General features: G+C 43.4%; 2 protein-coding genes across 2 annotated transcripts; one reads left to right on the top strand and one right to left on the bottom strand.

Moving 5' to 3' along the window:
- The first annotated feature begins 20188 nt into the window (after positions 1–20188).
- SIGIRR (single Ig and TIR domain containing) lies at positions 20189–56884 on the top strand. Its single transcript, XM_044426054.1, has 10 exons — positions 20189–20216; positions 31403–31729; positions 34241–34430; positions 35201–35331; positions 37962–38105; positions 38569–38712; positions 43432–43534; positions 44214–44364; positions 51331–51505; positions 56691–56884. The coding sequence occupies exons 1-10, from the start codon at positions 20189–20191 to the stop codon at positions 56882–56884; spliced, it is 1587 nt and encodes a 528-aa protein (XP_044281989.1).
- Positions 56885–65834: 8950 nt separating this feature from the next.
- On the bottom strand, positions 65835–111457 carry PKP3 (plakophilin 3). Its single transcript, XM_044425934.1, has 13 exons — positions 111229–111457; positions 90656–90744; positions 89158–89888; positions 87137–87260; positions 86636–86840; positions 73775–73949; positions 73002–73119; positions 70684–70851; positions 69771–69956; positions 68711–68864; positions 68329–68521; positions 66823–66910; positions 65835–65922 (listed from the first exon to the last, which is right to left on the bottom strand). Exons 1-13 carry the CDS (start codon positions 111455–111457, stop codon positions 65887–65889), a joined length of 2496 nt encoding a protein of 831 aa, XP_044281869.1. The 3' UTR covers positions 65835–65886.
- Positions 111458–114234: the final 2777 nt, after the last annotated feature.

The raw sequence follows: 114234 nt of genomic DNA, 5'->3' as shown, positions 1-114234 counted from the left end.
GTGCGTGATCAGAGGCGCACTGCTGCAGGAAAGACAGACGCAATCTCGGCCATCTCCCCTGTGGCTGTGCTGTGCTGTGCCCGTCTTTCCTGCAGCAGCACACCCGTGATCACGCACATATTCCCTGCACGAACGGAACTGCGATCGTGGCCATTTCCCCACTCAAGGGGGAGGGGAGATGGCCGCGATCACAGTTGGTTTTGTGCAGGGAAGGTGTGTGTGATCAGAGGCGCACTTCTGCAGGAAATGATGGGCTCAATCTCGGCCAACCCCCCCCACAACCAGCACGATCGCGGCCATCTCCCCATCCCTCCTCCGAGTGGGGAGATGGCTGCGATTGTGCTGGGGCGGGGGGGGGGGAGATGGCCGAGATTGCGCCCATCTCTCCCTCCCCCAGTGCTCCGTTTGCACCTGTCTCTTCCTCCCCCAGTGCGCCTGCGATCATGTCCGTCTCTCCCCCCCACCCCCCCAGCGTGCCGGGATGACGGGTGCCTGCAGGGATGACAGGCACAATCTCAGTCGTGCTGCAGGGGCGGGGAGATGGCTGCGCTTGTGCCTGGGGGGCGGGGCGATGGCTACGATCTTTGTTGTCACTTTGCTTCACATTTTTCTGATTTAAAAAACGGATTAACCTTATTTACATTGAACCTTATGGGGAAATTTAACTTGGCTCACAACCAATTTGGGTCACAACCAGAGTCCTGGAACGGATTAAGTTCGTGAGCCAAGGTACCATTGTATAATCTAGCCTATATAGATACACCCACATGCAAACATGACCAGTCTAAAACTAATCCTTGGATTCTTTATTGGTGATAAATCGGGAACCCAATTCTGCTCAATCCAGAAATTGTGTACATGTTCACAAGGACAATACAGCTCTGTCATTATTTCACTGATCCTAGAGTCCCTGGCTCCTCATACAATTGTGTAGCTATATAAACCTGGGATGTGGAATAGTATAATGGATGTAGTAGTTTTAATGGTTGTAAAGAAAAGGGGGTTTTGTTTTTAGCAAGTGCAGTTTGATGCATGACACATTACTGTGTCACTGGCTGAAATTCACTATTCTGTTCAATAATTAGAGACACAAGGCCTTTGCACTACACTGTACATTGTTTCTTTAGATAAACCATTTTGTGTAAAACACTCCCCCGCACTTCCCTTCCAATCAAGTATCTATAATGCTGAGAAACAAAAGCAAACCAAAAAAGCTGCAAATGTTAAAGCATTGAGTTATCTTTCAGAGAAACATGCCAGTTATTTGTGTCTCTCCACAATGTATTACTTGGCTTGAGTAGAACCACCAAATTCATGTTGGGATTGCTAATGTAACTTTTAGCATTGTAACAGTAAAATTCTCTCATTCCTCACTGTCTGCAAATTTTAGCAACTCTTCTATGTATTGTTAAGTTACTTACATCAGAACCAAATAATAACCTGTAAAAGGACAGAATATGCTAAGTGGCACCCCTGTATTATTTTTACCCTGAGCAAAATATTGACTCTCTGAAAGGATTTTAGCTGTTTATTTCAGTGATTGCAATTTATAATTTGGGTCTCCTGAAGTCATTTTTGCAACTGGGACCTCCAATTCAAAAGATAATGGAAAAACTGAAGAAAAAGAAAGATTGAGGCATAATTCTCTGGCCCTTGGCATCATCTTGGGGGGGGGGGGGCAGGAGAGGGGCATAGGATTCTGAGTCCCAGCACTGAGGTCCTCCAGCCCGGGAATAGGGTGGCCATGTCTCCGCCGTGTTTCAGCCAGCACAAAAAGAACCATGTCAATTGCATCTCCAAGTATGGAAATATACCTCAGAGATGGGAGGAGGCTGGGGCCATCTATGCTGATTCCTCTTGGCACTCCCCTCCCTCCAGTACATTCTCTAAATATTCCAAATCAACCATATAGATAAAATGCATGGGGTAAGGCACAGTGGCAGTGGAGATTCACCATTCTCTTGCTTTGGCCATTTGATTCATATAAGCCTCCAAATTCAGAGGCTTTACTTCCATCCATGGTGGGTATGACAGAATTGCCCCCTTAGCTGCCTAACTCCCAAGGACTTACAATAGAAGTTAATAACCTGTAGGCCCCTGCTTTCTCTCTCTCTTTTAATTTGCTTTTGCAACTTTTGAATTTCATTGCAAGTTAAGCTTTGTCAGCAATCCTAAGTATATTGAAATCCAATGGGACTTGGATTTAAACTAGATATATCTGTAAATCTATGCAGTGTTTAAACCTTAAAGTATTTTGCTCAGGGAATCTCCTTTAAAATAATATTTTAAAGCAGTATGAGGATCAGAGTTTTGGGCTTTCTGGATTATTTGGGAACCTTAATTCATATTAATTCCTTGAGTTTTCTGATTTTATATTTCTCATATTGTTCAGAATTTTGCTGTAAAAATTTGAAGTTCTGTGCAGTGTAAATTTTTTATTAAATGAAATTATGTATAATAAACTTTTTAAAAAATACTATAATGTTTACAAGTAAAGTGTGCACTTGCATTATTTATGTTGAGACAGCTGACAGGAATCCTGTGTTTCAAGAGAGAATATCTTTCTTCAGAATATAACAATATTGCAGTAACCATAGTTTAGGGGTGAGGAATCTGTGGTCCTTTGTTGCTGGACTACAATCCCCAGGACTCCTGATAATTGGTCAAGCTGGCTGGGCTTGATGGAAAAATAGGTAGAATTCAACATCTGAAGGGTCATGGGTTCCTGACTGCTGCCATTAGCAGCTCTACTCAAAATTGGCACACTCCACCTTGAGCTCTTTTGCTCTCTCCCTTCCCACATGGCTGTAATTTTCCTCAGAGCTTACATGTGTAGACTCGAGGTTTCCTGTGAAATTCCATTTTACTCTTATTTTTCTTTCCCCAAACTGGAAAAAGTCACTAGTAAATCCTGCCCCAGAAAATCCTCCCACTGATGATCATAAAGATCTGGCAGGGACATAAGGAGTGAGGCAATTCTTAAGGTAACTTTGTGACAAATTATTTAATGCTATATATGTTAATAATAGCTTAATTTCTCAATTCTCTGAACTCAAGTGACTGATCCCACTGTAGGAAAAGGGAAGTGGCGAGTGAGTGAGTGCTTGGCAAAAGCAGCAACACACTGTCTCATCAGCACACTGGAGCAACTATCTCTGGTTGTAAAATTACACTCCAACTGTGCACAGTTTTTTACATTTTTCTAGTTGGTCTTGTGTGATTTCTTCTGCCTGGGCAACATCCTGAGTCTTTTGCATCTGAGCACTGTTGTCAAAGTACCCTAGTCCCAATCCTGGACACTGACCAAAAGACGTTCCAAATATCCTTCTTTCCATCCCACCACCATGCTGCATTTCACTGAAAGTTATCAAAATACAAGTGATCTTTGATTGCATAGAGATCCCCAGGGTTTGGGGTGTCCCACAAGCTTCCCACCCATTCCCAAAACTCTAGGTACTCAGAAAGTTAGAAAAGTATGCCTCCCATTTAGAGCTGTCAGAATTAGGGCCTTCTCTTCTCTTCTCTTCTCTTCTCTTCTCTTCTCTTCTCTTCTCTTCTCTTGAGCAGGGATTTATGATATCCAAAAAAGGTAATTTAGACGAAGAAGTATATGTATGAGATCAGCTGGCAGAAGCAAGTATCAGCAGCGATCACTTCAGAGGTCATGAAAGAAAATTTCTCAAACTAATGAAAAAATTAAAAGGGGAAAACAACAGTGAGAGAAGGCAAGATGGTTTCAGCTGTGGTGTTCCCTGGGATATGGACTGGGGGGACCAAGGGAGAAGAAGGGGAGCACCACCCACTGTAGGATTGCCAGGGAGGGGGTGGCATGAAATAAAAAACTTCCCTAAGAAAGCAAGCCTAGGTACTTAAGCAATTCCAAGCAATTTTAGGTACTTAAGATGCTTGGAAATGTGGATTTTAGCACTGGAGTATTGTAACTTTAACAATCAACCTTGTCTAATCAGAAAGGCCCAAAGAATATGTATCTGTCCTGAAATTAGTAATGCAGCATTTCGGAATCAGTGGTAAGCCATGTTCCAGGAACATCTCTGAAGAGAAATGCAGCAATGCTTCTCTGTTGAATTTCTTAAAGAAATGTAAGCTCCAATTATTCTTCAAAATAATTCATCCTTGAGTGGGGTTGATAAAAAAAAAACCTGCTGTTTTTTCTGCTTTCCCCCTTTCTTTTTAAGAGCTACAGTTCTTTCAGTTTTAGAAATACTTTCTCAGGTGTCTCAAGTGGCAGAAGAGGCAGAGTATAAGTAATATTTAAATAGTTGAAAATGCAAAAACAATCCCACAGTTTAATTGACAGTAAATTATAGAAGGTTCAATGTTTTAAAATGGAAAAGATTTGTTTTCATACTCACATTCCATTGAGGTGCTCCTTTAAAAATAAAATGTAGTTAAGAATTATAGCAAAATATGTTAAAGGGTGTCATTTTCTGTGCCAGTGCAATATATCCTAATGTTTTGGCCTTTCACACCACTTGCTTTTCATTTTGAATTAAAGCCATTATACTGAGTGGGTAAGACCCTGGCATCAAGCGGTGTGACAGTGTGCACAAAATGAATGAAACGGAGGTTCATCCCCTTCGCATCCGGGTTAATATGGTAACTCCTAGTAAAGGATTTGTCTAATACAGACAGAATTTTATTGGAGCACATTCAGTAGAAGGAACATCCTGGCACCTGCATCTGAATTGCAGTGGAGAGACACTCACTACTTTGTGTCTCTTAATGTGCTTTATGGTACTGGCAGCACACATGATAAAAAGTGGTTTATTTTGGAAGACAACGCTTTTACTGTTGCAGTAAATTCTCATACACAGGATTAGTTTGATGGGCTCATTACTGTAAGTTACAGTCATTTATTTATGCTGAGGAGTGTAGAGGCAAGAAAGTGAAATTACACACATCATTAATACTGATTCCAAAGTTGTCTAATGCTGGCTATTAATTCTTTTCCTACTCTAATTCTGCCCAGTATTTTCTTTCTCACAGCAGCCAGAAATGTAGAGAGCACCAATAATCCAGGACCACAATTTGTCTGCCTTTCAGTCATTAGCACTTTATGGGCTATTTTCTCCTCAAATAGCATTATTTATATATGATCCTCAGTTTCAATTTGCATAATACTTAAACATTTTGGAATCTTTACCACAGATCTTCATATGCTGCTGTAACATTTCTCACATTCTCTAATTCCTTGAGCAGAATGTTCCAGAAATGTTTTCCTGAGTTATTTTCCTTTGGAAGAGAATGGATGCAAGGTATAAATGGTATTTTGTTTGTTTATATTTGAATGGGAGAAAGGACTGGCAGTGCTTACCCAAGTTGATTAGCATTCCTTCCCTCAAAGCAAGAGCCCCTTTGGAGAAAGAATCATACTGCTAAAAATAAGAGCACACTCCTATGCATGTTTAGGTAAGAAAAAACTCCTACAATTCCCAGTATACCTCAGCCAGCCATGCTAGCTGGAGCATGCTGGAAGCTGTAGGACTTTTTTCCATCTAAATATTATGCCCTATGCCCTAAATTCAGTTTGTTCCTTTCCCCCAACCTCAGGATGATCTGAATGATCCCTCTTAGCTAGGGTTGCCAGTTTCGTTTTGGCAGTTCTCCTGTATACCAAGATTAGTCCAAACCTTTTCTGGGATGGAGAAAGTTTCCACTAGTGAATTTTGGTTTATCACACAGATACAAAAAGACACAACTGCTACAAGAAAGAACATGAAGCCCCATTCACCTTGTGAAATTGCACTAACCTCTTCTTGACAGGAAGCTTCCCCTCTGTTGCTCACTGTAAATTACCATCCAGGCGCTACAAAAAATTTAGAAGAAAGGCTCTCCAAGTGTATTTAGGTATTCATGTACTGGGGCATTTGTTTGCTTCATTCACTGAATTTTACAGGAGTTCCAGATATCTTTGTCCATGTGTAACCCTCATGTTCTCCCATCACTTTATAGTCATGATTCTTCATGCTGAAAATCAATTAAAATAAAGTAGCTGCATGATGCTTTGTAACTGATGCCTTGATTGCCCTGTATGATGACCTGTGCATGGACAGCAACAATGGAAGTGCATCCCTGTTGATTCTCTTGGACTTCTCAGCAGCTTTTGATACCATCGACCAGGATATCCTTCTGGACAGCTGACTAAACTGGGGGTTGGAGGCACTGCCTTGCCTCCATTTGTTTCACTCCTACTTGGCTGGCTGATTCCAGAAGGTGGTGCTGGGGGATTGTAGCTCTGCGCCATGAAAGCTTTGTCATGGAGTTTTGCAGGTTTCCATTTTATCTCCCAAGCTCTTTAACATCTACATGAAACCACTGGGAGAGGCCATCCAGGGGTTTGGGCTACGGAGTCACTGATACACTGATGACACCCAGCTCCACCCCCCTTTCACATGTAATCCAGGTGAGGCAGTAGCTGTCCTTAACCAGTGTCTGTTCGATGTGATGGGCTGGATGAGGGCCAATAAATTGAAGCTTAATCCAGACAAGATGGAGTTCCTGTTGGTAGGTGGTTCAGCTTTCCAGGAAAGTGGTCTTTGCCCTGTTCTGGATGGGGTTGCACTCCTGCTAGAGGACAGGGTGCACAGTCTGGGAGCGCTCCTTGACCCAGAGTGGTCTCTGGAGCTCCAGGTGGCTGCTGTGGCAAGAAGCGCTTTCCTTCTGCTTTGGCTGGTTCATCACCTGCACCCTTAGCTGGATGAGCAGAGCCTGGCAATGGTGACCCATGCTCTGGTAACCTCCTGATAGGACTAATGTAACACGCTCTATGTGGGGCTGCCCTTGAAACTCAAGTGACTGCGGTGGTGAGGAGCACTTTCCTTCAGCTTTGGCTAATCCATCAGCTGCGTCCCTACCTGGAGGACGACTGCCTAGTGACAGTGACGCACGCATTGGTTACTTCCTGATTGGATTTCTGTAACGCATGCTATGTGGGGTTGCCCTTGAAGACAGTCTGGATACTTCAGATGGTGCAAAATAGAGCAGCCAGGTTGCTGACGGGGACTGGGCATTATTCTCATATAACCCCAGTCCTCTACCGGCTTCACTGGCTTCCCATCGAAGCCCGGGTTCAATTCAAGGTACTGGTAATCACCTATAAAGTCCTTAATGGCTTGGGACCTGGATACCTGAAGGAACACCTGCTTCCATATTTGCCCTCCCGCCCCTTGAGATTGGCAGCAGAGGCCCTCCTCCAGGAGCCCTCTGGGAGAGACATCAGGAGGCAAAGTACCCGGAGGAGGGCTTTCTCTGTGGTGGTGCCCCATCTGTGGAATGCGCTCCCCAGAGAGGTCCACCTGGAGCCATCGCTATTTGTTTTTCGGCACCAGGCTAAGACCTTTTTATTTAAACAATATTTTAACAACATTTAATAATAATATACCGTATTTTTCGCTCTATAAGACGCACCTGACCATAAGACGCACCTAGTTTTTAGAGGAGGGATCCATGGAAAGCTTTCTGATAATCACAGGCACATTCCCCATCACTTCCCCATGGGCTTCATTAAAAGACGGGTTGCCATTTGAAAACACACACCAACCTGTGATTAACAGTTCTCACCTGCGCCGGAGGGGGGGGTGGAGCAGGGCGCACCGAGCATGTGCCGGCCAGGTGGTGCCATGTGGTGCAGCCAGGCTGGCAGCATGCCGGCGGTGGTCTTCCGGGCGGCGCGGCGGCGGCAGGTCTTCCTGGGCGGTGGGGGTGAGCAGTCCGTCTCTTCGTGCGGCCGGTGGGTTAAAGCCCGTGGCAGCTCCTCCTCCGCACCGCTCCCCCTGAGCGGCACAGCTCTCACCTGCGCTGGGGGGGGGGGGTGGAGCAGGGCGTGCCAAGCGCGTGATGACCAGGTGGTGCCACGTGGTGCAGGCAGGCTGGCAGTGTCCCGGGCGTTGGACACACACACACACACTCGCTCTATAAGACGCACAGACATTTCCCCTTACTTTTGAGTGGGGAAAAGTGCGTCTTATAGAGCAAAAAATACGGTATATGTTTTAATTGTGCAGCCAGGGTGTTTCGGGGTTTTAATTGTATTTGTATTATGTTTATTTATTTATGTGAGCCATCCCGAGGCTATAAGTGATGGGATGGCATACAAAAATTCTAAATAAATAAATAAGATGGTCTGGATACTTCAGTTGGTCCAAAACTGAGCAGCCAGGATGTTAACAGGGACTGGCAGATATGCACGCATAATGCCGGTCCTTTTACCATCTGCACTGGCTACCAATTGAAGGGATTGATGACGATCTATAAAGCCCTGAATGGCTTGGGAACTGGATATCTGAAGGAGCAGCTCCTTCCCTATGTGCCTCCCCACCCCCTAAGATTTGGGTCAGAGGTCCTTCTCTGGGAGCCCTTTTTGAAGGAATTTAGGAGAGTGGCTACCTGGAGAAGGGCCTTCTCTGCAGTGGTGCCCCAGTTATGGAACATGCTGGGTACAGAGAGAGGTACACCTGGTGCCAGGCCAACCCCTTTTTTATTTTCCCAGTATTTTAAGACCTAATTTCTATTTTAACCAGGTTTTTATTATAGATGTGATGCTGTGCCTTTGTTGTTGAACTGTCTGAGACTTCTATATATAGGATGGGATATACAGTGGTACCTTGGCTCACGAACTTAATCCGTTCCAAGACTCTGGTCATGACCCAAATTGGTCATGAGCCAAGTCAAATTTCCCCATAAGGGTCAATGTAAATAAGGTTAATCCATTCTGCAACTATTTTTTTACTCACAAAAATTTGAAGGAAAGTGACAAAGAACAACAAAGATCGCGCCATCTCCCACCCCCAGCGCTGCGGGGAGACGGGTGCAGGCGTGGACGTGCAGGGGGGGAGGCGGGCACGCTCGCGATCGTCACCCAATGCAGAGTTCACGACCTGCAGCAAAATTTTTTTGAAATTTCTGTTAGCGATCCAATTTGGTCATGAACTGAGGTGTTCGTGAGCCAAGGTACCACTGTGTTTAAAATAAAGAAATAGGAGCCCTCTGTCTGAAAGCACCTCGGTGTATCATAGTGCTTAAGAGATGGAAAGCTGTAAGACACTTTGGATTTCCCATTTCAAGGTCAGAAACAGAATTCCAGCCTTGACACTGGAAATCTATACGTACACTGACTCCATACGTACTCTGACTCTCCCAACTGTCTCCCTGAGGTTGGGAAAGTGACCTCAAGGAGGGCACAAAGGGGGCATTCCAAGGGATAGGAAGGGGAGGAGATTGTAGAGGCCCAGCTATAGCATATCTTGTGTCTTCTGTAGCCTCATTTCCTGCCGGAGCTAGATGGCTGACAATAGTCAACTGTTCCTCTCAGCAGAGGATGCTCATAAATCTCAGAGTTCAGGGGCTTATGAACACTGAGGGGCACCCTAATCTGTGATTTAAAATTAGTCTTTCCAACCTGCCTGGCCTTGCCATGCCTGCTGGGATGTTGAGAACTGAGGTCTTGGCACATCTAGAGGTCACCAGGTAGGGAAATGCTGCTTATTAGCTTCCAGATTAAATCTCACTCCTATATTAACTCACCAAATGCCTGTCAGACAAGTCATTCAGATCCAATAGTTGCAGAATAATAATGCATACATTCATACAGGGATGATATAGGAGTTGTGACAAGGCAATCCCTGTAAAGCTCTTTGAACACTCCTAAGAATATTCCTCAGTAGAGAACATCTGATTTGTTTCAAAGGGACTTGAATTTATATTAAAAGCTCAAGGTACAGCCTACATTACAATCTACAAGAGAAACGGTTGATCTGAAAGATTAATCACGCACCAATTGAAAAGGAAATAGAATCAGTAGCTGTATCTAGTCTTACACAGGTTTACAATCACCTACCTAACAGCAAAGAAAACCTGATCTTGTTCTTTTCTTCCATTCTCCTTTTGTAAACTGTTGAAGCAAGAACTTAAGAATAAGGGCATTTTACCTCTGGCTCTCTACACTTCCTCGTGTTGTTTGCTCTGCAATTTACCTCGCTAACTAGCTCTATGGGTTTAATAGCAAAGCACACGAACCGTACAAAGCACAGTACCATACAAGTGTGCTACACAAAGACTGCTTACAGAAGTAAGATATTTTGCATTCGTGAAATCCAAGGACTCAAGTCCCAAATAACCAAATCTTGTTCCTCACTCCTGCTAATAAATCGGGAAAAGAATAGACAAGCTAACCCATCCAAATATGACCGCCTTAAATGCCCGCTCTAAACAACCCTTTCTAAACCTACCTCTAGTAAGAACGTAAGAACGCGATCGAATACGCGTCTCTTCAGAAGTGAGATCCACTGAACTCAAAACGGCTTACTCCCAGATAAATGGGTACACAACTGCAATCCAAATAAGCAGCACACTGAGCTTATCTCATGCTATCAATCTATCGACTTCGCATATGTGGCAGAGTATAAAGAAACTTTGAAAACTCGCCTTTTCAGGTGCGTGTGACCTAAGGGCAAAACGGCCGACATTGCTGGGAGATGAAGTCTTTTGTCGCAAAAGATTTCAACAGCGGAGCACCTGCTGCACTACATTACCCAGGGTACTCTGCGAAGGAAGGTGTGAGAGTCCGCCCTTTGGCCTACCTGAGCAGAAGGTAGGGGTTCCCATGGCAACGGGGAAGAAGGTTATGAAGACTCCTCCCTGTAACCTCAGCAACCCAAATTGTTGGCTTCAGGCAGGAGGCTACTTCTGGGTAGCTGAGAAAGATTCTTGAATGGAGGTTGGTATTCTTTCTTGTTAATTTAAATACGGTGTGCTATGTACCCTCTATGCCCAGGAAACGAGGCGCAATGACGTTTTAATTTTTGTTTAGAAAGAAAGGATGCTATTAATTGACAGGAACTCCAGGCCTAAGGCCTAGACAACAGAAGAACATCCGTTTGAGAACACTGGAAGACTCATGTGCCTTATAGTGTGTCTCCCACTCCAAAGTTTCAAAACAAAATTCTAGCAAATCAGGTGAAACTCCATGTAATGTTGAGTGCAATAAATGCCAATTCATTTTCTTTCTTTGCTGAGATTCTTAAGCTGAACATATGGAATAAAACGCAAATCAATAGTATGAGGATTGCTTAGTAGTTTATGATTCATCTTATTGTCCTCAAAAGGGAGGTGTGTGTGGATCTGGGTTTAATCTATTCCTGTGCTGAGGCAATAATGATTTATTATTATTTCATCTGATCAGGTTTTTAGGATTCCTAAACAAGGCACAGGCTTCTCTGTCTAATGGAATGATCCAGTGTGGCTGCCCTACTTAGCTCATGGAGAATTAAGAGCAACCTATTAAGGAAGGAAGGAATATGGAGCCACTTCTGCATGTCCCCTGCCGTGTGAAACACTTAGAAGGTCAATTTCAGCCCTCTTAGTATTTTCCTCTGCTTGTGAGGAAATGGTGAGGATCTGCCAGGATACCTTGCATCCTGGGAAAGCCTCAGTCCTGCCTCCCTGGTTATTTCCTCACAACCCCAATGCCAGCTCTGTGACTGGCTTTCCAACTTTGAAGTTGCAGCCAGCTCAGAAAGAATTGTGGCTGCAATGGTGATGGGAGGGCACCTAGAGATAACTTCAGCATATGTTTCCAGTGTTGAAGTTGGAAATCTGACCTTTCCTATGGCTGTCTAGACAGCATCAGCTACCACAGAATTGTAGCACAAACGACCTGGAGCTTATAAAAGACCTATGTATATTTACTTGGAAGGTATTCCAAATGAATTCAGTGGAGCTTCTTCCCAAGTAATCCAATATAACATTATAGACTTTGGCTTACACAATGGGACTTACTTCTAAGTATATATCCACAGGATTGTGCTGCATAACTCCTACTCATTTCAAATTAATAGGATTGCAGTCCAAGCCCATTGAATTCAGTGGGAATTCCTTCTTCATAAATGTGCTTACAATTGTGGCATGAGCCTTTGATTTCTTATTGAAACAAATGGAACTTTAAAATGCTTAACTTTGGTTGGATTGGCCTGTATGCTTTGTCATTACTCTTCATTGGACAACTGTACTACTGTTTCTGAGTTCAAAAATTCTAAATATAGAATGCTATTACTAGGAGATCCTATTAGATATTTGACATTTTATGTTGATGCTTTTCTTTGAAAACTGAATTCCAATTTATTAGCTACAAAGTGAATAATTGAAATGAAGTAAGAATGTTTGGAAGATGATTGATTACTGGAGAAACTACTGAAATTGTGTGTTTTGGTTTCTAGGGCAACAGGTTTCTTTGTAACTGTTTTTGATGAATGAAACCATGAATAAAGAGGATGACTTTGGTATGTTGGTAAGATTCAAACCTGATCTTTTGAGTGCTTTGGATTGTCCAGGCAAATTAAAGCTGTCCAAAAGAGCTAAATTTATAAGTATTCATAAACTATCTTTACCTGTTATTCCCTAAAAGTTATTCTTTGAGTTTCTTGGGGTCTTGAAAATGATGCTGAGTGCTTTTAGATAGATGGCTCCTAGTGCTACCAATCAGAAGGCATTGTACAGATCCATTTACATTTTGCTGCTGTTGTTAATGGACTTTCTGTAGTAAACAGAAAGATGGAAGAAGTAATGGACCAGCATAGGAGGGTTATAAGAGGAGGATTACTTTTTCTGGAGCCTCCTGCTCCTAGAAGTTTTGATCTATCACTGCTATAATACCTGACTATTGGCCATAATACCTGGCACTGACAGTAGTTGTCCAAAACAACTGAAGGGAAACATCTCTGATCTGGGTGGTTCTCATGTGACTTTTGAACTATATAATATCTGTGAAATCAGTATATTTAAGTTACAAAGCACTTGGACCATGATCCATAAATCATACAATATGTTTGCTTTTGGTTCCACCCATGGTTACTGTGGGCTCTAGTTTAAAAATCATTCCCATAAAATATTCACTGAAATCAAATTTGACACAGTGTCATGAATATTAGAATCTTGACTCTGGCTACCTAAAGCCAGCAACAGTAATAAGTTCTTAGAATTGCTATGTAATACCACAATTGTACTGTGCAATGGAGAATTTGTTATTGATGGCAGAAGTGATTTATGAATTTATTTTATTTTTTATTATTTTTTATTTATTATTATAACATTTCTATGCCGCCCCTTGCCGAAACCGCGGGGCGGCTTACAACATGATAAAATACATTGAAATACAATAGTACATAATAAATTACCATTAAATATAAAAATACAAAAAATACATTGATTTACAAATACAAAATTAAAATTATCAGTATAAAATAAAAATATAGGAGGAGAAAGAGAAGGAAGAAGAAGTTGCCCAGGCCAGATCATATGTTTTAACAATTGAAATGATGTTTAAATAAAAAGGTCTTTACCTGGCGCCGAAAAACCAGTAACGACGGTGCCAGGCGGACCTCTTTGGGGAGTGAATTCCATAGGTTGGGCGCCACCACAGAGAAAGCCCTCCTCCGGGTACTTACTCTCCTAATTTCTTTCATGGAGGGTTCCCGGAGAAGGGACTCTCCCGCAGATCTCAAAGGGCGGTTGGGCATATACGGACATAAACGCTCGTTCAGGTAGCCAGGACCCAAGCCGTTTAGGGCTTTGTAGGTCATAATCAACACCTTGAATTGGGCCCGGGCTTCAATGGGAAGCCAGTGAAGCTGATGGAGGACTGGAGTCATGTGAGCATAACGCCCCGTCCCCGTCAGCAACCTGGCAGCTCTATTTTGCACCAATTGAAGTGTTCGGACTGTCTTCAGGGGAAGCCCCACGTAAAGCGCGTTACAGAAGTCTAGGCGGGAAGTCACCAGCGCGTGTGTCACCGTCGCCAGGCAGTCGTATTCCAGGTAGGGGCGCAGCTGATTAATCAGCCGAAGCTGAAGGAAGGCGTTCCTCGCTACCGCTGTCACCTGAGCTTCCAAAGAAAGCTCCGGGTCGAGGAGTACTCCTAAGCTGCGGACCTTATCCCTAAGAGGGAGTGTTGCACCATTCAGGACCAGGTCAAATCCACCCTCTCCGAAACCCGATCCGCCAACCAACAGGACCTCCGTCTTGTCTGGGTTGAGTTTCAGTTTATTGGCCCTCATCCATTCCCTTACCTCGGCCAAGCACCGGTTCAGCACAGCCACTGCCTCACCTGGATTAGTGGAGAATGAGAGGTAAAGCTGGGTATCATCAGCGTATTGATGATTCCGCAGCCCACACCTCCTGATGACCTCTCCCAGTGGTTTCATATAGATGTTAAATAGCAGAGGGGATAGAATGGAGCCCTGTGGTACCCCATGGCATAGCTGCCATGACGTAGAGACATAGTCCCCCAGCATTACCTTCTGGAATCGACCGTCGAGATAGGAGCGGAACCACTGCAAAGCAGTGCCTCCAACCCCCAATCCCGCAAGTCTATCCAGAAGGATACCATGGTCGATGGTATCGAAAGCCGCCGAGAGGTCCAGAAGAACCAACAGGGATGTACTCCCCCTGTCCTTCTCCCTGCACAGGTCGTCGTACAGGGCGACCAAGGCAGATTCAGTACTGTACCCGGGTCTGAAGCCGGACTGAAAAGGATCCAGATAATCAGTTTCATCCAAGAGTGCTTGGAGTTGTCCCGCCACCACTCGCTCCAACACCTTGCCCAGAAACGGGATGTTGGCCACAGGTCTATAGTTAGTGGCCATCTCTGGATCCAGTGACGCTTTCTTCAGGACCGGTCGTATTACCGCCTCCTTTAAAGGGGCAGGCACTCGACCCTCCCTCAGAGAAGCGTTAACCACTTCCAAAATCCAGGTCCCAATCCCGTGCTTGGAGTTATTTATTAACCAAGACGGGCAAGGATCCAATAGGCAAGTGGTGGGACATACTCTTCCAAGCACCTTGTCCACATCATCGGGCCGCAATAATTGAAATTCCTCCAATAATTTTGGACCAGACGGTGGCATTGGCGACTCCTCAGAGACCTCTGATTCATTAGTGGAGTCCAGCTCGTGACGAATCTGAGCGATTTTCTCCCTGAAATGCCTGGCTAAGTCGTCACAGCGGGCCTTTGAGGGTGGCATCGGATCTTCCTTAGGACCCAGGCGAACCAGGCCTTGCACCACTCGAAAAAGCTCCGCTGGACGGCATTGTGAGGAGGCAATGGAAGCGGAAAAAAAACTTCTTTTTCGCTGCCTTCACCGCCACAGCATAGGCCCGATAGTGGGCTCTCAAGTGTGTTCAGTCAGATTCATCCCGTGATTTCCTCCACCTACGCTCTAGCCGTCTCCCAGCTCGCTTCATCGCCCGTAATTCAGGTGTATACCAAGGGGAAGAGTGGACTCTGCCTGGTGGGAGAGGACGCTTAGGAGCGATCGTGTCCACAGCCCTGGTCATCTCTCCGTTCCACAGTTCGACCAGAGCCTCGACAGGAGCACCAGTCTTGTCAGCCGGAAACTCCCCCAGGGCCCCCAGGAATCCATCCGGATCCATCCGGCTCCGGGGGCGGGCCCATACAATCGGGTCCGCACTCTTATAGAGGGAGAGGCCGCTCTCGAGCACAAACCTCACCAGGAGGTGATCTGACCATGACAGGGGAGTCAAACATAAGTTCTTCACCCTCAGGTCATCCTCTACCTGCCCCGTTGTGAATACCAGGTCCAGAGTGTGTCCACGTTCATGGGTAGGGCCAATGACGTGTTGAGACAGGCCCATGGCCGTCATAGAGGCCATGAAGTCCTGAGCCGCCCCGGTCAGTCCAGACTCGGCATGGAGATTGAAGTCCCCCAGGACCAACATCCTGGGGGTCCTCAATACCAGATCCAAGATGGTCTCTGTCAGCTCAGATAGGGAGACTGCTGGGCAGAAAGGTGCACGGTACACCAATAGAATCCCCAATCTGTCTCGTTCGCCCAACACCAAGTAGAGGCACTCCAGCCCTGGTCTCAAAGGGACCGGAAGACCCGTGAGAGAGATGGAGGCTCTGTAAACCAACGCGACTCCCCCTCCCCTCCCTTCTGGGCGTGAACAGTGTTGAACCAGATACCCGGGCGGGCACAATTGGGAGAGGGCCACAGCCCCTCCCTCTCCCGCCCAGGTCTCCGTTATGCAAGCCAGGTCGGCCCCCTCATCCACAATCAAGTCATGGATGAGGGAAGATTTATTATTGATCGACCTGGCATTGAGCAGCAGCACCGTCAGACCCGAGGGGTGGTTGACAAGGCTACCTGGCGCCCTCTGGTTGGGGGCAGGATCAGAAGGAGGGACAGGTGTCAGCCATCTGTCCATCCTTCTTCTACGTGGACACGTTAAGCCCCTATTGTTGTAACGACCATTGCCCGTGACCACGCCAATAGCAGCCCCCGTGGGTTCCCCAGGATATATAAACGTCGACATGGCCAGGAATGACTCAAAGCACTGATTAAAGCAGGGTAAGATTATAAAGTAGGTCGAAGGAGGAGAAAAAGAACGATAAAAAGAAAAAAAGAAAAAAAGAAAGAGGGGATCCTTCCTCTTCCCTGAGAATCAGCAGTAGGCAAGCCTATTTCAACAAGAGTCCATGGCCAGCCCAGCCCCCCTCTCGTCCCCCCGAACGGCACCCCAAACGGCGGCGACCCCTTTGGTCGCCGCCCTTCGGCCGCCGGCCCCGGCCGTTGCTGCGGCTTTGACTCCGCAGGGCGCCTCCGAGACCCGCCCCGTCGCGCACTGCGTGCGCCCGATCACCTGGGCCGGCGGGCGGCGCTCTCCTAGTATTATAGATGCAATGAAGCTTATGGCTGTATTCCATATACACAAGACCCATTGAACTCACTCAGACATAATTCTGAGTGGTCATGTATGCATAGGATTGCACCATGAAAGTAAATAGAATTTTGAAAGTGGGAATCTTTTGCAAAAAAAAAAAAAGACCTTGCGGTGTGAAAGCAGTTCTAGCCACTTCACTCTGCCTTCACCCCTGAATCAGTTAGGGTTTCATACCTGCTGAGCATGCTTTCTCCTCTTTTGGAACTCCCACTTCATGTTGGAGAGATGAAGTTGACACAGCTGTGCCCAGTCCTAGCTCCATTAAAAGTTTGGAGTTCTCTGTTAGTTTCTGTTGACAGCTTTCAGTTTAATCTCTGAGAATGTTTTAAAAGAGCTTCTATATAAGCAAAAAAAAGGGAGCCATCCAGATAATGTAAAGATTTTTCTACTTTCTATATATTCTCCACAACTCTCTCAAACCACTCCATTCCCTTCCTCCTGCCAAGTTTTCAGTCCCTTCCCCTTTTCAAATGTGGGACTTTTGCAGGGGTTCTTCAGCTCAGGACTTTTCTAAAAAGAATTTGAACATCTTGAAAACATAACTTATAGACTCTAGAGTGTCTGATGGTTGTTCAATCATTGCATAACCTCTACTGCCCAGGTTCACATGGTCCAACAAGCCATGACACACACCTGCTAAGGCTTACATATACAAAATGGAGACTGGTACATGCCACAGTGTCCTATGGGTGGCATGTACATGGTAACCATAGTGGTTTATCATGTTGATTTGGGGTGATGCAAGGGTTGCAGCTTGAAGATTAATAAATATATAACAGCACCTGCAATAAATGCCAATGCCAGCGTTTTCTTAAGGTCTACTCAAGCAACACTGTCACAAACCCAATAGCATATTGCCAGCTGAACATGCCTTTCCAAGCTCTCGGTCACAAGCTTCTTTCCCAGCCCATAGATCACGGAGTTATTCAGAACTTATCTTGAGATCTTCTGCATGAAAATCATATGCTATATCACTCAGCTGTCTTTTATATGCTCTTAGACATAAGCCTGCCAACAAAAGTGTGTATAATCAAGGCTATAGTTTTCCCAGTTGCAATGTATGACTGTGAAAGTTGGACCATAAGGAAGACTGAGCACCGAAGAATATAGGTCTTTGAACTGTGGTGCTGGTGAAGAATCCTGCGAGTCCCTTGGACTGCAAGTCGATCAAACCAGTCAGTCCTAGAGGAGACAACCCTGACTGCTCTTTAGAAGGCCAGATACTGAAGATGAAACTTAAATACTTTGGCCACCTAATGAGAAGGAAGGACTCACTGGAGAAGAGCCTAATGCTGGGAACAATTGACAGGAAAAGAAGAAGGGGACGGCAGAGAATGAGGTGGCTAGGTGGAGTCACTGAAGCGGTCGGCATGAGCTTAAGTGGACTCCGGGGGATGGTGGAAGACAGGAAGGCCTGCAGGAATGTTGTCCATGGGGTCACGATGGGACTTTGCAACTAGCAACAACAACACTTACACTGAGTAGCATTTTTTCCACTATTCTCTAATTTTCTCAATGACAGACATGGTGTTAAGGACAGAAACCTGATTATCTATTCCACTGGGCAAGGCAAGAACCTTGGAGTGCAAGGATTGGAGTGCAAGGATTGTTTGGCAGTGAAACACTGAGTTACATCAGCATATTAAAATATTAAGAGGACATTACACTAGACAGGTCAGTTGCTCTCTGTGAGGTCTTACAAAAGTTAGATATGAGGTGGATGGGGGAGAGTGATACTACTGCACAATCTTTGCAGGAGAATCAGGAGACCTCCCACCTTGATACTGTTGCAATATTATGATGACAAGCTAGAGAGATTATTAAAACTAATTGTGATAATTATTGTAAAGCACTTTTAATGTTGAGAGTGTTATGTAAATGATAGCTGATTTGTACAAAACAAATACTAGGTGCCAAGGCAAATAAGTCAAAGTATCTTGTCAGAACAGAGATATAGACACATGATGTATTGGCTCAGACCAGCCATGCAGTGATATAATTGAGCCTTGCTGATCCATTCCACGAAACATGCAGGTCTGTGGGCAAGAACACAGAAAGGGTAGAGAACAGGCATGCGCATTATCACTTAGTATTATTATACTTTCATTTGTATCCTTCCTTTTTTCCTCTTGTGAGGAACCCAAGGTGGCTTACATAGTACTTCTCCACTTCATTTTTATGTTCACAACAAACCTGTGAAGTAGGTTAGCCTAAGAGTCCATGACTGGTCCAAAGTCATCCAGTGAGCTGACTGGGAATAGAAGCCCAGGTGGTTAGAGTGCTGGTCCTGGTCCAGCACTCTAACCACCACATCATATTGATTCTTACTTCAAATAGATCAGATATCTTCACACAAGAAGCACTTTCCTGCCATTTACATAGTCAGTGTGGCTAAGGAATGCTAAATACTATTCAGTGTTATATGGGTGGCAATTTATATGGGGTGACAATTTTAACATTATTTTGACTGTAGGACCAGAGAGTCTTGTAGTTGTTCCAAATTAGTAATGTCTGAGGTTCTGAACAGCTTTCTGTAATCAGAGAGTTTTGCCAGAAGGGAGCATCAGCTAATCTTTTTCTACCAGGGTTGCATGCAGCATTTTACCAAGTGTGTGCTTTATAGTACATGCAAAAGAAAATAAAAGAATTTGAATGGACAAAAGAATTCAGCCTGCAGTGTTTCTGTTGGATTCAGTGATCACAGCACATGGTGTAGCTGTGCAGGTTTAGTCTTGTCTTGCAATCTCACATTTTTCCAAAAATAGCTCTTTCCTTGTATTTTCCTTGTTTACCTTTTGGCCTTTGTTTTGTTTATTACTGGGGGTATTTTCTTATCGTAGCAGTGCCAGAACAGCCTTTGCAGGAGTCCAAGAGAGTTGGGCTGGCTTATTGCCACAGAGCGGCTGTCCTTGCAGCTGCAGAGCTCTTCCACAACCTGTCTTTGAGCTGTTCACTGAGTAAGCTCTTAGCTGTTTTGCCACTAACAGGTTGGGTGGGGTTTTTTTTAGAAGTGTGCAAGGTTCATTTTCCTGTCCTATGCAGGTGGAAAGGTGGGAGGAGCAATCATAGCAGTTGGGAGGAACTGGCTCTCCCTAGTGCAGGCCTGGAAGTTTGTGATTGGGAGGGGAAAAGGAAACAAGCCATTAAAAGAGGACATGGAGTGGAAAAAAATGTGAGGGCAAAGCCAGGCTGTTGGACAGTCACATGATGAATAGGCTATGATAAAGGAGTATGCAACAAGTATACAAGTCTCAAGTTTTGAAGGTGTGTGGCTGACTCTGGAAGGAGAAAGTCCAACAAGGTAATGCTTTTTCCTGTGCTCTTTTCCAATTTGCAGGATGCTGTTCATGAATAAGCTAAAATGGTTGTGAATTTGCTCTCTCTTCTGTTTGTACCATCTCTGCTCTTGGCTTTCTGTCTTGCCACACGAAGCATGCAGGAAAGGACAGCAGTTGCACAAGGTGAGACTCAAAGTGCCATAGTATGGGAGTGCAGTATGTACATGTATTTTATGAATTAGCCCAGGCTTGTGGCACTTAACAATAAAGGCACACAACCTGATCTAGCATTTTCTTCTCTGTGCTCCTGTTGTTTGTGATCTGATCGGACCTCCTGCTTTTGCAGTACCTGTTGCTTGACCCAGTAGCAAAAGTAGTTCTCTCTTTTCTCTCCCTTTATTCACTGATAGCATCAGTATTTGATGTAATGTTTGAAACTTGAATCTGGCAGATCTGTTTCTACTCTTGTTTTTGATGATTTGGCATAGTTTTCCATCCTAGGCCTTGTTTCCTAATTTGATAATATATTTCTTTTATTATGCTTTGTTCAGTAAGATACTTTGGGGGATTTCATGTGTATCACTGCTGCTGTAAGAGCTGGTCTACACTGTTGTTTTTCTCCACTTGTTCTGAAGGCCACATTTATCTGCCTATGATACACTTTTTTTGCCTTTCATCTCTCATAAAGTTTGCTCTAGGAGTGTATGGTGCTTTGGAAGGTGGCCAAAAGCATATCTAATGTATTTCTGATTTCCACAGTCCAATCTTACAGTCTACTCATGCCACTCCCTTACCCAGCTGCAAAGCAAGCAGGAACTTGTGACATGTGCCTAGGGCTATCATTTCTGGGGACACTGGGTAAGGGAAGGCTGTTGCATGTTAAAGGTACAGCAATGTATCCTACTGACTGACCAGATCCTAAATTTGTATGCTAACTAGCTGTGCTTGTATGTGAGATGTATTGGTTTGTCGTTTTCTGTTTCTGTATTGCTGTTGAATTCCATGGGCTCTTGTTACACATTTGGAAAGGGAAGAAATATAAATATCTCAAATCAGTGATGGCCAGCTTTTTTACAGGTTCATCAAAATATGTAGTTGTGCCAGGTTAATATGTACTCCAGTACCTATGCAAATTTCAAGTGACTTTACCTCTAGTGCTGAAGAGGCAGGCAGGAGTGTACAATTGACTCTGCCATAGTCAGGCTATAGGTCCTCATAGTTCACTCCAAAGGTGACATGCTCATTTGCTTTCTCTCCCATTGTGATGCTTGTGCCACAGTATGTCACGCACTGCCCTCAACCAAACTCAGTATGTGGTAGGGACTGAAGCATCAGGTTGAATAAAGATGGAACACATTTCCATTTCTTGGAATTTAAAAAAAAAACCTGTCAAGAGTATAGAAATAGTTGAGCAATCCTCTAGACTGTAGTAAGAGTTACCTCATAGCTGTTACATATGTCTACATACATGTTTTACTTTCCAAGTGTTTATTTTCAGTGTGGTTTTCAGTGGTCATAGATAGTGGACAAAGTAGATTCCTTACAAAATTAACTTGCTATCCCTGCATATGGGTCCCATAGCTTTGGTACAGGGATTGATAATCATACAATAGTAAAGCTAGAAGGAGCCATGTAGGCCATTGGGTCCAACCCCCTGATGCATGACAAATCGTAATTGTATTATTGCATGAGAAGTCAGATGTTATTATCCTATATCTGTACAATTGTGTGGAGTTGTGTCACACAGTTGGACTTGATACTGAGCTTTTGCCTGTTGTCTTGCTCCATTTCTCTTGAATGATGATACAGAGAAGAACCTGCAGTTCTTATTGTGCATGTTGGCTCTGCTCAGCATTCCATGTGGAAATGGAAGTCTTAGAGTAATAAAGCAGCTGCTGAACTGACATCTGGAACTTTAAAAATAATTGAATACTGGTTCCCTGAATAGGAAGAAAAGTCAAAGACAGAACACAGAAAAGTACCTTTTACACAAACTTGAGAGGATACAGTTCAGATGTGCTTTAATTTCACTCAGTTTTCAGTGCAACACTATTTATTTTTTTATTAATTAAAACATTTCTATGCCGCCCCTTGCCGAACCCTCGGGGCGGCTCACAACACTTCCTGATCTACTGAGGAGACAGAGGGAAAGGAAATGGTTTTGCTGGGGTTTTTTTCTTCCCATTTGTGTGTATTTCTGTGCTAAAACCTGATCCATGAGAAACATTTCAGGTATCTTTTAAATTTTTTTCTGTTTCGGTAACCTTGTGCTAGATTTTTTCCCCTTCCCAGTTTAATCATAGTCATAGCAGGGAGGTAGACAGTAAGCAAAATGATATAGGCTTGTAGCCAGGAAACCAAAAAGTGGCCAACTTCTTTTAAGCTGGGGTCTTCTGCTGTCTCTGTTTTACCTGCAGAGTGAATAATGCATACTCCATGGTGGGAGTTGCTTCCCTGGCAAACTTGCTGCAGGGCAGCTACAATGGGAGTTGTCTATAGCACCTGGCAGTATGGTAATACAAAGTTTACTCTCTGCAAAGTTCACTTCACATTTGTGATCAATAGTGGAACATAAAAAAGTTGCTTCACCATCTGCTTAGAACACTACTGACAATCACTTTCTTCATGTGGCTTCAGCCACCTTGTGGTGAGTTAACAGTTTGTGTCACGGTGATGCCTTGTAATCTGGCAGCAGCTATTAGAAGTGAATCCTCATTCTGTTGTTAGTATTGTTTTTGAAGTTGTGTATTTGAAAGTTGATGTTGTTTCAATCTGGGTTTTGTAGTATTTTATTTTGCAGTTGTATGAAGTCATGGTATACAAATAACTTGAATTGTTAAATAATGGTGAAGTGAGATAGAAGGTAGTTAGTTCTTTTCAGTGCAAAATGCCATCTTCTCACTCCCACATTTTTAACTAGGATTTTGTTTTTGGAATGTCTAATAAGACAGAGGTTTTTACATTCTAATATAGGCAAATCACCATTTTCAATTGTAGAGACATGACTAAAATATGAGTCATTTATTTTTTATATATTGCAACATGTCTTTATAAGTATATATCAAATTCATTATGAGGCATTTGAAGGGTGTGGATGAGTTTTAAAGTGAATGACTTGGAAATGTTTAGATGACAATGCATTTTGAAAAGACCACATACTTCTTGCCCTTCCTAGTTCCAAGGCAGAATACGTTTTGCTCAATAACTCCCTAATGAATCCATTATTATATAACTGATTATTGTGAATTACTGTAGACTTGGGCCCCAGACTAAATATAGTTACATGCTGCAATGCTTGCACAGTCTGTGACATTATTGGGGATTTATGTTTCCACTGACACTGCAATGAGGATAGAAATGAATGCCCAACCTTAGGTTTGAGTGTGCAAATCAATGCATGCATACATTTAGATGTTCATCCAAATCTATTCTAAGAACTCAAGTCTAAGAAGGGAGCACATGTGCAAAAGCTGCTTCCATTTTCCTTGCTAGATCAGGAAATTAATATTAAGTTTTAACCCATACCAGTCAGATTTATATACATGCATACATATATGCAGGCTTAAAATGAGGTTTTAAAAGTGTTTTGCTAAAGTCTTATTGCCACGTTGATGTCATCTCAAACTCTTCTAGACCCATTTTCAGTGGATGACATTCAGCAAAAGAAAAGCTTGTTGATTATAAACTGTGTTTGCTACTCTCACTTTTGATGGTTTTTAAATAAGCATCAGCTTCACTGGTGTGAGCTGAATATGTTCATGAACAAAGGTGCTTATTTATTGTAGTGATCAGGTGCAATAAGCACTATTTATAGAAAGCTGCATACTGAATCATGACTCTTCTGCTGAATATATTGGTGCAAATTAATTTTGTTCCGTATAAGCATTTGTTTATATGGCAGACTTCTGTACTTGTGAAACACTTCACATTTATATCCCTCTGAGTATATATAATTGGCCTTATCTGTGTATTCCTAATTGTTTTATGCTGAAGCTTCAGTGTGGAGCATTACATTAATGTTAATGTCTTGGTGATTATCTTTCCCTCCCCACCCTAAATATCAGCTGTCTCTTAAACTACTTCTAGATATCCATGGTGAGTAATGCAGAAAGTTCTGAACCTCCTGTACAAGAGAGTAGACTTTATGCTGCCTTGGTTGAACCTCTCAAAACAACGGCTCATTTCATTTTCTTACTCTGAGGAATGTGATATGGCTTATCAGGAGGAATGCAATTTTCCATTTACCCTATTGGGAGATAAATATTTTTGAGGTGCTTCCTGTTATCACAGGCTCCTTCTGAAAGGCCTAGAACACCAATATACCCAAGCTACAGTGCCCAGTGCAACATATGCTAGGAATGTCAGTTATAGGTCAGTTGGAAGTTGAAATAAATCATATCGCTCTCTGCCCCGTTCTGTTATACCAGGTTTTGTAAGTCTGCAATGAGAAACAACAATGTAGTAACATACTTGTTTGTTGGACCAAAACACAAGGCATAATCTTTTTTTATATTGAAGGTGACCAACCTAATCTACCCTTTGTAGATAATTTTAATGTCTGAATGGACTACACCTTGGGGAACACAATATCATCAAAATAAGTGCCACTTTGAGCTACAGATGTATGGACTTAGTTAAATCTATTCTGTTTCGCAGATTGTCAATAATTGTTTGTTCTGTCATCTGCTCATTGTTGGAATTGGATTTTGTTTTTAGGAATGTAGGCAAATTTAATTCCTGTTTGCAAATGTGTGTTTTTGTGTCTGCACATCCCACTCCCACAAAGTGTGTGTGTGGTTTGCATGTCTCAGACTCAGAAAAACTGGTCTGGCATCACTGCCTTGATGTTGACCAAATGGTCCATTGTCCTGGTGTATGTATGTCCAAAATGCACAACGGGGGAAGGTTTTCTTTTAAAGGATTTATTCTCAAGAATAATGAGCTACCAACAAATCATTCAGATGGCACACCTGAGCAGTCCTCAGTTGGCCCTTTTACTGATCATTAAAGGGTTATATGTAACACAGTTAACACTTTGCAATAGGCTATAGAAGTAAAAAGTTGCAATGGTGTGATCTTTCCCAGGTGCATACCAAAGAAGATGCTTTGTAGGAGAGGAAAGGATGGGGTGCTATTACATAGAAGTGGAAGAAGATGGGGTGGGCTGGTGTGAATTGCCCTTTGTTTGCACTACTGTTATCTGTCAAGTGCCAACTAGCTTTCTGTAGAATGGTGCCTGGTTAGTGTCAGCTACATTTCAAGGATGCACACATGCTAATTTTTAGGAAAGAGGATTTTTTCAGGCCTGGTTATGATTGCATGATTTGACCAATGAAAGTATTGATTTGTACATCATTGAGGAAATGTGCTGAAATTGGATAAATATTACAGAGAGTAACAGGAGCCCACTTTTTATAGTATGTCTGGGAAGGGGTCTTTTTAGTACTTTATGCCTGTGTTCTGTTATTGTAATGTTGCAAGCAACACTCTGTAGTGTTTCTTTTTCTGTTAAGTACAGCTGGTATTTTATAATGTACACCCATTCTAGACTGCATAACAAAAACTGAAAGCACCTGTTGGCATGGGGACTTTAATTATTTCAATTTGCACTTGTTTAATCAGTGCTGAGATCCACAGGTGAGTGCTTTTTGAATACAAGCACCTTTCAGGTTTGGCTATTGAGCTAACTCCAACATAGTACCAAGCCACAGGGTTAGCTTTGCAAAAATGAACTTTCAGGGAGGCTTGGGCCCTCCCTCCTCCATGTCATGCAGAAAAACTTCCTCCTGCCTTTTTTCATTTAAGGCAGACCGCAGTTTACAATTTGATTTGAACCAGCAATTCTATAGTTTATGCTTGCCCTACAATCCAGTATTGGAAACCAGGCTCCAGTTGTGTTCCAACAATACTATACAAAGGAAGTACAAACCATAGATTAGCAATTTGGGCAAAATGGCATATTGTAGCTTTCCTTAAAAGAAGTAAAGAGAAAGGGAATTGCTGAGGGCAAGGAGTCTGGGGCTCATTCTTATACAGCCAAACAATGGCATTGCATTGCTTCTGAACCAACCCTAGGTGTGGAACCACAAATTTATTCCACTGGGCCACTTGAGCTTTGCTTTAATATTGGTTTAACCACCAGAGTTCTTTGCATATTTAAAAGGAAGCATTTTGTACAGTTGTAACTAATTTCAGCTTTATTGTGACAATTAAATTGTAGAAGAAATAATTGATCTTCCCTTCCAGGCTGTTTTGCCCTTTTTATTATGTTGTGAAACCAGCCTATCATGTGGTCTCACAGGAATGCCTACACTCATCAGTTGTAAGCTCATTCCTGCAATATACATTGTTATAAAGGTAATAGGTTGATGTGAAGATCTAAAGGATACTTTGTCTGTTTGAGGTGAATGACATATGCCCTCACATGATCCCATTCCAAATACAGAAACTGACTAGACCAGCATTTGGAGCATAGACACTAGTGCCGGGCCAGTATCCTGCCCTGTTGCCTGCGAGGAGCATACTAGCTTAAGGGGGCAAGACAGGACCCTGCTTATGTGACACATTTGTAAGGTCTGCCAGCACCTTGCTACTGCTTCGTCCACACTCTGCTTTGTGTCAGCTCGTCACTCACTCCAAGAAATGCAGTCCCACAGCAACAATGCCAGCATGTGTCATGTAAGCAGAAGGGCACCTGCCCATGTGTGATATCTGTTGAAGTGCATGGTATGGATTGGCTGCTCACAGTTTGCCTAGTCAGTCATGGGGTTTCCAAGTGAAACTATGGTGTATTTGGGGAAGATGATGAAGCAGCACAATCTGCCTTCCCAGGTCAACAACAAAAGAACACTGCTGCTGCAAGGGCACCTGCTCAGGAGGATGGGGATGGTCAGGAAGCTCAGAGGGAACTGCTGGGAACTGAGGGAACTTCACTGCCCCCCCCCCCCGAGCATTTACTACATCACCCAGACACCTCATTCTGCCTGATGATAAAGCTAACCCTGTAAGAGAAAGAGATTTCTGCATTGTTACTTAGCCTTGCTTGGGCACAGCCAGGTTTTTTACAGGACCATTTCCCTCTGTTCTGTGGAAACTCCTGAATACAATCTTAATAGAATATTCCTTCTCAAAGTGAAGCATTATTTCTCTTCTCCCTGCCCCCATACCTTTTCATTTAAGCTGCCTGGGTAATTAATTGCCTAGGCTCAGATTCTAATTCAGTTACTTGCAGGTACATTTCAGGAACCAATAGAACTTAAACAAAAGTGAAGTTCTAGTTTTCTCTAAGTGGTATATACCCGTGGTGCTATATAGCCTTTTTCTGGACCCAGCATTACTTGTGGGTGTTGAGGAGGTAGTGGCCAGAAGGGTGTTTTTATCAGCTTGGGTCAACTCCTAAGAAGGCAATATGCTGGTTACATTCAGACTAGACTACTGTAATACATGGAGAAGCCTTTAAAATGGTTCCAAAACAACAGCAGATTAAAAAAGGTAACCACCAGGCTACTGGTAGAGCAAGGCAGTCAGCATGCATTACAGTATTTTTGTGTTAGTTAACCTGACTTCCTGAGCCAAATTTGAAGTGTTGCTAGTCACCTTGAAGCTAAACTGCTTGAAACAAGGTTTTTGAAGGATTCTCCAGGCTGATATAATTCTACCTAGCTGTATATTAAAGTCCATTTTGGAGACTGTGCTCTCTGTCCTGCCATTGGTCAAGGTGAGATAGGCAGTTACTAGACACAGGGCCTCCCATGAGCATATGGACTATTCAGTGCCTACACAGGCATTTGCTTGAACTACTATAGTCCCATGTTTAAAGTGTGTCTATGAACGTTATCTGCACAGCATGAAGTGGGTGCTTGTGTTGTGAAGGGTGAAATGTGCAAATCTCTAAAACAGATCTTTTCTCACAGCCCAAGCATGCCTCCATAAGGATGTGACTCAAGATAACTGGGACAAGGATAGAGGAAGATTACTAAGTTTAACCCCTGTTCTGCAACTTCATACATCTAGTCGAACATGTCTCACAGGTTTTTGTAGTTAAAAAATCTGTTTGCCTGAGGTGAAAATGGCATGAGTCCTGATCTCTCAAACCACTTCCACCTCTCCAGAGTCTTCATCTTTTCCATGCAGCTACACCTGTCTTCCCTAGCTTTAGGGGAGATAGTAGAAAGCCTGAAGTGCAAGAAAAGGAGAACATGCTGCATGTATTTCTGGAACAGGGAGGTACTGGCTGGGTTCAGATGACGTGGCTACCATTCACAGGCACCTAGCCTCAGTGGACTGCTATGTCTTATTAACTCGAACCATTTCCTGCAGTGTTGTTTGTAGGCAACACTGACAAACCATAACTTGTTCTAGAAGTTCTATCTATGATGAGTTGTTATGTCATCTGAAACCAAGTGACAAACCCCACCTCAGGTACAGGGAAATGGTGAGCAAGTCTTTTGACAAGAGAAGCAAAAATTGCTTGCCATTCTTGCTGGGTTTGCCTGGGCTATCTCCAACTGACACCTGTTCTGTCAAGTGTCCAAGTGGCACTTGGAAGTAAGTCTCACTGTTTAAGTCTCCTCCAAGCTGAGTACAATCACTTCTGCAGTCACCACAGCTTGTGTTTCCTTTTATGCCCTGCCCCTTTTCTCCTGGGCGTTGCTTTTCTTAAAATTTCCAAAGTGGCAGCCACGTTGGAGTAGCTGCTACTGATACATCAACAATTTTAAAAATTATTTTTGTGCCTGAGATTTGTATCAAATGCAGCCATGGAATCTGCATAGGTCCCTGTCAAAAATCTTGTTTTACTAGAGGATCTCACGAGGTGTGCGTTTGTGGGTGTGTATGTGTGATAAACTCACCAATCCATTTCACAAGCTAAGTTCCCCTCGCAGCATTGCTTCTCACTTGCCAGCTTGCCATTTGATAAAGCACCTCTAAAGGAGCTATTACTGTGGATCTCCCCTCCAAAGAGAGGGAGGGGAGAAAGAAAAGCCTCAGTGACTATAAAGGAATTTTTGCAGCAATGAGAAGAGAAGACAAGATGGGTCCTGCCACAGAGTCTCCTGGGATATCTGTGGAATGACTGAAGGGGGAGGAGTGGGAACAACCAATAGTGAACCTTCTTATCTGTCAGGCACCATGACAGAAGCAATGCAATCCACTGCATTGCATTTAGAAAAGCCATAAGTTCATAAATGAATAGGAAATACTTCCCTTCTAGGCAACAGTATTTTAGAGAGGGGGTCCAGTTCTTGCATGTTACAGTCCACTCAGGTAGATTTGCCTAACTCTGAAGAGGAGGTGGAGGGGCAGATTTGAGCAGATGACTTGACAGTTTCAAGGTGACTTCATGAAGATTCTCAGAGCGTGAGAACCATCCCACCTTGGAAAAGAGGGAGGCAGTTCAGAACTGGTGGGGAACCAACACCAGTTAAGTTAAATCAGATTGATGACAAATATTCTAATATATGTTGGAGATGTGGTAAAGGGATCGGAACTTATAAACATATGTAGTAGGATTGTGAAAATATACAAAAGATTTGAATTATTTAAGGAAATAGGAGAAATTTAGGTAGACTTAGAAATGTCACCAAGAATGGTATTATTACTGTTGACAGAAAAACAAGATATAAATGAAGCTAAGAATTGCTTATAAGTATGATAATGGCAGTTAGGCTACTGATAATTAAATAATGGAAACAGAATTGGGTTTTGCAAAGGCATGAATGGAATAATGAAATGTGGAACATGGTAATTAATGATAAACTGATGACAGAAATAACAATTAAAAGAGGGTTAATGAAAGCAAATAAATATAATGAAATTTGGGAAGATTTTGTAAAAGCAGTACTGATAGAAGGCAAAGGCTGTAAACCCAGTCAAGATTATATGAACTTCTGGAGGGGATATGGAAATAATTGAAGTATATTATATATTATTAATTTTTATGGTATGTGAATGGTGGTAGTATTGGTCTCCGGGGTGGTGGGGGCACTTTATTATGTACTTTTTGTTGTTGTGTTTTTGTTATGTTATATTATTATTGTTGTGATGTATTGTAATTTTTTTTTGTCAAAAAAATAAATAATGGGGGTTAAAAAAAAAAGAATTGGTGGGGAACCAACTGGGACGGAGTTTCTTGGCCCAGTCATGAGACGTGAAGCAAGCAGTCCAGTTCAGAAGTGCTGACATTCCTGCTGCCCAGCCCTCAAGCAGTAGGAGCCACCCTGAGGTGGAGTCAGAAGATTTTCTGAAAGGGAGGGAAGGAGAGAAAATTTCAGTTTAGATTAAACTCTTTACATAAGCACTTAATGTGAAGCGCAATAAATGTGCCATAGTCAAGCTGTCAAGAGCAAAAAATGTGCCTCACAGGGTTATCTGTACGGGATTTTAAAGGTCTTGCTGTCCTGCTGCCTTTTCAGTTGATGGGAATTACTTGTTTTGTTATGATCAGCCACCCATCCAGTTTGCTTCTGCTGGCTTTCATAAACAAACTTGAACAGCTGTTGGTAAAGCAATGTTGCTTATTTGGAGTATGTCTCTGACAAAGTGTCATGGTAGTTAGCAGTACTTGCGTTGTGATGAATCTACTGAACCCAGTGCTGCTGGTGGTAAAATATCTGTCATAATGAGCTTCTGTTCACCATGTATATGAGACCAGTGTCAAGCGCATTTGAAAATGGATTGTGTGAATAAGTTATTCTTACTTATTTCATTTCTATACCGCTCCACAGCTGAAGCTCACTGGGTGGTTTGTAACACATTTATGCCCACTATTGGTGATGGAAACCTGATATGCATCTGTCAACAACATGTCTAAATGTTGTCCTAATGTCTAAATAACCAATGAATATACAATCCCACTAATGCATTTCTTCTTATTCCTAATGGCATTCAGTTGCCTTTTTTCCTCTTCTCCATTTCTGTACTGCTTACTTAAGCTTACCTCTCTTTGTGTTTTCTGTGATGTGTGTGTATCTATGGGATAATAGTGGAAAGAGACCAAAGAGTTAAAACCATCATTATGACTTAGATGTGATGTGATTATTCTTGTCTTGATTGAAGGACTGATGGGGACTATGTGGAATTGACAATTAACCTCTATCTATCCAGATATTTGTCTATACAGTTGAAGTTACAGTCATTTTATTGGACATGTCTATCTGGATCATGAATCTTTATGTCTCTTCTTTATAACCCATCCATTGAAAACAGTCTTACCACTAGATGGCTTCTGTAAGAATTGAATTGCTTGGATGCTCTTTGAGTTGTTTGTGCTGTGCTTGCTGTAGAAATGTTGTTGAATTGAACCATAGAAGTAGTTGAAGTTTAACTGATGCATTTTATTTCTAACTTACTTCTGTTCTCTTCATCAGCCTCTAATTTATCCTGTGTGGATCCAGCTTACTTCTATGATCACACCATTTGGACCCGCCAAGAATCTATTACTCATTTGTTCTGCCCTTTGGATAATCAGAGCCTTCAGCTCCTTCAGTCCACAACAGACATTAATATCCAGTGGAGCAAAGACTGTCACCCACTTAACCTCACTGCTTCAGGCCGCCTGCATAGCACACTGAGGAACACAACTGCATACCTCACCTTTGAGCAACCACATGCCAGCGATGCAGGCAACTATACCTGCACACTCTACTTGAATAGTCAAAGAAACATCTCTTTCACCATCCGACTGGATATGGCAGGTAAATGAAAAAAGTGGGGAGAGTAACACAAGTTTGTCTCTGGAGCATTGTTGAACTGATCTCAGAGAGGGTGTGCTGATCATGTTTCAAGACATGCCACTTGCCCAATTCCATCACAGAACAACTGTGAAATATCTAAAAATGAAGGGCAGGGTTTGTTCTTTTGTCAATATCCTCAAGTACTAATCTCACACTGAAATAGATGTGGTACTGGGTAGACATTAGAGATCTGAGCCAGTGCATGACATTCTATGATCTATGTGCTACATTTTTAGCATGCAGTCAGTTAATGTCTATAGTTGGAATTATAACCTCTGAAAAGTGATAGCTTGTGTTTACTCTTCCTCATTCCTGTACAAGGGTTCCTAAGGCAAAATGTGTGGCATGGTGTCCCTGTGCAGAGAGTTCCCCTTTCTTATTCTACTTCATTGGCTGCTTTTTCAGTGGTAGGGAAACTTGATACATGATGAGCCTAAGTAGAGGAAAGGAGAGAAGGAGATGCAGTATGGCTGCTTTGACAGCAGCCATGCACTGGTCATAACATTTAGTTTCAGTCTATGTATATGCTGAAGTGTGAGGATTAGGGAGGTGAACATCCTTCTGTCTATGAGAAAACAGCACTGAAGTCTTTTTGATTGCTTTATATTGCACCTAGGATAACACACAGAACAGTAAGAACAGATTGTAGTCTAATTGCTGCAATATGGTGCTAATAAAAAATAAAATACTTGAAGAATACTTCAGTGTTGTAGAGATAGCACTTTGGAGGGAGGGGAGAAGACTACATTTTTCTGTAATAATTAATGCTAAAACTTGAAATGTGAAGAGAGTTTGCTGAAGCTGCTGAGAAGAGTGCCAGCACAAGCTTGTTTCATTCTAACTTTGTTTTATGAAAATGAATTAGTAAGAATAATAATTCTTTGTAGCTTTTATGCATGTTGTTCTAGGATTTCTCCCAAAATGTGTCAGTCACTTTCGTTTCAGAATAACTTACAAAGTAAGAAATAGCTGTGGTGTTAGACTCAGAAAAGTTGAAGTCGAATAAGATAGGATTTATGTTTTCCTTTTTTAATGAAAAGATTAAAAGAACAGTTGGGAGAAATCTCCACATTATATTATATGTCAATTTTAAATTGGAATGCATCACCTTTATGGAGCAGTTAATTAGAGTGCTAGAAATATGGATCAGCTTTAAAAAAAGTTTTAAAAAAGCATTTTGGTTATAATCCCAGTGTACAAATCTACTTGTAAGTAAACCCTGTTGAACACGGTGTGTTTTACTTCTAAGTAGACATTCAGAAGTTTTTGTTTTTTGTTTTTGTTTTTTTTAGATGAAGGCTGTTGTTTTCTTTTAAAAATTCTGAAATAATTTCTGACTTGCATGGGGCTTAGTATAGGCATTGAAAGAAATATGTTTCTTTAACAACTTTTTTGAAATAAAAGCAATGATTGGACACGAGTCTACCCAGTACTCTTTGAAGGGCAACCCTGACCTCTGTACATGTGCTGCAATGTTCCTTGTACCACATAGCAAGGATTGAGTAGCCACCATTTTTTAAGAAGTTGCAAATGTTTTTGGTGTAGTTTTCCTCCTGACCTGCAGTGTACAAGGACTGCCTTCACTTCTTCGTAAACACAAGTTCCTCACTTTTAAAAAATTAAGCACCTGGTGCTCCTTTTAAGAACTTGCAGGAATTAATGGGGCTTGATTTCTGAATGTGAAAAGGAGCTTGGGTTTTAAAGAGAGCAGAAAATTAGACAACTGAGGCATATTCCAGTCTTTAATGCTGTATGGCCTAACTGCTTCCCCACCATTAAAAACCCTAGTTTACTTAACATACTTTACATTTCAGATGTTTTCCACAATGGGAAACAAGAAACTGATTTAATAAAAAGATTCCTGGAAAAGTGTAGATGCCTGAGCTGAATTTAAAATGGCTGGATGAGCTTGTCAGCATGAAAGATAGCTGGCAAAAGGCATTCTGCTGGACTCTGAACAGGCACTGAGAATAATTAAAATACTGCAAGTTGGACACTACTTTAAAGTTAATAATTAATGCCTGGTCTCATATTTAACATTGCTACATATAGTTGTGATCTGTGACACACAAACACACCCCCACCCCTCTTTATTCTTGACACTTGGTTAATATGGGGAATCTAATGCTTTCCAGAGAATGGTGTCTTTTCCACTAAAACCATTGTTGAATTTTACATTTTCTTTTGAGTCAAGCCACAACTGCAGAATCACTGTTGTGAACTGGGGGAGTTATACACAATATTAGCCACAATAAAGTTTGTTAATATCCAGAGAGTAGATATTGGAGACAAGCCTCATAATCTAAGCCACAACCCAAAGAGTGTTGCGCTTGAATGCAGTGTCACATGGTCAAGAGGGGGTGACTTCTTCTTTTGTGTTAACCAGCTATAAATAATCAACATAGGATTTGCAAGACGCAAGCTGGAGGTGCAATGCTGTCATTAAAAATCTCTCTCTTGCCCCTCTAATAGATCCTTGCCATGTGCTTCCCCAGTTCCTCTACCCTACTAGCAATCAGACTTTGGAACAAGCATTGGGAAGCCAGGTAACACTGAACTGCACGGTGCAGCTGCCCTATAGTAGAAACTGTGATCTTGACCTGCACTGGATGAAAGGTGACCAGTGGTTAGACAATACGACCTATGCTGCTTTTTCTCAGTGGTAAGGCTTTCTGTAAAATGGATATAAAAGCTAAATTGTCTGTATGGACCAGAGACCAGAGGGAGAAAAGTAGACTAAATATGTCTCCTGAACAGTAGATCTTGTGTAGATAGTGTTAGACTTTCTAGCTGATCAGCCTTTAAAAGGGCTTTTGGGAGCTTTGAATGTTTCTTCCTGAGCAGCTGCAAGAGGGACAAGGAATTTTTTTTGCGGGGGGGGGGTGTTATCTGTGTGTTTTTATGTCTCTCTGTGTTTTATGTTTCTTTGTAGTCTGTCAAACATTTCCATATACACAGACACAGACCAGGGAAGCTTCTAACTTTTTATGATTAACCACATGCCTGACGAGAACCATTTGGTGGTCACATCCATAACAAAAATTCCATACATGTCTACTGGGCACCAAACAGCTTATTCTCTACTTAAAAGGGAAATGAAAGATTATTGGTGAGAACCCACATTTCTGCTAGTATATATACAAACACTTGTGTGGAACAAAAGCTCATCAAAACTGACATGCTTAAATAGTAATGGTATTTTTGGGGCATGGATTTTTATGTGAGGTTAGATTGTGGAATGGGATAGCTTGTTACCTGTTTATGACCTATCCCTTGCTCTTAGTGCTTTTTAAAAAAAACTTAAAGCAACGTAGGATGGAACCCCTCTAAGTGTCTTCTTTGTCTTGGTCTAACTGAAATGTCCAATCTTTGCTTTTCTTGTAAAATAATGAAGTGTGGACGCTGTCAACCTGTATCTTTTTTGCTGCTCAGGTTCTCTGATAATGGAACAGAGACATTTGTTTCCAGCACATTGGAGGTGAATGTGACTACTGATGAAAATTATGGAGTGTTTGCCTGCTTGATTAGAAATAGCAAAGCAGTCTTCACACTGCAAAAATCAGGTAATGTGCATCTTTTGGCAGTGGGTGGCACCCTATTAAAAGGACAGCATGTTTAAAATGTCTTCAAAAAGATTCTTCTAGGGCATGGGTCCTCAAACGCTGGCCCGCGGGACGGATCCAGCGCACCATGCCCATTCATCCGGCCCACACCACTGCCCACCTGCGTGCTCGCTGCGCAGGCGGGAGGTGGTTGCTTGCTCACTTGGAGATGGTTTTGGATTCGTTGGGAGATCTCCCAGTGAGTTCAAAACCATTTCCGAGTGAGCAAGCCGCCACCTGCCTCCCCCGCACACGTGCGCTCCCCGCTGCCTTGCAGCACGTGCTGGAAGCGGTGGCTTGCTCGCTCGGAGATGGTTTTGGACTCGCTGGGAGATCTCTGAGCGACCGAGCCACCGTGCGCACACCCAATGCCACCTCGCGCGCACCCGATGACGCCTCACCGGCCTGCATGCCCAGGCCCCCCCCCCTCCTCACCAGCCCGCGGGTGTAGCTGCCGCCTTTCAGTTGGCCCCCTATTGAAAAAGTTTGAGGACCCCTGTTCTAGGGTTTGGATGAACCCAATAAGAACGCATCCCTCCAAGCATTCACAGGCTTCCCTTTGTGTTCAGCCTGATCTTTCAAAGTGAGCCAAGTCAAAGTCCGCAAATGCTCACAGAGCCCAGTTGTGTAACTGGCAAATGTCTTCCATGACAGCTGCTGCTGCAGCTAGCACAAAAGAGGGATGCTGCCTGTGTGGCAGTCATGGGCAGGCTGCCTTCCTTGCAAGTCTCTCGTGGGTAGGCCTTTCTTCAGTGCCAGTTGCAGTCACTCACACAGTAGCTGTTCCTGGCTCTGAGAAGGGGTGCCGCTTGTGCAGTGTGGGGGAAGTTCCTAGCATGCAGCCTGCAAATGCTGGGTGTACTTGTCAGGAACTTGGATTCTGGGCTGCTACAAAGTTAGATTCCCACTCTCAGATGGATTCTTCACTTATCCCTGGATTTCCAGATTAGATATATTATGTAATTCCATCCCATTTATGCAAATAGATGGAATTCTTGGAATGGCACACATGAGTGGCAGTGTAAAAGAAAGCACTGAAAGGCTACTGTACATGCAGACCAGTGCATTTGGTCTGTTGAGCATGTGTGTTGCACCATACTAGCTGGAATTTGAGGATGTGACAGCTTCAGTTTTCTCTCAGGTCATATATTTAGCTACTTTGTGGTGTCCAAAGTGAACTGAATAATGGCAGCTTTGCAAAGTCTTCTTTGGAAGAATGCAGGTTCGAGGTTGGGTGACTTCAAAAGGCAGAAGTGTTGCATGACCCTCTAACCAGCTTAGGAACTTAGCATCTCAGTCAGACTCTCCTTCTGTTAGGAAGCAGCAACTTGTGCTTTTTGTCATAGAAATTTGATAAGGTTAGCTCATATTTGATCATCTGACAAACTAGAGTTTAGCTGTGGAGATTTGCTTTTATACTCTATTTCCCTTGCATCTTTCTTTTTTGAATAAGTTAATGTGTTTTGCCTTGGAATTCAAGAGATGTAGGTGAACCTGCTGACCTGGTTATATTCAAGTATAAAATACACTTGTGTTCTAGTTGAAGAAATATGATTAAATTCTGAGTTGGATTTACTTAGTCTTCTGCAGTGTAACTAGAGAGTGAGACTGAAGCCTGACAGTGAGGCTTAGTCCTGAAAATTGCCACATGATGGCACCAGCAGACAATGGGAAATTTCCTGAGATCTTATATTAGTCACAGGTTTCAAAACAAATGAGTGTTAGGCTTTGGGATGTGTGAGAAATCTATTGGATTCCCTGGGTTAGGTTCACTTTGCTGCAGTCCTAGTCTGATTTCCTGACAAACATGCCCAGCATTCATGAGTTGCTTGCCATGAATGGAAACCCCTTTTTTCTGCTGCCGCACCTGACATGGAAGAAGTGTTTTTTCTGTGAACATTTGTGGACTTCCTCTCAGCTTGGCTTGCTTTCTAAGACCAGGCCAGGCATGAGAAGAAGTCTGTGAATGTTAGAGGGATGGATGCCAGTAGATTTCATTGTGGGCTTCATCCAAGCAGCATGTTACTCTGCTGCATGTTGATGCACCAAATTCTTAAATCTTCCATCACACTGGAAGTTCCTTGGCTGATGGAACAATCTGGAGATTAGAGCCTCAGTCCATTTAAAAAAAATTACAAATGGCCCAATTATATTGCAAATGTGCTGTGTTCACAGTACTGCAAACTGCCCAAGAGATCTGAAGTATGTGAATAATTTAGTTCATGCCCACCCTTAGTTTCAAGGCCTTTGATATATTTCTGAATTTGTCTTATGGATGGGGAGCCCTACAATGTAGAATAATTTTGTCTCATAGCTTCTTAGTTTCCTCTCATCCCCTCAACACCATAGTTGTTTGCTCTAAGAAATATGTTACGCCTTTGATTACTGCTCTTTGCTCGGGAATGCCATGCAAACTTTCTTGTTCTTATTGATGCTTTCTTGTTCTTGATGATGATGATTGTGACGACAACATCATTGCAGGTATCTTTTTGAGGTCTTAAAACCCAACTCTTCCTCTTCCTCTTCACCTCTGTATTAGATGTCTGTGTGTCTTTCATTCATGTTGTTTAAAATGCCTGTTTCTGTTACAGCCGAGACTGCTGGGCACTTGGGTGCTGTAATAGCAGCACTTGTCATTGCAGTCCTGCTGCTACTAATTGCTGTGATGTATGTGAAGTGCCGTCTAAATGTGCTGCTGTGGTACCGGAACCATTATGGAGAACTGGAGATCAATGGTAATGCCTAGGGCCGTGTGTTGACTGAATACTTTTCATCTTTGAGATATGTTGAGGAGGGCAGGGTTACATGGAAGAACCCTAACACTCAAGCCAGACCATACTTGCATGCTTTCCCCACAGCTGCGAGAGCTCAGATACTAGGACAGAACTGACATATTGCCTCTTCTCAATAGCAGAGAAGATGTGTGTGCAATCTATTTTGCTTTTGTCTTTTCCTTTTTCTAGTGCAAAACAATCCAGTGTAATTTTATCTACAGTGTCATCTGTTTACAAGGGATCTACCTCTAAAGTTATTTCAAGCTAAAATTTCAAATTCAGTCTGACCTCAGCTGTGAAATTCTAGAAGAAATAAGCACTCATTTTGTTACCGGTCAGCACTGATTTAAAAAAAAAAGAGAGCAGGGAATATGATGGAAAAATATTCAATGTTATATTTCTCTTCTTGGTACATTTTCCACAGATGGAAAGCTCTATGATGCCTATGTGTCCTATGCTAACTCAGCAGATGACAGGAAGTTTGTGAATTTCATAGTGAAGCCACAGCTGGAGAATCGTCATGGCTACAAGCTCTTCCTAGATGATAAAGATATTCTGCCCAATTCAGGTACAGAACTGATTGAACACCCCTTTTTATTTTACCTCGGTCAGTCCACCTTGCTGCTGAATTCAGGCTATAAATTAATCAGAAATTAATTACTTGACTGACTGAAGATAAATTTTTGGTTTAATTTGTCCATTCAATTCTATGGTCACGTTCACATGTCATGAGAAGCCATGGTGATTTCTTACCCTCGTTAGTCATTGTGCCATCCAGATGGAGTTGTGGCATTTCTGCATGGCACCTTTAGTTTCCTAAAACCACAGAAAGAATCAGTGGGTTGTTCTAAGGTGCACATGCCTCACTGCAGCTTCTCTGGTCATCCAGACCCTGGATTTCCATTCTTACCATTGTTAGTATGGAAGTACCATAGGGTCCCATGGAAAAAGCAGCTGTGCAAGTGGCTACTCAGCCATCCATTCTTCACTACCACAGCTCCCTAGCAACACATATGTAATCGCCTGCTTTATTCGAATTTTCTGAGCAATGTGCCTAGCTCCCGACTTAGGGACAAAGTGGGTAAATGCATGGAGGGGGAAGTGGGGAATCACAGCAGAAGTGTTCATTATGATTTAATAAAGATCCCTTTAAGTACTGAAGTGCCACAGAGATGCAGGTACAATTGGGAGCAAGAAGAGGGAGACTCTGCCTCAAAACCTCAGCAGGCCAGTCAGGATGAGGCTCGTGGGGTTCATAGAGAGCAACAAAGTAAAGAAGGAAATTTTGCTTGCACTGACTGCAGGGATGTATGGCAAGAGCAGGAGGACAGAGCAGGACCATGAAAAAAGAGTTGCCACAGGACCCACCTGATTGTCCAACTAGTATGTTTAGGCTAAAATTGGTGCACTGTGGAAACCATGCAGGGCTGTTTGCCATGATGTGTGAACCTAGCCTGTCTCTGTAATATGGTAACTTTACTGAATGCTAGAGTAGCATTTCATAAATACTTTAAGGATGCTACAGCTTATTTTAGAACACCAGCTCACTGCCTATTATCAAATGTGAAGAGGTAAATACAAAGTTCAGGGTCTTTGCTGAAAACAGATATTGAAAATGTGACCTGTATCTTCAGGATAGCATTCTGCTTTTCAGGTACAAATTTACCAGCTTAATCCAATATTCTTTTTTAAAGCTTCCAGAAACAATTGTAATGTACAACACAATCCTAGATTTCATTTCTATTGGAGTGCAAATTCATGAACACATTCAGGTCACAATGATGCATATCAAATATGTACCCCGGTTAAACACTGGTACCCATTTTCAAATAGGAGGAAAATACCACGGACATGCAATGCAATATCTGAAATGAAGCAATAGAAAAGTGGTGCTGCAAAATATTCATAGTCAGTTTTCTACATCTGGAGCACTTCTTAAAATATAAATAATGTTAAGACTGGGTGAAATAAACTCAATATTTTTTAGATATGATCTGTGCAAAACAAAAGATTCACTTTAAATTCATTGGAGAATTTAAGGTGCCATTGGCTTATTAAGTTTAATGTATCCAGACTCTGTTTTTATTCTTATGTGCATGGCACCACTGATGTGCTATCCACAAGTATTAAAAGTTTGTTGCATGATTTGCCACTCACCTTGCATGACCTCACACATATGCCTCTCACAGGAAAGGTGCAAATGAGTTGTTCTTTTTTTTTTTTTTTTTTTGCTGATCTCCTGTGTCTTTCCGTGACTTGAGATTCCTTAAAGTAATTTTGTCCACAACAGATGGTGTGAGTTAAACAAAAAGACCTTTCAGTGCAGAAGAAGAAGGATATTTCTCAGCAATTGCGTTGTCTTTCTGAGGGTGCATGTTGTTGGTGTTATGCGCTGACAAGGCATCGCTGACTTACAGCCACCCTATGAATGGAAGCCCTCCAACATGTCCTGCCCTGCTCAGCTCTTGTAAATTCAAGGCTGTGACTTCCTTTATGGAATTGAGCTACCTTGTAGTTGGTCTTCCCCTTGTTCTTCCGGTTTTAACTTTCCCTAGCATTATTGTCTTGTCCAGTTAGTTTGCCCTTGTATGACAGCCTCAGTTTCATCTTTTTTGCTTCTGGCTTGATGTGATCTAAGACCCACTTCTTATCTTTCCATCGGTCCATGGTATTTGTAAAGCTCTCCTTCAGCAGCCAAGAAACTGCAACCAAGAAATAAGAAGAATGAAACTAGGAAGGGCAGCAATGAAGGAAATAGAAAAGATCATCAATGGAGGATATCTCACTGCAGACCAAGGACAAGATCCTCCATGCTATTATTGTATTCCTGAGCAATATATATGGGTGAGCAGGCTGACAGGAAGAAATTTGATGCATTCAAATCATGGTGCTGGAGGAGAACTTTCTGTAGACAGAAAGACAAATGAGAGTCCTAGATCAAGTCAAGTCAGAACTTTCCTAGAAGCAAAAATGACAAAACCGAGACTGTCGTGCTCTCATTCATGAAAAGACAACATTCCCTGGAGAATACAGTCATGCTAGGAAAAATTGAAAGGCAGAAGAAAAGAAAGACCAGTATGAGATGGATTGACTCCATAAAGGAAGCCACACACTTGAATTCCCAAAAGCTGAGCAGGGTTGTCATGGATAGGAAATTTTGGAGGGCTTACATTCATAGGATTCCCATAAGCTGGAGATGAGTTTGATGGCTAACAAGTGTTTAGCTGACGTCCTGCAGTCCTAATCTAGCTTTCTTTATGATATATTCTGCACATAGATTGAACAGATATTTATTTGTTGGTTTGTTTATTTAAGGCATTTCTATACCATACAATATGCAAGTTCTCAGGATGGCAATACAGCACACAATGACAGCACACAAAAATAGAAATAAATATCTAATAAAGCTAACATTAAAGCAGTACAGGGAAAATAAAAAGGCTTTGGTCTGGCACCAAAACAAAGAAAGTGTCAGTGCCAGGCATACCTCTCTGGGGAACAGGTTCCAAAGCCAAGGCACTACTGCAGAAAAGACCTTCCTCTGGATAGCCACTCTTCTAATCTTCAAAGAGGGCTCCCAGAGAAGGACCTCAGGTAAAGAGCTTAAGGATTGGGCAGGTGTATGTGCAAGGAGATGCTCCCAGGCCCTAAATCATTTAGGGCTTTATATGTCGTCATCAGCACCTTACCGGGCCTGGACTTCAACTGGTAGCCAGTGCAACAGGACTGGTGTAACATGATCCTATTTACTGGTCCCCATCAAAAGCCTGGCTGCTCTGGTTTTGACCAACTGAGGTATCCAGACTGTCTTCAAGGGCAGCCTCACATAGAGTGCATTACAATAGTCCAACTGGGAGGTTCCAGGGCATGGGTCACTGTTGCTAGGTTCTGATCATTCAAGTAAGGATGTAACTGATGGTGGAAAGCATTCCTCAGTACAACAGTTACCTGGAACTCCAAAGTTGGAGTTCTGGGTTGAAGAGCACTCTCAAACTACACAACTTGTCCCTTAGGGGAAGTGCAGCCCCATCCAAAACAGGGTGAAAATCACATATAGGGAGATAAAATACATCCTTGTCCGATGCTTTTGTTTATAGGAAACCATTCTGTTTCTCCATATTCTGTCCTAACAGTGCATCTTGTCCATGATACCTTATGTGCTTTCAGAGCTGCTTTCATTTCACTTTCTGGTATTGCAAGCTTTTCTTCAGAGGGTTCCTCTTCAAAGGAGTCTGTTCTCTTTTATCTCATCTATATAGTTCTTCAGTGTATTGTTTCCACCTTCCCTTTATTTTATGCAGGTCAGCTCGTATGTTCCTCTGTTGGTGTTTCAGTATTCATAACTTAGGTTTAAATTTCCTTTTAATTTCTTGGGTCTTTTTCTGATCTGGGAGTCTCCTCTTCTGGCACTATTTCTTGTTTAATTTTGGATCATTTACCATAGGGCTTGCAAGGTAAGGAATATGTGTGGTTTACCACTACCACCTCCTTCAGAGTTAGCTTGAGCTTTGTCCGTGAAATATTCTCTTTTAGTGTTTCCTTCAGCTACTGCTGCTGCCCATTAGTTGCTCTTCAGGAGTTTTTCCACCCCACCACCATTATAGATACTTACTATCCCCAGATGATGCAATCGTCACTTCCTAAGAGGATAGATGCATCTTAGTCTGGTCTCAGCTTTGACTGTTCTGCCTTGGGTGACCCTGCTAGGAGAACAACCCAATGGAAGAGTCTGGCCTCTTGGTGGCAGTGTTCTTGGCTTTGCTGACCCTCTCAACTGATACTCACCAATAATAACTCACATAATAGTATAACAACAACAATCCCCCTCACTACATTAGGGTGTGCATCCAAGAGTGGGGTACACAGCATAATGCTGTGGAGATGGGATGAATCTAGTAAGCCATCCATCAGCTGACAGATACTGTATGCGTACTGTGCTATACACAATATATTAAGTAGTCAAAACTAACATTTATTTTAATGTTTAATTAATATTGGTAAGTAATTAACATTACTAATGTTCATGTATCTTGACATTTAGTTCCTTGTGTAAAGTGTTGGCACCCAATTCATTCAAAGCAAACAGTATCATTTGAGGGATGATAACCCTATAAAAGTTTGTGTTAGCCTTATTTCTGTTATTCATTGAATTACCCTCTTTCTGCAGGACAGAGTTGATAAAGTTTTGGATGCAAAGGTTATCTGCTCTTGCATAGGAGAGGGAAGAATGCTGAAGTAATAAGCTGATGCTGGGCCTCTTCAAAGACAGGGTTTTCTTCTTTTTCAGAACCTTCTGCAGATCTGATAATGAACGTTAGCCGGTGCCGACGCCTCATTGTGGTTCTGTCTAATGCGTACCTGGAACAAGAATGGTGCAGCAATAATTTCAGGTAACTAGAGGTCTAGAAAGCAAGAGAGGCAAGTTCTTTGATCCTTGAAGCTGTGGTCTGGAGGTTTTCTGGGAAGATCGACAAAAGCACCCTCTTTCTTCTCCCTGCCCACCTTACTTAACCAAATACCTACTGGTTTGTCAAATTGTACATTCTCCTGTGACAGCTGAACTGGGAAACTATGGCCTGAGTAATTTATCCAAACCAGGACTCAAAACCTGATCTGCAATCCAAAGTTTGAAGGGAACATTCAAAAATAGCCTTTTGTTTTTGATCATATGGCAAAATATGGCTTGCCAAACCTGTGTTAGGCTTCGTGCACTTAGGGTTCATTCCCAATCTTCCAAGCTGGAGGATGTGATATCTGAATGCCACTAATTTCTGTGGCTTTTGGGCAGAGCTGCTGCACCTCTTATCCATAGCATCCAAAATCACTCTTATGTAACTGGAAATGAAGTACAGAAATCTGAAGTCTGTACTTCTCAAACCAGCTTCTGGAGTTTGATTCGAACTCTCTGAATCCCACTAAAATCAGTGGAGATTTGAGTTAATGTTTGAGGTAACTGGATCAGGTGCAAGGCCTTTCAGACACCTTGGTCGGGCCAGCAGTAAGTGCACTGCAAGCCTAGAGAAGCAGGCTTTGCTTATGACTTTCTAAACCACTTGTCTGGTTTTGCAGGGAGGGTCTTTGGAGACTGCTGGAACTGTCCCAGACACCAATCTTCATTGCTTTTGAGAGCCAGTATCGGGAAATAACACATCCGGCCATTAATTTGCTGAAGCAGCACAAGAGCGCTGTGATCCTGCTCGTATGGCGTGCTGGATCCATGGTAAATTGTGGGATGACAGGCTTATCATTTCTGTTCACTGTGCAAGAAACATATATATTTAAGTAGAATAACTTCTTCTCAGGCAAGGTCTATGACTCACCCATTACATGATTCAGTAACAGCATGTCCCAGGGTCATTCTGCTACTCTTTAGATTATTAGATATCTCTGGCATGCAAGAAGGTTGTAGAAATGTCCCTGTCTACCAAACATTTTACTACTACATGTCCTCCTATTGGTTATTATTTCTACTGACTTACCTGTTGGATCTGGTCAGCTTCAGAGATTTGCCAGTGTATGTCTATGATATGCAAACAACTGGGGATGGAGAATATATTCTGAATGGGTTAGAGGCATGGGGACATGTTCCTATGCCCAGATATGATGAGCATGGGCATCTGGCCCTTGGACAAAGTGCCCATTGAGTACTGGCTTCACTGTACATGGGCTTTCCTTAGCTGAGGGAAGGCTCACATTCTGCAAAACAGCACTGACAGACGGTGGCTGGGGCTGCTTGACCCTGCTACATCCACCCTGTTGAGTGCTGATTCCTTTCCTAATTGGGGAGGATGTATGGCATACTAAGAAAGGGAAATCCCTCTTATCTCCAATTAGTTATCAGAGTTAATGGGGATCCTCCTTCTTAAGCCCAGAAACCCATAGTGGGAGCCAGAGCCTCCACGGGCTAGGTGGGAACCTCTGCAGGTTCCCTCATCCCTCCTCCAGATGGTCATGGCCTGACTGTTAGCAACCCCATGTACTCCCAGGGCTCTTGGGTGGAAACCATGGTGTCGCCTGGCTTTGTGGACGGTGTCACTGAGGAACTTGAGTTGTAATGATTTGGTTTTGAAGAAGCGATTGGAAAGCCACAGGGAGGCACCAGTATCTGGGAAATGAGAATTGGTAATATATACTTTGCTTTACCCAGAGAGCTCTTTCAGTGAAAGGTAATACAAAGGGAGGTGAATTATAGCTTGGAAAAAGCAGAAAAGTGCAAATCTTCCCCAGAGGTGGGCATTTATTGAGGAGCATTCTAGCAGTTCGGAGACTTTGATTCACAGCTATTTCTATTTTCAAGTGTGTGATGCAATGGACAGTAATATGCTAATGTTGCACATTAGACTAGGTTAGTATTGCTCTTGAAGTGGGATGCAGATCTCTCCAGGGGTGAGCCAGCAGGTTCTAGTGGAAGCACAGCTGAAATTATCTGACTTATTAGGCAAAAATACATCTGCCTGTTTTGCTCTCCCAAGAAGATGAGGTCAACTTTTTCTGGAAGAAAAATGTCTTCCTGAGTAGAATTCCCCAATTCGATTCAGCACCTAATTGTACAATGGGCTGGTTTGCAATCCAAGATGATTAGGCTTTTTCCCCCCTTGATGTAAGGTGATTGACTTCTGTTAACTTCAATTAACAAAATTCAAGTCTGAGCCTGTACTAGTGTAATTGCTTTTGTAATGATGCATAGGCAGCAGGCCAGGGGGCATCCTCTTCTAAGTCCCTTAACCTCTTCCAAGTTCATTATGCTCATCCCTGAGATTGCATTTTACTAGGAAATAGCTGGTAATATTATTTTTTTCCACAATATTGCTGCAAATGAAATGTGAGAAAGCACAGTATTGGTATTTTGGTTCTCCTGTACTTTACATTAGACCACCACCCTCTGTTACTAGCCATACTGGCTGGGACTACTGAGAATTGTAGTTCAAGATATCTAGAAGGCACCAGGTTGGTCAAGGCTACATTAGACAAACCACATTCTAAGTATTTCTTTAATTCTCAAACATATTGCCTCTGTGTAGAAATTAACCTTTCGGATCTCTCTGTTTCTGACCATTATTTTCTTTCATCTTCCTGATCTGCACTACTGAGTCTACAGGACTTTTTTCTCGGTTGTCTATAGATTTCAAATCCCACCACTGAATTTGTCAGGTGGTCAGGTTTTATATCTTATGCAGAACCAATCAACTTTGGGTGCTGCCATTTCTGCTTCCTTGAAATTCATCAGGGAGAACAGGAACCCTGCATGAGCAAGAGGGGAGCAGGGCAGAGACTGAAAACAGCCTGGTGTTACACTGTGGGGCATATCATGCCCTCCATGGCAAACCAAAGGGGAGTTCTAGAAAACTGATGGCAATCAGTCACATGCCAGTGTTTGGAACTACATGGAACTCACATGTCATTGGCAGGCTTGCAAGAATCCCAGATCTCTTTTTGACATGAGCTTCAAAAACATCTTATAGAACATTTTAAAAGCAGCATGCAGAAAAGGCACCAACTGCTCGTACCAACTGCCCTTTAGATGGTGTGCATTCTGCCCTGCTCCCCTCTTGGGAGTTTGACACTTCCCAAACAACAATCTCCAGGGTAAAGTTTTAGTGCCTCTCTGTCTCTACTTAGATCTAGCTCCTTCCACCCCTGCACACAGGTCAAGCATTTTAAAAGATTGCACACTATAAGAAAAACAGCAAAAGGAAGCACTTCATGGTGCTTGAGCTGGCTTTTCAGAGGTATGCCAAGTAATACAATAATTAAGAGGAAACCTGGTCTACCCCAACATAGAAATGGAACAGGCATTGGATTGTACCAGAGGATCATGTGAACTTTTACAACTCAAGAACTAAAACAAATACCTTTTAAATTTTTCTTTTTGCAGGTTATATTTTTAGGGCATAGTTCTCATGAGGCAGCTTACATTGACAATAATATAAAACAAATCAAAATCAAACCATTTTAAACATGTGTAATTTTGCACTGCTCCACCATGTTGTTTGTACTGAAGTATGTTGTTGCAGGTGATTTTCAAGGTTTGTGTCATTGTTCGTTCATGGATTCATTTTAAAACAAACACAGTATGTACTCAAATTATATTGTGTTTACCACTTCCATAAACTTACTTAATTTGTATAGTTGAGGCAGTTTGCTCATATAATGTCTACACACACACCCATGCACATGGATTATCTTTGTAAGGACAACGTAGGGAAGAGGGGAAGCATCAGCAAAAGAATGTAGGAGCCATGTAAAAGGGGAGAAAGCATGAAAGGTCACAGTAATTCTTACCTCTTGAGCTCTTGTGTCATCCAGCTGGTTTTTGAATTACAAACCTTCAGGAGAAACCAGTTATGTTTCCCCCTAATTCTGCTCCATAAAGGTTAGGCAGGTTTATCCGAAAGACAGACAGACAGACAACAGACATGCTGTAATCTTTCCTGAATGTAAGTATACTTTTGAGGCACTGTAGAGGAAAACTTTTGACCATCCTGTTATGGTTCTGCAGTACTGTGTCCAAAATCCATGCAATAAAATTAATTAGTTAACATTAGAGAAATGAGTGTGTATTTTAAAAATCCAGCCTGGACTTTCTATGGCAAGCTGGAGTTTTTCCCATGACTGTTCTTTGAAACCCCAAACATCTCTGTATGTGTTTCTCCACCTCTTCCTTTGGCCACTACTTGTAATTTCTTTCCACTTTGACCAAAGCTTGTTGCTGATAATTATCTTCAAAAAGTAACTGAGAAAAGAGATTCACAGTGTAACCTCCAGTATAAAAAATCCTGAACAACTTTATCAAAGCTGGCTTGGAAAGTAAAAGCCAATCCTCTATAGGAATTACATATTCTTAACCACCTCCACCCATCTTATATGGTGGGTAAAAGCATCTCTGGCAATCTGTAAACTTTCTGACAATCTGTAAATCAAAGCCTGCATGCGTGCACTGAAGTTTCATTTACCCATATCTCTAAAATGAAATGAGAGCGATGGGAAACCTGTCATAGCAACCAACACTACTGACATTGTGCCAGAGGCAGCTTATGCTAGCACTGTGCCCACTGCATAAGCAGAAGTGCCGTTTTGGATAGTACCCATTAGGTTTTTAATAAGACAGTTGCTGTTCATACAGGAATGTATCAGTCTTCTGTTCCATGGGATCTGTGACTACTTGTTTCTTACTTGGAGATTTAAAATCTGCTTCAAAGGCTCTCTCCAAAGTAAGTGTCACGCAAGAGTGGTATTTAAGTAAAATTCCATGGAGGATTTCTGTTGTTGCTAAATTCTTTGATTCAATAAATATAACTGGCTTTGTTGACTGCTGTAAAATCTGAGCACAGTGATCCCAGTTTTCAAGAAAGAGGGCTTGCATATTATATACTAATCAGTCTGATGGATATCATAGAAAATTAAAGGTGAAATACCTGCTGTTGAGGTATGAGGAAAAGGTTATATTGCATGGTGAAATTATTGGAGAACAAGCGGCTTTTAAAGGGGGCTGTTCAATATTAGACAGCCATTTTTGTTTGTCCATTTAATTCACATATGTTAAGAAAAGAAGAAGCTGTTCACAATTTTTGTTCTTGTTAAAACTGCCTGTGATTCCACACACATGGGGAGAAATGCAACACCAACACTAAATGTTTTTTATTAATTTTGGTATTTATTTATAATTTTAAGCAGCTCAATGATAATAGGCATTCCCTGAACAATTTATAAATAGTTGAAAGAATAGAAGAACATGGAAGAAGTGTTATACTCAATTCGGAATTAAATTGTCTTTTAGTGGACAGTCAGCTATATTCCTATTTCTACCACTTTTAAACAGGAATGTATATCAGTTCCTTTCCTTTTCAACTTGTTCATAATAATGTAGTTTCTGAATTACAAAGAACCACTACTTGCTAGTTACAGTTGCCTGGAGAAAGCTGTCCAGGATTCCTACACTGACAGCATACTCCTGTCTCATTCTTAGAGAAGGCTACACAGCATGTTAGCATCATTGAGTATGTATTTCTGTAAAAACATTTAAAGCATAAACCAGGAGAGACCTTGCTGTCATCCATAGACCTTGCTGTCATCCATATCTCAAATGGTGTATTATCCCCCTATCAAATTTATTGTGTTTCACTGAATCGCTATTTCCAGCTTTGTGTGTTCTGGTTGCTCTGAAGTTCTGTGTAAATAAAAGCTGAACCACTAAATGATACCTTGAGATACCTTGTGTATGGAGATACAGAAGTGTTGCTACTTCTAAGATGCTTTAATTTTAATTTTATCCTGTAATTTCCCTTTGTATCCTAGATTGGGGTGATGGTCCTTAGAATATCATCAGAACAGCCATTTCTTAAGTTGTTCTTTGAACTCTGTCAAATATATTAACAGCAATTCTCGCAACAGAAATTAGAGTTTTAATCCTAAAAGCAAAAGTGCATACTTGTTTGCTTAAGTATGGAATTAAAGTCCTGTAACTTCCTGAGTCAGGACAACCCAAAATCTGCCAGCTTGAAAAGTCAAGTGAATATTTAATTAAAATGTTTAATCACAAAAACGTTGCACAATATACATAGATACACAGACATTTTTTCAGTCTAATAAGAATCCAATTAATGCAAAATGCAACTTAAAAAAAACCTTATGACTTTATTTAGAATACTTTTATTTTCCAGCTCTGAAAAAGCTGGAAAGTATGCTAACTAATCCATAGTAAGTAGAAAGTAGTCCATAGTATGCTAACTAAGAGGAAACCTATTAAATCCTATGTGGTCAGTCTGCCTAATTTTACTAGTAGAAAGGCTTTAATATTGTTCAAAACACAGTGCCTGCAATTAATTGTTATTGATGAAGATGCAAAATAATACTCCCTTTGCTTCCCAATTCTATTTATGTGGAGAACATTATTCAGAAGATATACACCATTGTTAAAATGCTCGATTTCCTCATTACTTTCTGCAAGGATGCTCTTGTTGATCAGGTCTGAAATAATTGATTACTTGTTGGCACAGTCAAATAAGGACTCACAGATGAGAGACTGACTTTGTATTAGCTGTGCCAACAACTAGCAGCTATTTTAGATGCTTCTCCCTTTGGGTGTAATGATGACTTAACTTCCTGCTGATGTTTTATTCTGTTTACATTTGATGAATTCCTGCTACTTTTATTTACACTGTGGATCTTGTATATGTGTATAGTTTTATTTGTTATGGCCATGGCCAATACAAGTGGCTGGTAGGTAGGTAGGTAGACAGATGTAATTGTCCTGCTGTTTCTAAGGAAAGGCACACAGTGAAGCTAGGCTGGAGTGAAGTAAAACCAAAGCATAGCACAGGGAGGAATATTGTGCTTCCTCACATTGGAAAAGACAGTAAAGTATTGCAAGAACTTGTCAGCTATGTCAAGAGTACAGGCAATTCTCTGCACATGCCTCAAACATACATTTGGTGACTTTTATATATTATTTTGTCCTGTGAATATGTTATAAAATAATTTCATGGAGTCATTGTGTAAGTGTATGGAATCATTTTCTGCATGTAATTTAGTTTCCCAGATTTTCATAAAACTTGGATCTTTTCAAAAAAATCTTGAACTTTTTTTGGCAAGGATCTGGGTAGAAAAGGAATGTAGAAGAGAGGATTGTGTGAGGCTGGGCTTCAGCACATTGAGTTCAGAAACAGCAGGACTTGGAGAGGAATCTGTGAAGGCCCTGCCTGGTTTTTCTCCGGTTTTTGAGCTTTCACTGGATATTGCCCACATATCTTTGTCCTTTTTCTCAGTGCCAGAAGCAACAAGCCCTGCTTTGAAAATAAAAATAACAAATCAGAAATTACGGCTGCACGGAAATTCTAGGTTAAAAGGCAGACAAATGCTGTTGCTTTATCTGGTCACAAAAGCCTTCTATCGGGAGTAATGCCGCTTAAAACCTGTTCGATTTTGCAGTGTGTTTCATCTCGGAGATGCATCAAAGCTAAATGGCAATACCACTGGTAGAGCTCAAGGTCTCTCCACAGCAACAGCCACTTTATCTCCCTCTGTTCAATTGCTGGGAGCCAGACAGTGCCTGCAACTCAGAGACTGCCTGTGAAAATGTTTTTCCTAAGTCAGAGATGCTGGGGCCTGTCCCCAGATGCATTGCAGAAGGGATTATTTATAAGCAGCAGGAATGTGGCAGAGATACTCCTTTCTTTATTGCTTCTAGATGCCGTCATCTGATTTCTGGAAGGAACTGTGCCTTGCCCTTCCTCGGAAAGTGTCTTACCATGGCCTCAGGGGAGACCCCCAAACCCATCTCCAGGAGGACAAGGATCCCATGCTGATTCTCCACAGCAGTTACTTGGATTTCCGGAGAGACTCCCATCCTGAAGGAGACACTGGTAATGGTGCCCTTTAGTGTTAGCTCTGCTATCTTTTCTTGGAAGAGTGATGCTGAAGTTAGTGAGTCTGGCTTCATGATTTTACTCCATGAATAGCATGTCATTAGCACCCAGGCTGCTGCTAAGCCTACTGATGATGCTTGGAGGTATTTATGATGCTTTTTTTTTTTTGAAAGACATCCCATAGTCAGCCAGAGAGTTTCTCAAACAAGACAGACTACTACGGTAAATATATATGTGAGGAATTTGCTTGGAAAAAACATTAAAATTGCTGAAATATCAAAAGTATCTCACTGTAGTAGCAGCATTGCATGGTCAACCAAATGTCTTTTTAGACATAGAATTTTCACCAGCAGCCTAAACCAACTCAGCAAGCTGCCCGCATGAACTTTTCCAAGCAGAGCATTCTGCAAAAAAGGCACCACTCAGGAAAGGGTCTGCTCCTCACTGCTGCTCTGTCTTCAAAGGCAGTGATAACTGGAGCAGAGCCTTACGCAAAGGTCTTTCAGTTCAGGGAATGAGTGTATGAGAGATAAAAGTGATCTCTGTATGTTTAGTCAGCTCTTTCTGCTAACCAGGAAAAATGCTCTCTCCATTTGACATGGTGAGAGAACATTCCGTGAGCTTAAACTGCTGGAAGCTCATCTACTGGGGAGATAAATGTGTGCAGAAAGCTTTGTTAGCCAAACCATTCTGTTTTATTCCAGTGAGCTAATATATGCAACACATGGTCATTTGTCTGTGTGACCAAATGAGATAACACATCTTGACTGTTGTATTACAACTTCATAATTTACCACAGGTTAGGCAAAGCTTTTAGGGGATTTGGTGGTGCAGTGGGTTAAACCGCTGAGCTGCTGGGCTGGTTGATCAAAAGGCCAACAGATCAAATCCACAGGCGGGGTGAGCTCACGTACTCTGTCCCAGCTCCTGCCAACCTTGCAGTTTGAAAGCATGCAAATGCAAGTAGATAAAAAGGTACCACTTTGGTGGGAAGGTAACAGCATTCCGTGCACCTTGGTGTTTAGCCATGCTGGCACAAACGCTGGCTCCCTTGGCTAGGAAATGGAGATGAGCACTGCCCCCAAGAGTTAGACATGACCGAACTTTAATGTCATGGGGAAACCTTTACCTTTTTTAAGGCAAAGCTTAGGTGGGCCTTTCCACCAAAAAAAAGGGAGTCCTTGTCACTGCCGGTAGTTTCCTGTTTCTACACCCTACTCTGGCTGGCTCTGTTGCACCTCCCTGTAGTCTCAAAGCGATTTCTCGTCTTTTGACTGGCGAGCTGCAATCTTGTGCCTGAGCTCAGTGCAACAGACTTCTGAGTAAACTCGCATAGGGAGAGGCCTCATGTTTGATGTAGGGATCTTAGTCAGACAATACTTTTCTGCTGGGTGGGGCATGTTGGGAGTTGCAGGTCTTCTTTCTATTTCAGCATGCACAGGACTACACTTGGAGTGAGTTGAAGGTGATTTCACTGCTGTGTCCACTCATCCTAGTTACACCTTTGGTAGTTGAGTTTCAGGATTACTTCAAAAAATGTCAAAACCTGTTCAAGCTGAGTTGACAGTGGGGACACGTGACTTAAGTGTATATAGCAGGGAAGTGATGTCATTCTAGCAATTTTTTTTTATTACAAATTGTCTGCTTTCTGCCTAAATGTGTGTAATTCGGTCAATTCCCAGAGATGATGGATGATAATGATTTAGAGCTATATATAACACCCTTCATCATACTTATGCCAGGACAATTTTACCTCTGCTTACACCTCAGTGTGTTATGTACCTACCAGCATCTGGTTGCTGTGGCTGACCCCCAACCTACCCTTATGTCCTGTTTCTGCAGCTCTCAAACAACACAACAGATCCTTCTCTGGCTGATCCAGAGGGCCACCTGCTTAGGCAACAATTCTCATGTAGAACATGGTGCTGTCACCATGACCTGGCTTGTGTATCTGCACATGCAGGAGAAAATAATGTTGTTATTCTTTGAGTACGTTTACTGGCAAGAAGCAATATGAAAGGCTTGAGTACAAATCTTTTAAATAAATTACCAACTTCCTCTACTGTTTATGTGCCGACATACCAAAGGTTCAGGAAAGGAAGTGGTTTGCTATGCCAAAGGGCAGCTTTCAGTCATTGCAGCCTGGAATTGGAGAGAGAGGGTTAGTTCTTGCTCTTTCTTCTGAGGCCTATGGGACTGCCGCCGTACAGTGGATCAATGAAGGAAAGTGCACTTATGGGCATCAGTCCCAGTGGTTTTGAAGAACAGGTCCTGGCAATGGGGATTTGTTAACACAGACTGAGATTGCAGAGCAATACATTTTAATTTTAGTAACAGGAGCAGAGTAAGTTCAGTGGTCATAAAAGATTTACGAGCAACTGGCAACTGAAAACCCAACTCGCTTGTACTCTGTGATTTTATTGTCAAGAGAAGAACAGAGGAAATAATGGCTTTGGCTGGCTTTTCTTTTAGTTGAGACAGCAGCATTGGGCTTATTTTGCTGAGGGCATGTGTTCAGTGTCATTAATAGGCATTGCTCCTTGTGCTGTGTTGCCATGCACCTTGTTGGAAACTTTCCTCATTAGTTGGGCTGCTCTGTGCAGCCATATGCCCAGAAGCTTGAGGACCCTAGTTCTCCAGTGTGCAAGGGGAATAGTCGCTCAGAACGCATGCCTTTCTCACTAAAAGTGCCTATTTTTAATGCTCCCACTCTAAAGAAGCAATGCAGCTTAAAAAGTGGTTCACCTATAGCAAGGGCAAGCTCTGCTTCTCTCCCCAGTTTCCTTTCTGAGGTCTTTAAAATGCTAGCTGATAGAGGTATATTTCGGAGTTGCGTTGCTGTGTTGTGATTGGAGAAGCCTCCTATTTCTATACCCAAATTTCCTCTTCCTCCTTCCAGCATACAAAAGCTGAGCTGCTGTGGGCACCCCCTCTCTGCTGGCTTAGTTCAGAATTGGCTTGGATGTATGAGCTTTCTAAACAAGTATTCTGATATATATGCTTCACTAGGTTTTGTGTTCCTTCATAGCCCAGAATATGATGTAGACACAGGGGTCATGTTACACACCTGAGTGTGGTTGTGCTGTATCCTCTAGGACTCTTAGTTGGATTTCATTTGCCCTGGACCTATCCTCTAGTGGTTACCTCAGTAAAGAGATACCTGGACACTTAACACTCACCCATCCCCTATAAACACAACCAGGAACAAGAGTTTTATGTCTGTATCAGGGCCAACCACACACTTAAACACTTCCATGAACTCGGCTGGCTGGCTGGGCACACACTTCACAGCAAACAATCAGCAAATGTTTACTGGGGGGTAGGGGGCATTAACAATACACTGCATGCACCTCCCAAGCATGCAGTGGATTGGCTTTTAGTGCCAAACCTGCTGAAAGTGGGCCTTGCATGCAGAAAATTTCATTTCTTCCATGCTAAATACGAACTTTTGAGGAGCAGGCACAGTGTTTGATTTGTAATACTGCCAAGCATTATGAGTTGGACATACTTGCATACAAATGATGATTATGAATTGTAGAAATAACATTATATATTTATGTTTCTCCAATTAAAAATAAATAAGCTGGCATCTCTCCAGAAAGAGATCTTAGGAGGACTTGAGGACTTGCTGAAAGAATTGGTGTTGCAGTGAAAGAACTGAGGGCCTATTGAAGTAAAAGGAGAGTCAATAGAGAGATGATCTGTGAGGCATCTGCACCTTTAATGCTACCTGCTGCTCAGCCCTGCTCACACTATTTCTAGCAAAACCTGAAAAAGCAATGTATAGAACTAAAATATGAAATGTCTTCTGTGGAAGAGGAGGTTAAGAAAAGTAGAGGTTGGGAGCTCAGTAAGAGAAATTAGAAGAGATGGCAAAGTGATGCCCTGGAGTGATAAACGCAGGATGGCTAAGGCAAACCCAGCTAACCCTTTTCCCCATTATAACACGAGGCACCATTGCTTAGGAACACCTCTGCACTGTTCCCACTTGAATAATGAATCTGAGCTATGTATGTCAGTGGAGCTTGGACTTCCCCTTGTAAGGTGACTTGCAACTTTGTTTTGCTTCTTGCTCTGTTGCTTATAATGGTACCCACTATCCAGAACCCAAGCAGGATTGCCCAGAAATGCTGAAATGCTTCATGGCAAAGCACCCAGGGAAGGATACTGTTGCACTCATTTCCTGCTTGTGGCTGTCTCCTGAGCATTTACCTTACTATAGGGCAAGAGTAAGGAACCTGTGGCTGCCTACCACAGGTAATGTTGGACTGCAACTCTATTATCCCTTTCCATTAGCCAAGCTAGCTGGGGCTCATGGGAATTTGATCCCAACATCTGGAGGGCCATAAGAATCCTCATCCTTGAGAAATGCCTTAGGTTTTATCCAGCACAACTCTTTGTATAGAGTGAACTGCTAATGTCTGGATATAATGTCTGGATATAAAACTGCTATTTCAAGAGATACATGTAACGTCCAGGTCAACCCTAACCCTCAATGGTAAAATGTGAGCAACCAAATTTCTAGTTCTAGGTTTAACTCGGCATTTCCTTTTAGCTCTGGAGCTTCCTCCAGTGTCCTCGGTCTTAAAATGATCTGGCCCCTTAACTCATCTACAGTCATATCAAGGCATTCTCTTATAAAAACCATCCAAATGACGTTTAAAACCACCAGCTGAGCACCAGACTGCATGAGACACAAAAAGTCTGTAATGAGATCTCCTGACATTTCTATTTTTAGGTAAAAGCAACCAGGGGGGGATCTGACTTTAATTGAAGCAGTGACCCTGAGGAAGGGTGTTTAACCCTACCCCCATGTCATTTCCTGACTCTAAATTGTCCCCAGTTGCAAAGCTCCCACATCTCATGTAGCTTGATCATTACACTGGCTTAATAGCTTTCTCTCCCCCCCAGGGAAGCGTGGAAACTATAGTGCTGAGGAATGCTAGGGGTCTTTAACAGATTTATTAGCATTCTGAGCAAAGTACGATTTGCTGGATGGTTTGTGGGAAGCTGTGATACTTAAATTGATATTAAATAAGCTTAAACTGCAGATATGTCCTTACTGTAAACATTTTGCAGTGGTAGTGTCATCAGTCATTTGAAAACACTGCAGTTAGTCTAGTATGGATGCCCCATCATTGTCCCCTGCCCTCACTGTTACCATCTCTTTCTCATCCTACAGCTATTCGAGGGGCCATTTTCAAAGGTCCCCCACCACATTGTATGACTGGCCCTGATGGTCTGCCAGTTGGTGCCATGGAAGAAGTTCAGCTTGGAGAAAAGCAAAGGAGTGAGATAGACATCTCTGATTTGGGATCACGCAGCTATGAAGCAAGGACAGACTTCTACTGCCTAGTCACAGAAGATGATATATAAGAAGTGTTGTAAAACCATTTTTATTTACATGTTTCTTGACAAGAATAATCTCTTTGCCTAGTTTCTTCCTTTCAAGTAGAGTGCCACAGGGCTTTATCCTGAGCTTGGTACTCTGCCACATGTTTATCAGTGGCTTAGAGGAAGAGGTGGGGGGAATTCTTCCCAAATTTGCAGATGATACAAAACTGAGGGAGATTGCGAACACCTCGGATATAACTCCAAATGACCTTGCTAACATGGAAAATTTAGGCTAAATCAAACAAATTTAGCAGAGACAAATGCACAGTTCTGGACTTATGCAAAAAACAAAACAAAACACATGAGTATAGGAAAGGAGATAATTGGCTTGGCAGTAGTACATGTGAAAAGGCTCTCAGGGTTGCATTTGATCATGACAAGTTGGACATGAATCAGCAGTGTGAAACACATGCAAAAATAAAAAAGTTAATGCAGCGTGACGCTACGTTAAGCATAGTTTTCAATTCACAAAAAGTCATTGTTGCATTTTATTTCACACTGGTCATACTTCATGCAGTCTAGTCTGGGTGCAGCAATTCAAGAAGGGAATTCACAATTTGGAAGGGCTTCAGAGAATAACTAAGATGGTTGGGAGAACAGGGAAAAATTCTGTGAGGAAAGTTTGAAGGAAATGGGTGTTATTTTCTTAGAAGAGACTACTGGTGGATTTGAAAGCAGTTTTTCTATCTCCCTGGGAGGCCTTCAGGAAGAAGCTGGACAGCCACCTACTGGAAGTGCTCTAGCTCTCTATTTCCTGCATCGAGTTGGACTTGATATCCCACAAGATCTTATCCAGTTCTATGAGTTTATAGTGCTTGCTCACTGTGAGGGTTGCAGGGACTTTCTACCCATGCTGAGGAATAACATGGTGTCTTAACAGCAATTTGCATATGGTGTGTATTTTTAGTTTTTAAAACTCTTCAGAATCTGCAAGACTAAGAAAGACTTATTTTCTCAAACAACAGCATAGCACGCTTTTGCGCTTGACCATACTCATGTAACTTTATCCCAGTGCTAGATCAATCAGCCTCTATTTGTACTGATGTGCAGTCAGCAGCACTGAGGCTATCCAAATGACAAGGGAAATCGCAACAACAGGAGGCCTGCTCTTTGGGTAAAAATGTTATCAAACAGCACCAGTTCAACAGAGTTAGCATCACAGAGGACGCTCAAATGGAAGGGCAATCTCTCTACATGAAAATGGGGCTTGAGAATCACTTTCTCAGTTGACCTGGTAGCTTTACAAACTGATTCTAAGCACATTTCTGTGGACCTAAATCTCAGAGTGTTCACTTGGATGTGTGTCCATGTAGCTAAATTTTGGAGTGTTGCTTTAGTATTTACTATGCCTACTGGGTGCAGACCAGCCAGTGGGAGGTTGGAGGAAGAATCTGAGAGCCTCAAGAACAAATGTGGAACAATGATACTGAAAGACTAGGATGGTGGTGCAAGGGTGTTAATTTATAATCCAGTTAGTATAATAGCAAATATGCTCCTTGTTCCCACAAACATATTAGAAAAAGTTGGCACATAAGGGCCTAGCTGCAGTAGTAACACTTCAACAGGACTTTCTTAGGCTGCATTTAACTTGCTGTTGCTGTTTGTTGCCTGAGCTATTCACAAGCCATTTCTGCTTGGAAAAAGGCTATTTTAAGCTACCCATGCCTAATTCCCTATCTGTTCCCTCCAGTTCTGTGTCATAAGCAGATGGTAATTCATGGGCCATCAAACTTGAGGTTCAAAGAACTGATGTGCTCATGTTAATGAGCTTCTGCACATTATGGCTGAATTATGTCTCAGGACAGGGTGCTTCAAAGTAACTTAGGAGAAGTGGTTAAAAATAACAAGGTCAAAATTGAGAGCCTCACAGTCTTCCCACATATCAAGAATGGTGTTCTATATAGAGTACACTAGACTTCTCTAGTCTAGAGATGAACAACTTGTGACTCACTAGATGTTTTGGCCTGCCTCTTTTGTCACCATTGCCTATGCTGCCTAGGGCCGATGGGAGTTGTAGGCAAAACATCTGGCAAACCACAGTTGTTACTCCCTCTTCTAGGCCATCTATTTCTTTACCATCTAAGGACATTCAAACAAGGGGATTATGAGGTTAAAACGGAGATGGAACTGGAGCTCTCACTTTAAATTCAATGCCTCTGTCTGAGTAAACAGGTTAATGCTGCCCCTCATTTCCTTCCAGGGACAGGCAGGTCTAGTCAATGGCTGTGTGGAGACTCCTCATACTTCCAGTCCAGCTTCTTATGTCAAAGCAGATGTATGGGAGATGGTCTCTGAAAAAGGAGGTATGATACACAATAATGTGGGCTAGATCATACCTACACTGGTCCTCCATGTCTGCACAGATGAGCATTGACTAGTATACACTGATGTTCCATAAGCATATGAACAGCATCAGAAACACCCATGAGTACTTTTGGTTCATGAAGAAGCGAATCTGACAATGGAAAAGCAGCTAGAAAACAGGAAGCAGCTCAGGTCCTTTCAAAAGAATACAGGTCAGAGAAGGAAGTTCTTCAATCATACTTTTAAATCAGCACACTTATATTTTCCCCCAGCGCATATAATTTGTGCTAGCCTCATCCCATGGCCACAAGCCTAACTTTTTTTTTGCATGCCTTAAATGGATTTTTATGTCCTGAGGTATTTGGTGTGGACTGTCCAGTAGCAAACTGCATTGGATCACTAATGTTATTAGCATTAGTTGCTAAGGCAGTTGCTGACTATGAATTAGCCCTATTTCATATAGCTTGACAACAAAGCAAGTGAAAACAAGGCAAGTGAAAACAAATTTGAGCATATTGCCATAAACATTAAAACAAAATGTTTAAATACATAAGTAGGCAACCAGCCAAGAAGGCAGTTGGATTCAGACAACCAATGTGTGAAGAGAATGCTAAAAAAAACCGATAAGGAAGCTAAATTCTTTGCTCTGGTCATCACCAGAGAATGCAAACAATGCTAACACCTGAACTGCTTTTTTCCAGGTAGGACATCTGAACAGCCAGGTTCAGATTAGAGGAGCAGGGGAGAAAAATGTGAAAGTTTAGAATGGAGAAAAATGATATGTAGATATGTATTCATGTCAGGTGTTCATAAAGAACTCAAATGTGGAGTTGTTTTTTCCCCCTACAAAAATATGCAATTTGCACTTTAAAAACCAGCCTCTTAACTAGAGGAGTAGAGAATAGACAGTGCCAGATTTCTTTTACAAGGAAGCCTGAGGGATCCGGGAAATTAGGGGCCATTTAACATAACATCTGTTCCAGGAAAATTATGGAGGGCATTGATGAAGGACAGAATTATTAAGCTTATCGAAGGCAAGGCATGCTAAGGAAGCATCAAAATGACTTCTGAAATGAGAAATTATGGGCTCATCAATCTTTTACAGTTCTTTGGGTATCTTAGCCAATGTGTAAATCACCATGATCCAGGGAGTATTATATACTTATACATGTATCAGTCTTTACATACACTGCTCAACTCATTTGTTGTTCTCACTCCCCAAATAAGTTTTTGGCTTGGTCCTGAATGAATTTGCCAGTGGTGGGATAAGGCAGGTTTTCTTATAGATCAGCAACTGGTTAAATATATGAAACAACACAAATGGATGGCAAAGTTTTTATGCGTTGAAACCAATGCTGTTTAACTAGTTTATAAATGACCTGGCCTTTGGTATACAGTGAAGTGTCATGCACAGCAATGCTACAACTTATGCTGAATAGTGAAACACTAAGCAGACTGCAAAGAGTTCCTAAATGATCTCTCCAAACTGGATGAGTAAGTAAAAAAAAAATGGAGAATTGACTGGCAGTAAATTCATGGAAGGCCTCTTCACAGAGCATCCATTTAACTTACAGAATTTACTACTGCAAAATGTCACAGCCTCAGACAGACAGGGCAATCCTATCAGCTGCTGCAGCCAATGCTGATTTTGGCACCTCTGACAAATCCAGTTAGTTATAGCTACATTCAGTCCTAGTCATTTCTATGAGTAAACTCCAGGCATGATTATATCTGGATCCAACCACCTTAGTGTAACAGGGAAGCCTCTCCAGACAGCAACACTAGCTTTTGTTCCCAATGTAACTGTACTTTAATATTGATGTGCAAAAACATCTTGTAAAAATACTATTAGCCTCATGTTGATGAGATTATATTCTTTGACTTGCTGCATTAACTTATATCTCGCCTCTCCACAAGACATGGCACTCACAACAGCTGCACCAGGCCTGGCCTTAAAATCAAAATGCTTCCTGTGTACTATCAAGCCAACTGTAATGCCACAAGCAATTTAGTTAAAGGTTGTGACAAATATAATCAATGAACATTTTCTGAAGTAGGGGCGAACAGTACCAACCAGCCAGCCCACACGCCAAGCATAGGGCAACTTTGCTCATACCTGCCAACAAATGCCAATATTATAACATGGAAGACTACCCTATTAGAAAATAAATATAAGCAAGCAGTATTTTCCTTCCCCCACACTAGTGTTTGGGTATATCTGCATGATGCACTTATGGGTAGGGGGGTATGTGCTCATCCTGGCATCCCTTGAAGAATCCTTGGAATTGAAGCTTGGCAAAGGTGCTATGGCAATCTTCCCTCACCTTCAGATGTTTTAGCCCGTGACTCCCCGTACTAGCCCCAGCTAGTACACCAATGGTCAAGAAATCTGGGTGTCATCTTCCAAATCAACTGGAGGGCATCAGGTTCAGGGACAGCTCAGGTCACACAACAGCTCCAAGAAGTCTCTGAAGCATGATAACTTTTTAAGCATTTCATACAGATCTGTCATTTAGAACAGCACAAAATGAAAAGATAGCCACCAAAACTGTTATAGCCTTTATTTACTTATTAACAGAAATGAGACTGCCTTGGATTAGAGAATTTTCTATTAAGTACAAAGTTGACTTTGTCTGACCTGGCCAACACTTTGTTTTCTTGTTGTTTGTCTCCCTGTGGGACTATGCTTTGTTGATAATCAGAGCACAGCTACTTACATTATGATGTAAACTTATACAAAAGAAGACGGGCTATCTGTACCTTTAATAGATGGGTAGAAGACAGAATTTTAACAGGTGCAACTTGACATGCATGCCTGAGAAAAGCCTATGCCTGTATTTACCAGATGAAGTGCTGCCTTCTGCACTGCTGTTGAAGCTATAGGAACTGCATTTTTGTTTCATTCCCTCTAATCACCCAATTGCACTTATGCAAGTCATTGATTTTTTCCACCAGCTGCGTATGTTCCTCTCTAGCAGAATTACTGAAATTGAGTTGTTCCATTCACACATCCTTCGATTCTGCATTTACACACCTGTCATTTACTGTTTCAAGCTCTCCTAAAGCCAAGAGAACTAACTGCATTACTGGAAGGATTTTCAGGCCAGAGGCGTTTTAAGACAGCTTAACTGGTTCCCAAGACCTGCCTGCACCCATGATATAGTTTCTGCTTCCTCTGTTGATAATGGTTGAACCAAATGCATTTCACCTCAGACTGAAGCTCTTCTCCCAAAAGAGCCAACTTTCTTCTTGGGTTGGAACAAACAGATAATGGCTGTGGCAGCATATCTTGCATCCATGGGTTAATTTGTTAATGGACAGCACCAGATCTCTTAAGAAAGAAAACAGCCTGATGAATTAGTGGTTTTATCTTACCTGTCTAACTTACTGAGCTATATTTTGCAATAATCACCAAGATAGATATGTAGCTTTCTTATTCCTTCAAGTAGGAGGGAGAGAAAAACATCTGGGCACTGGTCTTAAACATCTCATGCACACTAAGTACACATATAGCAGGAGATGCTTTCCCAATTTTATAGATGCAGAATCACTTGTGAAAATAGGATGGCCGGTGTTTGGGGAATCCGTGGGTGGGTGATGAAATAGAATAACATGCAAAAGAGCATGTAATTTACAAAAACAAGGCGCCACCTGCTTGAAAACCACTTTTGTAAGACAAATTTTGGTTTACAGCCATACTCTTCCAGTTTCCAAGGGAGTATGCAGATAATTGAGGCATCAGAATTTCAGAGCTAGTGAGAAGCAATTTTCAGGGAAGAAAAACAACCATGTGTACAAAGCCTCTCTTCTACAGGGCTGGGACAAAACAAAGCAAAAACATTCTTAATACAGGATATATAGAAGAGCACACCCACCCCTAAGGTGCGATCTCCGGAGTCCAAGTTGACTTCCCAGTGTTTTGTGGCATCTCTGTGGCTGGATCCAAATTTTAACAATTACAGCAAGAGAAACGGGTGGGGAATCATCCCTGAATTACAACGCTGTAGTCAAAGGCCAGTGTAGCAAGGTTCTGACACAGTACTCAAAAGATCCATTGTTAGACTGCCTCCCTTTTATCTGATAGCTTGCAAGAACTGCTGCTGCTTTCTGAGAAAGATGGCATGCATAAGGGAGCAACTACTAGGCTAAGAACAACTTCATCAATGGCTTTCAGCTAGGTAGGAAAGAAGCCTATCAGGCTGGTGGAGCTAACTCACATAAACAGTTTTCTATAAGTGGTTGTGCATATGGCCTGTAGTGGGACTAAGTTCAGATCCTGCCGCTTCCCATTTCTCCATTGGCATCTTAAGGTCTCCCATTGCAGCCTCCCTAGGAACAAGCAGTTTAAGGTGATGCTTCAGTAAAACTCTAATATTACTACAATACAGGAAGAATTTACACCTGATTGAAAGATGGATAGCTACAAAATTAGAGAATAACTCTCCCCATATAGAATACTGGCACCCAGGAAGGCTTCCATTTGCTAAAAATATATCCCAAGTATCCTGCTGCTTGCTTGGTAACACTCTCTTCCTAACCCGTAGTCCAGGTATTAGGGACTGGTTTGATGGGAGCGCTAGTTGTGGGAGATCTTATTTTAGTATAGTGCAATCATCTTGATCTTGTTTAGGTCTTCCCCAACTAACAATATATGCCTGTTCTACCATTTACAGCCCCATAAAGCCAGTCTGCCTTCCCATCTCACATTTTGGAGCTTCAGATGAATGCCTGGATTCATTTCCACTGCATGTGAGGGAAATCCTGATGCATAAGGTTGCTGCCACAGCACCAGGTGCTTTAAACACTTAGCATGATTTTGAGGTCTATGGCGAACATTCCCAGTGAGAAAGGGACATCAGCGTGATCACTTACTGGGCACAGTCTTGTCCACACAACAGGCTGCTGTGGCACAAAAAAATCACATTCGGCCAGGATGCATACAAAAGCTGTACATTGCATAAGCATCCCCAGCAGATGACCAGCACTAGAAGAGTTGGCAACACTGATCAGCCAAGGAGCTAAGCATCCCAAGGACTCCCTGATCCAACAAGGTAAGAATTAATACTGTTGGATGCCAGCGATGCTGATCATCTGACAGTAGAGTCGGTCTTGATTGCAAAAGTGAATCTGATGGCTGCTGCTGCATATTTTGGACTGAGGCCTACAACTTGCCTCTTGTCAGACACAGCTCAGCAGGTCAGTCCCAGACAGTTTACATTCACTAAGTACAATTATATTTGAACAGAAAAGAACATACAATTCTGTATAAAGCACAGCAAGGTTGGTCAAAGACCAGCTTCAGAATTTGGTCAGTCAGCACTTTCTAAACTTGCTAGTGCCCTTTTCCCATAATACCTCCCTTCCTTTACTTTATGAAGTCAATAGCCAAACAGAATAGAGCCAATCACAGTGGGTGTTCCTGCCAAATTTTCTGTTTTCAGGATAGTCTCTGCTGCTGACTTTATGAACTAATAAAAAATGAAAGTACCCACCACCTAACAGCTTCAGAGATTGGTAGTTACAAAGCTTTCTGCTCTATTTTTGGTTAGTGCAACTTTAAACACTGTGTTTGACCCAGATTAGGGATGTGCAGCTTTTCTTATATTTGATGTTTCACAGATTGTCAGACATCTTTATTCCATCGTTCATTGACAGGATCTATTTTTTTAAAACCAGAATTGTACTCTATTTGAGCCAATGCACTCTAGCTGTAATGCACACTTGTGCAAACTTAATGTACATTAGCACAAATCTCCACCAAAAGTGAAAACTGGTCACATGGGCACAGAATTTGCATGATGGAACAAACTAGTCCATTGCAGAATGTGCTGGCCAGGATTAATAGAAATTCAAACTCTTGAATCTGTTGTGGATTACTCTGACAACCCTACTCCAGATGTACTCAAAGAAGACTCACTGAAATCAGTGACACTTAATCATGACTAATTTTAATCCCATTGCTTTCAATGGGACAACCCTTAAGTATATTTAAACCTGGATCCAAGTTACTGCATTTATCCCTCAATCCACAGGGTTTTAGTACTACCAGAACCAAATAGACTTTCCCCTAGAATCCCATGCGTAGGCTTATATTTACCATTAAAATCTATTCATGCCTCAAAACAAGATGCCATAGCTCATTTGAAATTAAAAGCAAACGCATTACATCTGGGATCCACAGGAGTGGGAAGGTATGAGCAATGGACTGGGGTGAGGTGAGAGAGACGCATGAAAGCAGAGAGAAATACCCATTCACGGTGCAAAGACCTTCATAAGGATCCCTTCAATATCCTTCTGCAAATCTTGCGGTGACATCTCTGTCTGTGAAAGGGGACCCATGGACATCCAGTGTTTGATGTGAGTAAGGAGGGGAGTTTGTTGCTGGCTGGAGGAGTCCTGGGAATTTGCCTGAACGCTGACTCATGTCTTTACAGTTAAGGCACTGTCATGAGATAAGATGGCCAGCAGAAGGAGGTGACCTTTAAGCAGGCTTGGAAAAGAAACTATAATAAATGCACAAATAAGGCACATCAGCCCAAACGGTCAGGGATCTACAAAAAGAAGGCGCTGCAAAGGAGGAGTTTCATGATGTAGCGCTGCAGTCCATAATGGTGCTTTCTGTACAAATTTCATGGAGCAAAGGTACAGCTGGACAGTCCATTTTCTGCATGCCCGTTCCTTTACATGCCAACAAAATCCTCTTTCCGATAGCCCTTCTGTAAAGACACAGACAAGATTTCTCAGGATACATCATACCACGACTGAGCCACCCAGCACTCATGTTTGAAGCCAGAAATAGCACAGACTCAAAATAGTTGCTGAGGTAAATGCCAAACCACAAGTGGACCATGATCCACAGCAGTGGGTGCCCTCCCTCCCCATAACTGAGGTTCCTTGACTAGTCGGCCTCTGCCAGATGCCATGTCCTCAAGTCTGTTCCAAAATAAGAGTCATGGATTATGTTTTAACAAGACACTCAAGTGTTTAAAATAAGGGAGGGCTTCAAAGTAAGGGGTGCTTAAAACATGCTAGACACACAACATGCTTCTGTCATGAAAGGTGTGGGCTATTGATCTATCTGGGTCAGTTGGGTCTCCTTTCCATCTCTGGACATGGCCAAACAGTGGATGCTCCTGTTATTTTGAACACTCACTGGGCACGTGCCTATTGCTAAGCCAGACACACAGCAGATGACTAGAATGCACCCCTTGGTAAAAGAGGTATGCAGCTGAGCACATCCAAAGCAGCACTGGGCTCCTGAACAACTGTGCAAGAGAGGTCTTTTCAGCAGGTACATGTCATCTTAACCCTGCATGACAGGTGGCAACAGCTGAAAAGTGCTCTCCCAGAAACCTAAGAATGATCAAGAAGCCCTCCTGTAGAAAGGGTCAGCCTAGAAAATACCTCTCCCCACCATGCTAGGATCAGAAAAAAATGCTCATGCAAACTTCACCACAGGTTCTCCGATACAGCTGCTTCCCTTCCTGTCCTGTGGACTTCCAGGCACACTGGAGCAGTGTGCACCTACATGCTTCCCAGCTGCACCTGGTAGGGCATCGATTCTTCTCTCGCAAGCCCACCAGGGAGCGGAAGTGGCTGGGGAAGAAGGAACATACCGTCTTATAATCCCGATGAAGCCTGCTGTACTGCCACATGTTGCTCAGGAGGCTGGAAGCAGCTCTGGAGGACTTCTCACTCTCTGTGCTGGAGAAGGAACGGCAGTCACAACACATGGCAAGTGCACAGTTGGGCACCAACACACTCACTCCCTTTTTGTGAATTACAAGCGGATTCTATGGCAGGGTGATTTCACACCCCTCAGTGACCCACCGGAGTGTGAGGCTGGAGTCCTTCACACACTTTCCTGTGACTAAATTCAACTGAACCTAAAGGGGTTTGCTTCTGAGTAGACACGGCTAACACTGCATAAGGGTGCAGCCCAAGACACACACACTTGCAAGAAAGCCCTACTGGATTCACTGAAACCAACTTCTGAGTAAGTGCAAATAAAGTTTGGCTGTAACTGTGGAAAAAATGGGTTTCTCTTAACCAATGGGCATGTATTACAAGAACAGACTCATGCTTTTGCAGAGCTGCAAAAATCACACTGATACCTTTAAGAGGATTTGGGTCAGAAGCGTGTTTGTCTAGGGGTGAATGGGCCTAGCCATTCTCTCAAGGCTACCAACTCAAATGGCCCCTAGCCAAAGCAGGAACACCACCCACCGCTCTCCCAGAAGGCACACGGCCCCTCTGCAACTGGACAGTGCAGTCTGCAATCGGGGCCTTTGGAGACGGTAGCTCTCAAGGCGGGCATGAGTGGCAGGCCTTAAGGGAGAGCTGGAGAGATGACAGGCGGGGATTCAGCCTCATGCTGCCAACTAGCTTGAGCCACAGAAGGAAATTCCAAGGCTAAGAAGCCAAACTAACTAAGAAACCTTCTGAAAGTTTAAAAGAAAACTTGTAGATAAAGGTAAGCCATATAAAAAGCTTCTGGGTCAAGTTTGCTTCTTTCTCCAAGCTTCAAGAGAACTCTGCCCCCACTCCTAAACCTTGCTTTATCCATTGAGCTCTGCCATCAGACTGGACAGAAAATCCAGTGATTGGGTGGGGGGAACCTACAGCCCTCCTTCCTCAAGGGGCTACAGTGCAGAGGGCACTGCCCCATTGCAGACTGCTCCTCTTGCTGCTGAAATTCTGTGGCAAAGCACTCCATAGTGCCGTAATGTGCTACAAAAGCTAAACCTGAGCTGGTTGGCAAGCTCAGCATAATCCCTTTGGTGCTTCTACATCCACTGCGGAGCACTAAAAGGGTCTCGGTGATTAGCTTGCAAACAAGCCAGGTTTGGCTCAGTGGCATTCTGCAGGTGCTACAGGTAGCAATTTTTGTTTTGATTTCAGGGTGCAGTCCCTGAAGGGTGGCAGCAGGGGCCATTTGTTCCCCACATCTGGATTAAGTGGCTTTAACACGCTTCAGGATCAGTCACTGAGACTGCAGAGGCTGAGCTGGTGAGAGTGTTTGCAATCCTTCTGCAGGCCAAGTGTTTCAAAATGTGGCTTTCAGTAATAAGTTCTGGGTTGTACAGATGGGGCAGGGAAAGAAAATTCTTGACCACTCGCACCTGTCCCTTTTCTTCTTGATGTAGAAGAGCTTGCGTAGGCCATCAAAGTAGACGATGTCCCGGGCAGCGATGGAACTTTCCACAACCAAATTGTTCAGCACCGCAATAATGTTGACTACCACGTCTGCTGGGGGCCACTTGTCTGCAGAACTTCCAGGAAGCTTCTCAATCAAATGGCTCACCACCTTGGTTGCTGTCAATCAAAACCAAAACTCATCAGCACTGCAAACAGCAAGGGCAACCCCACAAACAAAATGAGTCGACTCCTCAGCACAGGTGGAGCAAGCATGGCGTTTGCTCCACATGGAGGGCAGCTCCCCCAGCTTTACATCAGGCCACAGGTTGGTGACCTTTGTTGCATTTCCCCCGGGAGAGCACTCACACATCTCATCCTTGTTGCGTGCGTTCCGGGACAGGTTGCGGATCACTCCTGTCAGCGAGCGCAGCTGGTGGTGGTCAGCTGTGCGGACTCTGTCCAGTACCGAGTTCAGGATCCTCTCTTGCTCCAAAGCCACTCTGCTAAGGACACCAGCCCACTGCAATAGATGAAGAAAAGGACGGTGAGTCTGCAGAAGAGGACCCAACAGGTGAGTCCATGGAACACCTGGGATCACGGCAGGGGGTCCCTGCCCTTCCTCTGGTTATGCGATGCGCTTGTGTTCGACAAAAGCCTCACTGTAGGTCAGCTTTCCACACTGACTCACTCTAGAGTACAGCAGGCATGAGGCACTTCTTCTGTCAAATAAAAGATGTGAGAGGGAGGGATTTCTCTCCACTTGGAAGCAGATCATGGCAGAGTACAAAACGGTTACAACTGTCTGGCAGATCCTTCTTCCAGAAGATGCATTTCCAAATCATTTTAAAGCATCCACATGGATGGACGTCCACAATTTCAATACTACGGCGGATGGATCAAACCTCTCTTCCCCCTTTCTCTTTGAGTGGTCCCCTTACTTCTCATCCTGTGCAGGAAGAGTAAACTCCCACAGCAAATATTTTTCAGTCCCAAGGCAGGTGAGGCAGATGGAGTTATGTAAAGAACCTTCCTTCATAAACACGTTCTCTCCGCATGATTTTAGAAACATTTAGGACAACAGCAGCATCAGGATTATGTGGCTGACAGAGGACAAATTCAATCTGGGGGAATTTTCAGAGCTTCAAGGTACAAACGAGAGGAAAGGCTGTTGGTAGCTCAGTAGTCTGTGGTCTGCTGTTTGAGCAGGTCTGTTCAATTTCCCTACCAGTGGATTAAAAGGACTAACTAGTGCTGAGGGGCAGTTCACCCTCCAGGTCTACTTTTAGTTTCCTGCTGATCTACAGAACCCGCTATCTTAAAAACTAAGTGGTGGAATGAGGACACCTATCCTGAGCCTTCCCCATCTTCCACATCACACCTGAGTTTGCCCCGAGGCATGTGGGCTCTTTCATGTATCCAGCCTTACCCTCCGGTCTCCTGCCGTGATGTTCTGAAGAGCCCCGGCAGCTGCCTCTGTGGTGTGCTTGTTTAGCTCACATCGCTGTAGCAGCCTGTTGTAGACTCCAATGATCTGAGGGTTCCAGAGCCATTCCATTCCCCTGGGATCCTTAGAGACCTCTGTGAAAGTCACAATATCTGAGTTCATGTGGAGCTGGGAGATGAAAAAGAAAATGTCTTTTCAGTGGCCATTCTGTGAGGTTCTGGAAAACCTGGTTCTACTTATAGCCATATCACACCCTCCATACCTCACTGGGGCTCAGTTCCATCATGGCAACCGTCTTGTCCCTGAAACCTGTTCCCCATTCAGCCCCAGCGCTAATTCCATTTCTTACTCCCCTCGTGATGGCTTCAAGCACCTCCTCTGGTCGCTCATAAATTTTCCAACAATTGAAGTAGAAAGCCTGGAAGATGCTCACACCTCTCCTGACAACCTTCTGGATCTCCCTGAGGAGAGCAGCCTCAAGCACTTTGAAAAGTGATTTCCACTCCTGTGCCAGCTGGACGAGGTGCCGGGGCTTAATTCTGTCCAGAAACAACACTCATTGATCTAGAGGCCATTCCCACTCATCTGCTGTTGGGGACTCATTCACTCTGTTTCTAAGGTGCTGGGAAAACAGGCATGCTGAAGGATATATCAACAACCCCTCTCTTTGCATACATGGGCATTAGTTCCAGCAGTGAGAAAAGGAGCTGCAGTTGAGTCAAAGTGAGCCCCAGGATGCCTTTAGCCCTGCAGTCTTCCCAGTCAAGCTATGGACCCCAATCCCTTCATGCGTTCCATGCGCCTTCCCCTCGCAGTACGCTCTCATCCTATACGACTGGGCCAGTCGTGGCCTACTTCCCATTCCCTCCCATAATTCCATTCTTCATGCTCTCACCTCTCGGGCCCTCCTGCTTTGGGGGCTGAAGCAGCCCACCAGCTCGCCTGTCATCGTTGCCCCATCACTCCTCTTCTGGCCTTCCAGGCGCTGGAGCGCAGAAGGAGGCATCTCATCATAGAGACGGTAGGAGAGGTTGCGCAGCACACAGACCGCATTCTCTACACTCTGCAGGAACAACATGATTGATTTCTAAAAGCTATTTACAAAGCTAATTTCCACTGTAAAACATTTTTTTCTTTAGGCAAGGCCGTAAGGACTTTTGGGGGAGAATTTTTAGTAAATAATATTTGTTCTGAGATGATGTGCTGCATAGATTTTAGTAGTGGCATTTATGTATTTTGATTTGCATTTGATTCTCCCTATAGGCTGCCTCAAGCAAAATGCCGGAAAAGTGCTAAAGATAAGTATTAAAAATGTGCTTTCTTTAAAATGTATGTATTTATATATGCTATATTGTTTCTGGGGTCCTCTGCCTCCAGTCCCTGAGGTAGCATACAACAAGAACACTGGTTTTGGGATTCACACCAGGAGATCTGCGTTGCCTCAGTACCTGGAGACACCTACACAGAGGAGGATGCAGAAGGGGCTTCCCAGGCAGCGCCAGACACTCACTTGCTGCTTGCTCAGTGGGGCTCCTTTTCCATTACTGAGTCCATGCACTTAGGATTGTACTGTTGCAGTGTATGTAGAAAATTATCTGAAAATGTTGCTTTATATCAGTGGTTCCCAACCTTTTCTATGCCCTGCACCCCTAGAAAACATTTGATTTGTGTGTGCACCCTCTACAAAAGTCATACCAACTTTTGAAGATGAAGAAGTCAAAATTCTAATTTTTGAACCACATTTGCTGTGGGTGAGCAAACTGAACTAAAAAAAAAGCTTTTAACTCAGGGCATGAAATTCAACTATACACTGAGCAATTAGAAAATTGTCAACAGTAATTTAGAAGATAATAAACAGTAAATCAATCCCGATTGTGAACATAAAATCCAGGGACTTCTTTGTTCCTGTTTCTGTCACAATTTTGTCAAAATGTGGAACTTTCTTGCTGATTGCAATCCACAAGTCTGCCTGTGGATTCAGACAATTGCTAGATTTTGTCTTGACAAAAGAGAACTGAATCCAAATGCAAACAAAATAAAATTGGTATCAATAATAATTTTATCATTGGAACGATATTTAGTGAAAAACATGGCGCCACAGCCTTCCTCTTTGTTGCACACCACCCCCCATGCCATCTGGCACCGCAGGTTGGGAGCCCCTGCTTTATATTATGTGCCCTTCACTGAAGTTGCTGTAAGCTTTTTGGGTATGGTTTTGCCATGGGAAAGTGGCACACAAATAACCAGGATCATGATGACGATGACAACAACAATGATGGTGCAACTTCTTTGGGTAACTGACAGGTGCTTTGCCCTTCCAATAGTATGAATATTTCTTAAGGGATGGGTACTGATTGTAGCATCACTATAAACAGAATGCCTGGCATTGAGAATTTCCAGAGCTGAGTTAATCTGGACTGGAACAAACATTATCTTGAAGAGATGGCTGGGAACAAAGCCTTGCTTTCATTTAGACTCCCAAGGACTCAGTCTTACTCGTGATATCTTGAAAGTTTGTTTTGGCCCATGATGCAAACATGGGCCAGGGTACAGAATACAGTTCCCTGCTGCTAGCATCTAAAAAGGACAGCACTAGGAGCGCAGAGGTTCCCTTATGCTGAGCCAGGACTTTGATCCATCTGGCCCAGCCATGTCCACATGGACTGGCAGTAAAGGCTCGTCAGGAGTAGAGGCTTGATTCTAAGCCCTACCTGGAAAGCCAGAACTGAACCTGGAAAGTTCTGCATGCAGTGCATTTGCTTTACCAGTGCAGCTTCAAGAAATGAAAACCTCATCCGGCAATTATGGCTGAATGTATAATTCCACTCTGAAAAATTAAATGACAGCCTCCCTATGAACACCCGTCCCTGTGGACAAATTGCTTCACATCATGATCCATGTGAAGGACTAATCCCTGGAAGCAGTCAAAAAGAGTTGCACTGGAGGACTGTGGACAGTATCGGACAGGCTGCAGTGTGAATGACATAGTGCTACTGCCAACTACACTACTGCACCATCAACAGTGTTACCCACCATGCCAATTTTCCCAGGAATTTAATGCACCAACTATTGTTTTTGGTGTCACACTAGTGTACTTTACATAATTCCTGATACTGATTGTGCCCCACCAGATCGTGTCCGGTTTCTGTCCACCTGAGCCAAAGCTCTTGCTCAACGTAAGGCAAGACATCCAGTATCCAGGAGAAGGCTCACCTTGTCCTCTGACTTCCCAATTTCTAATGAGCTGTTAATATAATTGACCATGGAGTCCACCAGCCCATGGCACTCTCGCATCTTCTGCCGTGTTTGCTGGCTGGCAGAGCTGAGATTCCTACAGGAATGGAACAAAGGCATCTCACCAGGTGGAATTATCTTCCTGCCCCTGCCATCATCATGCCTTGGACATGCACTGGTGCACCCTCTCATATGCTAAAGAGAAAGCATATATGACCTCAAGAGGAAACGACATCTATCGGGCAAATGCTTCTCCCTGACAGGGCAGCTCAGTGTGGACCAGAGAACCTGACATTGGCAGAGCCTTCCTGTCAGTGGCAGCCAAATTAGAGCCATGCAAAGAGAAAGGAAAGCTTCCACAGTCAAAGCCACTGTCACTCAAAACGACCCACTTGGCAGTCCAGTGCAGGGCCCCAGAAACCACGAAAAATGACACCTCTAGTAGGAGGGTTGCTCTTGGCTTTACATCAAAAGTGCAGATTCAGTGTGCACAAAAGCGCAGTGTGCTGATTCACAGGCTCCTCCCACCCCTTGACTCAGGCCTAGAAGTATGCCAGTTCGGCATGGTTCATGCATGGGCCTCTGTAACAGCTGACAATATGGGCCACTGTGGCCCGCCAGAAAAGCTTTTAAAAAGCACTGGGGGCCACTTTTTTCATTATTGCTACACCCAGGATTTTCTGTCCATGTATAGTTTTCTCATCAAGATCCAGTGACCATGACATCTGCATTTCCCTCAACCCGAAGAGTACCTGAGGAAGCCAGTCGCATTGTAGAAGATTTCTGCCTCAGAGGCATTTTGCTGGATAACAGCCGCACTGCCTGAGCCAGATAGAGGGGTCAAAACCAGGTCTGTGAGCTGCTCCAAAGTGTCACGGGCCAGGCGGTCCTTGAGGTTATCACTGGAAGACAGATTCCAGAAAATCCCTGCAGAACAATGAGACAAGTGAGGTAAGACAACATCAGTCAACATTCACGGCTCAACAAAGAACTCCCAACATCATCAGGTACAGATAAATAATATTAACATCACTACTGGATCTCTAGGTAGCTTTTTCCAATTAAATCACCACCACCACCACCTTCTGCTTCCTTATTCTTATTATATTGCTGCTGCTGCTATTGCAAGAAGTGCTTTGCACTGCTTATCACATTCAGCCTTACGCTAAGCCTGTGAGATGGATTGGTCACATTTCATGGGCATGGACAGGCAACGGAGGCCCATGACCATTTCAGCATGGGATGAAGCCATCATGCCAGCAAAATGGCAGGCAAAAGGGGGGAAGTCCTGTGAGTGCCCTGTTATCTCTTGAGGTGTGCCTTAATCCTGGATACATCCTGGATCAGCCCACACTTTAAAAGGTCCTTTGGAGCACTCACATGAACAATTACCAGGCTGAAAGGGGTCACAGTGGTTATCCCAAGTCACCAGGCTAACACAGGATGACCTTTCAAAGGCTCCCTGAGTGAATGAACCTATGGCTGTGAACGATGCACCTCTAATCCTAGAACATCTACCTCACTGACTCTCTGACTAACATGAGGTCTGCTATTTGCTGATTTCACCAGTTTTCCTGCTGCGTCATCAAGTCTCCCCTTCATTTGATTTGGGTACCTCTATGCATACAGGGATATCCCTGAAGCTGTCCACACCTCTACGAAGCCATCCCTTTAACCACAGCACTAGCAAGCAAGCAACTTTAAACTACAGCTCAAGTGAACTGGCAGACCAATATAAAGGCACAAATGTCTATCAACTCCTTCCAAAACCTTCTTGGAAACCCTGCAAACAAGGAAGCAGTTCCAAAAGGATAAATAGTTCACTCTGCAAATGCTGAAGCAGTCCATTCAAAGCAGATTTAGAACTTCTGTGTATTCAAGATGGCTTTCGCCTATGGAAGCTCTTGTATATCCAAATGCATTGAATTTTGATATGATTGTGAGATATAATGATATTCTGGATAATGATGGAGGATTGAAACCGAACCAAGAACTACAAGAGCAGGAAATTAATATTTCTTGGTGGCATAAGGTTCAAATACAATCGAGATATGTTAAAGATTATAAAATGTGGGATTTTTATAAGGAGTTAACAACATTTGACCAAGTGATCTTAAAATCAGATGAGAGAATGATTAAAAGATTGTATAATTTTCTTTTGGATAGGAGAATGAAAGATGAACAAGTTAAGGAAACTATAACATGGGCACAAAATTTTGGATACAATATTGAGCTACAGAAATGGAAAAAGCTGTGGGAAAGAAATATTAAAGTAACATTAGCAATCTCATATAAAGAAAATTTGTATAAAATGTTTTATAGATGGTATCTATCACCAAATAGATTAGCTAAGATGTTTCCAAATATGTCAAATGGATGTTGGAAATGCAAACATAAACCGGGTACTTTTTATCATATGTGGTGGACTTGCAATGAGGCAAAAAAATACTGGGTTAAAATACCTAAATGGCTTGAGGGAATGTTACAAAAACCTCTAATATTTAAACCTGAAGTTTTCTTATTAGGCATTTTACCTGATGATGTTGATAATCAAGCAATGTATTTGATTCTACATGTAATTACTGTGGCGAGGATTGCATTTGCCCAACATTGGAGGAGTGAAGAACCACCTACCGACAAACTGATTTTAAAAAAGATCTTGGACTATGCCGAAATGGACAGATTGACTTTGTCTCTGAAGGAGAAAGAGGATACATACTTCTATCAAACTTGGAATTCTTTTTATTATTGGCTAGAGAAATGGGACTATGCATAGACTTAAATATGTTTATGGATTACCATAAAAAAATGTACGGGGGACTGACCCAGTCGGTCTGATGTTTCTGATGATTGATGATTTTTAGTTTCTTTTTGTTAGTTAGTAGAAAAAATAATAATAAAACTTACTTTAAAAAAAGAACTTCTGTGTATTTATTCCAGCCTGCATTCAAAGCTCAAATCCAAATTTACAGCAACTCTGAAACAAAAATGCAATGCGCATGCCCTCCATAAGGCAGGCATTTGATGCTGGCCCTTGCGAGATCAAACCCTGATTCCCTTCTAGTAATTAAGCAGCTAAGGAGTCTAACCACATCTTCATCTGGCTTCCAAGTGTGCCAAGAGTCGCCAGGGTGGGGTGCCGCATTGCCATTTCCTTGTGAACAAGTCCCATGAAGCTTCCACTCTGGGCCCAGACTGTGCTCTCAGTAGGTTGGAACAGTGGGTTGTAGCCATTATCAGCCCTGCTTCAACCAGATTCATGGAAATGAACGGGACAAGTTAGAGCAACCTCAAAGCACTCAGCTGGTCCACACCCAACCTGAATCCACAACAGAGACTTCACATGACCCTTCAGCACTAGCGAAGGGCAACCAAGACTAAAAAGAAGAATGTTGCAAATGCAGTGGGCTCCATTCCACGAAATGGCCTTGATCTGCAAGGACTGTGCTCAAGTCAGTGGCACCTCCAAAGGTGCAGTCGACCGCTCGCAGTGCTGGGTGGCGCTGCGAGCCATCTGGGTCAGCCTGGCTGGGCAGCAGGCTGAAGAGACAAAGCAGCAGCTTCTGGAGAAGCCCCTCCTTCTGACTTCAGACAGATGCTGGCTGCGTCAAGGCCATGAAGGAACTTGGATGAGTCCCAGCCCCGTAAAACCCTCCGCATTATTTGGATGCTTTACTGCAAGGGCTGGAGTGGCTGAATCACAGGAACCAGTTGGAGCAAGACAAACCTGCGGGCTATGCCATGTGTCAAGCTCTTGCCTTGCAAGAACTCATCTGACCCCTTCCTTGTGCCAGGTGTTATGCTGAGGCTTCCACTGCAGGGCTGACCGGGTGACGCCCGACTCTGACTCTACACTTGCTTCACTGTGGCCAGACCAATTTTCCCCTGCATCACCCTTTGTGACTCATGCCTTGGTAATCTGTCCAGAGAACATTTATTATTAAGCAGATTACAAATGTAATGAATGGATGCATGCATACGGGGGTCCTGGGTGGGGCTGTCCTCATTAGCCAGCCCAGCACCCACGGCTGCCCCAGAGCGGCAACTGCCGGTCTCCCTCCCCTCCCCTCCCCTCCCCTCCCCTCCCCCCCCCAGCTTCTTGAGTGCGGCCACCCACTAAGACTAGCCACCAGCCTCCTCTGCATGCTCATGAGCAGGCTTTCCCCATGATGGCATCACTGGTGCAGTAATGAGCTGGGGCTGAGTGGCCAGGATGGGTCCTGGCTCCTTACAGCACTGCAGCGACTTCTGCTGCACCCACAGGCAGGCATCCACACGGGTGTGCAAGCAAGGGAGAGGAGGCCAGTGCTGCCAGAACACTCAAGGGGTGCAACACGACCAGCCCCTGCCCAGCCCTGCCCTGCCCTGCCCTGCCCGGGTGTGTAGGCCACACCAAATGCTCCAGGATGCTGGCACTGGTATATTTTCCCCCAGGACACTTAAATCACTTTTTCCTTATGGAATATGGCAGGGTCCACAGACACTTTGCTGCTCAAAGTTATGCCAAAGCATTCATCCTTCAGTTTGGTATTACAACTCTAAACAGCAAAAGCGCGGTCACTTAGGATGTAATCGCATGCAAGTTTAGACAGAAAAGACCTCTGAAAGTCCCAGCATTACCCAGCCAGGACAGCTGTGTGCGGAATGCTGGGAGTCCCAGGAAGTTTTTTTTTTCTGTCTAAATAAACCCAGGACCTGGCCCTTAGAAAAACCAAGACAGACAACTAACAACGTGTGATAACAACATTCAGCTAGGAGAATTCCTGTCCCAAACTGAAGGCAATCCCAAACTAGGAGAAATGAAAGCATGGTTCTTCTCACTGAATTCAATCAGCCAGATGAGAAATCAAGCCTCCAATGACAAAAATTTAGCCTGTGCAGCCACCAATCAATATTTGCTCATAAAACAAGCCTATCTGCAAAACTACATGTTAGGAGTAGTTGCATGAAGGCCTGTATGGAAGAAGGGCATTATGGTTCCAGAGCAAGGGAGTTTTCATATAGTCACAGCTAGTAGTGTGAAAGGGACAAGCAATAGGGTGAGAGAAGAAAGAAGAGAAAGAACTTTGACAGTGGAGCAGCATATAAAATAAGAGGGTGGCAGCACAAAATAGGGAAGGAAGCCAGTTTGCCCTTGATCAGCTCACACATCCACAGATAAAAACTAAGAAAATGGCATAGTTTTGGCTGAGGTTTTACCCATGTTAAGATGCTGCACTGGTGGAGAAGATTTTGGTTTATAGGGGAAAGAGGAAAGGAATTACTGAATGGCATAGAAAGGATTGTCTGATTTAGAAAGTGAGCCTTAAAGAAGGCTGCGATTTCCTCCATAAGTGGTACAATAAATCAGTAAATACATTAATGTAATGTTTGTTTGGGACATTGTGAGCATAGTGATTTGCATATTAAGTGGCTCAGCAGAATAGCTTTCTGCACAGGAGAGATGAAGAAACAGGCCCATAAAACATGTTGCTTTTTTATCAAAGGTGGGAAAGCGTCCTAGAGCCTCCCTATCCACGGACACACGCACACGCGCGTGCACAGCTACAGGCAAAGAGGTGACTGGGCTATCTCTTTGCCCCTCCGCAGCACCAGAGTCTTGTGCCCAGAAAGTGGCTGCCCTGGGCTGTGCTATCTGGGGATTACTCTCTCCATCCTCTAATTGTATTCCGCTAAAACCACTTTCACAGACTCCATCACGCTCGTAATAAGTGTTAAAGCTCATTGCATTATAGCTCCTAGGCCTCACTTTCCCATTAGCCCTGGTATTAAATGAGACAATCAGAGCCTGTTGGGCAGGATTAGAAAGGCCCTTTTGTGACAGAAGCAAATGTAATCTCTCATGTTTGCCGGATCTCTGTTCAGTGCCTGAGCTCTCCCCGAGCATCAGCAGTTGCAAGCTGCCTAAAGCCATGCCGCCGCCCCCTGCTTTCTCCCACCAATTCTATTTCTCTCAGCCCAAGAACTTTGTCTCTGGGAATTTGGTGTCCTCGTCCCCAGCCCACACGCCTCTCCAAAATATGCCTCCTACTAAGATGTGCTGGTGTTTACTCAAGTTCTCTTTGTTCGTGGGCCAGCATTCCAGTCCCAGCTTAGCAGAATGTTACAGGAAGCTGGGAGTGCTTGAGAGTTGGCTGATGTTGTATTGATTTTGTGCATTCGCAAGCTAGCATGGCACCTAGTCACTTGTGAGCAGAAGCCAGCCTTCAGAAAATAACCAAGTGGCTAATTTTGAGGGGGAGCTGGAAGGGAGGAGGAGCTGCACAGAGGAAAGCTCAAAATGAGAATGTGCCTAGTGTGTAGCACAGATGCAGGCAGCATCGTTTATAGGCCAAACTGGGATGTTATGTTGTGTGGATGCAATGAGCATGCGTGTTGACATGCAAGCAGAAGCTTTGGGAGGGAGTGGGATCTTCATCAGAACTACTGAGGGAGTTATGGGTGAAAATTTCCCTCCCCAACTCAGGGCCAGCTCCCCCATGCACCTGCTATTTCCATTTTTAAAAGCAGGTACATTAATTAACCATATTTTTCTGTGTGTAAGACTCTACTTTTTCTTAAAAACATTTACTTAAAAATGGAGGTGCATCTTTATACACGGGGGGGCTGTGGGCGTACTGGGGGGGGACTGGCGTGCATGGGGAGGCAGCAAGTGTGAGCAGGGGTGGCGCACGGAAACGGCGGTGAGCACAAGCGGGGGTGGTGCACGGGGGGGACGGTGCGCAGGGGGTGGCGAAGCGGCAGGGCAGTGCGCGGGCAGGCGGGCGGCAGCAGCTTGCTCGCTGGAGATGGGTAGGAAAAGTGGGGAGCATCCTATAGACAGAAAAATATGGTATATCCAAGTTAATTTGTGCCATGTCCAGCATGGCCATTGGTGGGTAAGGCAGATGGCTAGAAAGCAGAAGTTGGTGGGACACAGGAGGCTGCTGTATGCTAAATTAAACTGTGGCTCCATCTAACCCAGTTATGTCATCACTGACTGGCAGCAACAGCTCTCCAGGGCTTCTGGCAGGATTCACCTATGTTGCCATGCTCAGGGCCACCACCTTGCCCTTTGACTTCTGACAAGTCATTCCACTTCTCTTGGTGGTTAATCAACAACCCTTCTCACACCTCTCTTGATCCATTCCAAATCCCTAATCCCATTACCCTTGTGTTTCAGCACATATTAGCAAACTTCCTGTCAAGAAGCTATGTAGACAACAGCAATTTGGCAAGCTTCAGGCCACACAAACCAGCCTGCTACCTGAAGCCATTCCTGACTGGGGGAAGCTTGTGTCCCTGCTGCAGTATTTCCGCATAATTTTGCCTGAATTTTTGCAGCCTAATCACTGCAGGCCTAGTAAGGCTCAAAATGGCAGGAAAACCTCTTAAGCAGAGTGCAGCAACCCTTATTATCCTGTTTCATCCCCTGCTACCCTGGAAAACTCACCAGAAATTATTATGGCTCAGCTACAACCCATTCCTGCTTATGTCTCCTTGATAAAAACAGCAGTGGCCAACTTACAGAACTCATTAGGTCAATTACAAATGAGGACCAGTGTGGTTGAAACATGAGTTGCTGATACAGAAGACTGGGAACAGGCAATGCAAACAGCTCTAAAAACATCGCAAGCTACTAATACCACATTGCAAATCCCACAGGAACACTGTAATAATAGTTGGAATCAAAGAATGGGAAGAACAAAGCAATCTATGTTTGTGGAAATACACTGAGAGAGGTCTTATGAACGTGCTTGATATCCAAATTGCCATGAGCAATCATTATAAAATTTCTGTGCATTCCTACTAAAGAAGATATTTTTAAAGGAGCATACAAAAAGGCACATTGTACTGGGAGTCTCATCATCCATACTTTATTATCTTCTGGGACTGTTCAAAAGATGTAGTGGAAGTGAGATGAGCCTTTACAGGGCAAAAATAATGGCATGTGAGAGTAACATTGTCTAACACCTCTGCTTTCCTGCTGTGTTTGGTGTCTGACACAATGACTGTTCTCAGTTCTTCGAGAAAGCTGCAGAAGCCCTTGTTGGGATTAGGCCCCCCTGGCAGTGCTCTCAGTCAAAGAACGAGGCAGCAAGCATATTCTTGTGAAAATTTATCCCCCTTTCCTGCAGGTCCATTACAGATACACTCTGCCTGCTTCTGTTGTACTTTTTATACTGCAGCCTGTGGATAAACACTGTTTAGCCAGTCATATGATGATAGCATGGACTTAATACCACCGAAATAATATATGAAGTTTGAGTTGATGTCACTTTTACACTTGATCTATATGAGGTTAATATGGGCTTACTAAAACATTACTTTAAAGCTCATTCTTGTTAAGGATTAGCATTTGTTGTTGTTATTATTACCAGTTTTAACTGTGTGGTGTATTATTATACTGCTGCTGTGACTACCATGGGACTCTTGCAACATGTAATTGGCCCAACACGTGTGAAAAGACACACTCTTGATCTAGTTTTCTCAACTGGGCAGGATGAGGATCTGGAAGTGGGGGTTTAACACTAACTCCCTTGTCATGGCCTGATGACTACCTCTTGAGGTTTAGGCTTTTGACTATTCTTCTCCTCTGCAAGGATGGGGGAACCTCTTAAAATGGCCCATTTCTGGAAGCTAATGGATCCTGATGGTTTCCAGAGGGCTCCGGGGAGTTTCCAGCTAGCATGATTGGCATTCATGTCAAAGCTCACGTCGGAGTGCGGAGATGGGTCAGGTGGCTGACATGATCACACCTAAGTGCCCTCTTCCCTCAAGCAGCGCCCAGCCAGCTCCTTGGAATATGCCTGAGCTGAGGGCAATGAAGCAAGAGAGGAGACAGCTAGAGCGCATTGGAGGAAAACCTGTGCTGAATCCAACAGGTCACTATCAAGCCTATCCCGTGGTGGTGACAGTGGCAAAGAGGCAGTTCTTTTCCACCAGCACTGCATCTTTTCAGTGCCAGCTGGTGGAGCTTTTCCAAGTGATTTCAGGCCTTTTACAAGCTGGACCAGAAAGGGAACCTGTGTAACCTTTCGTAGCTCACTGTGGCAAATTTGCACAGCACCTTGAAGATAAAGTTGTTTGGACTTGCCACGAGTTGGACTCCACATTTAACATAGTTCCCTTAGCAGAAGTATCCAGAGCACCGCTGGCCCAGTGTTGTTGGGTGAGTTTCAGTTATTGAAGCCTAAGGATGTGGACAAGGTGTTTGGTCAAGTTCAGCCTACCACCTGCAGGTGTATCCCTTGCCCATCATGGCTCATTGTCAGATCTAAAGAGGGGATTCACACCTGGATCTAGGAGGCTGTAAATTCTTCCCTGAAAGAGGGAGTGGTGTCAGCATCTTTGAAAGAGGATGTGATTAAACCAGTCTTTTAAAAGCCTAACTTGGACCCAGAGGAGGTAAATAACTGTAGGCCTGGTGTTTGAGCAAGTGGTGGCGAGGTTATCTGGAGGTATGGGTTGGGGTGTCATTAATATGCAGATGACACTCAGCTCTTTTCATCGAACCCAGGTGAGGCAGTGTCCACTCTGAGTGAGCATCTGGACTCAGTAACGGACTGGATGAGGGTCAACACGCCAGGTCTCAATCCAGTCAAGACAGAGGTACTGTTGGTGGGTGGGTCATCTGTCCAGGTGGGTAATATTCAACCTGTTCTGGACAGAGCTGCACTCCCCCTAAAGGACAAGGTTTGCAGTTTGAGGGTGCTTCTGGATTGAAAACAGACACTTGAGTCACTTATTATTACATTTATTTAATAAATAAATTAAATATTATTTATTTAAATAAATAAACAATATTTATTTGTTTTTTGTTTTTATTTGTTTCATTATTTGCTTTTCAGTGCCAGGCTAAGACCTTTTTATTTAAATGATATTTTAACAACTCTTAATAATACCTATAGGTTTTAATTTTGCAGCCAGGGTGTTTCTGGGTTTTAATTGTATTATTTCTATGTAGTCTGTTTATTTATTTATGTGAGCCGTCCTGAGGCTATAAGTGATGGGACAGCATACAAAAATTCTAAATAAATAAAAAAAATTAAAAAATAATTGACGCTATCAGTATTCTCAATGAAAAGGACACATGAAGGCAACATTAATTCTGAGATTGGGTACTGAGGGAACCCCACTGATATCTTATAGGTGCTTCCTGTCTTCCTATAGCTCTTCAAAGTTCAGTATCCAATGTGGAACCTGTTTTGTTTACAGACAAGCTGGAAGTTGGGAAAACCTGGAAGCCGTGTGAAAGGTTCAGTGATATATGGAAAATGTGCAAGGCTATTTTTTTCCCTTGTTTAACATTTGTTGGTGTGGTTGTTTCTGTCTCTTAACTGGATGGCTGGCAGTTTCTTAGATCATTTATTGGCAGTTATCTTATTTGCTGTTCCATTTTACAGGCCATATATGTGTTTGTTATTATATATTGCAGGAAAATCTGTGGTGTCCTCCTGGGACAATATTTGAAGTAAGGGATTTTATATTTGCAACACTATCTTCTATTGTTTTGTGTGGTCATAACTCTACCCTTGTGTGAGTGACACCCCATTTTATTCACTAGACTTTCTGTTGTCAACTCAGACAGTTATTTGAACCATTTCTATTTTATGCCCCACATTTGTGCTGCTTTCCAATTTATTTTTCTGCCTGTTTGCTTTGAATCTTCTGTTTTTTCATTATTTAAATGGATGGGACAATGGATGAAGCAAGCTCTGCAGAGGAGAAGACCCATTACTGGACCACATTCACACATGAAAACATGCATGTTTCACTATCTGTCATATCAATCAGATTATGGATGGTTGTGATATGTAGGTTCAAAAAGCTGTACCAGGCTTTCCTGTTCCTCTGTTAAATGCCTTCACTTACTTCCAATTTCCAATACGGATCATGTCATTGAACATCATTAGCTGGAATTCCAGAGGCTTGGGTGCAATCAAATGCAGGCACTTGCTAAACTTAAGAGGCTGAAAGCTGAGACTCTTCATATACAAAACTCCACTTGCTAAGGATCAATATAGGCTCTGTAAGATCTGAGTGGGTAGAGTGTGTGCTAGTTGCAGACATCAAAAGAAGGAGCTGAGCTCATGCACAATCTCAGTGTTGTACTCAGTGACAGATAAGGAAGGAGGCGGTCTTATCTTAGTTATTAAGCTGGCAACATCAACAATGGCTTTGGAAAGGTTAAATGGCCCCCACCTAGATTCTCCCTCAATGTTTCACAACTGCTTGGCAACCTGTCTTTTATTGCCAAAGACTAACTACTATGTATTGGAGACTCCAGTGACATTCTAGAGTCAATCCTGGATAGGAATACACCCCCAGGCAAATTATCCGCCACAGGCTGCTCCACCTTCAAGACCTCAATGGTGGAACAGGGTCAAGTAGATGCATGGCAAGGGTTGAATCACAGTGAGAGAGACTAACCCTGTGTATCACCAGCCCATCAAAACTGTACATTTTTTACTATTTTTTAAATAGTTTGTGCCACCTGATGAATTATGGTGATGTGAGGTTTTGTTCATCCTACCAGAGGGCATAAGAACATCCATTCTGTCCACGGTTTGTTTATTTGTTTATTTATTTATTATTTATTTGGAATTCTTATATGCTGCCCCATTCGCATAAGCCTCGGGGCAGCTTCCAACAAATAAGTATCAATACAATTACATAAAAAAACTGGAAACATCTCCAGCACATTAATTTAAAACCAATAAATAAATCAACAATTAAAATAACTTTTAAATAAAAAGGTCTTGGCCTGGCACTGAAAAACAAATAACGACGGCACCAGGCAGACCTCTTTGAGGAGCGCATTCCATAAGTGGGGCGCCACCGCAGAGAAGGCCCTCCTCCAGGTACTCACCCTCCTAATATCTTTCATGGAGGGTTCCCGGAGAAGGGCCTCTGCCGCCGATCTTAAGGGGCAGGAGGGCAAATATGGACGCATCGTTTACTGATCATCCTGAAAATTCTATTCCAGAGCTTATCATACACACATTTAATAGATAGGCTTAGGTCATTATCAAGATATACAATTAACTAGGTTGAATCACGAAGTACATCCCTTGAGGACAGACACCTCCTTTCCCCTGTTTTCCAGATGGCAGTTCAAACAAAGCCCTGATGCCATAGTTTATTTGGGAATAAATATTCCCAAGGATATTTCCCAATTGACTGACCTGCATTGGATTAATTATATAGTTTTGGATCTAGGAAAATGAGACGCTCTCACTCTCAGTGTTTTGGGTAAAATTAACACCTTAAAAATCAATAATTTCCCCAAAATAGTCTATGCTCTCTGAGACACAGTCCATACTCAAATCATACTTCCAAGCTTCAACAAATGTATGTGTTTACATTTTGGTCTGCTTTGTATTTTTTATATGATTGTATTTTTGAGAGATCAGGCAGGAAAAGTTACATAAATATATATATATATAAAAAACCCCACATATTAGCCTGTCCACATATTGCTATAGCTGAAATACAAAAAGCCTTCCAAACCTCTGATCCAGATTCATGAACTGGAATGGCCCATTTTTGATGGTTAAATGGTCATGACATCAAGATTGCCTACAGAGCCTTCAATTCAATACTGAATCAGATGACATGGTGGCAGAGATTTTCTTCACCCACATCCTCCATCTTGCTCCATCCCCATCCTCCTGTTTGCTTCTGCCCTTGCCTCTGGTGTAGCATCACCAGATTTAACTGCCATTTAAAGGTGCAGGTAGAACCTCTCAGCAGTGGCCTGAGCTCTACCCGCTTCCCTAATGAAATACTTCCTGCCCTGCTTGAAAACCTTGAAACTTAAATAGGTATTTAGGTTTGTTTGCAGGCTGTTATGAACAAGCTTGCTTTGAAGTACCACGTTGACTTTGTTGTGAGTTGCATTTTATTGCATATTGCCTTGGTACCATTTGGCTGAAAGATGGTGTGCATGTATACAAAATAAAATAAATGTTCTCAAGGGCTTGTGGTTGCCAGAGCTGGTGAAGAAACAACTGCATACACAAGAATTCTTACTTTGTTAAGCATGTGACTAAGAGCCAGACGACAACAACAGCAGCAGCCCAAAACAAGTTGACATCCTCCCACTGGATTATGGACCAGTGTCATCATATTATGACTTTTCCCTTTGCTGTCAGTGGCAACATGGAGCTTTAAAACCGTGACAGGAAAACTCAAGATGCCATGGGTACCTTCAGATGTAATAGCTGGGAAAGCTTTGGCTTTCTGAGAGGAGCCTACAGAATATGCAGCCAGTCTTTGCCTTTGCTGGAGGGTCTCTGTGACTAATTGTACCATTAGACTCTAGCTCAGCCTTCCCCAACCTGAAGCCCTACAGAACAACTGAGCTTCAACTCCCATTAGCCCCAGCCAGCATGGCCAATGATCAGGATGCTTGGGATTTGAAGTCCAAGACATCTGGAGGGCATCACTTTGTGGAAGACTATTCTAGGCGTTTTGCGGCAATGTGGGAAAGACTATTTTCCACACTGGTTAAAGCAGTGAGGACCACTGACTTCCACTGTGCACCCCAGCCCCCCTTTTCTTTCCTTATTTTCTAGGTAGGGCAGGCCCTGCCCAAAGCCCACAGCTGGGCCTGTGCAACGTTCCCTCACCTGTCACGTTCTTGCGCAGTTCATCATCTTGCTCACGCAACGTGCGCAACAGCTCATAGATTCCGTTTTCTTCCACCAGGGCCAGCTTGTTGTCAGCATTGTCATAGATGAGGTTGCGCATGGCGCCAGTGGCATGGCGTTGCACCTCTTGGTTGGGGTTGTTGAAGAGCTTCACTAGCTTGGGCACAGCCTGGAGACTGCGGGCCTGTCAGAAAAGAATGATTGGAATACTTGCCAGAAAGAATGAGGGACAAGAAAGCAGATGTCTCTATGCCTACCTATGCTCAGATGTTTTCCCAGCCCGGATAACCTTCCCAACCCAAATGCAAAAGCCCAGCTCATTAGACTTGTCCCTTTTGACTGATGCCACGACTCTTAAATGAACACCGCAACAACTAACCCTGAAAACAAGGTTGGGTCTCCTGAGACTCGGGCTCAGACCTTGCACACCACACGTGCCTGCAGGCCCTCGGGATCTGAGTCCATTCCTTTCTGCCTCACCTGTCTCTTGGCATCACTGTCACTGTAGCACTTGTGCTGGATGTAGGCAGCTCCAAGCACCTGGAGGTTGGGGTCAGCAGCCATCAGGTATTTCACCGCAGAAGGAAGGTCAATGTCATCGAACCTAAAAAACCAGGCTGAGTCAGAGGAAAGCATGCAAGTTCCATCTCCCTGACATTTACACAGAGTCTCACTAAGCAATCCCTGAATGTTCTACTTTTTTAAAAAGTCCAAACATCTATAGATTGAATTCATTTTGCAGATTTGTGGTATACAAAGACTTTTGACTTTTTTTGTCAAAAATAATCCTGCCAAACAATCTCTCTCCAGCAGAGATCCAGAAAGGGGGAGTTACAGAAGATCAGAACAGCTTTGAAATTAGCACTTATGGGCTGGAGACAGAAGACAGTAGATTTGTGAGGCAGGCAGGGAACCCTACACAGCAGCAGAGCCCATTCCATAGCAATGGCAATCTTGTTCCACCTGAATCGTTTTTTTTTCTGAAGTTTTGCTATTCGGTGCTCTCATTTCTGTGCTTTTCTTCCTTAACCATGAGCACTAGAAGTATGCTTTGTTTTTTGAAAATATGAGAGTGGGGCATCTCAGAATGTAAAACTCTGGAATGGTTTCCAGATTCTGTGGATTCCCAGTAAGTGCAGAGAATACAGAGAATACGCATTGCATTACTCTGTCCAATGAAACACGGAAAGAAAAAGGAAGATCAACATGGATACAGACTGCCACCTTGTCCTTACTCCGACTTCAGGAGGTAACAAACATTCATAGCATCCTAACAGGAAGTTTTGGAAATCACTGGGCATATACAGTATAAGTCCTATTTGTTGGGTTCACACAACATGGAAAACAACCCTGTGCTGCTTCTATAGGGTGTAGAAATTTGGCCATACTTACGAGTCAGACAAGCATAAGGTTACCCAGGCAAAGTAGTTTCCACATGCCCTGCTCCATCCTTTTGGCCTCGCCACACACCCCGGCAGCCCCACAAGCAAAATCCCCATCCTTTCCCTGTTCTTGCCTACGGACCTCAGCAGCCCCCTCGTGACTGGCCTGTTGCATTCCTGAACTAGGTTCCCCCTCTCCCAAGAGTACCTGCATGTCTGCAGCTCTTTCCAGCCCCCATTTGCATATTTACTTTAATGAAAGTAAGCAGTTCTACTGTGGTTCCTCACTTCTCCCTCCCTGTATATTCATTGTCTCCCTGCTTCCAAAAGTTTGGAAGTAAATGCTTAGTAAACAAGAATAAAGCTATCAGTGATGCGTATTTTGCTAGGGTGCTTTGGGCAGCAGGAATTAAAGGCTTGGAAGAAGCAACTTCTGTGGCCAGTCTTGCCAGCAGACTGGATGGTGTTTCCATACCAACAATAGTAAAATGGCAATCCTGGGTTTGGATTATTGGAGAAGTCACTGTGAAGTGTACAAACCTTAGAAGGGACCTTTGACTTTCTCTGCAGTTTCAGAAAACTAATCCTACCATGCAGAAACTCTGCAACTGGGTGTAGATGACACAAGAGACCAACAAAGGTAAGATTTCACCATGGCTTCTTGTGTTGTGTGAACCCACCGTCTCTCCTACAGCATCACGAATTATGCTAGGCTGCTTTCTCCCTACTTTGATGCTGCAGGAAAAGCACAATCCAGGAAATGGGGACATTTTCCTGTCATGTCGCCTGTCATGATTTTCACTAAGCAACATGAAAAGAGCAGCTACCTGAAACACAAAAAATGTACCGCAGGAGAAGGAACAGGATGCTAAAAACAGGAACTCTGTGTTCTTAAAGCAGCTTTGCCCAACCTAGAGTCCTCAAATGTTGGTGCAACTACAAGTCCCACCATCCACAACTGGTATGATTAATGACTGGGCTGATGGCAGATGCAGTTCAACAACTGGGGAAGGCTAGTTTAGGAAAGTCTACCCTAAAGGACGGTAGTTCTTATTTCTGTCCTAGAGGCCTGCTCAGCTGGGACCAGATCCCGCCAGCAGTTTAGTGCAACAAACTCACCCGCCGGAGAAGGACTGCTGACTCATCAGCGTATTGTGACCATCATACATGTCAATGGCCCGCAGGTCTTGCAAACGATGGTTGGATTCGACCAAGCTACGCACAGAGGGGGCATGGGAACTGCGCTCCATTCCTGCATAGGTGTTTCCAACACCTGCCTGAGACGTCTGCATGCCACTGAAGGAGCCTGCACTGAAGCGAGAGCGATTGTTGCTCTGGAAGCGCTGCAGGGTGCGCATGGCTGGGGCACGGATGACAGTCCTGCTTTGAGGTGCCTCCACACCATCCATCCAGTCAACGGGGCCTTTGGGGAACACATTAGAGCCAGCACTCATCTGCCTTTCCAAGCTGTAAGATCTGTTGAAGCCACTGCCTCGATTTCTGTAGACACCTGCCTGGGCCAGTGGGTCCAGCTGCTCAGATACAATACTGTAGTGGTCATCCGCACCTCTAGGGCTGCCTGGTCCATCTGCCAGGCGCAAGGAATGCAGGGACATGGTGTCATAGTTCTGGCGTGGCCGGTAGGTCCGCTCATGAAATGACCTGGGGCGGGGAGCAGAATTAGCAGCTTGAGAAAAGGCGTAATTTGCACCGTATGCCAGACCTGTTGGCCCAACGCCATTGCTGATGGTGGCCACTCTATTGTTGGATCTGAGGTCCACTGCTGAGTGGGAAGACCAGCTTGTAGACTTCATGGTGTTGTAACCTTTCTTCACCATGGGTTGGTAAAGCTGCAGGGAGCAGGAAAGAAAGCAAGGGAGAGTGATATTGATTTTCAAAGCTGTACCAGCTCTGCTATCAAATGGCACATTCTGTCCCTTTCCATCAAACTGGATTTGATGTGAAAGTTAAAATATAAAAACAACAATATATATTAAAATACAATATAATACAAAGAGATCACTATAGAAACAAAATCATGTGTTATAATTCTTAGCTACTGATACACTTGCAGGTCTACAGTAGAACAGCCCGAGTATGATCTCAGTATCTACTGAAGAATAAAGTTACAAATGATACAGCATATGAAAGGACTGTGCATTATTTTGTGTGCATGTACATATAATTCAGAAAAAATGTCATTCCTTCAGCCCCTGCTATAAGATCAGACTCGGTGTGTGTGTTTTGTTTTGTTGTTTTGCTTTGCTTTGTTTTTGCACCATCCACCTAGCAGGCACTGGTGAGCATTGGCCCAGCCAGACCACTTTCTGTTCTTCATAAATCAATTCTGCTTTGTACCAGGCCTTTCAAATGGACATAGCTGGCCCTTGCCCGGCTGGGATAAACCAGGATGTCCTATTTTTACTGACACCACCAAGACTAAGTTTTACCGTGGGGGCCAGTTTTACAAATGCAGCAAGGAAGTAGGATTCTTTTATCAGTGGTAATCAACCACTGTAACATGGCTCTTTACAAACAACGCCAGTAACAACAACGCATAACAAACTTGTATTAGCCACCAAAAGGTGACTGAGACAGACTCGGTTTTTGTACTTACAGTGCTTGTGTGGTCCGTGCCATTTGTTTGGGATCTTGAGCTGAATGAAGGCTGCAAGGTGCTGTAATGGCCATTGGAGGGGTTTCCACCTGGCATGGAGAGATAGTATACTAGTCAATAAAAGAACTGGGATAAACAACCTGTTCCAGGTTATATAAGTGTGAACAATTGGTTTTATTTATATAACTGAAGGGTTGCATATATAAATAAACTAACCTGTTAATACACTGTTCTATAATTCCTAAACGGAACAGCTTAACAATACCAGTACTAAACACATTTTGATCATATGGGTCTTCTTCAGTGGTCTCATATACAAAGAGACTCAGCATTATATGCGCATATATACAAGAGAATTGAATCAAAACCTCTCACAAGCAGAAAACTGTGGTGTTACCACCAAGTCAGGCAGTAAGCTGTGGATCCTACTTAACCAAAAAAGAGTTTAAATGAATGCAAAAGTGAAGGCACAAGAGAATATTTATATAGCTAACAGATGGTTCAGTTCTGATGCGGGCAAGACACTGTTGATTAAAAATGCTGTTACTAAAGACCCACAAGGAGTCAGCCAGGAAGACAGCAGTAAAGCACTCAACAGTTCAGGTGACAAGACAGCAGCCGAAGAAGCCTGTGAGGCTCCGAAAAGGAAACACCATTCCAGTTGCTGGCCTCTTGTTTCCATCCTAGTTCCAGCAGAAGTCTTTGCTTCACTTATCCCCATCCTGTTGCTCTAAAATGACAGCCAGTTCACACTGACTCTGGGTCAATCTAGCCCAGCATCATCTCCTAAAGCAGGCTACAGCTCACAAGCTGAAATGCACGGCAGCCCTACAATAGGAGGCCCTCTCCTGGGAGATGCCAAGAACTGAGCCCAGGTCAGCATGGAACGGATGCCTTTTACTGCTGAGCTAAGTCCCCTGAAACCCCTGCAGTGCCCCAGAGGGTGTCCCTTGCAGCTGTGACGGTTGACCCCATCAGTCTGACAAAAGGGATTAGGTTTACTTAGGGGCAGTGATTAGGTGCTCTCAGGGTTTTATTCACCTGCAGAGTCCTTAAATAACTTTCTAAGTGATCCCACATCTTCAGGCCTAGATATTTTGTCTAGCAATTGGCTGTTTACATTTCTGAATTTCCATGACTTTTTTCTCACCAATGCCAGGTGATGCTACATGTCTCTGTTTGTTCTCCTGACTGCTTTTTGGATAGCATCCAAGATTCAGCTAGCTCAATAGCCCTGCTTACTCCATCAAGGACTTCTCAACCATGGCTCTTCATCTGAATTCCCTTCCACCGATTCCCAGGCATTATATTAGTAGTTATTCAGAAGCAGGAGGAAATGCAGCAGATGCTGCTCAGGGCATAGACTTTTGTCTATGATTACTCCATACTGTTTCTGGGTTGAGCCCAGCTACTAAAAAAAGATCCCAGGAATAAGTCCCATAGAAATTAGACCCTAGCACCACTTCAGTGAGAGGTTTAAGAACCACTGAGTTACATGGTGCTGTATATTGCTTAATAGGTTTCCTGTTAATTCCATCTAAAATTAAACTAGGCTTCTTTTCATTCTACTTCATGACACTGTTGACTCAGTTTGTTATCTATCATAGCACTGAACTACTTGTTAGCACCACTACAACTGAGCAATTATCCTATATCTGTCAAGGGTTCCTGACCCGAACCTAATTTTTAAAGCTATTGCCTTGGAATGCCCCAGTTTCCACCATATGTTCCTAGTCATCTGAATTTGCCTGCAACCTTCCTTGCCTTATGGCTCCTAGAGGCCATTTTGGCACCTGCCAAAACAATAGTAAAAAGCTTACAAGCATTTCAGGGTATCCTATGATTGCAAGAAAGTAGATCATCATTATGGCACATCCCTGATTTGAAAACATTCTTTCTTTCCTCAGAATGACTGCCTAGTTTGCACTCTTGAACACCTTTGAACTTATCAGTCCTTTGAAGGGCATCTTTGTCCTATACAAAGCTTTCTATAAAGAATGTAAGAGCATAATCACTGCCTTGCTGGCCCAGATCAAAGAGATTTCTAGCTGAGTCTGTGGCCCTGTTTCCAAGAACGGGCTGCCAGGTGTTTCTCACTAAGGGACTGGATGAAAACAATTGTTGATAACCTATTGTTTGTCCCTAATATCTTCCACTCATGGAGAAACTGCCTCAAAAAAAATCCTTATGCATGCTTGATTTTGATGTCATTCATAACCACAGCAAACAAAGTAATCCAGGCTTGAGCCCATGGAAATGATTAATTCTATAAATTAGCTAAGGACTATGTGAAGAAGCATTGCCTGCCTTCCCTCCTAAACTAAATGCCAACCCATTTCACTAGGATTACAGTTCAATCTTATGTCTACTTACTTAGATGTAACTCTACTGTGTGCAGAGGAACTTACTCTCAGGTAAATACAATACTCTCAGGTCCTACAATTGCCAGCATTCCTCAGCCAGCCTTGCTAGCAGTAGCAGGTCTTTTTCTGTATAAATATGCATAACATTGGATCTTTAATGTCCTATTATTATGGGAGAAGGTGGACTATTTCTTTCCGCTTTCTTCATATTGTTCACAATTTTATACACCTTTAGTTCTTCTTTGCTTCATAGTCTCTCCCCTCCACATGTACAGTAGGACTTCATTTTATTTTTTATAGGAATCTTGATGTCCCCATTTGTATCTCTCATGCAATAATGATTTGTCTTTGCATGAGCCTCATTTTGTGGCTTCATGAGACTGAGAAACATAAATTATCTTCCATCCTATAAGTGATGCATTTTGCTCTTCCTTTCCCATAATCCATTTATTTACTTTGGTTTTCTGACATAGATTGTACTGTCCTGTTGCTTCACTTTCTACCTATGCATGAATTCCTGGCCAATGAGCAGTGCTGGGATCTGGCATGGTCCCTTACGGGTCATGACACCTCCATTTGCTTTTTGAGAAAAGACTGGAAATGGTTACATGTTCTGGAAAGGTTTACTCCACCATCATGATCAAAATGTAATTGTGGTGATAATTAAAACTGTCCTTGTTCTATTTCAGAAGTGGTAATGGGATTAAAAGTGTTCTTGCTCAGATATGTTCAGAATAACTCCTTGGGCTACAACAAGGTGTTAAGAAAAATAACACAGAACAAGTGGTTGTATTGTGTTTGCCCCTGAAGGAATGTGGAAGTAGGATATCAAGAACTTTACCAATCCACAGTTTTCGATATGTTTTTGTCTTCACCCCCAACTCCATCAGCCCCAGCTTCTGGTCAAGGATTCTGGAAAGTGCAGTCCAAAACTAAATTATATTTGAGGAAGGCTGCTCTAGAGGAACACTGCAATTATTTTATGGAGGTCAAATAAAAAGGATTCCTGAAAGAAGTACCACTCACTGAGGTCTCCATGGATCATTCAGTCAATCCTAATGCTTTTAGTTGCTTTAAACACCATTTTCTACAGAAGGAGATGACTAGTGAAGGACAACTGTGTGTACAATGGAATGAACATAACTTTAATTATGTCACATGATGGCACACATACATACACATGGCATTCTGCCACGGAAACATTATTCCTCTGTGGAAATTGTTCACATGTGAGAAGCGGGTGTTTCTCTCCAAAAGCAAGGGCTGGGCTTCTGCTGGATGTTCTCTCAGTTGCTTCAGCGCCCTTGTCCTGTGGTGCTTGAACTATGCTCACACTCAGTCCCTGCTCATGATCCATACTATGGCTAGGAGAAATGGGAAGGCCTGCATAGCAACAGCACTGCCCGGTTAATTTCTATGACTACATCTGTAGCACTGGTGGCAGAAACCTCCAGAAGCAAAGAACTGACATGATTCCCCCATCCCCTGGAGGCATCCTAGAGTTCACAACTTGAATGCCACGCCAAGAATGTGGTAGAAAGCTGTTCTAGAGCTGTCCTCTCGTTTTCTGATCCAGAAAATGTTTGGTTTTCTTCCTGCTAGCTGTACTGATTTTGAGAACTACACATGCAAGAAAATCCCATAATACGGCACTTAGTACTGAAAGGGAATAGGTGTCAGCTGCTGTGCTGCCTCCCCATTAACCTTCACTATTCCTTCTTTCCCAGGGATCCTTTCTCTTTGTACAAATACTGGAACACTTTTTAAATGGTTTCATAACAAAGGCCCTATTTAGAAAACTGTAAGCTGGCGCAATTCCTGGAGAACTGAAGGGAGGAAACCAGCTATCAGTGCAGTCAGACAGCTTCTGAGTGATTGTTTTTCAGAAGGTGCAAAGGCGATGGTGAAGACGGGGATCAAAATGCAAGCAAAATATCTTGGTGGGCTGACTTTGACTTTGTCCATGTATTCTAATGTTTTATCTCAGTTCCACACAATCATTTTTGTAACTGTGGAACTGAGTGCCATAGTTTCCTATTTTGTGAGTCTCTGTAGATGAGACTATTTCATTTAGAAGTTTCACTACTGAAGTTGAACAAACAAAACATTTTCCTGACTGATGTTTGCAGCAGACCAAGACACGTATCACAGGCCTTGTGCGTGAGTTTACACTGGTAGTTTACCAAGTGATGATGTAATATGTGGAAACTGCTATGAGACGTGGCTCTAACGCTGAAAAATTTAACATGCCCTGGAGACTGCTCCCTGCTTTAAAAAGAAAGGAAAAAAGAAAGCATTCCTACTGGTGAACAGCTTGATCTTAAGATATACTGCCCCGCTACTTTTAAGTATGCTATGCTATGCCAACTAGCTAATCTCGTGAAACCCCATGTCATGCTGGCACTTCACATACATCCGCCAGCACACAAGCTTAGCAGGCAAGTATTATTTAATGCTTAAAATCCCATCATGGTAGGTTCAAACACACAGAGAGAAACACAAATACATCTGCGCAAATTGTCACTATGGTTCCAGGGCATGGAGTACCTACTTCTTGTTACTGCTTCAGAGAACCATAATTTACATGAAATCCTTGAGTTAATGCTTTTGTCCTCATCTCCAACTAAACCTAGCTCAATTAACTTACACAGATAATATGAACCCTTTTCTCCTTTCCTCCCCATCCCTTTGTTTTATCCCATTTGGAATTCTGCTGTAAGTTCCTTGGAACAGGAATCTCACTTTTTGCTCTTGTTACTCTGTGATGTGCCACGTAGCTTAACACCTTATATGAGAGAGAGAGAGAGAGAGAGAGAGAGAGAGAGACAGAGAGAATGTTTGACTTCTCAAAGGAGAAATAATTGGTTTAAGGTTGCAATCCTATCCATGCTTTATAGAAACTCAAGAGAGTCATACTTTTGTGCATACATGTTTTGCATCATGCTGCATACATAATATGCGTTTTATATGAAGCAGTATGTCTGCAAAATTGTGAGAATAAAAGTGAGGAAAGGATGGCATGAAGGCACGAAAGAAAATAATTTTGAAACAAAACTGATGCGAGGGCAAATATGGGTAGGATCCAATGCTGGCCTTCCTCCAGTGGAGCAGCAATTGGTGGTGGAATACATTTCCTTCCCTTCTTCATGCTTCCAAAATTTGCTGCAGGGGCCTCCAGAGAAGATCTGGGTGGTGCATAAGAGGGGCTCAGGAAAGAAGCTGGAAGTCATTTGTGTGTATGAAAGTCTGCTTGTGCGTCATTGAATCTAACCCTATGTGATAACAAAACAATTTAGTGTTATGATGATGTGACATTTACATTCTGCCTTTTTTTCTTCCAAGGAACCCAAGTTGCCTTACAAGGTTCCACTCCACTCTATTTTTATTCTCACAACTCTGTGAAGTAAATTAAGTAGACTGGCCCAAAATCACTCAGTGAGCTTCACGGCCAAGTGGGGAATAGATCCTGGATTTCCCAATTACTGTTCAAGCACTCTAACCACTACACCACACTGTCTCAGAGTCATACATATACAAAGTAAGACTAATTATTGCATGCAGATGAAACCAAAGCAAAGTAGTTGCCATAGGAATTAGAAACACCAGATCACACTAATGTACTTTGTATGTGTTCATGTTATAACTAAGAAGCAATAAATGTATGTGTGAACTTTTCACTAAAGGTATGATAATCACATGCTCCTGGAGACTTTTGACAGCAAGGGACAAACAATCAGCCTGGGGCTACAGTAAAATGCAACTAGTGGGCATAGGTATCTGTCCTCATACCAGAAGGTTAGGAAACCAGTTCTGCTCTACATGTTTTCAATTCATTGGTTAAACAAGATAAGCTTTACAGGGGAATATGGGTTAAAGAGTAAAGATTCCTCCTGATTAACTGGCTGGCAGCATGTGCTGTTATCAACCAGGACAGAAACTGACAGTAACAAACATTTAGCTGCCATTTGCCAAACACACCTAGCAACAGATGAGATTTATTTTCTAACAAGAGGAGAGGAAACCAGCCCTGGAGAAATACACATACAAATAAGATTGCATTTCATTACTATAGATAAGATTAGATTTATGGATTTTCTTATCTATGATTCTTCTTGTTCCACAATTACTTATTGAATTGAATTGGTTAGCGGCCACAGGCTAACTTCCACTGGAAATCACTCCAAAGTTGGATCCAGACTTAGACTTGCACTGAGCAATTTAAGTCCCACTGAATTCAACAGAACTGTTCTGAAGTATGAATAAGTCTAGATCCCAACTGAAATGTTACAAAGCTGTTCTTTATTAAAGGCAGACAGGTCATTCTATCTGACTACTGAGCTGGTTACCACACAACCCAGGCCTACCTTCTTTTTGCTGTCATGTGGATGTAATATGTTTTACTGGATGTGGCTTTAATCTCCAAACCAAAGCTCAGAACATCCATGTCTGGGTGAACAGAACATTGCAGGCCCATTTGCAAACAACCACAGCTTGTTGTATCTTCTGAATTCAAGCAGCATGGTTAACAAGCATGGCTCAAACACCCCATGGGTTCTGGTGGTTTGATAACTATGCCAACAACTTGCCCTTGGTGGATTCTGATGACACAACAAGCTCAAGTTTGGATAGTTAAAAAGAGCATTTGCCTGTGATGTGGTAAGCCAAAGACCATTAATACCAGCTGAGTAAGACTGGGGCCCAAGCTGAACTTTGCCACACACTTGTGCCCACCACCTTTGGGAGCATGTGCAGACCCAGTGGGAAAAAGAAGGTATGCAAGCAAAGAACCTACCTACAGGCTCTTATACAATTCATTCTGTGATCAGTGAGTGCAGACTGAGTGCCATTTCAACATGACAAAGGATTGTGCTACCCCTTGTGCCACTAAGGGGAATTTAGTACTAAAGGGAAGAATCAGACATGCCATGATTCCAACTGTCTTTGTTTCATTTTTATACTGTCCAATTGCCGAGGTTAACAAAAGTTAAAAATGCATAAACAAAGAAAATAAAATTTAAAACAATAAGATACTAAACGCAATACAACCATGGCAGTTGCAAATCAGGTTGGTACACAGGTATAGCAGTAGCACAAAAATACAGTACAAAAATAAGATTTAACAATTAACTGTTAAAATACTGGACACATAAAAAGGTTTTCACCTGAAGCCAAAGAGAATAGAGAGTAGACACCAGGCGCACCTCTTTGGGGAGCTCATTCCAAGGCTGGGGTGCCCAAGCAGTAAGAAGAAACAAACACTGCCCCATAGAATACAATGTCCTAGGTCATCCTGTGGGGTGGCAGAAAGCGGGTGGGGGGGGAGCTTGCATTTGCCACTGCCTTCAATGTAGTAAAGTGTTTGCGTGGATCCCACAGAATTCTGGCTGAAAAAGTATAGAATTAATTTGGAGACAGAAAGAGGGGGATAGAATTTATTTGACCAGAACAACAGGTTGAATTCCTGCTTGTCAATAAACACTGGTTGTCATATGAAGATAATACTGGGGCAAAGTATAATTTAGTTTATAATTCCCTCAGAGGGAGTTTTGTATTTCAGTTTATTCTTTCTAATATGAAGAGGTGGGACTAGCTGCCTGCCAAGAGCAAGAGCCATGTCGCAACAAAGAGCCAGCCCATATGGAACTGGCATTCCCCTTGCAGCCAGTTCATGCACGGTTTGTGCTCGGTTTTAGAAATCAAGCAAGTAGCAACAGGACCAGGTGTGGTGATGACACCCAAGTATAATCTAGTAAAGCAGGGGTGGGGAATGAGTGGCCCTCCTGATGAAAGCTGTAGTCCAACAACACTTGGGAGGGCCACAAGTATCTTGTACTAAAGGATATTAAAGGACAAATCTTATCAACACAAGCCATCCCACAGCCCCTGGAGAGCCTGTACGCTTACAGCATCTGCTGGATGACAGCCATCAGGCTACCTTTTCTAGGCTTTTGTATTATCATGAATGGAAAAAGAGTGCAAAGGAAGCATAATGAGGTAGCAAATTCAGAGCAGTGGGGATGCCCTTACTGCATTCAGGCCAAATAGACCTCTCTTCTCTAGGATCCAGCTGCCAAAGAGCAGTTCCTCATGGCTGGGTAAATGTAAGCTACACCAGGCATGAATGGGGTGGCATTCATGATGTCAGCAAAACAACTACCAATTCCCCACAGCGGTTTTGCACACTTTTTCCCCTTCCTCTTCAAGTAATACTTGGAAAAATAATGGATAAATGTACAAATCGTACTTATTTTATTTAATATGGACATTCAATTCACCTAAGACAGGGACAAGTCTGAGAGAACAGGCACAACACCTACCAGTCACAGGAGGCTGTGCTCAGACTGCAGCTGAGCAAGAGCTATCAGGTAGTCTACACAGAGACAGAGGAGCAAAAATCAATCACACTGGGTAAAGTATTCCAAGTTAAGCAAGTTAAATCACTGCTCTTAAAGTGGCCATTGTGAAGCAAAGAAGCTTCAGAGTGAGATAAGGGGAAGAGACTGCTGAGTTAGGCCTTCCCTAACAGATTCTGTTCTATCACCAGAAGCTTGAATGGGGACAAAAGGGATGTTTAAATCACATCACCCCTGTTAATTGGGGTACAGTCAGGAATTTGTGTTATCAGCAGCAAGTGTTTTGTGAATGGCTTTCAGCTGTGCTTCCTGCATTTAATTTCCTTCTGACCTCGTTTCCAGTTCTCCCACCATACCTGCTATATTTAAACCAGAAAGATTATATAACACTCCATGCATCTGACAGGTGGGCCACAGTCCAGAAAGGTTTATGCCAGAATAAATGTGTTCATCTTTACATTGCCACAAGACTCTCTGTTGTTCTTGCTGCAATGAACCAAATCTGCCTAGAAAATGCCTGCTTTAAGTAATGTTTTAGATTATTTATATTGAGCTTTTACATCACACCGTGTTACCTGGAGAGGACAGCAGAGATCTGACTGAACTTTGCCACTGAGTTGGACCCTCCAGGGTGCCACTCTTCTGACAAGGGAAAGATCTGAGCTCTAGTGCTTGTGAGATGAGTGAAGGAATCACAGACAAGTGAGCCACCATGCACAGCTCCGCAGAGGTCAGGACCAACCCTGCCACTTGAGCTGGACCCTCTGGGTGCTGTGAGTCCAGACCCCTCAACATTAAGGGTCCAAAACAAGATCAGCCCTGAGCTAGAAGACCCTGATGCTTATTCATGAATAAATGGGAAGTTCAGAATGTCACAGTGTGCTGTATCCAAACAAAGTATCTTTGGGCAGCTGCCCATTTCCTTGTGGGTGACCCACATTTTTAATGGAGTTACATTCACAGGGATGCATGAAAGTCTGTTGCAAAAGCAGTGATGGGGGCAGGGAGGAGCTCTGGCATTCACTCTGTCTGGAAAGGCTTTGTGGAAGTAGGTCTTGAGAAAGGGCCTTTGATCATCATCAGGATAGGATGCCAAAATATTTTGGGTGACTGAGGCAACGCCCCCCCCCCCCGCAAATGCCGAGACATTCATGTGAAAAAAATCAAAATCAACCATAGAGAGATACTATAGACAGCACTTTATACTATTTCTTCCATTTCCAATGTTCTAGTATGAGTGTCATTGCTTATGAAGCCAAAACGGTGCCACACACATGAGAGATGGAGAGGTACTGGCAGCTGGAGCAACCCCACGGTTTGCTGAGGTTTCCCCCCAAACATTAGAAAAGCAAAGCTAATTGTGCAGTGTTCCACATGTTCAGACAGAAGAAACAGTCCACAACTCCCAACAGGGAATGCAGGATGTTTTCTGCACATCTAAACATGCATCAGATTACACCCTGAGGGAGGAACCCCAGAACAGCCCAGGAAGGACCAACCATGTTCGATGGCCATAGAATGCTGACAGATTGTCAGAGGAGAAAAGCAAAAACCAAGTGGAAGGAGGGAATGGACTATTGAGAAGGGCTCCAGGCTGGCAGACCAAAACCCTGAATTGAATGTTGCAATACTTCAAATTGCTGCTCCCACTTACTAGATATTAAAATGGCACGCATAATGGCACCTGGAACCCAAAGAACTCCATCCTTCTGGTGGCCACAGAAGAAAAGGCTAGTAAGGTTAGCCTAGACAGAAGGAAACAAAGAGTTGGAATGATTGACTTTCTAGCAAAGAAAGCAATAGAGAGTCAATAGGTGAAATATTTCAAAGAAAGCAACAGAGCGGGGAAAGGTGCAGAAAGTCTTAGATGTAATGCTTCAGGCCTGAGCCAAGCGGATCTGGGAAACCTGGGTAAGTCAGCCAGTGCAAGGACTTTGGCTGTTTCTGCTTGCTCACTGGGAGCAAACCACAAGCACTCCTTCAGCACTGCATGAAACTCCCGCATGTGACTGCAATGACAGTAGTGTCGTTTGTAGTTTGCACTTAATAGGACATTTCCTATCGTACAGCACCATCAATGTACTAAGCACTTTACAGTTAACATAAGCAAAAATGACAGCACGTGGCTCAGGGAACTTTTAAAGGAAATGTCAACACAAGGAAGGGGACAGACATGGGGAGGAGAGCGCTGCTGTGTCGGGGAGCGGAGGACCGCCACCTGTCATGCAGAAGATGAAGCAGGCTTCTGCCCTGATGCTCCAGAGGGCAGGACTAGACATGGCTAGGAAGCAGATTACAGCGAAACATTAGGAGGAATGCCCAGACAGTAAGAGCCGTTTGACAGTGCAACAGCAGAACAGGCCGTCTACCTCAGGAAAAGGTGGACTCTCCTTTGCTGCAAAAAGGCAAACAGACCTTCTTTCGGGAGTGTCATCCTGCATTAAGGAGATGGCCTCCAAATCCTCTCATCATTCCATCTCCTAACTTTTGAACTAGCTCCTCTAGCAGTGGCTTGAATAGCCTCTTGATCTGCAACACACGGTCTGCCTTTACTCCCAAATGATTTGCCTGCTAACCCCCACATATCAAGCTACTATTTATTTACTATTATTACAGGAATATCATGTCCTTTTTCCCCATACAGGGAACCTAAGGCAGTTTATGTGGTGGTGGTGGTGGTGGTGCTGCTGCTGCTGCTCCTCCTCCTTCTCCTCCTCATTTTGCCCTCCTAGCAACCCTGGGAGGCAAACAAGGTTGCAAGTCTGTGACTGGCCCAAAGTCAGCCTGGGAGCTTCATGGCAGAGCGGAGACCAAAACTCGCGTCTCCCGAGTCCCAGTCCAGCACTCTCAGCATGAAACTACACTGGCTCTCAGCACAAGAGAGTGCAGGTGGTGTGATTTTCTCCCCTGACCAGTTGGCAAACCTGGTGTCAGGTAAATGTTATGCTCCTGTTTGACCTATTTTGTCATCTAACCAACGATAAACACTTTTACTTTCCACTGATTTCAGTGACAGAATTAAGTACATACTTAGGTCTTGTCTCTTGATATCAAACTGGCTGAATCACTTCCAAGGAAAACACAAGTCTGTCTATGTGTAGAACAGTAACTGAGCCTCCAAATATTTTATTTTAAAAACCCAACAGTAAAACTAAAACTAAAGGGAAAGCTTCATAAAAAGGCAAGGTCTTCCTGTCAATCAACTGATGCTTGCCATGCTAATGTATATATTAAGATTGATGTATTGGAATTTATTCCTTTTAATCAAAGGCCTCCGAATTATCTCCTTCAAGGGAGGCTTGGAAGGTGAAAACAAGGGACAGGGCCTTGGCTTCCCAATTATGGAATCTCTTCCCAGTGGGGCCTGCCTGGTATCAGCAGAGCCAACCTTGCAGTGATGGGTTCAGGCTTCCCTCCACTCCCAGACCTTCGACAGCATATTTATGCCACTTGTTTTTATCAAGTCCAGTAACTTACTATAACTGTTTCAGCGGTTTAAAACATTTCAATGTTTTTATGATCCTATACTGTTGTATTTTTGTGAATCGCCTACAGAGCTTAAGCAATCGGGTGCTATAAGAATGAAACAAATTGTTCTTGTTATTATTTGGTGTCTGATTTTAAAAAATCTGGCTCAGTGTGTACTTTTTACAGGGATTGCACAGCAAGAGAGTACTCCTCAGAAAAGAATGCCAATTGAGCAACAAATGCAGAACACATGCCCACTTAGTTTGCATGCCTGTGCATGCGAACCAGTCTAGCATACTAACACTACAGTGTTTTGTGGCTGGTGCAAGTGCATCAGATTGCTAATAGCAATGCAGGCTGTATTTTGGATTCTGGAATTCTGAATTTTTAAGTCTAAGTTTTTAATTGTTGAGAATTTGTATATCTTGTTGTGATGCTCTAATTTTAATGTATGTCTTAGATTCTTATTTTTAAATAATTTTGAGGTATTCATCAAGGATTACTGGTTTGTGGTCTATAAACTGTTTAAATAAATAATAAATTTGATGTTGTTGACCCTTGAAGTACTACAAAATTCTCTTTAGGACCATTTCCTCCTTTCAACCTTGTTTCTACAATGCATCAATTGTTATCCAGTCTCCCTGCCTTCCTCTTCCCAGAAGATTCTGATGTCAAGGAGACAGGACTCCCAGAAATTACTAGCATATGACACCTGCCCCGGAAAATCAGTCAGGTACAGACTCCAGATTCAAAGTCATAAAAAGGAGGCAAGCACAATTTTTCTTTCCTGTTTGAGAATACAGTTGAAAAGCACAGCTGAAAGAAAAAAGATGCTCAGCACAAAGTGGCAACCTTTTTTTTTAATGCCGCAGAATAACAGTCTGTTTAACCAGAGCAGGCGAGGCTGTAGCAGTGAGGGAGTCAGGCAACACACCTAAGAGAGCAGGCAAGAAAAGGAATCACAGCTGGAGATGGTTCGTACTCTCTTCTCAAAGAATTTTTAACAGGATTACTATGCAAGACAATGTTCTGAATATTTCTGAGAAAAGGAAGTGGTGGTAAAAACTTAGCGCGGGCTTGTTAACTCTTAAATGTTCTACAGCTCTGGAATTCTGCCATGTTATGAGCCAGCCACGGACTGGTATGTGACTAATGCCACTGCGAACAACAGCGCTGCCCTGTTCAAAGACACCTGGGCAACAGCCATGCCCATAAGCCACTCCTAGGCCTACTTTGCTAAACAGTAACCTACTGTTTACCAGGTGACTGTCTGTGAAATTTTGCAGGCACAGCTGGGGATACTGGGGCAGCAGGAAACGCCATCTCTTCATCTCACTACTGCCAATTCTGTGCCTACCCCTCCCATGTCCCTTGCAGCAACTCTGTCCCCTCGCTCCCAACCTGTTCTGCTGGCTCCATCACAGCTGCCACCACCCGCTTGGGAAGTGCCAGATGACATCTCCCTAATGGCATGAACCCATAGTCTGCTCCTGCCATCACCAACGCGAAGGCTTTTCAGGCTGGGTAGTGCCGGAGGTGATAGGAGCGGGAAGGAAGAAAGCCCTGCAACTTTTCTGCAATATCAGAGTCAGGGCACCCCAGCACCATCCCTGCTGGGAAGAGGGAACAAGCACAAAAGACTTCCTTCTCCCCTCCAGGAAGTCAAGGCATCTCAAGTCATAAGGCTGGGAAACCCTGTGCCTTTGACACACTGCCCCCCACCAGCGGTAGGGCTGTAAATTCTGAAGGGCAGGCACTCATTCTGGCAGACCTCGGACCAATATGCCCAAATAGAGTCCAGAAGTGTGTGGATTCATCTCTCTTGCTCACTGCATCCTTCTGGACGGGCCCAAATAAGCCACCCCAACTAGTTCCCCTGCTGTGCATGCCAGTCACATGCCAGACAGCTTTCTGTCATTGACATCATGGCTGCAGGCTTGTCAGGCAGCTTGGCTTGTCTGGGGAGGGCATCCAGCTGAAATAACCCAACAATGGTTCATGGCAAACCATGCCAGCAAGGGTATGAGGGAAATTCAGTCAGCACATGACTGGTATGTGGGGCAGGATTAACAATAAACTGGATCAGTCTTTCTGTTCCTGTATTACATAAATTTATGCAGGGGTGGGGGTTGCAAAGCTAATGGTTCTTAATTAACACTTCAAAGCCAAGCTATCTTAAATTGTTTGCATTACAACATTGTCCCTGCTCATCAAAAACGTGTGCTGCTTGAACCCTGGACACGCCGGTTTCACTGCATTACTGTTTCCTATCCCCAGTCATGCTATCTCTTGAGGGCATTGCCTCCGGATGAGTAAGGGATGGGATGAGATTTACCTTTCCAAATCTAGCCATGTCCCTTGTTTCCCCACATTGAGAAAGGTGACTCATTATAGATAATGATGATGCAAACTTTAGACTTGCAATCTGTAAATGATGGAATTAACTACCGTATTTTTCGCTTTATAAGTAAGTAAGTAAGTAAGTATCTGTACGTCTTATAGAGCAAATGTGTGTGCGCCCAATGCCCGGGACACTACTGACTAAGAAAGTGATGCCAGTGATTGTGAGCAACAGAGCTTCATAAATTCTGACTCTAGTGATGATGAGTTCTATGGGTTCAACGAAAACTAGAAGAGTACTCGAACTTTAAAGTCTCTCTCTTGTTAATGACAGTGATGATGGTTCTTAATGCCACTGTTGACTTTACAAGGTTGAAATACAGTATTACTGTATTCTGTTATAGTTCATTAAATAGTTTAGTAAACCATTTGATTCAGAATATTTTTTTCTTGTTTTCCTCCTCTAAAAACTAGGTGCGTCTTATGGTCAGGTGCATCTTATAGAGCGAAAAATACGGTATGTCTCATTCAGATCCATGGGATCCCTGGAGCTGGGTGGACACCTGGCGCCTTACAGCATGTTCATGTTTACTTAGAAAGGGACATCCTTCCAAATAAAACGCATTGTAAGAGGCATCCACTTATGGGACATCCAAGCAGTGAAAGGAAAACCTTTGTTATGAGAAGGGTCAGAATTATGGTTGGCCCAAGATGACTTACTGCCTCTGATGACAGCTGAAGGCAGGGCCAAGCACTTTCCTCACCGCTGGCATTATCTGCTACCAAAAGAGATTCAATTGTCTCAATTATTGGTTGCACAGCATGATTTTCTCTTGTAAACCACTTAGAGGTGAATGAAAAGTGGTGTAGAAATTCTCTGAAATACACAGAATAAATAGATAAAAGTTGCCTCTGTCGCATGTCAGCATGACTGCATTTGCTAAAGGCCCAGGACCTGGTCATCAGGCCCAGAGCACTGCCTGAAGTCCTCTGATTCAGATGCAGCAGCTGCCACCTTGATGAAGCTAGCTCAGGTTTGAGCTGAGCAGCTCTTGCCTAGAAATACCATGCATCCCACCTTGACTTTCTGGGAAGAACGGAAAGCTACAAATGTAATAAAATAGGTATCATTTGAGCCCAGAGAAAGCTGATCCAGAAAGAGGATGAGGTAGATTATTCAGATTAGCAAATTAACTCTTGACTGCATCTGATGCTTTGCCTACTCTATAAATTCATAGATCAGTATTTCAACCCAGCTTAAGCTCAAAATGCTGCTTAATGGGTTGCATGAATGCATGCATGCTGATGGGATTGTGGGCAGCCACTGGGAGCTCCTTTCCATGGAGCCATCATTTTTCTGTCTGAGTATAGGACATTGTCGCATGGGATCAGACAGGCATACCAGGCCAGGGTGTGGGATTAGACCCTATAATTAGAAAGGGAGGGTGCAGTCACAAAGAAAGTGAGATCCAGGTGTGCCCAAGAGCTGCCTACCATCTGGTGATGTAGCATTAATTTCCATGTAATTCAAAGAATAATTACAGAAACACAATCCAGCACTATGCATCCACTACCAACCTGACCTCTCAGAGGCATTAATCATATAAGCCAGCCTTCCCCAACCTGGTGGCCTTCAGAGGTATTTGGGCCACAAATCCCAGAATTCCCATCCAGCAGGACCTTTAACTGGGAATTCTGGGTGTTGTAGTCCAAATGTGCCTGAGACAAAGCCATCTCTGATTTTAGAAATGCATTTAAATGCTAATAAAATGCTGATTTTATTAGCATTGTGTCAAATAACAAAATTGAATGATACCATGCTGGGGAAGTCACGGGGGTGGCACAAATACAACCCAAAGTTTTAACAACTGATCAGATCCACTGTAAATGTGGATCATAAAGGTTGGAGAATGGTAAATAGCTGACTTGACTGAGCCATCACATGTGTGACTTAACTAGAGAAACCATTTCCCATTAGCCCCAGTCAGCATAGCCAACAGTGGAGAACAATGGGATTTGCAGCCTAATGTCATCTGGAAAGCCACATAGTCACAAACCCTGGTCTAAGTAGATGGGTTATATACTAAAATAAAATAAATGAATAGTAGTAACAGGAAATGTTTGGTTAAAGGGGCCTATTTTCCAACTAATCAAAAGCACCAGCGCAGCTGAAGCAGTTTATCAAGGATTTTCAGGAAGCAGCAGCTAAAGTAGTTCCAGGTTCTTAGAAGAAAATTTCCATCTGTATTATGCAGCCAGTACCTGCATAGAGTAAAGGAGGAGAAAGCCAAACTTCCAAAGCCCGTATGCATATAATTCCAGAGCCTGCCCTGATGTTGGTGACAAGGCCATATTCAAGATTGGAATACTTTCAATCTGATAGGAGGTCATAATGACAAGTCAGCTCTCCATTAAGATGGTCCACCCCCAGAGGCTGACGGATCCATATGGTTTCCAGAGGGCCTTGGAAGATTTTCTGGCAGATATGGCTGGTGGTTCTGTCAAATCCCTGGCTGATCCCTAGAATACAGAGATGACCTGGGTGGTTAACACAATCACTCCCGAGTGCCCTCTCTGTAGTAGAGCTATACGGCTCCATGGTATACCCCAATGCTGAGAGTGATGAAATGATTCAGGAGACAGCTTGAGTGCGGATGGAGGTAACTCCTGGTGAATACAATCGAGTCCTGGTTTGTGCTTACAGCTGCACATATTTACAGGCAGTGAGACCAACAAAGAAGCAATACCTGATTGCCTCCATTTGCTGCCAAGTGGAGCTCTTCCGGTTTGTCTGGGGCCTATTAGATGCTGGCTCTAAGGACATCTTGGTGCTGTCTGAAGCCCACTGTAATATATTCACTAGGCACTTCCAGCACAAATCTCTTGTATTTGCCAGGACTTGGACTCCAATGTTAAAGCAGTGAAATCAGGTGAGATATCCAGAGCACAGTCTGGTCTACATAAATTGGATGGGCTCCAGTTAGTGCAGCAAAAGGATCTTGACAAGGTGCTTGGACAGGTTCATGCAACCATGTTCATACTGGATCCTTGCCCCTCCTGGCCAATAGAAGCTAGTAGGAAGGGAATTGCTGGCTGGGAGAGAGAGATGATTAATGCTTCTCTACAAGGAGGAGTGGTCCCAAGCCACATGAAACAAGTAGTGCTGAGACCATCCTGAAGAAATCCTTCCTGGACCCAGAAGAACTCAACAATTTCAGGCTGGAGGCAAATATCCCCTTCCTGAGCAAGGTTCTTGAGTGGGTGGTGGCCAACCAGCTCTAGGCACTCTTGGATGAGTGTGATTATCTGGACCCATTGCAAGCCTGATTTTGGCATGTAAACAACCTTGGTTGCCCTGCATGATGACCTATGCCAGGAGAGAGAAAGGGAGAGTGCAACCCTGTTGGTTCTCCTGCACCTCTCAGCAGCTTTTGATATCATCAGCCATGGTATTCTTCTGGAGCAACTGACTGAGCTGGGAGTGAGGGGCACTGCGCTGCAGTAGTTCCACTCCTACTCACATGGTAGGCTCCAGAAGGTTGTACTTGGGAGATGTAGTTCTGCCCCATGGATTCTCCAATATGGGGTTCCCCAGGGGTTTGACTTGTCCTTGATGTTGTTGAATATCTACATGAAACTGCTGAGCAAGGTCATCCAGAGTTTTGGACTGTGTTGTCATCAATATGCTAATTACATGCAGCTCTATGTGCATGGGGATGTGCTGAACCAGTGTGCGGCTGCAACAAGGGATTGGATGAAGGCTAACAAACTGAAGCTCAATTCATTCAAGACTGAGATGCTACGAGTGAATGGTTCTTCTGATCTGATGAAGGGAATTCAACCTGTTCTAGATTGGGTTGCACTCCCCTTGAAGGAGCAGGTTGGTAGCCTGGGGGTGTTCCTTGAGCCATCTTTGACACTTGAGGCCCAGGTGGCTTCAGTGGCTCAGCTATGCTCCTCTCTAGACAGAAATGGCCTGCTATCAGTGATCTATGCTCTGGTAATCTCTAAACTGGATCACGATAATGCACTCCATGTGGAGCTGTCCTTGAAGACTGTTCAAAAGTTGCAGCTTATGCAAAATGTGGCAGCCAGACTAATAATAGGGATCAGACGATCTGACAGTGTAACACAAACTCTGACCAACTTGCACTGGCTGCTTAGACCCTTCCAAGTCCAATTCTAGGTGCTAGTTTTAACCTATAAAGTACTACATGGCTTGAGACCATGATACCTGATGGAACGTCTCTCCCAGTTTTCTTCTACCCAGACACTACAGTCAAGTTCTATCTCCACCTACCACCTCCAAGTGAGGCTTGGTTGGTGGCAGCAAGGAGAAGGGACTTTTCAGTGGTGGTCCCCCAGTTATGGAATGAGCTTCCCACTGAGGTCCACCTGAAACCAATCTTACTATCTGTTTGGTGTCAGGTAAAGACTCATCTATTGCAGGGGATTCAAGTAGCTTCTTGAGGCCAGCTAGCTGCTAACAGGTCTGAGCATTCTTCTCCTTCTCGGCATTATTAGATATGGATACAGAGGTAAAAAAAACAAGCAGTGGAAATGCAACCAAGATGCACCAGGCTTCCATGTTAAAAAGATATACACTTGGCTCCTTTGGAACTGATAACTTTTTCAGGTGTGACAGAGCAAAACTAGTAATTTGACAATGAAACTGGTGCTACCTAAAATCCTGGAAACATTTCAAGAATATAATTCTCCCAAAGAATTTTCTCCTTTTTTCTGCAAACAGGGTCTGTATCATTTAAGGATGCCCTATTGGCAGGCATTCAGCAGATGTAATTTCTGTTGAATGCAGAACAGTGATGCTATAGTAGGAAACACTGCACCTGTTGAGTTTTTGCCAGCTAGACAGCTTTGAAAGTTGCAACATCTCTGGGACCAAAGTCTACTGGCAAAAGCATGACGCTACTTTTTTTGCCTTTGTATATATTCTTCTTGAAAATCTAATAAGGTTTTAGTTTAAAAAAGGGATCCAAGCCACCTTTTCATAGAAGAAAATAACCTAGGTGTTTCCACCTGGAAGGCTCCGAGTGAAAAGAGCTGTTCCATCTTTCTCTGAATTACTAGAACTTGTATAGTAAGAAGGGAAAAAAAGATCAAAGTAGTGGGAAAATGTGGGAGAGTTACAAATAGAAGACAAAAGCTGTCTCAATCCCCCACCACCTGGTAAAATTCTGTGAATGAGACAGAGAAGCTGCACAAAAACATCTCATTTGGTGGCACCCACAACTCTGTTATGGCCCCCAAACTGGGGTGACAGCTTCTCCTTCAGCCAATTCCATCGTTGAAGTATCCCTAAGACACTCAAAATGCAATCATCCAATAGATACCTACTCAGAAGTAAGCCTGATTGAATTTCTTGAGGTTTAGTCTCAGACATAGGAAGGCTGCAAATTCAGACACCTCCAACTTAGCATATTCCTGGAAACAGCATCTGAATCAGCACAGCTGAAATAACTCCTCCACAGTCTCTGTGTGCCATGTAAAACTGTGAATTCTGAGGAGGCGGCTAGGGGCAGGTGATTATTATTACTATTATTGAATTACATTTATTGTTATTACCGCTTGAGATGTCACTCAGAATGCAGAACTGTCCCGCACGATCTTTGAGAAGGAAGACCCCAGAGCATTTATCTCCTCTCACCTATGAACTCACCAGGTGGCTTCTCTCTCTCTTTCGGCCTCTTTGGCCAAATGAGGGCGGGCATAATAATTTACTTATAAGGACGTGAAGCAGTCCTCCCCAGCCTGGAGCTTGCCAGAGATCTTAGATGACCATCTCCTGAACTGCTGACCGCTAGCCACGCTGGCTGGGGTCGCTGGGAGTTGAAAAAGGGCACCAGGCTGGGGAAAGCTGCCGTAAAGTGTTTCTCAGATGTTGAGAAAAGTAAACTCTTCTTAGTTCTCCTTCGCACCCTCAATCCGCGCGTCTCTTTCGCAGGTTCGCAGCTCCAGCCGCTGTGCTGGAGGGTCATACTAGATGCCCCCCCCCTGCTCTGGAAAGCCCCCGCCCGCCCCCCGTGCCTACCTTTCAGCTCAGCGCAGTCCAGCATTGCTCCTGCGTTGCCCTTGGGCCCCGAGAAGCTCCTCTGCAGCATCCTCATGCGGACTTGCTCCTGCACCCGCGCACTCTTGAGCAGCTCGCTGTCCTGCGTCTCCCGGGCCTTCCTGTCCAGCTGCTGGTCCGAGGGCAGCGCCAAGGAGCACACGCCATTCTCCGGCTGCAGAGCCGACAAGAAGAAATTACTTTCCTGCATGGTGGTGGTAGCTGGGCAAAGTCAAGGGTGCATTCACGCGGCCTGTGCTCTTCCTCAAGTTGCCCTGCCAGGGACTGTGGAGGCGGCCTTGCCTGCACCAGGGACAGCCAAGCTCCTAGGGGCGTCCCTCAGCGGCTCCTGCGCGCTCTCCTCTGAGCCTGGCCAGCGGGTGCTTCTGCACAGGTGAGGCCGGGGTGTGCCTGCCAGACGTTCCCTTTGCCTCAGTCAAAAAGGAGTTGCTCCACTCAGGGCGCGCACACGCGCAGACACACCCAGGCGCCCTCCTCTTCACCCACGCCATGCTCCGAGCGTCGCTTGGTTTCCCGGGCGGGACTCTCCGTCCCTCCCTTGTACTACTCGCAACATCTACGTGGTCACACCCCTCTCTTCCCGGCAACTGCTATCAGCAACAGGCAGGTTGTAAGGCTGAGCAGTTCCACCTTAAGCAGGTGAGGCATTTGGCAAGCGGGAACTTTTAAGGTGGCCTTGCAAGAGAGCACAGAAGTCAGGCTCGGCCTAGTCCTGCCCTACCCTGCCCTGGCCCTGGCCCTCGTCAGCTACTGCGTAAATTAGCCAGAGCCGTACTGGGTGCGGCGGAGCCTTCAGGGCTAGAGGGGGATGCGTGCGGTGCTGTCCTCATTCCGACGCTTGCTCTTCGTTTGTAGCCAAAGCTGAGCTCTGCGGAAATTGTTCTCTCGCCTTGTCCTTCCAGCTAGGCTGCCCTGCCTCTGCCCAGCGCTGAGCTCCTCGTCAATAAAATGCAAAATGCTGGAGGGAGAGGGAGAGCGCGAAGAGGGAGAGCCCTCAGTCCAGTCCAGTCCAGCCCAGCTTTGTTCCCTCCCAGCTTGGGAAAGGCAAGCACTGCATAATACGCATTCCAACTGCTGCGCGGTCATGGGCTCCGAGGCGAGCAGCTCTGGCCCTTGACCAGAGGCAGGGCAAAGTCCAAGAGCTCTCGCTGTTTTCCTCGCCCAGAATCGCAGCAGGAGGAGGCAGCTCGAAAGGCCAGGCCCTCTCCCTCCCAAACTTGTAGTTAGGCACGTTAGACGTGCTAGAGACACGACCTTCGGAACAGCTGTGGTTGAAGCAAGCGGGTGGGCCTCAGAGCCTATTGACCTGTCATCAGCTGCATCCAGTTCTCTCTCCAAGAAAAGTATCTGGTGGGTGAACCTAAACATGCAGACGCAGAAGGGGCTTTAGCTACAGGTTTTCTCTCCATGCAGCATACTGCATCACAATTGCTTACCAACGTGCAAGAGTAATGCAGGGGGAAACACCATTTCTTTCCTCCTTTGAAAGGTACACTGCACTTTGCGGAGTGTAGTGTCCAGTAATGCTGGCTGATTAATGTCTTCTATGCCATCTTTCTGGAACCAACCAAATGGATTACGAAAACATGCTGAGCTTCAGAAGACTCTGGGCAGAGGCAGTTGAAAGAAGAAACTAACTTCCATCAGCTGGGACAGAAAGGACTTCTGTTAACTGCAACCTGGGCAGAATCTTAAAACTGTACGATGTAAGCCCATTTCTTTCTTCACCCTTTTATTGTGCCCATGCTATTTGCTTTGCATCTCAGACCTGATAAGATGGCCATACAAATCTTCCATAACCATCATCACCCAGCCAATTAAAATCCTGACATGGATTCTTGCACCTATTTCCACAGGTTTCTGCTATTTGCCCGTGTGTGTGTGTGTGTGTGTGTGCACACGCATGTACATGCATGTCTGTACATGCAAACTAAGGAAAGGAAGGGAAAAGAGGCAGGCTTAAACAGTCTGCTAAAACTGGCTAGTAGTAAACAGCATGTGCCATATAATAAGAGACTGGCATAAGAAAAACCCTGTTTATGATCTGTGTAGGTATGAGTGCCACATCAAAGTCATAGGCCTATATTTGATTAAATTATACCTAGCTACTTGAACATATTTACATAGCTGTCAAAAGATAGTCCCCAGCTTCAGTTTGGGCAATAAAAGGCTATTGAATAATTGAACTTGATGGATTACTCAGTCATGGTTGCTGCTGTTGTTTTTTCCCCAGCCTTTAAAAGTGTATGGCAGGGGTGGAGATCCTCTTTCAGCCTAAGGGTCAAACTCATTTTTGAGAAACCTCTTGGGGGTCATGTTCCAGGAAGGGCAGGGCAGAAGCCGAGGGTTCTTTGACAGGATACAACCCCCTAAAGTTGGCATGCTGTATATTAAAGCTTTAATGCAGGTAGCTAAGCTTTAGGAGAGGAATTGACGTCTCTTAGAATGGGCAGAAAATGTGCAAAAGCCAGAAAACAAATCAGTGCTTGGAGAAAAGGGCTGTAGCCAAGGGCAGGACCCCAGAGGACTGGATTTGGTTTCAAGGCTTGAGGTTCCCCACCCCTGGTGTATGAACCAGATGCACCAACCACTCAGGAGTCTGCCTTTAGTCTTGCATATTAACAACACCTGGTGCAAAGGGACTTTTGGACTTGATGATCGCCAGATTTCTAACAATAGCATCTGACTAGCAGTTAGTAGAACCAGACCATCCACTCTCCTCTCACACAGTACTGGGTGGACTTTAAAGGCAGCAGCATTTTCTTCATGTAAATACACCTGGCTGAGGCTTGCTGGGACAATCATCCAAGCACACAACATGCCATGAGATGGTTTTCCCTTGGGTGGTCTCCTGTAGCCAAATGATAATTCACTACATTTTGTAAAGCACTGTCTGGTGTCCTGATGAAAGACTATTTGGACATGTGTAACATTAATCATCATGCAACTGGGCCCAGCCCAGCGTAG

This window comes from Varanus komodoensis, unplaced genomic scaffold (assembly GCF_004798865.1).
Source record: "Varanus komodoensis strain SLA01 unplaced genomic scaffold, ASM479886v1 scaffold16, whole genome shotgun sequence".
Lineage (NCBI taxonomy): Eukaryota > Metazoa > Chordata > Lepidosauria > Squamata > Varanidae > Varanus > Varanus komodoensis.
This window is presented reverse-complemented; position numbering and strand designations above follow the sequence as displayed.

Bases quoted from the DNA above. Each gene is read 5' to 3' on its own strand.
- SIGIRR (XM_044426054.1), top strand. From the start codon at position 20,189: ATGCAGGAAAGGACAGCAGTTGCACAAG. The intron at 35,332-37,961 runs GTAATGTGCATC...TTTCTGTTACAG, and splicing joins CTTCACACTGCAAAAATCAG to CCGAGACTGCTGGGCACTTG. The intron at 44,365-51,330 runs GTAAATTGTGGG...TATTGCTTCTAG, and splicing joins TATGGCGTGCTGGATCCATG to ATGCCGTCATCTGATTTCTG.
- PKP3 (XM_044425934.1), bottom strand. From the start codon at position 111,457: ATGCAGGAAAGTAATTTCTTCTTGTCGGCTCTGCAGCCGGAGAATGGC. The intron at 68,865-69,770 runs GTAAGGCTGGAT...CATCTATTGCAG, and splicing joins TCACGGCAGGAGACCGGAGG to TGGGCTGGTGTCCTTAGCAG. The intron at 68,522-68,710 runs GTGAGTGCTCTC...TTTGATTGACAG, and splicing joins ACGCAACAAGGATGAGATGT to CAACCAAGGTGGTGAGCCAT.